Source organism: Coloeus monedula (assembly GCF_965178545.1).
Source record: "Coloeus monedula genome assembly, chromosome: 9".
NCBI classification, from domain to species: domain Eukaryota; kingdom Metazoa; phylum Chordata; class Aves; order Passeriformes; family Corvidae; genus Coloeus; species Coloeus monedula.
In genome coordinates this window covers 30551173-30693835 of record NC_138789.1, presented here as the reverse complement: position 1 = coordinate 30693835, position 142663 = coordinate 30551173, and the positions used below count along the sequence as shown (strand labels likewise).

The window sequence follows — 142663 nt, the reverse complement described above, 5'->3', positions numbered from 1 at the left end:
TCCAGCTCCTTCCAGCCTCTAAATCCACTTCCTCCCACTTCTGCAGAAGGCAGGACACAAATTCACAGTGAAAATGCACAACAAACCCCAGTGAAAGTCCTGTAACACAGCACATCCTGCAGTCCCACACCTGTTCTTCCTCAACTCCACCACATTCCTAGAGCAGGATTTTTCCTCCCAACAAAATGCCGATCCTATAAATGCTCAGAGATAAACCCAGGCACCTGAATTGAGAATTATTGGAGAAGCTTTGCTAAGGAAAGGGCTGGGATGAAGGAGATCATCTGATCCCACAGGGAATTACATCATTTGTGAACTGGGATTCAAACTGGATTATCCTTAAAATCCGTGAGAACTTCACAGGGAGAAGCACCTACTCAGACAGGGTGACAGCCACCAAAGAAAAGTGACAATCTCAGCTCTGCCTCTCCCAGGAGGAACATATGGGCTCCTATTTAACATAGAATCATGGAATGCTTTGGATTGGAAGGGATTTTAAAGCTCATCCAGTGCCACCCCTGCCATGGCAGGGACACCTCCCACTATCCCAGGCTGCTCCAAGCCCCAATGTCCAGCCTGGCCTTGGACATTCCAGGGATCCAGGGGCAGCCACAGCTTCTCTGGGCAATGAGGAAGGAGGGAAAGGCTGGAACACTTTCAGAGAGTGTCACTCCAGCACCTCCCTGGGCAACTTATTCCAATGCCTCACCACCCTTCCAGGGAAAAACTGTTCTCCAGTATCCAACCTGAACATCCTCTGGGGCCGTTCCCTCTCCTCCTGTCCCTGTTCCCTGCCAGCAGAGCCCGACCCCCCCGGCTGCCCCCTCCTGTCAGGGACTTGTGCAGAGCCACAAGGTCCCCCCTGAGCCTCCTTTGCTCCAGCCTGAGCCCCTTTCCCAGCTGCCTCAGGAATTCTCCTGGGGCTCCAGCCCCTTCCCAGCTGCCTCAGGAATTCTCCTGGGGCTCCAGCCCCTTCCCAGCTCCCTCAGCTGCTGCAGCCCTCCCTGGACACATCCCTAAGAATTTCCCAACCAGCCCCTTTTTGTTACTTATTTGCTGAGGAAAATGTTGTTCTTTTCTGTGACCTTTTCCTCTTTCTTGTGAACAGCAACAACTCAACTGCTCTGTAGAGCTCCTGGCAGCTCCGAGAAATTCCCTCCTCCTCAGAAAACTCAATCTGTTCTCATTTCCATCAAAAGCTGGGAAGATTTCACAGCACTCTGCAAAATATAAGCAAGGGCATCTATTAGCACCCATGTCTGGAACTTGGGAAAAGTGACTCAGAAAAGAGGGATTTCATGGAATCACGGAATGGTGTGGGTTGGGAGGGACCTTAAAGCTCATCCAGTTCTAATCCCTGCCATGGGACACCTTCCACTGTGCCAGGCTGCTCCAAGCCTCATCCAAACCTGGCCTTGGGCACTGCCAGAGATCCGGGGGCAGCCACAGCTGCTCTGGGAAATCCATTCCAGGGCCTCCCCACCCTCCCAGGGAACAATTCCTTCCCAAGATCCCATCTATCCCTGCCCTCTGGCACTGGGAAGCCATTCCCTGCATCCTATTTCTCCATCCCTTGTCTCAAGTCCCTCTCCAGCTCTCCTGGAGCCCCTTTAGGCCCTGCAAGGCCACACTGAGGTCATCCCAAAGCTCCTCTTCTCCAGGCTGAACATTCCCAGCTCTCCCAGCCTTTCCTCCCAGCAGAGCTGCTCCATCCCTTGGATCATCCTGGAGATGGAGGATAAAATCCCACGGATGCACGGGATGAAGCCTGATTTAAAAACAGCTCCCCAGTTCATCCAGTGGGAAATCCACTACTTACAGAAATTCCTAAAAGACATCTTCATGTGCAAGTTTGGGATTCTCAGCCTCCTCTGGATTCCTTCCAACAGCTCCATGCCCTCCCTACACTGATTCCATGAGTGGGATTCTTCCTGAGAGCCGGCAGCACCTTTATTTCCTGTCACTGCAATTCTTATCACAAATAACTTCTGCTAATTGAGACCTACCAGTATCATCCAGCTGGAGAAGGGATTTTTCCACTTTGGCCTCCCCCAAGGCTCTGGAGAAGGGATTCCTCCACTTCAGCCTCTCCCAAAGCTGCTCTGAGCTTTGTCCTAATTGCCAGGCTGAGTCTAAATCCCAAGTTTGCTGGTTTAAGCCAACAGGCACCAGGATAAAGTCATAAATTTATCTCTAATAACAAATCCAACCAATTTTCCTACTATAAAAAATGTTAAAGGCAGGATGATCTTTGTAGATGCCTGAGAAAATTCCAACAAAGTTGGGCATGGCCCAAAAAAATACCTTCAAAATAATTAATTATTATTAAACAGTGCCTTAACTTTGATTAGGAGGTTCCTTCCCAGGCTATCAGCAAGATTAAGAGGATTGCAAGGACTCCTCTTTCCCTGGAGTCAATCCAATCATTAAGGCTGGCAATAACCCAGTCAGCCTGTCCCAGAAATTCCAGTAATTCTTGGATTTCCAGCAGAGGGGATGACCAAGTTGTCATTTCTCTTCATTTCTTTCAGTTCCAATAAAAAAATGTGTATTTTGCTGTCCTTAGGCCTGACGTGCTCTGCAGCATTCCCATGAAACATGAGCTGGAATTTTCACTGGAATATATGGCCCTGGTTTGACAGGAAACTTCCAGACAAATATTCACAGCTTGGGCAGAAAAAAAATTTCTGTTTTCCTGACTATGTCAGGGATTTTTATTCTTCTCTTTCTCAAAAGCTCATCTCCTATTGTGGGAAAGTGAACTGAAATTAAAAATCAGTTCTGACAGCTCCGAAGGATTCAGTTGAAGTGTTCCCTGCATCAGGAATTCCAAGGTAATTACCAGGAAAAATGAGGCAGACTATTAAAAGATGCAATTTCTCTCCTCCTTGTTCCCTGAGCAAATGACTTGCAGAGCCTCCCACTCCTCAGAGCAGCTGAGCAGCTCTCAGAGAGCAAAGAACAATTATTATTATTTATTATTATTATTATTATTATTATTATTTAAAAATCAGTTTAAAAAAACACCAAACCCCAGAAAATTCACCCACGTGGATCTTCCCCCTGTAGATTTTCAGGCTGGTTTTTTAAAAATTAGATTTGATGTTCCTCTTGTGTTTCTACTGGGAAAGGAGCAGCATCACTGAGCCTTGCTGGCCTTCCCAGATAAGGGGGATGCTGCAGCTCCATTGGGATGAATGTGGGATAAACACTGGAGAAGCAAAGCTCCTGCCCCTCGTTCACTTCTTCCCGTCCTGAACTCACCCACAGGTTGCTCTGCTCCAAGAGAAAAGGTTTTAAAATCCTTTTCTTTGCTTTTCTGGGAAGAGCCAAATATCCCGAAAAGAAGGATTTTCCCCCCCTTTTTTTAAATTTTATTTTAGAGCCAAGCAGCAAAGCCACACAAGGACCCCAAGCACAGAACAGCACCAAGCCTACAAACAGAGACCATCCTCATCCTCATCCTCCAGAAGTCTTGGAACAGCAGGATATTCCTCACTTTGCCCGTTTTTCCTGTTGGAAAAACCACTAAGAATAGTGGGGAAAGATGAAATCCATCATCAGAGCAGCAACTTCATTTTTAGGCTTTTAAATCCACTTTTTGGAGGTTTTCCAAGCTCAACGCCCCTTGGAACACTGTAAGAATGCCAGAATTCCACAAAGGAATTCCAGGCTGAATCTCCAAACCCCTCAAACCCAAAACTCCACCTCTACAGAGCCAAAAGTTGTCATAAAATCCACTTTTTTAGGCCTTTAAATCCCCTTTTTTTAGGCTTTCTAAGCTCAACCCCCCTTGGGAACACCACAAGAACATCAGAATTCCATCACGGAAACCTAAAAGTCCTTAAACCCAAAACTCCATCTTTGCAGAGGCAAAAATCGCCCCCAAACCCCACTTTTTTTAGGCTTTTAAATTCACCTTTTTTAGGTTTTTAAATCCACTTTTTCTAGGAGAACTCTGGAGAACCAGGGGAAAGCTGAGACCTGCATGGAGGGAGCTTTGAGTAAGTGGAAGTTGTTGGGAAAAAATGAGCTTTAAGGTCTCTCCCAACCCAAACCACTCCAGGATTCCATGATTTATTCCCAGAACATGGGAGGCGAGGATCTGACCGACCCAAGAGTGGGAAAAGGGCTCTCCAGGATGGAGCATCCTGGTTTTCTGTCCAGGATAGTCCTGCTTTTCTCCCATCCCAGATTCCAAAACACAACCCTGAGGGCCAGGGAACACCAGCTAAAAATCAACTCCAACACCTGAGGAAAAACACATTCCATGGCCAATTAGAACCACCATTTCCAGACAAGCATCCCGCTTTTCTCACCACAGGGACACCCAAAATCCAACTAAAAAGGGAAAATGGGGATCTGTGCCACAGCAAGCTCCTGCTGCTGGTTAAATCCCACTCTCCACGTCCTCTCTTTTCCCAGGAAAAGGATTGTGGAGCAGAGAAATATTTTCTTAAATATTCACCCAAAACTGCAAAGGCAATGCCTGGCACTGGGAATATTAAAAAAGCCACGACAGCACCGTGGTCAGCTCCAAACCTGCTTTATCCCAGGGTTTTTTTCCATGTTCGTAATTTCCACACTGAAATTTCTGTCTGCCCATCCAATTAAAAAAAAAGGAAATGAAGACTAAAGGGAAAGTATTTGGCATTCTGGAGATGCTCCCATGTTTTCCAGCAGCCACTACAAGCACTTCCATATTTGATTTCCTATATTCCAAGTGGCATCTTTGACAACACTGATTTATAGCAGGAGATTTAGGGGGGAAAATTGATTTAGAGGGATATTTCAGCTTTCTTCTTCCGGGATTTTTCCTTGGAGCCAAAGCAGATGTTCCTGTTTCCTTTGATTGTGGTTGTTTTCCTTCCTTCTGGATCTGAGATTTTGCTTATTGGGAAAATATTTGCATTATTTTCCATGCCAGGCTGAATTATCAGCTTTTTTTTTTTTTTTTTTAATGAAAAAGTGATTTAGCTCATTCTGCAATTTGCTCCAAAATGGAGTGCTGTGAAGGGAGGTGAGAGTGCCAACTCCAGCGTTTTCTTCCAACTTCTCCCGGTAATTTCTTTCCCAGTTATCAAAACCTCCTTTAATTATGTAGAGTGATCCTTGCAGCACTCCGGGGCTGCCTCTTGCTGAACACTTTGGGAAGTTTTGATCCAATTCCCTCTTTCAAAGGCTGCAATTAACGAGGAGAGCCCTGCTCAGTAACCCCTGCTAACAAAATCCCGGCGCTTCCCGCAAGGAATTATCATTCCACAGGGATCAGCTCCGTGTCAGCGCCCTTTTGTGTGTGACACCATAAAAAATCTGGCTCTTCTGGCCAAGTTATTCAATGCTGAAGTTACAGAGGGAATTGAAAAAGTGGAAATTCCAAAATTTTGGGATGTGGGCGTGTCCCAGGGTGTTCCAAGAGGAATCCCAACCTGGATACATCCAGCCTCACCAGGAAAATCACAGTTCTGTGCAATTCTGGGAAAGGGCAGCAACTGCAAATGGAGCCTTGATGTCAAAAGCCACCAGAGGATGGAATTCCATGGGATATTGGGAAGGAATTCTTGGCTGGGAGGGTGGGGAGGCCCTGGAATGCATTTCCCAGAGCAGCTGTGGCTGCCCCTGGATCCCTGGCAGTGCCCAAGGCCAGGCTGCAGCAGCCTGGGATGGTGGGAGGTGTCCCTGCCCATGGCAGGGGTGGCACTGGAGGAGTTTTAATTTCCCTTCCAACCCAAACCAGTCTGGGATCCTGAGATTTTGGAGGCTGAGGCTTTGAGGCACAAAGGGATCATTTCCAGCTAATCCAGGATATTCTTCCACCCTAACCTAAGGCTCTTTGGAAAGAACAATGTCCCAACAACACCCAAGTATTTTATTTCTGGGCAACCAGTGCTGCAAATACAAAAATTCAACACAGAAATTCTCCAAGTCACAGGAGCCACCCAACTTCTCCGCAGGATTTCCCATTTTATTCTTAGGATGTGGTTTTCTTGGACAAAAAATGTGGATTAAGAGGATGCACAACTCACTTGGAGCCTCCCAAATCATGAAATCCCTGCCCAGCTCCCTGAATCCCCAAGGAGCACCAGGAGAGGAGTTTTAAACTCTCATCTTTTGGGACTACTTTGCTGGAAAGCTGAAGGGCACCTGTATTCCTGGAAAAAGTTTAATTACTACATGGATTTGACAGCAGAGATTATCCTCCCTGTAAAATTTAAAACAAAACAACAACGTCTTTCTTACAGCTGGAGAAGATAATTATTAAAACAGAATTTAAAAATCAGTTTTTCAACCTGTCCTCATCACCTCGGGAAGGAGAAGATCAAAAATCCCACGTTATCCAAGGAACAGAGTATTTTCTTGGAATTTTTACTACAATCAGACACTCCCCTGCAATTTTTTTACATTAAATGTATGTTCATTCATCTTGCAGGAACAGAGAATCACAACAGGCGGGGTCGGAAGGGACCTTAAAGATCCTCCAGGGATCTCACAATAAATGTTTCTATTGATTAAATGAAGACTGATTGTTTTGAACCTTAGTTGCTGATAGATAAAAGGTTAAATTTGGTTCAGAAATTAAACTGAACACACGAATTCCACATAAACCTGAAGCTGAGAGGCAAACACAGAGACATCTCCAAGTCGAGTCTTAAATCTGTATTTTTTTTTTAATAAATCCAAATTCTTGCCCTTTTAAAAACTCATTTACACCTGAGCAGATGCAAGAAATCCCTAAATATTGCCCAGGGATTTTCAGATCACCACAGACCATTCCAACAGCAAATTACTTCAGCTTTACAACCGGAAAATAATTACCCAGTTAATTCCTCACCAAAACCTCGTTGTTCCCAAGGGGCTGCACACAGCCAGGAGAATTAGGGAATAACAAACCTTGGCTAGAAAGGTTTATTATTAATTCTGGATGCAAAATACTCCGAAAAGCAGCCAAAATCCCAGATTTGTTGGGATTGGGAGGGTCCTTAAGGATCATTTCATGCCAAACCTTTCCACAGGCAGGGAAACCTTCCATTAAAGAAGCATCCCAGATTTCTGCACTCCTTGATTCATCCATGAATCCCTGCCAGAAACACCTGGAGAGAGGCAGGTGATACAGATTTTCCAGTAAAACTTTCCCATTTTACACCAATATTTTTAATGAGGACAACAAAATGGATGCACTTCCTTCTGCAGGAAGATCCCACATAAATTCTGGGAAATAAATTCCTTTTTTTTTGTAGATATCCTCCTTCCAAGGGGCCTCCAGAAAGGAGCTGGTGCTGCTTTGAAGGACACAGGAACCTCCAGATTCCTCCTTCCTTATTCCCCATCCTGAAAGAGCCTCTTGGAATGACACTGCCACTTATTTGGGGTGAGTTTTCCCAACTTTTCATGGATCACCAGACATGCAGAGAGACGAGAGTGATGGCATGAGTTGGTTTTCCTGCTCAAGGTTTGGGAGATCCTTTTCCATGCCTATTCCAGAGCTTCCCAGGCACAGACAGAGCGGAAAGCAGGGAAAGGGAAGCTCCAGCTCTCCTTCTGTGGGCTCCCAGATCCCTTCCCCCGGAGCTGAGTCACTCAGATCATACATTCCAACCTCAGCTTCCCAGTTACTATAACAACTTAATGGATTTCTTCTCACTATTAATTACATTCTGCCCTAATCTGCTGCTCCAGGATCAGGGGGAAGCACTCCAGGAGAGTTTCCCTTTTCCCTTCTCCCTGCCAAGGGCTTTTCATCCCCAGCTCGCTCCCACATTCAGGTGCTGCCCTCATGAAGCTGCTTCCCCGGAGATAAGGAAATGCTCATATTCCTCCCTTTGAAAACTCAGAATAGAAGGAAATGGATTTTTTCCTCAAAACAAACAAGATGCCCAAAATAAAACTGCAAAATCTGGGCCCTCAGCTGTTTTCCCGCAGCAAATGTGGAGCAGGGAACAGCTTGGAATATAATCCAGCCTAGCACGGAGAGAATGAAGCAAAGTCAGAGCAAAGGAGCAGCTGGAACCTGATTTATTGGGTCTGAACTGCACATCCTCGGGGCATGAGTGGGAAACCTCTGCTGCTGGAAAAGGCAGGAAACGGCAATGAACCCCAGGCCAATGCCAAGGTCCTGAGGTGCCAGAGTGAGCAGAATGAGCCCCTTCCATTTTCCTCTGCATCAGCTTTGGAGCTGGAGAGCTGAAGGGCCACCTCTACCCAAGAGAGGAGAACAGAGGGATTTCCCCTCCCTTCCCGTGGCAGCACCATGGGATGGCGAGGATGGAAGAGTTTCCTCAGGCTGAAGAGCAGGGAAGGATAGCAGGGAAAGAGGGCATTGCCTGCTCCATTCCCACGGGGATCAAACAGCACTGACCCCACAGAAACACAGCATTCCAGACTGGTCTGGGTTAGGAGGGACCTTCAATTCCATCCCATCCCACCCCCACCATGGGCAGGGACACCTTCCACCATCGCAGGCTGCTCCAAGCCCCAATGTCCAGCCTGGCCTTGGGCACTGCCAGGGATCCAGGGGCAGCCCCAGCTGCTCTGGAAAAGCTCAACTTTACCCTCACAGTCAGGAATTTCTTCCCCCTCACCACATCTCTCCCACCCGATTTCCCTTGGCTTGGGAACAGCCTGTGCCTCCTCACAAATGACTGCAGGTCTCTGATGGAAGTTTTGGCAGATTCCCAGAGAATTTATAAATGAAAATTCCAATATCACTTGATCCGTTTATTTTTGGAAATGTGTCTCCTGCTCACTGAAAGAAAGAAGTCCCACTTCATATGTCAGCCCAAAAATACAAAAACCACTGGGTGCAATGGAGAACCTGAACTTCCTGCAGCTGGAATGGCTCAGGAATGAAGCATTCCTGCTCTTTTCTCCATTTAATTTCCCAGTTTTAGGCATGGAATGCAGAACTGAACTCATCTGCAGAGCCATCAAAACACAGGACAATTTTAAGCCCCCAGCCAGATGGAGAACACTCCTTGCACCCTCCTCTGCAGGAAAAGGGAAGAGGATCTGAGCCCACAGGATTCCAACAGGGAAAGAAGCCTTCTCCAGATATTTTACCTTAAAAAGAATCATGGAAAAGATGATTTGATTATATTTAGTGTGAAAAGCTGCACTGCTTTAGTCACCAAGTCACAGATAAATACAGGGGGAACATTTTTATGCTGCCTCCAATTTTTTTCCATCTCAAATGACAAATTCCCATAAATTTCATTCCTCCCATTAAAGGGCAGCTGTTACACACCTACAAATACCCTTTAAAAACCCATCCGTGCAACCACACTTCCAAAAAAAAATTAATGGAACTGTGGGTCTGAAATCCAAAGCAGCACAAGGCAGCTGCTGGAATTCCCAGCATCAATCCAGGCACAACTTCCTTGCTCCCAAAGGCACAGTATCAACAATAAACCCCAAAATAGGCTTGGTTTCCTGGAAAGTTAAAGAAAATCTGGTTTATCCAACCAAAAACGTAGGAATTGCTCTACTGGGAAGCAAATGCCCAGCACCAAACTGGTGTTGGATCCATGAGACAGCACCAGATGGACAAAAAAATGGAATAATTAAACATCTCTGCTGAGTAAAATGGGAAAAGGAATAGCCAGGAATACTCCAGGGATTGCACTGTATTCCAGCCTGATCATACAGTGAATCATGGAAGGGAGAAGGGAATTTTGGGGGGATTGGCTGCCATTCCATGAGAGGAGTTTGGGAGATTTCTCCTGCTTATTCTGGGTTTTCTAAACAAACAACCCCAAGATGCTGCATCAATTCCTCCTGCAGTGAGAGCCACCAGCAAAACCCACACCAGGAACACCTCAGGTCATGGAAGAAATCCAATATTTCATCCAGGAAAACTCACCAAAGCTTCTTAAATGTCAGGAAGAGTCTGCTCAGAGCTCAATCATTATTTTTTAATCATAAAGCATCTCTGTTTTTCCATAAGTCTAAATAAATCCCTTATCCTGCGCTTGGGAAATTCATCCTGAATTTTCCTACACAGTCCTGAATTGAGGAATTAATTACAATTATTTTACATGACAGGAGTCTTGCACTAAAAGAGTGTTAAATATTCTTATACTGAGAGTGGGTGAATAAAAAACAAGGGAAGATTTAAAAAATGTATTTTTCTACTTCCTTTCAGTGCCTGTGCGTGGATTATTTTTCCCGTTTTTAAAAATATCTGTTTTTCTGGGAATATGGCTCCAGAAGGAAACAAAGAATTAGGTGAAATAAATGTTTATTTTTATAGTTCTTGTGCCTGACTTCATTTGAACACTGCCTTGTTCTTGCTTTTCTGGGAAAAAGGCATGGAAAACCTTCTATTTAGAATGGAATTGATTCATCAGTGACCCACAAGCAGCTGGAAAAAACCCACAATGTCTCCATGGCTCCTGAAGGAATAAGGAAAATGGGAAAAACCCAGGCCCAGTTCTCCTCCAGAACTGGACATGCACAAATAACACATCAAACTCTGGAAGTACAGGCAGGGATTTCATGAATTCGTTATGTGAAAGTGCGGGGAAAGGGGCTTGGAATAGGAATTTTGGGAAGAATTCCAGAAAGGAAATGCAAAAAGAATTTCCAGAAAGAAGGGAAAGAAAAAGCGACACAAAAGCAACAGAGGAATATTCCCTTCTCCCAGCCTGGCACACCTGGGAAGAACCAGTGGGAAAGGGCATCCCAACAATTATTTGGGATGAATAGTAACAGTTATGGCAGTGGGAGACACTTTTCCTGGAGTTTCCTATGCGGAGCCTCCTTTGGAATTGTCTCCAGCAAGAGCCTGCCATGGAATCTCTGGGATCAGCAGGATGCTGTGCATGCCATGGAACCCCAGCTCTACTCCTCCTGCCCTGGAATCCACTCCCAGAGAGGCCTCTCTCCAAGGATAACAACCTGGGACAAGCTCCCTGCCCTCCCCTGAGGATCCCAAAACACCCCCACAGAGGTTTCTCCAGCAGGAAGAGCAGCACTGCTGGAAGGAGCAGGGCTGTGCTTCCAAGCTCTCCAAAGGACATCCCATATCCTGCTCCTCTCTCCCTGCCCTGTCCCTCATCACTGAGATCCTGGAGAGGCCTCTCTCCAAGGATAATCTGGGACAAGCTCCCTGCCCTCCCCTGAGGATCCCAAAACACCCCCACAGAGGTTTCTCCAGCAGGAAGAGCAGCACCTCTGGAAGAAGCAGGCCTGGGAATCCAAACCCTCCAAAGAACATCCCACATCCTGCTCTGCTCCTGCCCACGCTGGTGTTACTGGGAACTCAACCACCAGCAGCCATTCCCAGCTGGAAAATGGAGAATCCTGCACTGTGCCAGTGACACTTTTCCAATGTTAAAGTGGGATGTTTGTCCCTCCAGGCAGGAGTGGGTTTAGCCTCGGCAGCACAGGCCCTGGGAGATTCCTGATCAGCATTCCTGAGCACGCTGTGCATCCCCAGAATCTGCTTTTCCTTGAGCAGAGTCCCACCAAACAGCAGCCTCGCCCTGAAGGTTCCCATATGTCTGACACTTATTTTCTCCTCAAGAGCTCTTGTGCTGCTGGATCATTTTCTGCTTCTCATTTGAGCTGCTGCTTTCAGAAACGGTGACTCCCGAGGCTTCATCCTTTTGGATTCCTCTCTTCCCGAAGTTCCTGCTTCCACTATTTATAGGAATATAAAGGGAACAAATCCTCTGGCAGCTCCACTCAGGCTGTCTCCAGCAGCTTCCCTGTTTCAAAAACATGCAGGGAATGTTGTCCCTACAGCAGGTTGAGATTCTCTCTGGATTTAGGAGGTGAATTTTCCTGCAGACCTGGCTTTCCTCTTTCTTTTCTCTGCCTCAGTTTCGCATTTCCTTTCTGGAATTCATCCCAAAATTCCTATTCCAAGCCCCTTTCCCCGCACTTTCACATAACGAATTCATGAAATCCCTGCCTGTACTTCCAGAGTTTGATGTGTTACTTGTGTGTGTCCAGTTCTGTAGGAGAACCCTTGGAAGTGTCCCTGTTGCAAGGAGCTCCTCGCCAGATTTATCCTCCACATTTCCCAAGTGCTCTGGCAGCCTGAGATTTTCCGTGCTGGGATGCAGTCTGTGGCTTCCTTGAGCAATGACTGAATTACAGAAGCGTGAATGGGACAAAAATCAATGGCAAGAATTTATTTTTCCAGCTGAGCATGGTCCTAATCCTCCCCCAAAGCTCAGGAGGGATTTATCCCTCGGTGCCCATCCTGCAGGCAGCAAATATTCAATCCAGATCAATGGGAGTGACTCAGAAGCTGAGCTTTGTTTAGCAACAACAAGGTTACAGAAGGTTCTCTTCCGTCAAGGGAAATTTCTCCCCCTTTTTTCTTTACATTTCAGATTTTAGGCACCAAAGCTGATTCCTGCACATCAGTGAGAAAACACCACAGCTCCAACAACTCCCAGATTCCCTACGAGCTTCAGGCAGTGCCTTAATTTGCCTTAGCTCCCAGAAGGAACACAGCTCCTCGGATGTGCCAGAGGCACCTGAGCTCACCGAGGAGCCCAGGCAGAAACAAAACTGAAAATCTGGTGGTTATTTACTCAAGCAAAGGGTCAACTTCTTGCTTACAGGTTCAGAAACACTGAAATAAAAGCACAGCACCCAAAAGAATCCTGAGGAGCAAATCCTCTGGCAGCTCCACTCAGGCTGTCTCCAGCAGCTTCCCTGGGTCAGAAACACCCAGGGAATGTTGTCCCTACAGCAGGTCGAGATTCCCTCTGGATTTAGGAGAGCTCAGGTGAATTCTCCTGCAGACCTGGCTTAGAAACCCCCCCTGGCATCAGCTGATTTGCTGTTCCCTCTCTGCTGCGCTTCCCTGGCTCTCTGGAGTCTCCAAGGCTGGATTGTTTCCTTGGATTTATTTTAGCTGACCTCTCCTTCCCCTCTTCTCTCTTCCTACACCTTCACTTGTAGCACAGCGAGCTCTGGCCATTGTTTCACAAGATCTGCCTTGACTACCTCGTGAAAAAACATCCTTTTATTGCCAACAATCCCTGTCCTACTTCCTGCAGCCTGCCAAGGCTTGGATGAGGAAGGTCTCAGCACCTCCAGCAGCCTTTCATGTGTTCATTGTGGTCACACTGGTCCTGAACCCCTCCTGCACGGGAGGCAAAGGCTGTGCCAGCATCAGCAGCTGCTCCCACCAAATCTGCTGCCAAAACCAGGTCAAACGTGGGGTATTATCCCCCAGCAAATTAATTAGAGAGCAAATGAGGCTGAGTTAACTCTTCAGCAGCTGGCTCAGCTCAGTGGAACGTTCTCAACAGCTGCCTGCAAATGAATATTCCAAGTATTCCTCAAAAACGTCATCTCAGAGTCTGCATCCGTTGGAACAGAGCCCAGCTCTTCCACAGAACACAAAACCACCGAGGAGGTTTTCCATCCTCTTCCAGGACACTCCGAGAAACAAAGGGGACATCAGTCCCCTCAACTGCTCTGATGTGGAGGATCCTGGTGGCTTCTGCTGCTTTTCTGTCACCAGAAATTAATTTAATTTACCACAGAGGGGACCATCCACTGAAATACTGGCATTGCCTCACTTCTCCTGCAGCCCACAGGACAATGGGAATGCTGCGATATTCCCTGGGCAACCAACAGAAAGAGCTGAGGGAAAAATCCCAACAGGGAATCCCAGAACCACAGCAGGTTTTAATGGAAAACTGGGCCTTAACCACAGCTCATCTCCAATCCAAAGGGATTTTGCCCACTTGGCTCCAGCCCCCACAATTCAAAGCCCATAATTCAGCATTTTTCTGGTGTTCAGCCCTAAAGGTACCAAGTTTTATCATTCTACCCCAAATAAGCAATTTTTTTCCAATTTTGCTCTATCAAACATCTCACTCTATGCAATATCTTTGCTCCACACTGTCCCAATTTCCAGCTTGTATTTTCAGCACCACCAAGATTGTCCTTAACTTCTCCCAGGCCCTGGATCTGCTTTGGTTCCACTTCATTCCCAGTGGTAAAAATATCCACAACCCTCTTTGCTCGGCTTCCAAAGAGGAGAGAAAAATCAGGAAAGAAAATGGATGGAGGGGAGGGGAAAAAAATCTCATAATCCACACACACAAAACCCCACATGGACAGGCAGAAAAGGGAGAAACAATGACAAAACTAGGGGAGTTTTCTGGATTTTCCACCCCTGAGCTATTTATAAACAAAGTGTATCCTTAAGTGCCCAAACACGAGGAAAAGCCAAACTCAGGGTGCACAGAATGACATTTTTTAAGCACCTGAATAAGCACAGATTTAATCCAGCCTCATCCTCTAATCTATTTTCTCATCACTGCCAGATGCTGCACCAGAAAGTGCAGGAATTCCACTGGAGGCAGACACGGAATAATCTGCTCTCCCAGGAAGTTTCTTCTTTCTCAGACTGGTTTCAAATACAAAGGATAACCCATTTCACCTTTTTTTATTGTCCTCTAAAAATTGTCTTCTTACATTTGCAAAGTTGCTCAGACTTCTGGAGACTTCTGTGATTTACAGGAATTATTCTGCCAAGTTTTGTGCTTCGAGAACACTGCAGCAAACGGGCCCTTGGTCTAATTAGACATTTAATGAAAAATTAAGTTAAAAGATTAAATTCAAAGGCCTGGATTTTTCAATTTTGCTGCATAACCAAGAAAAAAGTTCTTAATTTACTTTCTCTGTACCATTCATCAAGCTCTTTCTAAGATTTTAATCTGAATAATGGATGTATCCTAAATTATGTGGGATATGATGGGATGAAGGGCTCACAGATGATCAGAACACTCAGAGATGTAACAGGAAACACAGCCTGGCTTCCCCTGCATGTTTTCAGCAGCAACAGGGTGGCATCAATTTGTTCTTTTTTTGTAAAAACAAGCTTTAAGCTGAAAGCTGTTTTCATAATTAAAGAAATTCAGCTCTAATTCACCTACCCCAGCTAAAGCATCCCCCTGCATCGCCTGAAACCAAAACACTGCAGCAGCAAGGAGCCCAAAGTGAAGCTGACAAATTATTTTCATTCTCTAAACTGAGGGAAAGGGGGAAAAAAACCCAGAGAATGAGTAATAATATCAGGTTAAAATCCTTCTCCTTCAAAGCAATATTTCATATAAATATCCACTCATCTGTTTGCAACAGTCAGCAAGTTTAAGGGAGGTTTTTCACCTCGTTATTTGTCCTACACCTTCCCCAGAGGTTTTTTTTTCCATCTGCCAAGGCTGGACTTACGGCACTGCCATAATCAGACAATTTTATTTGCTAAAGGAACCATATAAAGATTGAAAATTGGGAAGATGGGCACTTAATTTAAAGGAATAAAGGTGTTTCCAAGCATTGTTTTGTCACTGTTTTTCCCAAATGTTTCAAACTTCCCACATCTCTCCAGGGACAGCTCCACGTGGATCATTCCAAGGAAAGGATGTGTGGGTGAAAGAAACCATCCCAATTAAAAACTGCCATTTTAGGCAGGATTTTCCAGCTCTATCTGTGGCTATCCATTTCAAACATGGAAATTCCAGGGAGCTGACTGGAGTGACTTTTTAAAGGAGCCTTGTGTTCCCAGAGACGATTACTCAGCTAATCTGGGTTAAGCTTCCTGATGGATAAATCAGGATTTGAATGCTGAACAAGGAGAGGTTTCCATGTGACGTGGGAAGAGCTGGGAAGTAAATACAGAAGTGGTGGAGGAAAAACCTGAATGCATTTTTGGAAAAAAACAGCCAACAAGACTCAGTATCATCCTTTACTTCAGGTTCATATTAAAGTACTGCATTAAAAATTATTTCCTGGAATTTAAAATTCCAAAAACGAGAACAAAGCTGTACCTGGAGCACCCGAGCAGGTACAAGGAAATATTATAATAGATGAGATGACAAGAGAAACAGAGAATTACAATGAATAATCTGCCAGGAAAAGCACTTGTTGTACCAACAAGCTTTTATTCCAGATGATTTATAGATCACAGATTTGTTCATAACCTTTTTAACCATCATCTCCCTCTCTGGAGCTGATAATGAGGGACACAACAAATGAGCATCTCTCTCGAAGTGGCCTAAAAAGTTCTGTGTTCCACTGGATTTACAACCTGCAAATGCAATTATTCAGCTTATTCATTGCTGCTTCTTACGGACACCAGAATTCCAGAGGGAAAAAATAGAAGGCATTGTACGGATTCTGCTGAAAAGAATCTCATACAAGAGATACCTAGCAGGAATTCTCCTCAGTGCAGGTGATCTCTTAGGATGTTTCCTGTTGCAACAGATGCTGAGAATCTCAAAGAACAATTCAGTGCCCTCGTGGCTACATCCCAGCCCCAGAGATCACAGCAAACACCTCGTTCCTTAGCAGAACTGATTTGTAACTCCTCAGCCTCCACCTGAGGAGGGGAAAAAGCTCCTCTCTCTGCCCCACGGGCTCTGAGGCAGCTGATGTAGAGCCACAGCAAGGCAACAACTCCCAGATCCTCTCTGAACTCGCAACTCCCACCAGGCTCCGAACTGAGAAAAGGAGGCTCAGGAAAAACAAACTGACTCAAAGCACCAGTCAGGGAAATGATGCAGAGGAAATGTCTCCGGGAGAGGAGCATCGGGAGCGCTCATCCCACACGGAGTTCCGAGGATCCAGGGTGCACCGAGGTTTTTGGGATGGGGCTGGCCTGTTTGGGAGGGGGAATCCGGCAGGGCAGCCCCCATCCCAGGCTGCTGGGAAGGCACAAATCCCGGGAATGCGATTCTATGGAACACCATGCTGCCACTCGGCAGCCTCAACACCGCCAGGATAAAATGAGCGATTCCAACAGAAATCCCAGGCAGAAAGAATATAGGAAGAAATAGAAGGGATATAAACATATACATAGAATATCTAGAAGATGCAGAGAGCACAGAAATAAAGTAATTTTAAAAAACCAATTAAAGCGTATATCCGTTCTCTGGCAAACCACAACCCTCGTTTGTTTGGGGGTTTTTCCTCTCAATGCCATGTGATGATTCCCCACGACTAAACTTAACTGAGGCCACCCAAACACCCCACAAGTGACTCAGTCCTTGGGCTCCATGGGCCCCGCAGCCCCGGGCACGGAGCAGGGACTGGGACCCAGCGGGACCCCCTCAGGGCCGGGCCGGGCCGGGTCCCCTCACAGCCCGGTGCCGCCTCAGCCCCGGCCCCGGGCGGCGGCCGCGGCCCCACGGCGGGCAGCGCTTACCTTCGGCGGGGGCTCCCCGCAGGCTCCCGCAGGTTCCTCTCAGCTTCCCCTCAGGCTCCCCTCAGGCTCGCGCAGGCTCCCCTCAGGCTCCCCTCAGGCTCCCCTCAGGCTCCCGCGGCCCCTCAGCGCCCCATGGCCCCGGCGCTGGCGGCGGAGCGGCGGCCGCGCTTCCCCAGCGCTGCGGAGCGAGCGGGGCCGGGAGCGCCGGCGGCTCGGCTCGGCTCCTTCCCTGCCTTCCCTTCGCTCCTCGATCCGCTCCTTCCCCTCCTTTCCCTTTCCTTCCCTGCCTGCTCCTCTCCTTCCCTTCCCTCTCCGCTCCGCTCCTTCCTTCCCTCCGCGCTCGGCTCCGCTCTCCCCTCCCGGTTCCGTCCGTCCCGCCCCGCTCTCTGTCCCTCCCCCGCCGCAGCCCCGGCCCCGGGTCCCCCCCGGCCGGGTTTGAGCCAAGGCGAGCTCCGGGACAGCTCTGCAGCAAATCCAGCCAAATTCCAGCCTGGATGGGGCTGGGAGCAACCTGGGCTGGTGCGTGGCATCCCTTGCCCATGGCGGGGGTGGGATGAGGGGAGCGCTGAGGTCCCTCCCAACCCAAACCAGTCTGGGATTCCAAGGAATCGAGCGCAAATTTATCGGTATCATTGCATCCGTAGGGGCAGAGCAGGAGCGAGGAAGCAGCTGGTGGTGGTTTGAAGACTCTCCCTAGGGAATGTTGCCTGGAGCAGAGGACACTCCACACCCAGGGCAAGCAGCACGGACAAACCCCTGGACACCGCGGTGGCACAGCTGAGCCAGGCTGGGATGGGATTTTGGGAAGGAATTCTTCCCTCTGAGGGAGCTGAGGCCCTGGCAAACAAGAGCTGCTCACCTCAAAGATTTCATGGCAAAGCCTCACATCTCACACCTATGGGAGCTGCTGCCTGGTCACACCACCCCAAACACCCAGCAGATAAAGGATAGTTCTCTTTATATGGTTTGTCACAGTAGGAACTTCGGTTTGATCCTAAACATGAGATCTTTGGGTGTTTGATGTCCTCATCAAAGGCCAAGTTTCTGGAGTAACAACATGAAGAACTTGGCTCACGTGGTAAAAGAGGAATGTTCTGGTCTTCAGGGCTGAGGAGCAGCATTTAAAAGGCTTAAAGAACCCACCCCAACTCCCCAAAACCTCAGAGTCCAGCAGAGAAAAATAAAATCTATTCATTATAAAACGTTTTAAATGAAGAGCTAAACTGGTTATTTGTGGATGACACACAGCCCCTTGATTTTTTCCAGGGATTTATGACTGCAGCCTCTGAAAAGTGAACAGAAGGCTGCTGTGTTGGGATTCTTGCTCAAGTACCATCCCATGGCCCAATATCCCACAGACCCAGAGGCCAGACCACAGCAGGTCTTGATAAACCAGTCTTTATGAAGGAAAAGAACAATATTGAATGAAAGTTTTGTGCCACGTAATCATACAGAGGAGAAAAGACTGTCTGTCCAGCTCAGTAAAATCAAGAGTTAATAACTAATTGAGAGATTTCTATAACATACAGGAGTTTCTTTTAAACTATAAAACTAACTATCAGCCAAATTTCAACATGCCAATACCTTCTACAAAGTTTGGGCTGCAGTGAGGAGAACCAAGGGGAATTTTTCCCCCTCTCTGCTGCCTTGGACAGAGAGTCAGGTGTGAGGAATCTGGTCCAGAGTCCGCTGTGCAAAGGTGTTAAACTCTGTGAAACTTCACAGAGAAGTCACTTCTAGGTTTGAACCCTGTGGTTTAGGCTCAGGCAAGTCCTTGGAATATTTAGGAGTTGTCTCTTATCTGTAAGCACTGAACAACACAAATGATGGCAGGATACAGAATTCCCAAATGGCTGAAAGAAACTCTGCTCTTCCAGACTACAAGGCCAGGGAAATTCAAGTTTGCTCTTGGTCATTCCCAGCCTTCAGCAGCACATCCAAGCTTTTCAACTCCCTGGCAACAGGAAAGATCAGCAATCCTGATTCGGGCAGCAATTCAGAGTCATGGATGCAATTCCAGAGCCTGGGAACAAGCAGCTGTGGGAAGCAGCAGCTCCCAGGGTTCCTCCTCTCTTCCCTGGCTGGCTGACATCCTCCTGGAAGCTTGGATGCAGGTAGGGAAGGCTGATAGCAGGAGGATGAAATTAAGGAACTCCGCAGAGCTCCTGCTGCGATCATAATCACAGGCTCATGTCATTCTTATCTCCCTCCTCTGAGTCTGCCAAGCCAACTCCAAGAAGTCATCCCTGGCACTGAGATATTCCAGAGGCCCTGAGCACTCCTAATCCACACCAAAGTGGATCCTGAGAGCTGCAGCACTCCCTGATCTGCCTCTGCCCTGCTGCAGTTACCAAACACACTCACAGGCACCAATTTTTCATTATGGAGAAGCTCTAACCATCCTAAAGGACTCCACAGCCATAAATCTGGCTGGGATTCTGCCAGCCTTGGGAAAAGGTCACTTCCCAGTGGCCAGCACTGCCAGTCACCACCTTTGCCCTGATATTCCTGACCCCTTCCCTAGCGCTGGGCAGTGGAGGGATGGTCCAGCTTTGTGTTTGGAAAACAGAACTGTCTCAGAACCAAACCTGGGGATGTGGATCCTGTGGGGATTTGTATTCTCTACTAGAAAAGAAACCGAAGCAGTGTTTGTGTGAAAGAGGCTGGGGGAAAAGTCCAACTTCCTAAAATAGGAAGACTGTTGCACTCATTTCATTTTTTTTTTTCCTGAGGAGATTGAGAGGGGAAAAAAATAAGCTGGCAGATGTCTGTGGTTGTGCTGAATGCACTCAGATCCTCGGGTGATAAATGTGGCGGGAGAGCTGGTACAGAACAGGATAAATGGATTTGGTGAGGTCCTGTCAAAGGATACATTTCCCATTAAAATAGGAAGGCAGCACAAGGAAATGTGTTTGGAATGAGAATGGCTGATATCAAGCACAAGGGGGTCCTGGTTCCTGTGCCCTCCACCACCCCCAAGGCAGCCTCAGAACCTCCACTGAAATAATTTTGGGGTATTTTACAGAGTTTTCTGGGTTTGCTCTGGATTTGGTGCCCTCCCCGCTCCAAAATCCCTCTTTTCAGGGAGGATCAGGACATTTCTTGGCACTGCCAACACCAAGCAAAGCCAGCCAGTGACTCCCCGCAGGATTTCTTCCCCTCTGTGCCCTCAGCTCATCAAACCCAGATGTCTTTGTCATCTTCTCTCCTCTTCCATAAAGATCTTGGTGCCAGGAAAAGGGATCCAAATGAAAACTGATGGGAGGCTGTGGATTGTTGGGAGATTGATAGGACAGTATGGAAACAGGGAAAGGAAACAAATGCCCTGGATACTGTAAGAGATCCGTGAATTAATTCACTGGGCAGAATTAATGAATGTTTGTGCTCCCTCCTCTGTCCTTCCAGCTGAAGGAGCTGAAGAAGCTCATGGATATCAAATAAATGGGAATGAAATGGGATATAACAGATGCTGGGATCTGCTGGAATTTACCTCCCCATTTCATACCAGGAGTGGAAGAATTGTTGGGTTGGATATCAAGAGGGGAGAGAAGAGCTGAGCAAGGAGAGAAGAGGTGCAGGGCAGACACTCCATCCCTCCTTTGCTTCCTGAGCATTATCAGGGATTTATTGGGAGACATGCATGGAGCAGCAGCTGTGCAGTGATGGATGTGCTTCCTATCCCTTCCAAAATCCCTTTGGGAGGCGTTCACGAGGCTTTTCACTCTCGGGAGTGGCTGAGGAGGCTGCAGTGGAGTCCCAAATCCCGCATGTAAATGGATAAACACAGCAATCCAGGCAGCTCCCCTCCAACGGGGTGGCTTCCCTAAAAAAGACCACCTGGCTTTCCTAGGAAAAGGGCAGGAGCTTATGGAACCACTGCAGCTTTTTCTTACTTTGAAAATGCTGGGCAGTTTTTGAAGGCAGCCATTTCCCTGAAGCACTGCCAGGGCTGGAATGGAACCACTGGAATTCCTCATCCATAAACCAGCAGGCAGGTGCAGGAGATGGGAAGTGGGAAGGATTTGTCATAGTCCTAAAACAACAAGGGTAATTCCATGGATGATTTCTCTTTCTGACCCAAGCCTGGAAACCCAAATATTTTGGTTAAAGACCACAGCAAGGAACATTACAGCACTTCCTGGGGTGTGAGGCTGAGATCTCAGATTCCCATTTTCTCTGTAGCCTGGCCTTTAAGAGGGAGGCTGGGCTTGAATCCTTAGCCATGGGCATCATCCCTGACAGAGCTGGGAAGTGCTGGATGCTCTGGAAAAAAACATGGATCAGAGCAGAAAAAATAGCAGCAGGAAGGTGGATAAGGATTATGTTGTGCCTGCTTTGGAAAAGCTGGATGTTCCCACCACCTCAGCTTTCATGGCAGCCCCGAAGGTGCCACCAGGATCAGGGGTTGGTTTAGCAGGAAAAGGCGGATTTTTCAGGCAAGGAACTGAGAAAGGAGGAAGCTTCTGTCACTTTTCTCCTGTGCTGCAGCTTCCCCAGAGCCTGGATCAGCACAAGCTCCTCACTCCTCTTCCTCCCCCTCAGCCACCAGGCTGGCAGACACGGAGCTGACTCATCCCACCGAGTTCTCTGGGAGCATCCCAATCGCTGAGAGGGTCCAGGTGGAGCTGTGGGTCAGGGCTGAGAGAGGTGCTGGGGAAAATTCTCCTCTCTGGCTGCCAGCCCTGAACCCACGGCTTGTCCCCAGCCCAGTTTATCCAGCTGGAGGAGGATTTGTGTCTGGAAGTTGATAAATTCTGGGAAAAAATAGCCAGAGACAAGATTTTTCATCCTGCGAAATAGCCAAGGCTGGAAGGTTCTTGGGTTTGATGAAGGAAGCTGCTAAAATTTTGTCTAATAAACACAAGTAACACACAGACAAGAAGTCCTGGCATTGAAGCTTGAATTCCTCATGGAATAGAATCCTGGAATGGTTTGGGTTGGGAGGGACCTCAGGGATTATCCAGTCCCCCCTCCATGGGCAGGGACACCTTCCACTAGTCCAGGTTGCTCCAACCTGGCCTTGGATGCTTCCAGGGAAGGGAAACTGTGCCAGGGCCTCCGCACCCTCCCTGGGAGAGTCTGGGAAGTGCAGAGGGAAGGGATTTTCCTCACTGTAAAGAGCTCAGTTAATTAACATCAGTTCCCTAAAACCACACCAAAGCAGTGGCCATAAAGACTTTAGTCCCTAATCCTGGGATTGGTTTTTTTGAAGAGGGAAAAAGGATCTCAAATTGGCAGGAAAGGTTCCACTGTCTTTTTGCCTACAAAAAGCCCAGAGCAGATTTTTGAAACAAGAAACCCTTCTGTGTTTTAGGCTGACAGCCCTGGCTTGTGTTTCTGGGTGCTGTCACCACTGAAAGGGTCTGGGCAGGTGACACAAAGCAGGATTTGCAGGGAAATAATCTTCAGATCTCCTGAATTTCCATCTCTGCAGTTTCAACCTCCCTGTTTCAGCCAGAGATGCCACAGAGCTCTGAGGGGTTCTGAGCAATCTCTCCCAGCTCCAGACAGGGAATTGGAGTCCTCACAGGAATGAGGGCAGGGTTCCTGCTTCAACATCTATTTTCACATCAACTGATGGGAAAAAGAGAAAAAGGCTCCCACAGTTATAAAACCACAGAATCCTGGAATCATTAATCTTGGACAAGTCCTCTGAGACCATCAAGTCCAATTGTTTCCCAGCAAGGCCAAGGCCACCACTGCCCCACGTCCCCAAGTGCCACATCCACAGGGCTTTGAAATCCCTCCAGGGATGGGGACTCAGCACCTCCCTGGGCAGCTGTGCCAGGGCTGGAAAACTGCTTCCATAAAGAAATTTTCCATAATATCCACCCTGAGCCTCCCCTGGCCCAGCCTGAGGCCGTTCCCTCTCCTCCTGTCCCTGTTCCCTGGGAGCAGAGCCCGACCCCCCCGGCTGCCCCCTCCTGTCAGGGACTTGTGCAGAGCCACAAGGTCCCCCCTGAGCCTCCTTTGCTCCAGCCTGAGCCCCTTTCCCAGCTCCCTCAGGAATTCTCCAGCCCCTTTCCAGCTGCCTCAGGAATTCTCCTGGGGCTCCAGCCCTTTCCCAGCTCCCTCAGCCTCTCCTGGGGCTCCAGCCCCTTTCCCAGCTCCAGGACAAGCAGCAACTAAAACGATGTTTTTCCTTTCAGAGCACATTCGAAACGCTGCCGACTGAACACAAAAAGAAAGCCAACATCCTTCACTTCAGCTGGAGCTGTTGGAAGAAATCTCTCTGGAACCATCTCCTGCTCCTGCCAGAAGTTGTTTCCAGGGTGTGTGGGATGGTTCAGGGGGCAGAAATGGGGATCAGGGCTGAGTCCATCACTGTCCCTGCTGGTCCCTGTGCTGAGGAGGGAGTTGGTCCCCTCCCAGCTGGAGTTTTCCTGACCATCCAGCTGGAGTTTTCCCGACCACCCAGCTGGAGCAGAGGGATTCCAAGCTGTTCTTGCCAACAGCAGCCGGTCTCCGACAAGCTTCTGACATTAGGCAGGCACAAGATTAAATAATTCTTTCCCTGCCAGATCTTTAATCATCGTTGGAAGCTCTAAATGAGGCTCTGAGTGCTCCTTTGCAGCCTGCTCTGGGTCTCCTGCCCACCCGGGGTGGTGTGTCCCAGATGGATTTGGGAGATCTAACAGAGAGCTGTTCCTTGGCTTTCCCATCCCATCCATTCAGAGAATTCTAAAATCCCATTCACAGAATTCACGGAATTCTAAAATCCCACAATGGTTTGGGTTTGGATGGAGCTTAAAGCCCATCTCGTCCCACCCAGGGCATGGGACACCTTCCACCAGCCCAGGCTGCTCCTTCTCCTTTGCCAGGTGCTGGATCCATAGGGAAATGAGCTTCATTGCTGGAAAAGCTCTGGGAAAGTAGCACCGGGCAGGTTTGTGCTTGGCACCTGTCCCTAACTCTCCTCGTGGATTTGAAGGCACAAACGCTGCTTTTCAAGTGATCTTCAGGCATAGGAAATGAGCTTCATTTGTGTCCCGAAAGGACCCATCCAGGACGATGGCAAAAGGGGGGAAAGGGGCGTTGTGTGTGAAAAAGGGTAAAAAAGGCCAGACAAGACCCTTTAATGAGCTCTGAACTGCAGAGGTGGCACCGCCGTGACCTTTATCTCTCACAGGCCCCCAGACCTCGCTGGCCACGGCTTTTCATCACCATTTACAGCCCCCCCCGGGCTGTCCCTTCCTCCATCCCTCTGCATCCCTTGTTTTCCCGTTCATTCCGTCCCAGCAGGACGCTGCATTATTCCAGGAGCCATCAAGGCTGTTTTGCAGCTTCCTAGGGAGAGGCTCTCAGCGCCCGGCCCTGCTCTGCTGCTGACAGCTCCGGCACAAGCAGCTCCTGACGGGGAGTCGGTAATTAGCGGCTCCCACAGACAATTCCCTATTTTTTGTTTGGGATCGTTAGCGAGCATAATGGCACCTGCCAAACCCGCGGTTCTCCAGCCACAAGGATGCTGTGGCTTTCCAGTTTGGCTCTTCTTGAAAGGGATTTGGGGGTTTTGGGGTCTTTTTGGTGTTCCTGGGGCTGTGTGCCAGCGCTGCAGTGTCCTTGTCAACAGCAGGATCTGGGCACTGGGTCAGGCGCTGAAATCCCAGTGTTTTATTCAGAAAAACCTGGATGCACACCCCAGATAGATTTAATTCAAACCTTGACACAAGTTGCTTTCCCAGCAGAAGGAAGATTGGAGGAATGGGATCCTTCCTCTTATAGAAATTCCCACCAGAATCCTGCATTTTAATTCCCTTTTCTCCAACAGGGAACAGGACATCTGCAATATCCTTGGCAAAAGCAGGGCCTGGGTAAGGATTTGAAGGATGTATTGATCCCTTCTGTGCTTTAAAATCAGGGAATCATGGAATGGCCTGGGTGGGAAGGGACCTTAAGGATCACCTAGTTCCAAATCCCTGGCACAGGAAATGCTCTGAGCACAGCCCGGGATGCTGGAGGACTTTCTTGTCCCAGAAGCACACAGAAAACATGGATTTCAGTCCTTTCCCCTGGAGCTATAAAAGAAATGCCTAAAGGGGCAGTTTTACCTTTTCTGTGCTTATTTAAAGGCAAACCCTTCCTCCAGCAGCTCCCACCAAAGCAGGTATGGATTTCCTGGAAAAACCCAACTTTCTGTGTGTCCACCTCCATTGATCCCTCTTCCCCTCCAGCTTCCAGCTGCAAAGCTCACTGGCGTCCCAGGACTTTTCCTCATGTGTCCCAAGATCAGTGATCCACTGTTCCCAAACTCCCAGGCAGGGAGGTGCCACCCAGGCTCTGTGGAATCCCTGGAAGTGTCCCAGGCCAGGTTGGACAGAGCTTGGAGCACCCTGGGATAGTGGAAGGCGTCCCTGCCCATGGCAGGGGGTGGAATGGGATGGGATTTAAGGTCCCACCCAACCCAAACCATTCTGGGATTCTAAAACATGAAAATCACTTTCTTTGCTGCTTCAAACATCAATCCCAGATTTTTTAAAAAAGGGAGATTTAACTGGAGCTGCAAGTGACATGGAAAAGGAAAAATGACCCATTTGATTCATTTTCTTACATAAATGAGCTGCACTCCTGAATGCTCTTCAAAAGGAATCTGCAGGACCTTAATTTGTACTTCAGAAGCTGCACATGGTTCCTAAAATTGTTCGGTTCAAACTGAAAAGGCCTCTCCTGCTGAGTGTGAGGCCACGGCCAAAAAATCCCATTTCTCTGCAAAATGCCCAGATTCCCTGGGAATTGGCTCAGGATTGTTTGTGGCACAGGAGCATTTCTGGAGAAGCAGCAACGTTTTCCCTGTGAAGGAAACAGAAACTGTGCTGGGTCACTCCTGTGGCTGCTCTTGGGATGCTCCCAAATGCAATTCCACAGGTTCCTCTTCCCTCCCCGTGCCCAGGGGCAGGTGAGACCCTCTGGATGTGCCAGGCACTGAGCCCAGGAGCGGCGCTGGCTGGAGGAGACCCCTCAGGGCAGAGCTGAAGGTGAAGATCATCCTTTAACCCCGTTTTTCCCCCAGCACCTCTTCTCCCAGCACAGATCCCGGCATGACCCTGTTCCCTACTTTCTCCCTGGTTCTTGGCAGGGCTTTCCCAGCTCTCCTGCCAAGATGCAGCTGGAGCCCGGGAGAGGCAGCAAGCACAGACTCCAGACATTTTCAAGGACAGCTCCTGGAACAAAGGCCCTTCCAGCCCTCCCCGGGGTGACACCTGTGTCCCTTGCAGGGACAGTTGTTCTGGAATGAGTGGGAGCTTCTTCTGGCTCCGACAAAAATGTCCTTACCTTCCAAAATCCCCAGGCACTGCCCATTCCCACCTCCAGCTCAGCCAGGAATAAGCCAGGGACATTTTCCTCCTGTGGCTGGAAACAGCAATCCTCCACGGCTTGGGAAGGGCTCAGCTGTGGGAAACAACCTGACCTGAAGCTGAGGGAAAAAATGATGATGGAAAATAACTGGCCCCAGCTCCCAATTTTCCCTCCCCGAGGCAGCTGCTGCCTGAGGGAACGGCCGGAGCCGTAACCGGAGCCAGAGGCAGCAGATGGAGGGTTCAGGATATGCAGATTTTGGCTTTCTGTGGGAGCACAGCGAGGTGACGAGCAGGATTGAATGTCCCTTCCATCAGGATGGAAATGCCAGCCTGGGAGGCAGTTTTAGGAATTATTTATGGAGCTGTGGCCTGCCCTGTGCTGTGGGTCAGCACCTGGATTTGCAGCACGCTCAGGAACACTGGGATGGCAGATGGGGTGTGGAATGGTTTCAATCCCTTGGTTCTACACTGATCACACTAAAATCTTCTCCTTTTGCTGAAGCAGCTCAGATTTGCTGCATTTCCTGCAGGATTTTTGCAGAGGAGATCCATTTGTTTTCCTGAGGAGCACCACCTGCTCTGGCCATTAGGAAAATCATGGGCAGGCAGCGGGAGGACAGGCTGGGCTCCCGAAGGAGGTGAAACCTGGGGATCTGCCAGTGTCCACTGAGGAAAGACCTCCTGCACATCTCCTAACTCCTGCATTCTCCCATTTCCCAGGAAAGCCTCCCCTGGTCCCTCAGCCCATCATTCCCATGGCTAATGCTCCCCCTGTCCTTATGGAACTACTGGGAAAGGACTGTGCAGGCTAAAATCAACACCAGCTTTTTATTTCTTGGGAAAGATGATCTTCAAACACAACCAAATCATTTTTCTGGACCCTTCCATTAAAGGATCACTCCATTCTCCAGACAACTGGGCTCTCCTGTCCCTTCCCAACAGCAGGAAGTGAATCCTAAATCCAGCATCCCCCACAGCTTTCCCCTGGAATGCTACAGGAACCTGCAGGTTTCTCTCCAATCACAGTGCCAAGTTTTGGTTCCTAACATAAAACAGGTTCTCATTCCTCACCCCACACAACATTTTGGAAACCAGAACAACAAATCTGTGTCACATCCAGCCCCACAAGAGCTAGGTCAGCAGCTTAACAAAAACCAGCAGTGGGGTTGTGTGTGTTAAGCTGGGCTTAAATTCACCCTTGCTTTGGTTTTTGCTATCGTCGGTTTTGCCCTTTTGGTTTTGTCTCTCTGAAGTCTGACAGAAATTTATTCTTTGGAATACACAATAAATTCATCCTTCTTGTCTCCTCAAAATAGATCTCTGAAAAGGCAGGTGTAGAAAAATATTTATGAACTAGGAAATTAAAAAAAAAAAAAGCTTTGGCTTGCAAATAGGAGTGGGTTTGTTTTCCTGCTTATCCCAGAAAATCCAGACCTGGTTTTCCTCCCACCTGAGGCTTCCTGGCAGGGTCATAGAGGCAAAGTGACTTCTCCAAGGCCATACAGGCAGGTTGGATCCCCCAAAATCCAAAATGCAGGCTCCTTGGATCAAATTCCTGTCTTTTCTCCCATGGAATCTTAGGAAAGAGCTTGGGAAGAGAGGTCAGTCTAAAAGCGCCCCGTTTGGAATCTTGTGTTCAACAATAAAATGTGGATGTTTTAAATACATCATTTTATCCAATTAACAGAGACACAGGAATTCAGATTCTCTTCCTGCAGTGCTGAGCCTTTCACTTCTTGATCCATTCCTTCCAACCACATCCAGGCTGACTCAGCGACACAGATCATTCCCAGGGAAATGGCACATTCCAGCTTTTCCCCCACATAAATATTTCAGGCCCCAGATCAGCTCACTCCCTGCTCTCTCACCCTTGGGGGCTCCTGGCGAAGCCTGAAACAGAACAAGCTGGAGAAATCAGGAGAGGAAAAATGGGGAATGCATCAACACCTGGAAACACTTCAGGAATACTGAATTTGGGGATGATTATGTCACTTTTTCTCCGTGGCCTCCTGCCCTTTGGATGTAGCCATCCGGAACTGTGGAACATAGGGAACAGTGGCTTTAGGCTTGAGGCTGCTGTGGATAAACTCCTTGCCATTTGCTGGGATGTGCTGGAGAACCGCCCCCTCCGTGAGCAGATCCGTGCTTTGGAGCTGACACATTCCCCTGGAACTTTCTGTCAGGAAAATGTCCCTTTCTCCCTTTTGCAGGGATGTTATCCCAAGGTAATAGAGGCTCCGCTCAGCGCTGCCTGGGAAAGCGTCATCCAAAGGCTCCGAGAATCCCTCTGAGGAAGTCAGGGAGAGAGCCCTGCTGGGCTGCCAGCCAGGGGAGCCAGGGAATGCCACCAGTGCCCCACTGCCCACCTCCCAAGCACCACTGGAGAAGGCCCCTAAAACTACGGAACCTTCTGCTAGGAAACACTCATCAAAACAACTCCTTGGGTTCGTTTTCTGTCGGCAAAGCCCACTGGATTGGGAATTACTGATGACAGTGGCATATTTGAGGTCACACTGAGCCGTGGTTTCTCCGTCCTGGGAGCTCCTGGAGAAGCTGCTGCCCTGGAAGTGGCTGCTGGAGCACGCGGAGTCACATTCCGACTCCTGGGGGGCTGGAAACATGGAATCAATTCCTAAAAAATCCTGTGGCTCTTCTTTTTCCAAAGCTTTGGTGACACTGATGTCTTCCAGCACGATCTCTGCCTCCAGGAGAAGAGGCTGAAATGACATTGGCTCGGGATGCTTGGCAAAGAGATGCTCCAGAGCTTCAGGCTGGAAGAAAAGAGAGATTTTAAAGCTCATTTATTATGGAACAGCTTTATTTCCCTACCCAGCCTCTGGTTTTATGGATCACAGAACCCAACACCAAAGGTCATTCCCAGGACCCTGGAATTTTGCCACATCAAGTTCACACAGCGTTTTTAAAGAATTTATAGTTGAAAATCCTCTACAACAAAATTTCCTTGACACATTTAATCATTGATACATCAGCTGAAGTAGCTTTCCCTGCTAGGATTGGATTATCCAGGTCAAATCCAGCCTTTCCATAGGATTTTTGGAGCATTCCCACCTGAGTAGCAGCTGCTTGTTTGAACTGAGTGAGAGAAACACCTTTATTTGGGAGAAATGCAGGATTTACTGCTCCCTAATACCTGCACGTATAAATTATCCACCAGGATGAACTGACAGCAGCATGAGAGCTCCAAGGAAAATTCCCTTGTATTTCCTAATGGATTCCAGACAAAACAGAAGAAACCCAGGTTTTTTGTGCATTAACAAACTATGTTTTACAGCAGGGAAGCTGCCAAAATAATGAGGAAAATGTCAAAATACCTGAAGTAGTGGGAAATTAAAGAGTAAAACTCTTGGGCTCTACTCAGCCCAGACTCGCTGTTGGTGACATGTGGGCCCTGAATTTGGGGTTGGTCCCACACAAATCCATCAAATCCATCAAATCCCACACCAAAATGAACAGGGAGCTTTTGAACAATGAGAATAACATTTTTTCTCCTGCTGCCCCTGGTTTATCCCTAATGGAGGGGTTTGTATCCCTTTCCTCAGCGCAGCCCCTGCTCCATGGGCACCACAGCAAACACAGATGAAACCCCTCACAGCCAAGGCCAGGGGTGTTCTGGCAAAGGCCACCATCTGTCACCTCTGCCACATCACTCATGAAGAGCTGGCAGATATTTATCACATCCAATGCATAATCCAGAGGCCTGGGAAATGGGAACCTCTGGATGGAGTGAACAGGGCTGGATTTCCATTGGAGACACATGGACAGAGCTGGAACAAGAGCTGGGTGGGGAAAGCAGCGGCCCCAGGGAAACACAAACCTGCTGGAAATTAACTCCTTGTGCCCACGAGCAGTTCTTGGGGTTGGGAACATCCTCCCAGAACAGCTTCTTCATCCTGAAATGTCAGGGAAATGCTGGAGTTGGCACTGTTCCCATAGGGGCTGCACTGTGCAGGGAAGGCATCTCTGCAATTTTATTTATCCACAGCACTATGGCAATGAAATAATCATTGAGAGATTATAAATGGCCCCAATTTAATCCAAACCATAAAGAAGGGACATTCCAGGTGGCAGTTTGGGAAAATACAAAGGGTATGGTCTGTGCTGAATGAGCCCAACCCACAGGGCCTGAAGGGGCTCCAGGAGAGCTGCAGAGGGACTGGGGACAAGGCCTGGAGGGACAGGACCCAGGGAATGGCTTCCCAGTGCCAGAGGGCAGGGCTGGATGGGAGATTGGGAAGGAATTGTTCCCTGGGAGGGTGGGCAGGCCCTGGCACAGGGTGCCCAGAGCAGCTGTGGCTGCCCCTGGATCCCTGGCAGTGGCCAAGGCCAGGCTGGACATTGGGGCTGGGAGCAGCCTGGCACAGTGGGAGGTGTCCCTGGGGTGGCACTGGATGGGATTTAAGGTCCCTTCCCACCCAAACCAGTCTGGAACTCTGTGACACCAGTTCAGCAGAGTGGCACCAGTGCAGCCGCACCACCTGGACCTTTGGATAACAAGGAACAAGGTACCTTGGATGTGAAACCAGCAGCACTCCCAGCAGCAACACTGAGGTGGAAAAAACAATTGGCAGAACCACGTGGAGGCTGCCATTATTCCCAGTTTCAAATCCACCTGGAAATAAAGGAGTTCAGCTATTAATGCAGCAAAATAATTTTTCTGTGAGCAAATAGTTTGCAACAGGGAAATAACAAACAGTAGAAACAACAGCTTAGATGGGGAAACAACCTTGAGCAACAGTTTTATTGCACATGGACAAACCTTTCCCTTGGGAATAAATAGACAAAAAGGAATTATTTTAAACAGGAATTTAATCCCTCACTCAGCTCAGCCCACAGAGAGTTTTCAAATTAAAGCTGAAGCCTGTTCACTGTTTGTAGGTACACTACAATGACTTTAGTACATTTTTTTTCTGGTGAGACAGAGACTTTTGCATTTAAAGGTCACTTCGACTTCATAAAAGACATGGAAAAAGATCCTGTCAGTCACCTTTGGCAAACTGATCCGTGGCTCTGGCTTTGCCAACTCCTCCAGCAAACACAGGGTACAGGCTGAACTGGTACTTCTCAATCAGGATAAAGTGATCTGGAAAGGGGAAATCAGCCTTTGGAATCCACTGGCACCCAACTTTTAAACAATTCCCTCCACAGAGGCTCTGGTCACACACCCGAGTTCAGATCAGCCCAGAGAGGGCAATAATGCATCCATCTTTTATAGATGCCTACCTCAGTATCCCAAGATTAAAACTATTAATCCAGCATTATTCTGTCATGGAATGAACACCTTATGGAGCTACTGCGATAATGTCTAAGGATAAAGTCAAAATGCAAAGGAAATGCACACATTGATTTGAATAATTAGCTGGTGTGTTCAATATTCCAGAGCTAATTTTATTGTATTGCCACAAAATGAACTCGCTCCAGAGCTTCACTCTCTGTTAAACTGATTATTAATGCAACAGTCAATCCTCTAATGAGCATCAAAATTTGGTTTATTGGTCCTTACAATGAAAGTTATTAGAAACAGGAAGGGGGAACAAGGGCTCAGAGCTCAGAAATTCTACATTTTTTCTGTTCCACACCAATTAACATAATAAATTCTATTTCCAAGCACATGCTCACCATAAATAAAATATTTCCTGAGATTTGGAGGAACTCGCAGCCATTTCATCTCCTCCTCTTTGTTGAGGTTCTTCCACTCAATCACAAAGGATGTTACCTCAGGGATGTGGGGGGACAGAGTCCAAACCACAACCACACAGGTGCTGTTCACCAGGTAAGCACTCAGGGATTGCACAGCATCCACTGGGAAAACAGGAAAAACACCTGGGATCCACATCCTATAAACTGCACCACTGCTAAAGCTTCACCACTTTATCACTCTCATGATCTTCTCTATGATAAAGCCACAGCAGCAGAGAGATTTTTCTTTAAGTCACCAAAATTTGGGTTACACTAAACCAGTCCCAAGCACTAAACAGATCAAGTTTCTTACAGACATGAAATATCCCAATTCTCACCTGCAGTTCCTTAACTGCCCTTAACCAAAAAATTAACAACTCCTGAATTCTCAAGAATAAATTCAGCAGAGTGCAGCCAAATCCAGGAACTGCTGCTTAGGAAGTTGAGCAGGAATTGCTGCTCAGGAAGTCTGAGGACTCTGTACCCTGGCAGCCCAAAACAAGACCACATTTCATTCTGGAAACAACAAAATATTCCCCAGCAGGAATGTTGGGTGTTCCCAAATCAAAGGAGATGGAAGATCAGTTCTCCAGCAGGATTTAATTGTTCTTTGATTAAGTGCTTTATATTTTATTAGAAAAGGGAAGACAGCCCAGAGGCAGACAACTCATTTCCCAGCCCAAAAATCATCACGATTTTCATGATGGAAATTTCAGTTTTCCAACAGCTCTGTTGGTGCTGAATGTATCCCCATAAAATATTCTTTCTCCTACCAGAGGGAATTTTATCCCAAAGCAAGCTTTCCCCATGAACATCACAAGGATTCCCAGCATTTTCCACATCCCACTTGTTGCTGCTCTTACCTGTGCTCATTTGCTGGGATAGAGTTAAATTAGAATTAACTGCAGAAATTCCAACAGAATTCATGGCTAAAATGGTGATGGTGTGTGTTGGCTCAATCCATGGAAAGGAGCAGGTGGTGCCATGATCCACATATTCCTCCCAGGAGGGGTTTCCTGGGATCTGGTGCTTTATGATGTATCTGCTCACGCTGCACAATGAGTGATTCTCCATCAGGGGCTGCAGCAATTAATAAATGGGCATTAATTCCTGAATTCCTTCCCCACTCCCTGATTCCCTGAGTGGGAAGCTCCAATTTTAAGGAAACAGGACTCAGTGAAGATATTCTGACTCCTGGACTTTTAGCCAAGGACTGGAGTCCTTTGAAAGACTTCATTTCCTGTGTCCCACTCTCAGAGCTGACCCTTATTCCCTCTTTTCCCAGCAAAGGGAAGTGAAGGACAAGGAAAGCCAAACTTTAGGATTCCCACAGGAATTCCCTGTTTTACACATTTTTCAGAGTTCAAACCCCAGAGCAGCACATGAGCAAACAGGAATCCCAGAATTACCACCAGGATTCACCTCTTGCCTCTAGGATGAGCCAAGCAATTGTCAGGAACACAGAAAAAGGCAAATCCCAAATTCCCACAAGCACTGACGGCCTGATTTTGCCTCATGTGCGTGTTAAGACTCCCTTTCTGGCAATTCCACCTGGATTTAGGATCAAAGGGAAAGCTCCAAATGCAGCTGCTCCCACCTTCCACACAAGTGTAACATTCCTCTGCTTCCTTGCTGGATCCTCAGAAATGATTCTCCAAAATTCAGGGCCGTGCAAAGGAGCTGCAAAACGACAAATTGGGAAGGACAGTCACACCTGAGTCTGGAAAATCCCAGCCCTCAGGATGTCCCTGGAAGCACAGACCTCTGATGTCCTGCACGAGGGTTTGGGCTGCTCTGCTCCAGTCGCTCCAGAATCCAGATCCATCCAATTCCCTGCACCGCACCTGCACCACGTATTCCACACAAAGCTGCTCAACTTTTATCACAGCTGAGCTGCCTGTGGAGTTTGGGACTTCATAAAGCTGGGAGAGAAGGCAAAAAAAAGTCAAGAGTGAGAACAGGAGGATGTTCGGTGAGGAATCCAGTGAGGAAGTGGGGTTATGAGGAATATTCCTTTGCTAGACACTGTGATTTCCTCCATGGATAAATTCCATAGAAAGCAGCTCCACAGTACAGGCCAGCAATGCAATGATCCCTGCTCCCATCCAAATGAAACAGACACTACCTGCCATGGAATCCCTTCCCTGTTCCCTGCATTCCAGCGGATCTGGAAGGTCAGATCCCTGTTGGCAAACACAGGCTTGGTCCAGCTCACGTTCAGCAGCCCCACATTCCTGGTGAGTTCTGCTCCCACGTTGGAAGGGGGGAGAGGCTTTACTGGAAAATGGAAAGATTGAGAAATGACTGCAGTGTCTGCACTGACAATTCCCATTAAATCAAAGCATGGATTACTTTTCCTTGTCCCAAGAGTGGCAGGTAACACACGGCCTCTGCTATTCCAAGGAAAGCAGGACTGTGCTGGAAACACAGAATCCATGGGAATGTTTCCACGGATTTCACTTTCATTTAAAGCAAAACAGATTGTTTTGGTGCTGGCACCTGGTGCCTGCCCTGGGATAAAGAGCAAAAGACAGAGCCTTGCAATAAATTTAGAGGTTTAGGTTGGATATTTGGGAAAATTTCTCCATGGAAAGGGTGGTCAGGCATTGGAACAGCTGCCCAGGGCAGTGCTGAGTCCCCATTCCAGGAGGGATTTAAAATCCATATGGATGTGGCACTTGGGGACAGGGGTCAGTGTGGCCTTGGCACCTGGGCATGGTTGAACTCCATGGTCTCCAGGGGCTTTTCCAACCTTAGCAATTCCACAATTCCATTATTCTAATGGGGTCAGCCCTGCAGAAAGCAGCAGCTCCTGTAAAGCTGGTGACAGACACTGTGCAGTGATTAATGGAAATGGTTTTATTTTATTAATTGGAAATTCCCCCCAAATCCAGCTCCTCCAGAACAGGTGTACAACAGGAATCTCCCAAAGCCTGTGACTGTTAAGCAAGCCAAGTTGGAATAACTTATTTTGGATAATCAGATGTGAAAGAGGAGAAAAAAAACAATAAAAAAAAAATTCATTTTGGATGGTGCTAGAACGGGTTTGTTTTGGTTTACTACAAAACAGAGCACACTGCATTCAGGATAAATCATTCTATTCGTTGTCACCACATAATAAATGCATTTTATAATTAAATAACTAATTTATTTCATAATTATATGACTCTAACTTATTTAACGTAGCACCTCTAGGGTCCAGCTGCCTTGTTTGCTCTCACCTATGTTCACATTTGTGCCCAAAAGATACCCAGTGAATACTCTGTCACAGAGCAGATGAGAAGAGGTGATTTGCACATTTTGGTGCACCCAAACAGTGCTCCTGCCTCTTGTTTTCATCCAAATTTAAGTGCTCTGTGTGTCACAAAACTTTGCAGCAGCAGCAAAGAGCATGGGCAGTGCCCACGATTTTAAATGGATATATAACAGCGTAAACAATACACTGTACTGGAATAGAAACTTAATTAATTGAAGACAAATTAGTCTGGAAAATTAAATAACCAAACCCTTAAAAATAAGCTCCATTTTTCAATATAACACTTGCATTTTCTGTAGAGGGAATAACAGGCAAGAGTGGATGTTTCATTTACAATCTGCTCCTGTGCCAAGCTAAATGTATGGAAATAACATTTAATCCAATTTGGTTTTTAAGGTAATATCAAAACTCTCATATTTTTATTTAAAGCCTGTGGAAAAGTACTCTCCCTACACCATGGAAAATCCAGGGGCACAAGGGAAGAGAGATTCATGGATCTCGACCTACCCACATCTGCTGGAATGACACAAGTTGGGGAGGATTCCAGTGTTCCCAGGAAGTGCTCAAACTCTATCCACATGGTATATCCAGATAAAAGGAAAATAGGCTGGAATGTGCACTCGTAGGAATGATTCCTCTGCAAATGGCATTCCTTCACCTCTGAGTTTGGAGATGAGCTTGGAAAGTCAGAGCAATAAATTTGGCTCCTTAAAAGAGGGGAAAAAACCACATTCAGTTGCTACATTGCAAGTGTTAAGTCTGGAGGGAACTAAAAGAACTGGTGGCACTGGAAGCAGCCCGGGATTTTGAGGATTATTTGGATCTTGAAGCTGAATCTGCACGGAATGGATAATTAACACTCCAGTGTCACTGCTCAAAGCTTTGGCTCTGGAAAAAGCAGGACATGAAGGCTCTTCCCACTGCGAAAAGTTTTGGTTTGACAAAAAGCAACACGTACAACAGCTCCAAATCCTCATCAATTGTGGCATTTTAGGTATTGGCAATAAACACAGCAAGGCAAATCTGTCAAGAATTGACTCCAGTCAGGAATGACTTCCAAAATCCCAACTGGCAACCAGAGGGAAGCTGCCACGCAGACCAGTCAGACCCAGAGAGGTCTCCAGGAGATGGAAATCCCATAAAAACATCAACTCTGGATTAAAAATCCCATGTCCAGTTATCACAGCTGGAAACAAAAGAGAGGAGCCCTGGATTCTGGATGAAATGGAAATGGATATGTTCTTGGAGTGGGAAGGTTTCAGATTTCTCCTCAGACTTGTGAGGAGAGGGCCAGAGAGGGCGTGCGTTACTCAGCTGAACCACCAGAGTTACTCTTGGTTGAAGTCTCCTCTTCCTGTCCCCAGGATTAAAGCAGTGCCTGGTGCTTTGGAGGTTGGGATTGGCATTCCCTGCTCCCTCAGGATGATCCCACAGGAGCTGTTTCTCTTGGCAGCACCGACTGCAGAGGAAGACGTAGTAACAACCCAAGCAAAACAAAACCCCAGCAGCCAAAGCATCACACACAGCACAGCAGCGCTGCACTCCAGCTCCAAAATGGAACAGCAGCAGGAATTTGATTGCATTTTCGTCTTTCAGGTCTTACTCTGAACAAATAACCACAGAAATAAGAACAAAAAGAAGGATTGGCAGCATCTGGGAAGGATTTGCAGGCAGTGTGAATGTCACTGTTTGATCGAGCAGGAACACTAACAAATCTACACATTATCACCTCCTACTAGAAAATTACATTTTTAGCTAGACCTGAACAGTAAAGAAGTGGAAATACAAGCCATGATGAGCAGCATGGGGTTTATTCCCAGCTCCCTGCCCAGCAGTGCACTCATTATATCCATATTTGTGAAGGCAGTTCAAGCAAAAGCTACCTCAGCACTCGGCCAGGCATTAATCCTGCCCCAAAAGCCTCCACTTGAACTTTCCAGCATTCCAGTTATTCCTTTAGTCCACAAAACCCTGAGAAATATTCACCTGGGCACCAGCATAATTCAAAACTCCAGTCCACCTCCACCAGAGAAGACAGGCTGGCTTCCCAAAGGATTAGGCCCTCAGAGCTGATGGAAGCTGTTTGCCAAAATTTCTGCATCCCCAGCCCAGCAGAGCAGTAAAATTATGGATTTCTGTCTCAGGAAGGGTTGTCTGTCTGTCTGTCTGAGTGGTTCTAGGAAGCTCTCAAGCTCAATATATCAGGGGTGGAATGGGATGAGCTTTGAGGTCCCTCCCAACCCAAACCAGTCTGGGATTCTGGGAATTGCTGCAGTCAAAGCTGCTGCCTCACAAAGCAATATTCCCTTTGTGAGCTAAGGTTTGATTCTCTAAGCAAGATTTTTTTCCATCTTGTAATGAATTTATTTCATCCTCTATTTTTACCTGTCTGTACGTAGGAAAAAAAGTACAGAATTACAGAAAAATCAAAGACTGAGTGGAGACCTCAGGAGGTCTCAAGCCCTATCTCAGACTCAGAGCAGGGTTAAATTCAAATCACATGGAGCTGCCCAGGGTCCCATCCAGCTGGGATCTGAGAGTCTCCAAGAACAGGGATTCTACAGCTCCCCCAGGCCAGACATTCCCACTGGGAATGGGCTTTTCCCTTATTTCCTTACAACTTGGAGATAAGAGCAACTGGAATAATTTTTGTAACTGCTGCAAGCAAACTGCTTGAAGAGAACTGCCTCCCAAACTGTTTGCAAAATGCTGAAAATCCTTATAAATATGATCTGTTACATACTCAGGTATCTCTGGTTCCCTTCCTGCACACAGAATAAATCCTCCTTAAAGAATCTGTTCATTTTATAAGTACATTTATCCAGAATTCTTTGATGCAGTAATATTTTGAGGAATGCTTTCCAAGCATAAAAAGAGAATTTAAATCCATCCATACCTGTAATATCTTAACTGCAAACTCCCCAGGAGCAAGGTGGTTGGGTTTGCAGACCATCTGCAAGTCATTTTAGTTAAGTATCCATCCGTCTCACAGGAGATATTAAAATCCATGTCTAATTAAAAGACATTAAAAGCTTAATTAATGAGACACAATGGTTGCTACAAAAAAAACCCCAAAGGCAATAATAAATGGAGTTTCAATGGAAATATTCCATCCTCACTAGGAAAATGCCCCAAAAGGAGAATGGAAAATCCTCTGGAATCTTACCTACTACATATAATTCAGCGTATCTATGGTGACATTCCCTACTTTGGTGACAACAGTACAAAGCGTTATAGAAGAAACTTCCTCTAGGTTTGGTTGCTTTCAAGTTGAAAAGAGTAACTTTGCTTACACGATTGTTCACAAGAGAATATTGGCTGGCTGGGATTTCTTCTGCTAAATTCAGCCACCAAACCACCTCCTGGGCCTCTACAGGCTTGCTTTTGTTTTTATAGATGCACAGAAATGAAATGTTGGAGCCAGCACTGGTCAGGGTCTTGGGAGGGAAGTACAGGACTTGAGCTGCACAAAAAGGGGGAAAAAGGGGAAGGAATCCATTGAGATTTGAAACTGAAGCAAAAAACATAGAGCATTTGTCAATAAATTATTATTATTATTATTATTAATTATTAATTATTATTAGTCTAGTTGTATTTCTAGCTTTCCTACTTCTTAATCCCTGTGAACAACTACAGGTGCAGAAATGAGCCTTGGACTGTCTCCCTCCACAACTGAAGTTTCTAAACTCTGATTAAAATAATCTTCAATATCCCCAGGCTACACAAAAGGAAAAAAAGGTGAAAAAGATCCATTGAGACTCAAAATTGAACCAAAAAACCATAAACATATTTGTCAATAGAAAAATATCATTATTATTATTATCATCATCCAGTTTTATTTCTAACTCTCCTACTTCTTAATCACTATGAACAAGAGCAGAAATGAGCCTTGTACTGTCTCCCTGCACACCTGAAGTTTCTAAACTCTGATTCAAATAATCTTTAATATCCCCAGGCAAATCTGAATTAAATGAGCAGAAAATCACTGGAGGGTGCAGTGCAAGCAACACACAGCAGCACAAGGGGAACATAATAAAATTAATCAATCTTTTCAGGAGTTGCTGTTCCTCCTCCTCCTCCTGAAGTCAGCAGGAGATTAAAGTCTCAAAACCTGGTTTTACACTGCAATTAACACCAAATTGTAGCAGTAGTACAATCCAGGCTTAAAGACACTGAATTTTCCAAGGATTTAAAGATGTGTGAGCTCAGTCCCCATCACTCAGGGATTCAGGGAAGCTACAGGTGGAGCTGGAACGGAGCTGTTTGCAAAGATCTCCCAAAGCCAGCCTGAAAATCCTTTAAAGGTGAGGTTTGCTTCCCATACTGAGGAACTAGGCAGAGATTTTTAGGATTTCCCCCAAATTTCCCTTTATCAGGCAGCAAAACAGATTTAGGATCTGTTGTTGAAGGTTTTATTAGAAAAAAAGCTCTTTTTCCAAGGTTTAGTTCTTTCCTTGGAACTTGGTTTAAGCCCACAACACAGAAGTTTAACACAGAGCACAGGTGCCCATGTAAAGGCCCAGGAAAAGCACAGAGTTCAGAGAACTCCTGTGACAGCACAGACCAAAATATTCCCAGGTGGGGAATATTTAAGCAGAGTGTGGAAAAATACAAAATAATCAGAAAGTCAGTTTTGCACAGGGCTCAGCATTACAAACCAAGCTGGACTATATAAAAAGTACATTTCATTTTGCTCTGGGCCTTTAGTTCAGCTACAAAACCAAAACCAGAGGTGAGAGAAAGCATTAGGAGAAAAATCTTGAATTGAGGAGAGGTTCAGTGCTGCCAACTGAAATTGGAACTGGAAAAGCTCTGAGGCAAAGAGCTGTTTCTGGGTCTGAACAGGGGCTGGTGAGGGAGTGACAGCCACGGAGGTGTGTTCTCCAGAACCCCTAACGCCAGCCTGGCACAGGGGAGGAGCTGAGCCTCAGGCAAAGCCAGCCAGGGAGGGCAGAAGGGGAAAAGCTCCCACAGGATTTTTCATCCCAACTCATGTTCTCCAATACCAAATCCACTAAACAAACTGGGAAATCAGTTTTATTCCAAAAACCTGCAGGTGTCCTACCTCCCAAAGTGGGATTGTAGGGTGTGCTCCAGTCACTCCAGAACCCTGGACCACGGAGATTCCTGCTCCTCACTTGCACTGAGGATGGAGAGTCAAGTAGGGCACTGTCTATGGCCACTGAGGTTTCCAGAGCAACCTGAAGCATCTGTTGGATTATCAAAATCCATTATTGTTGTAAAATGAAACAGGAAAAGAGACAGAGGGAAGCAAAACAAATAATCTATAAAGTCAGAATTCTCCTCATGCCTTCTCTTTAAACTCAGTTTTTGGGAGTGCTGAGTAAATCGATTTACTCCTTAAGAGACAGGAGATAATGTCCTCATATTCTACACAAGGATTTTCTAGGTTTTTAGGTAGCAAGTTGGATTAAAAAGCTTTCTCCTTTAAATCTACTGTCAATCTGAGAGTGGTAGAAGTTGCATAACTGTGGAAAACAAGTTGTATCATTATGGATTACTAATTAACAGCTGCTTGTTATTCCAGAGCCACTTGCGTGGTAGAACAGAAAAGAACCCTATTTATACAAAACTTATAAATATTAAACATAGATGTGTTACAGAACATACAGAATGCTGAAAGAAAATGGGTTTAGACTTCACAGAATCCAGGATTTCATCCAAAGAGAAAAATGGGAGTTTGTTTATAAGACCCAGCAGGAGATGGGGCTTCTCTTAGTGTTTACAGATGTCCAGTCCAGCTTCCCAGCTTTTCCAGCTCAGGAGAAAGCAGCGTGCTAAGCCCAGCTCCACCAGAGCAGCCATACTCTCAACCCAAGGCCAAGGAGGGTGGTGGGAACCCCGGGATTTGGGAGAGCCTCCCACCCTGGAAAGCCGAGCACCGGCGCTGCCTCACCTGGCACTCCCCGTGTCCCGGGGGAGCAGAGATCCTCACTTGGTGCTGCAGAGGGAATGGCAGCAGCACGGGGCTGGACCAGCAGAGCTTCACCTGGCCCCTCTCAGCCAGCTCCAGCTGCAGGTTCACAGGGGCCTCAGGCTTCACTGCACACAAATTCATTGGCAATTTAGCCCCAGCTTCACCCAGGACTGCTGGGTTTTACTGAGTCACAACTCTCCCTCAGAACTGAACTCAGTTCTCTTGACCTCCGTTCTCAAGAGCTGCTCTGCTGCGTGGCAGTGATGTGTAATACCCCTGCAAAAGTCACCCAGGCACTGGTGCAGTTACCAAGAAATGCTGCTTGACCTCCCACTTCCCTTAAATCTGCAGGAATTTCTTCCCTCAAGCCACAACTCTTCCCTGGTTTACCTGCCTTGCTGAAAAGAGGGAATTGGGGAAGGGAGGGATGGGAGTGCTGTGAAAATCAATTTGCTCCTTAAAATGGCCTCAGATTGCACACAAGGATTTTCTAAATATTCCCATCCTTCCACAGGGATTATGGCTCTGAAAGGATGTCTCCAGGAGAGCTGCATTAGGACAAAGTAAAAATGGGGAGTTTGGATAGTCCCATCAGGATGAAGGGAACTCTGGAGTGGGGAATGGATGGGCAATCCTTAGGATTACACTCCTGGGACAATCACAAGGAATCAAGGCCCTACTTTTACCTGTTACTGAGACCTTGGCTGGCCTTGTCCTCATTCACAGCCAAGTTTCTCCCATGGAAGAGTAAAGTCCCGCTCCAAACCACTGCAGGGTGAATACCACGTGCAAAAGCTGAAGGGAAAACATCCCCAAAAATCTTGGGCAGTGGGCAAATGTTCCCTTCAAATTCCATCTGCACTGGTGTCCAGCTCTCCAAGTGGTATTACTGGAATCTCACTCAGTTACACCAAAAATCTCGTATCATTTTCACTGTAAATCCACCACACTAAGTCAAATTTTATTTAATTTCTACTTCTAGACCATCTCAAAGCAATTAACTTAATGAAAGCCAGCAGGGAGTGATTGGGGAGGAGGCAAACAAAGTCAGTGGCTTTTCCATCACAATTCCCTGATTCAGATCCCACTTCCTGAACACAGATAATGATGGTTGTGATGCCACCTGCTCCACTGTAAGCAAATAAAATCCACATGACACAAGCATTCAGAGTTTTACATTCAAAATAGTTTTAATTGAGCTAAATCTTGGCAGAACATATATGAATATTATGCATTTCTAAAACATACTTCCCTAAGCAGAGCAAACTCATTATGTCATTTTTAAATACTGGCAGACTCCAGCCTGAATTTTTAATTTCTTCCTGTAGCATCATCTCAAACCAACAGGATGAAAAATGCCACCTCTCATCTTCCAAACAAGCCCACCCAGAGACTTTTAACTGGTTCTGTCTGCAGAGCACATCAGTTAGGAGGAAGTTCATAAAATTCCCAAGTTTTTAAGTTAATAAGATGTTCATAAAACTTTAGGGTTTTTTGCCTGCAGCTGACAGCTCCCACCTTTATGAAATCTGCCCAAATCTGCAATAACTGGGCATGTTGGATAGCAACACATATCAAATTCATCATGTCAGGAGAGTTTGAGCTTGATCAAACACAGAGGAATGTTTCCCATCTTGGAAAACGCTGGGGTTGCATGGGTGAGGAAGAAAACATCAGGATCAGAGAGCTGCTCGGGAAAATGGGTGGGAGCATTTGCTAAGCAACTTTTGGAACAGCTTTTTAAATTTAAGTCCTCAGCAACATGGCCAGAAAAGCTCCACCACTGGCCCAGTCCTGGGCACAGAGAGCTCCTGATTAGAATGGAAAAAACCAGAAGTAACCAATTTATTGCCTGCCCGGGCCCTGCTCGGTGTGGTTTGCACTGGAGCCCAGACAGGGATTAGGGAGCTTTTCCTGTCCTGTCTGTGCCCCCTTTCCCAGGAGAGCCGTGCTGCTGCTGTTTTCCATGGACACAGGGTTAAAGGCTGCTTACCTATGTCCGTGGGCTGCAGTGACATCGGAGGGGACCCCAGGGCTGTGCCACCAGCCACCATCTCCAGCCACAGGAGGTAGGTGTGGTTGAGGCTCGGGGAGGCCACCGGGCACTCACAGGTGTCCTGCTCCCTGCAGTCACACCGAGCCACCCTCACTGTCCCCTGCAGAGAGCTCGTGGATGCAGCTCCCTGGGACAGCTCTGATCTACAGGGGGACAAAGCAAACCAGGGAACAAAACAATGAAATCTTTTCTTCTCTGTCTCAATAGGCTTGTCCATCTGGATATGGTTTATTGGTCAGAAAATAAAATCAATTAAGGTTAAAAAGTAGTAATTGTAAGCTATTGCTTTGACTTTGCTGCTTCTCCCTTTTTAAATGGTTTCTAAGTAATGAACACAATTCCCTTAAAGTATTCCCAGATCTTTTCTAGGCACACAATGTTGTTTTACCTTCCCATGGCAGCTCCCTGCCATCCCAAAAGAGATGAATTTCTACTTTCCATTCCTGAGGCACTGAAATAATATCAAAACAATTTAATGTTCCTTCCAGCTCCTGCTACAGTTAATCTTTACAGGGAATATTATAATCATGGAATGGGTTGGGATGGGAGGGACCTTAAATCTCATCCCATCCCAATCCTGTGCCAGGGAGAGGGACACCTTCCACTATCCCAGGCTGCTCCAAGCTCCATCCTTGGACACTGCCAGGGATCCAGGGGCAGCCACAGCTTCTCTGGGCACCCTGTGCCAGGATCTCCCCCCTCTCACAGGGAACAATTCCTTCTCAATCTCCCATCTAAATCTTTGGATCCAGCAGTTCCCAAAGGATTCTTCATTGCCACCTCTACTCTTCAGGCTCTTCCAGAGATCCACACTGATGGAGTTCTGCAGGTATCCAGTGACAAAGGCCTCCCTAAGGCTGGGAATTCAATAGTGCAAATAATTTGTGGCCAAATTTCTCACAGCAGCAAAGCCAAGACAAATCCTGACAGTTCAATCACCTCGGATTCTTTCCTGCTTTTGACTTTTTCATCCTCACCCAAAAAAAAAAAGCTCCTGTTTTGAATTGTTCTGAAGTGATTTTGGAGTTATTTCTGTCCAGTAAGGGTTTTGTTTTACTAATTCAGAGAAAGAAATGGAAATTCATAGAATCAGAGCCTTTTTCTGGTTCATTTTTCAAACGGTTTTATAGCTGGCATGACTTACTGGAACCCTCGGATTCAGGGAGGGCAGAGATCTCTGCACTGGAGGAGAGGGAAGGACAAGATTCGGTGCTTTATTTTTTGGGTTTAGTCCATTTGTTATCTGGTCCATTTATCTGAGTGCAGAGCACAGGGAACTGGGCATGATTCACCAATCCCATTTCCATATCCTGCCCTACTTAGAGAGGAAAAGGTCTAAAACTGAGGATTTATGGAGGATGGGAAGAGCTCATGCAAAGCACAGGCTGGGACTGCAGGGAAACCACTCCTGGATCATCCCAGCACCACTCCCCTCATCCCTCACTGAGCTTTGTGCACCCACCTTGGGGTTGGGATACCCTGAGGCTGGAAAATCATGGAATTTCAGCAGCACTGCCCTCCCAGCCCTGTGCTCTGCAGGAACAACCCCAAGCAGGTCCGTTTCGGGGTATGGTTTACGTTTATTAATGCTCCAGACAGTCAATCCTGACATTCCTAAAATAATTCTCTCCAGGACTCCCAGACCTTGGGACACAGGAATTATGCTGATGGTATCTGGCAGACACAGAGCTTTTCAGTTACTTGGAATCATTTTGTTTTTCTACATGTGGCTCCACTGGTTTTTCCTGAATTTCCTTTCAAAGACTTCGCAGAATTTTCTTTGAAGCTTCCCTGCCTTCTCCTGTTGCTCACAAGATTTTATTGGTCTCCAAAAGCCACAATCAGTCCATAAAACATGTATTTTTTCTTCAAACCATGTCTTTGATCTGATCTAACTGGAAAGTGGTTACCACCACCCCAGCCCCTCATCATTCCTAATATTTCAATTTTTAACCATCAAAATGAGATTGTCTGCACCAAAAAAAAACAGTGTAAAGGGAGAAAAGTGCTGAAGAGCTCCTCTTCTGACTTATTAGCCCTCACAAGCTGAGGAGGTCAGTGGCTCCTCCACTCCAAACCCTGTCACAGAGAGTTCTTTTAGCCAACACCTTGGAAAACCTCGGAGAAAAAAACATTTAGGAAGTCCTAAATGTTTTATATTTATATTCAACCCTCTTCAGAAGGTGATGCTTCTCCTGCTAATTGCATCTGTGGCCCCATGGTGAACTTGGAGACTTTCAATTAGATGCTGCAAAATGTCCTGACTGGATTTCAATCCTGTTCTTGCAATTGAAAAGAAAAAGTAAAACTTATTTTAGGAAGAATGACATGAATTTCTACGCTTGCTCTCATTTCAGGGAAGGTCCATCCCAAGCAGGTGGTTCTGAAATAGGGTCACCATTGGAACCCTGCTGTCATTATTCCTGTCATTATTCCTTTTCAAGCACTGCCTTTATTAGGAATGGATGGAGCAAAGCTGTCTGGGGGTTCCAGGACTTTCCATAAACATTTTCCAGTGTTTTTGATAGATGGTAGCTCCAGAAAAATACTTATTTGAAGAAGCTGCCCCATTAAACTGCAGCAGATCTGAGGGCTGCTGAGCTCATAAATCTCTAATGAAAGGTTGATTTTCTCTGGCTGGAGAGGCTCAATGTACAACTGATGCACTTGAAGCAAACTGCATGATTTTTCTTTAAAAAACATGGAAATTTAGTCCCAGAACTGAAGGAGAGCCTCACAGGTACTTCAAGTAAGTCAAAATACGAGTGCAGCCTTATGAGCTCAAAGGGCAAATGATAACCAGTGCTCAAAATTAAACTGGGAGCACTCCCCAAGGTTCCAGCTCCTGGAATTAACCGTGGGCTTTAGAGCATTCCTGGAATCACACAGCTGGGAAGATGTTTGGTAGACAATTAACCCAACTTGCCAAATGAAGCTTTGGAATAACCTTTTCTCCCCCAAAGCCCCATCATCTCCCTTACTTAAGGCTCTCACACAGCCCAGCCATGGGCAGAACAAAACATTCCCATCCCTGATACCATTTCCAAGCAGGAAAACTGTGGATGTGGTAAATCAGAGGCTACTTCTCTAATGCTGAAAAAAACAAAAGCAGTGAGAGACCAAGGTTTTGTGTTGTAGGTTCCTCTGGATCATTATTTTTGTGCATTGCCCTGTATGTGAGAATCCTGGCTGGATCTCCAGACTCCCAGGGAGAAACACATGCCAGGAATGCATATTTTTAAAACTGGGAATGTTTTCAAGGTATTTTGGCTCGGGAATAAAATGTTAAGGTATCAGAGAGCCAACAGGGAAAGCTGTCACCTTCCCAAAGTCTGAAATGCTTGTGCCTGCTCTTCCCTCAGAACACAGGGACCCTAAAAGGAAAATAGCAATGTGGGATCTGGGGAGGGAAATGAGTGCTCCAAGGTTTTGCTTTGTTTCTCATTTTTGCAGCAAAGAGGAATCAAACAGAGACTCTGGTGAGTCCATAGGGCCTGCTCTCCTAAATTGCATGGCACTTACTGAATTCCCTTCCTAACACAAAGAACCTCTTCATCCCAGCTGGGGCTCCAATCTGTTGGCATTCCAAAAAAATTCAATATAGAGATTACTGCACTGGGACCACTGGCAAAGCTTTTCCTATTGCAGCTGAGCCTGGATGGAGCAGAGCAAAGCCAGAGCTGCTTCCCCCACAAACACCCATGGAATGGTATTTTGGGAATCAAAGTCATGAGGAACACTGGAAATGGGAACCCACTTCACCAAAATAGGATTAAAATATTATGTCAGCTAAACAAGCATATTTATTCCTGGATAATACACTTGGTTTCTACCCTGACTACAGGGATGATTTGTGCCAAATGGTATCTGGCTGGTTAGGAAGTCCTCCCCTATAAATTCAGCTAATTCAACTATCAGCTTCTCCTGTTTGCCAAGGAAATGAAGTCTGGGTGTTTAGACCAACCCTTCAAATCTATCAAAAAATCAGAAATCAATTCAGAAAGAAACAGAGTGGCTTCATGCAATCAAACAGATCTTTTGATAAGCAATGTACACAAGACCTGCCCACCCCACAGCCAGGATGATTCCATCTCTCAGCATTCCAGGGAATATTCACCACAGTGACAATGAGATGAGAGCAGCATTTGCCATTGGATTACGCTGAAGTACCACACTTACTTCAAGAGAGACAATATTATGGTCAAAAGCAAATAAAAAGCAGACCCAAGACTTTAAAATTAAGAAATTCTAACAACAAAGATATTTTAAGAAGCCAATGCTGATTTCATGAAAACATTTCAAGAAACATGGGAAAAGCAGAGAAGGGGGACTCTCCATTCCAACCTTTTTCATTCAAAGATACACAAACTTTCCATATGGTCCAGGATTACTTTTAGACAGGACAAAGTAAAATCTGCGAAGCTAAAGCTCCCATCGTGCTGGAAGCTGAAATGCTGCTGCTTTAGAAAATGCTTTCAGATTTCCAGGCAAATTTAACAGAGCCTGTACTTACCCAGAGTATAGAAGATTAACCTTCAGGTCATCTCTCAGGTCCAGCTTCAAAAGCTGCAGGTTACAAACCAACAGGTCCAGCTTGCCTCTAATCCTACATTCCACGTTCCAGCTCCAATCTGGGCAAAAGAAAGGGATTACACATTTCTGAGCTGTATTAAAACAAAATAAAACAACAGGATAGAACTCACTCACAAAGAGAGGACAAGGAACAGATATTGATGAAGGTGAGGCTGCAGCACAAATGGGAAAATATTTATGAATAATCCGAGTTGGGCACCTTAAACACTTCCAAGGCTCGCAATCCATGTGGTCCTGCACTGTCATGATTAAAGAAGGAATATTTTTAACCTGGATTTAGGGACAAGGCTGCAGGGTGAAGAAAAATGAAGCTGATGGTGGTCGTTGTGTCCTGGGAAGTGGCACAGCCTCAGTGTGGCTGTACTGGGGATGTGTGAAATGAAATTCTATCTACTGAGGTCAATGAGATTCCTGGCAGCAGGATGCCAGCTCCGTGTTCCTCAAACAGGAGGAGGGAAAAAACCTCGGGAAAAAAGATCCTAATCCATGTACAGATATTTACTGCATATTTATTATTTAAAGCACCATAATTCATGTAGAAATGATGCCATTTGCTCTCCATCTCCCCTGCCTTCTGATGGAGTTTAAAGCCCATATCCACCAAAAATATTTAAAATATTCCTCACAGTGTCTAAACTCCTTTGAAGATCTGGGTTTATGTCCTCTTATGCAGTGCTCTATATTTTAATTACAATTCCCCTGGAAAGACAGCCAACTTTTTCTTCCCCTTTTGAAACTCTGCCGTACAATTCCCTCCATCTTCCACTACATTCTGAGGAAGGATTTTACCACGCTGAGGAAGGATTTTACCACGCTGAGGAAGGATTTTACCACACTGAGGAATGATTTTACCACACTGCATTGCCTGCCCGAGATAGAAGTGAATCCCCATTAATCCAACCCACCCCTCTCCTCCCAAACAACAAAAAAACCTAAATATTTTTTTTTAAGAATTAACTTCTTGTGCCCTTCAGTGCTAAACCCACCTATTTGCTGAGGAGCAGAGATATTTATTTCTGAAGGAATAAACTTCCTTGCCTGCATGCTTGCTCTGTACAAAGAACAGCCAATGTTGCTGGCACTCCAAAGGCAACACAGAAAACTTTCTTCATTCATTGAAGGCTTGGTTTTGGGTGCTCCCAGTTCTCTCCTCAGACCAGACCAGCTCCCAGCTGAGAAAGGGCTCAGAAAGGTCTCATTGAGCAGCACACAGGGCAGTGTGAAGTTCCTGGGAGGAACTGGATGGACCATGCAATGGGCAGCTGCCAGCTGAAGGAAGTCTGCAAACATAAAGGGAAAAGCATTGGAAATGAAAGAGAAAGTTCATATTATTAAACAGTACAAAGGGAGTGGCTGATGTCATAGAGAAATGCATTCATTAGGTAAAAATCAGGTGGTTTCCATGGGTTGTTCCCTGAGGTAAAGACAAAATTAATAAAAACATCCCCTCTAGGTAAAGACAAAATTACTAAAAACATCCCCTCTGACTGGTGGCACGGGTGACAGATTCCAGCCTTTTACCCCAACCTCACTGCACCCAAACTTTTGTTTTCTCAATCTCTTGAAATAGGTCAAGGCCAAGATTGTAGGTGAAGCATCTCTTTGGGATAAATTGCCTTTTATTAACCAAAAATCCTGAACTGAGGTGAATCCTAAACTGGGTATGAGCCTCATCTTCCCATGCAGTGCTGGATCAGATTCCCTCCAGCTCTTTTAAAACATCTCCATTTCAATAAAAAAAATAATCCTGTTTTAAATATAAAACACAGTCCCCACTGTAACTCTTAAATAAAAAAGGACAATATCACTGTGGGTGCAACTGCACAACCCCAGGGCATTATCTGGGAAATGAGAGGCAGGAAAATGATCGTTTTTCCCATCAGACTTGAATCCTTCCAAATAAAACCACTCTGAGCACATTTGTTGATAAGTCATAGCTTGACCTGTGCTCACAATGGCTCAGAGAAGGATGAGCAGGAAACAACTTCCTGTAAAACACTCTGTGAATTCAAAGATTAAAGCTCTACTTGCAGCAAGGCATGGGGCCATTTGTGCACTTTGCATTCAGCTCTTTGCTCAGGAAGGGCAGAAATTTTAAGCAGTTCATTAAATAGAAATTAACTGATGCTCTATGCCTTGCAATAGCCAAAATAAGATACAGCAGAATATTTCTAGCACTGTTTGATTAATAGCACAGAGCATGAGCTAAATAATACCCAAATATGCACGGAGAGCTTTTAAAAAGCTGTTAAAAACAGGAGATGCAGTGTGTTATTCTGCAGAGCGTTCTGCTCTCTCTCCACACGGATTTCGTGCTGCCAGACTCCTGCGGGGCTCTGCTCTTCCCTCCTCTCCCACGGAACAGAGTTTGTGCCTCTGTGAATCCCGGCTTCATTAGGCCTCCTGCAGGAGGCAGTGGAGCAAACAGACTCTCAGGCCATAATCCACGATTAAAGAAGGGACAAACAAGTGCCATGGAGCAGGACAGAGAAGCAACACTGTCCCCAGCTCCTCTCTTTTTCTCAGGAACTTCCCCCTCATGTATCACAGATCATCTCCAGGGATTAATTAAATCTTATAAAGTCAAAAATGTGCTCAGCTCCCTTCTTCAGAAATGGACAAAATAAAGTTAAAATGATCCAGAGGAAGCCATGACTTGTAGTTCTGTCCCCAGAGCAGCAGTGTGGCTGGGCTAACAGGGCCATCAGATGGTGACAAACTGCTCTGAATCCCAGGAAACCTCCCTGGAGCATCCAGTTTTCCAATTAAAGCTACTCAATCTGTTTAGATCACAAAGGGTATTTAAAAGAATGTCAACAATGCAATATTTGATACTGAGTGGATAAAAGAGTACAGATAGCAAGATTAAAAGGTGTGTATGTATATAAAAAGGTGCCTAAATCTAATGATTTCTTCATCTTTTTCGTTTATATCTTGTAAAGATGACACAAATTTTCAAAATAACTTCACTGGATTACAGGGTCTGCTTTCTCCCTACGCATCATCATCAGAAGTATTTAAATAGTTCTTATTAGAATAAAAAAAAAAATAAAAAAGAAAGGCAAATACCAGCTGTCCCTGCACAGCAGATGCCAATATTGTCCGAGGCATTTCCCAATTAGGAAAGCAGTTTATTAATCCAGCATTTGGAGTGAGCTGAGCACCCTTTGGCAGCCCTGTGCCCATGGAGGCAGGAATGGCAGTACCCCCCAGGAGCAGAGCTCAAACCTGGCTGCACTGAGCTAAAAAACTGCACTTCTGGTGGAAATAGCATTTTTCCTTACAATTTAGGGCAACAAAACAAATTCCCCACAAATTTCTAGTTCTGTCTAGGGCATTTGTTTGGATGTGCCTGGACTCACCACATACTTTTTACTGATGTTTCCTGATCTGAAAAATTATCCCAAACTGGTTTCTGGGATATTTTTTAGTGACTTACCCATCAACACAAACATGGTTGGGATGATTTGCTCACACATCTTGTTTTGTAGATCTGACCTGAAAAACAAGTAGAAAATTAATGGAAAGCTTGTAATTATCAGTCTCTTATTTCATTTCGGTGCACTTCAGTTCATTTGAGGCTCACACCTTTGTAAGCAGAATCATGGAATCCCAGAATGGTTTGGGATGGAAGGGAACTTAGAGATCATCTAATTCCAACACCCTGGGACGGGGAGAGACACTTCTCTCTAGAGCAGGAAAGGAAGAACAGGCCGGAAAGGAAGAAAAAAATCAGAATTTTCCAAGTGCAACACACTCAGAATCACTCACCCATTTCAACAGTGAAGACTCCACTAAACTTCACAGCAACATTTCATTATTGCTCTTTCATTTCAGTTACTTTTTTTCTTTTGTTTATTTTCATCCAATAGTTACATAAATTCTGTTAAAATCTAAATATATTTTTATACTTAAAGCTCCATAGAGGAGAGTTTGGCTGCTGTTGTAGTCAAGCAGAACTGAGTGCTGAGTAAAATCCACAGCTCAAGTCAGACAGCAAATGCCAGGGCAAGAAATTCGAGTTAGGGAACCCCTCCAAAGTGTTCCATTCCTTAAATATTTCTGAGGACAGTTTCCTTGAGAACATCCATGGAGCCAAAAGAGGCAGTGCCAAGGTTATGTAATGCACTGGCCTTGCACTTTGGGGCTGCATGTCCTGTAAAATAAATATATATTCAATATCTACCTGAAGCAGCAGCCAGCTGCCCAGTGAAGTTACAATTTCCAGATCCTTGTCTCCCCCTGCTCTCCCACAAATTCAGCTGGAGCAGAATTTCTCCAGCACTGTGCTCTGCAGGATGAATCAGTCCCATCCACTTTTCTCCCCATCCACCAGGTGCTTTTTAAGCTCCATTTTCAGCAATTGAAGAGGGAATCTCAGCTTCTCCCAGCCCCTATTTCAGAGGACAATTTGGCTCTCAGCACAGCTGGTAGGTGGCCCACCTTACCTGCTCCTCTTCCATTAGTTTATTCCTACCATGAGGGCCAGAGGAATTATGGAGCTATCAGGTCTGTCATTTCCCAAAGATACAGGCAGGAATTATTTCCAAGAGCCTATATTTGAAGTTACTTAGATTTTCCCTGATTTCTGACTGAAGTAAAAGAAAAAACCTTTTAAAAGGGTTTATTTGACATAAATGTATATTATTCACACTATAAGGGGTTTAATGACAAACAGCCCATATTCCTCTTTTACAGGTGCAACAAAAATTCCCTGTTCATACTTCAATCACTTCTCAGCAGGAAACTGGCAGAGATCACTTCCAAGAAAACTGGACATCCATTTCCAAAACGTCTAAAGTTATCCATAGGTCCTGGGTGTTAAGAGTTTCTCCCATGAAATACCCATTTACACCGACAAGAAAACAACCAGAGAGCCTCAGAACCCCATACAGAAGGAAAATTATAATGATATGCAGTTTAGTGAAGAAAAAGGCTTTTTAATTTCCTGATGGAAGTCAAAAAAAATTAAGGGAGAATTTCTGCATGGAAAGGGTGCTCAGGCCTTGGCAGGGGCTGCCCAGGGAGGTTTGGAGTGCCCATCCCTGGAGGTGTCCAAGGAAGGGCTGGAGGTGGCACTCAGGGCTCTGGGCTGGGGACAAGGTTGGACTCAATGGTCTTGGAGGGCTTTTCCAACCTTAATGATTCTGGGATTTTCCAATAAAAAATTACCATAAAGAGCAATCAGATGTTCTGATGTCAGCCCTAATTTAACAATATTTGGAGCAGAAGGCAGAACCACATTTCAGCCCAGCTTGGAATCTCCCCTGTCACATCAACCTAGGCTGGCTTTTACAGAGGTGTTTTTCCAATCCAGGCTCCAACAACATTCCTGAACAACACCAGTGCTGTACATGACCAAAAAGCCCTGTAAGCTGCATGATCCTAGAATTAGCCCCTTTTCTGTTCAAAGTTCAGCCTTCCTTGTGTAAACTTTACAGGAGAATTGGATAAAAAAGAGATATGTACAGATAAATCCCAGGGCGGGATAAATGCACTACTGGAGCAGACAGGATTCCCCAAAATCTCTTCCAGTGAGAACTGTGAACTTGCCAGAATTCCTTACTCCAGTGTAAGAAAGAAAGAATACAAGTTTTACAAGAACATTTACAGGGAAGGGGAAGTTCAATAAAGAGAATTATTAAAACTTGTAAGCTCTGTCCTGGAGAGAATAAATTAACACAGCCAGGACAAATTGGTTTATTTGTGGCTGGGGAAGTGTCCATACACAAGGAAGGAATTGAGGTCCTTTTTAACAAACATACCTTGAATTTTTCTGGAGCCACTGATTTTGCTGCTGCTGCATACAAGAAATTTTCTGATTTCTTATGTAAATACTATATTCTGCTCCATACCAATAGAGTAGAGTTGGGGTTAAAAGCAAAACACAGCAGATATGACAGGCAAGGAGGAGAGCAACGAAATAAAATCATTTTTATTTACAGGTCAGGTGAGAAATCATAAAATCCCCTGGTTTATCAGCATGGAAAACGCGTTCAGCACAACCTGAAATGAGCAGGGCCCACAAACACCTGCACTGGGCATGGAAAACCAGATAAACCATCCCTGACTTTTGCAAGCACTGAACTACAGCTGGTTTTAAATATTAAAAATCTCTAGAAAGCATAAAAATATTTTAGTAATAATGTCTATGCAGAGCATCTTCTGACCTGTTCTTCAGGGGCTTTCCAGTCCTGTTGGTTTGGCCAAGACCTTCCCGAGTATGGAATTCCATTGCATATGTTTGCCATTGAGTATATCAGCAATCATTCTTAATAAAGAGTTCTGAGTAAGTGGTATGCACAAAACAGAAACGAGTGTGACCCACACTGAATAATTTTGCTTTCTAATATTAAAGCTTTCATAAAAGCAACCCAAGTTGGGCAGAAGCACAGCTACAAATCCAGCTCTAAAGCTGCTGGTGGAGCCTCTTCCCCAAGACTCGACAGCAAAACGTCTCAAACTCTTCAGAGTTTCTCCAGATCGTGGAATTTCTCTTGTTTGTAGTGAAACCACTCCTCATTCACGCTGTGGATCTGTCTTTCCTTACGTGCAGAGCTCCTGGGATTCCTTGGCACTTAAAGGTTATATCCACGTTACAGGCACACTTAGAAGTTAAGGGCTCTCAGCGTGTTCATTATAAACTCTATTTATAAATGCTGTACCACTCACTAACTTTCCAAGTGCTCTTCTATCACAGCTCCTGCAGCATCAGGGACTCACAGCCCACATCCGCTGAGATTTATTTTCCTTTTCCTTCTGACACTGAATCTCAGGGAATGTAAGGAGGGAAAGGGCTGATTCGGGTACACTAAAATCGCCTGGATCTGCGAGGGGATGTGGGGCCGGCTGCGGGCTGTGCTTAGGGGGGACGTTTCAGGAAATTAGAGGGAAAAAAAGCAGGGAAAAAAGTAAATTCACCGACCTGCTTCTCTTTGCTCTCGGGGTCCCGACTTGAAGTGACGGCGGCTTGAAGTGACGCTGCCACATGTTGCTCCGATGGCGAGCCCCGGACGGGAGCCTTCCTCAGCCCGGCTCCCCTCAGCTGCGCCGCTTCCCTTCAGCCCCGATCCCTCCGTCCCCAGCCTGACTCCCCTCAGCTGCCCCGCTTCCCTTCAGCCCCGATCCCTCCGTCCCCAGCCTGACTCCCCTCAGCTTCCCCGGTTCCCCTCAGCCCCGACCCTTCCGCCGCCCCGCCCCGGCCGAGCGCCCCGCCCGCCCCGGCCCCTCACACAGGATAGCGGGGAAGGAGCTGGGGAAGGGGCTGGAGCACCGGGACCTCACACGGGATAGCGGGGAAGGAGCTGGGAAGGGGCTGGAGCACCGGGACCCTCACACGGGATAATGGGGAAGGAGCTGGGAAGGGGCTGGAGCACCGGGACCCTCACACGGGATAATGGGGAAGGAGCTGGGGAAGGGGCTGGAGCACCGGGACCCTCACACGGGATAATGGGGAAGGAGCTGGGAAGGGGCTGGAGCACCGGGACCCTCACAAGGAATAATGGGGAAGGAGCTGGGGAAGGGGCTGGAGCCCCAGGAGAGGCTGAGGGAGCTGGGGAAGGGGCTGGAGCCCCAGGAGAGGCTGAGGGAGCTGGGAAGGGGCTGGAGCCCCAGGAGAGGCTGAGGGAGCTGGGAAGGGGCTCAGGCTGGAGCAAAGGAGGCTCCGGGGGGACCTTGTGGCTCTGCACAAGTCCCTGACAGGAGGGGACAGCCGGGGGGGGGGGGGGGGGGGTCGGGCTCTGCTCCCCACGTTAGATCAGAATCTCCTCGCTTTGTCATAAAGACACCAATGTTGACCAGGAGCAGGATGGATAACGAGCAGGAAACTAAAATTCCTACAGACACAGTAGGAGAACATTGGAAGAGTTAAATCACATCTCATTCCACCCTTGCTGCTTTCCACTAGACCAGGTTGTCCAAGGCTCATCCAACCTGGCCTGGCATCTCTTACTGAGGTTAATTCATTCAAATATCTCAAGACCTGATTGTGCTATAATGCACATATCCATTATCTGCCGGCTCTAATTTAAGAGCAGTTGATATAAATCACCTTTTACTTCACAAGTAATGGACTAAATCACATTTTTGACCCTTTTGCACTTCAGTGTTTGAGGAGCTGACAGATGAAAAGCAATACCACGTATTTAACAGGAACTTGCAATTAAAAAACAACACCCAAAAATTATTTCAAGGAATTTCAAGCAAGGACTGAGCCCTGCTAGAAAAAATGCACATTTAATCTCACTTGCACTGATCCTTCTGTAAAAGGCAGCAAAATTTAGAACAGTAAACCAGAGTCTAGAAAGTCCCAGCCAGGCCCAACTGAGGGCTTTATACAGTGTTTTTTCTTTTTAGCAATATTATTTCAAAAGAAATGCAAGCCCGCTTTCTCTGCTTCATGAGGTATGAAGACAAATATTTTTGTTTCCCTATTGCAAGCTCTTCTCACGTAACCAGACTGGAACTATCTTTTGAGTGGTGTAAACACTTCTCCCATGAGCAAACCCACTGATTTGCTTTAATTTATTTATTGACTTTCTGTAATTCACGATCCATTTCCTCAAAGCAGCATCAGCCAATTTCACTCCTTATTAAAATAACCATCTCTTAATTGATAAATTCTATTTTTAAAATATTTCCTGATTCTAATATGGCAGTTTGGGAAATCTGACTAAATACAACTCACGTCTGAGGTCAGGAAGCCACTGAAGCTTTTGTATCCCAGACTTTCACAGCATAAGCAAAAGCTGTCGAAAGCTGCAACTATAAAATCCTGTTATTTAGAATATCTTGAGTCAAACATTTGACAGAGTTTTCTTTCACTTCCCCATGTGCCAATGCTTTTCAGCAAACCAGGAAAAAAAAATCCCCTCCAAAGCTGCCACTAGTGCATATTTATTTATTTTTGAAGGGTTTTTTTCCCCTGTCATAATACCTAAACTAAATCTTCCTTGAGTTTAATCCTCTTACCTTTTCATAGACTTGAGGAAGACAGAAGACAGGCAATTCCTCCTTTCAGAATTCTTTGACGTGTGCTACGTCGTCGTTTCATACTGATCATCCTTTGTGTGAACATAAATTCCAGTTCTTCCTGTCTCTCTTCATAGATCAGCTTTCCTGGAGACCTCCTAAGGCTCATCTGGCTCTGCACAACTCCCTGACAGGAGGGGGGAACCAGGTGGGAGTCAGGGAACAGGGACAGGAGGAGAGGGAACAGCCCCAATCTGGGCCAGGGGAGGCTCAGGGTGGACACCAGCAGGAATTTCCCCATGGAAAGGGTGCTCAGGCCTTGGCAGGGGCTGCCCAGGGAGGTTTGGAGTGCCCATCCCTGGAGCTGTCCAAGGAATTCCTGGCCATGGCACTCGGTGCTCTGGGCTGGGAACAAGGTGGGCATCAGGCACAGGCTGGGCTAAATCCTGAAGGGTTTTTCCAACCTCAGTGATTCCATGATTCTGTTACTTTACAGCTGAGTTTATTGACATCTTCTTGCTCAAATATTTTCATTCCTGTTCTGTTGTTTCCCTTCATGTCTGAATTAACCTCACCAAGTTTCTATTTTGCCAGTGCCGTTACCATTTTGACTCCAGGATTTCCAGTGCCTCCATGCTTTATTCACTTGGATATGGACATCCAGGACCCACGATGTTCTCCAGCCTCAGCACAGCATCCTCTCTGCTAAGGGCCTCCCCGTTTGTGGAATTAGAACAACTTTTGAAGAGTCTTTTATTGTAACTACAAACAAGGAAATGTTTTTTCTCTCAGCCTCCACACTTCACCTCAGATTTTCTCCCTCAAAGCATTATAAAAATAACAAGGGTCCAGAAATCTTTCAACAAGTTTCATGTTAAAGAACAACAAAATACCATAAAATACCAAGCCCCAAGTGGTTTTGCAAAGCACATGAGAAGATTTCAGTGACCTATGTGCATGTTTTGAATCTAAGTGTGAGCAAGAAACACAGAACAAAACTTTAGCCTTGAGGGTTTATTTATTTTTAGGATGTGACATTAAAGCAATTCCTTCCACCAATTATGCTGGATGCAGACACAGAGCCTCTGTGTGGCAGAGAATAATAATTCCCTGTTCTCTTACAAATAAAAATTCCTAATCCCCTCCTCAGCTCTCCAGTCTCCTGCCCAGTTCTACATCCATACAGATTATCTAAGGAGCATCAGAGAATGCCAGGCTGGTTTGGGATGGAAGGGGATCAAAGCCCATCCAGTGCCACCCCTGCCATGGGCAGGGACACCTCCCACTGTCCCAGGCTGCTCCCAGCCCCAATGTCCAGCCTGGCCTTGGGCACTGCCAGGGATCCAGGGGCAGCCACAGCTGCTCTGGGCACCCTGTGCCAGGGCCTGCCCACCATCCCAGCCAGGAATTCCTTCCCAATATCCAATCCACACCTACTTTCTTTCCATGTGAAGCCATTCCCCGTTTTCCTGTCACTCCAGGCCATTGTCCAAACTATTCACCTTTTAGGCAAAAGAACACGAGGAGTTTACACCACAGCAAGCACAGTGCAGTTTCCAAAATGAAAAATATGAGCACAAAACCCATAAAACCCTGACATTCACCAGATATGACTCTTCATTTATGCAAATGTGTAACTACTTTCTAATCAAAGCACCATTTGAGAGGCAGAACTGACACCCCGGGGAGCAGCCCCAACACCAGGCCAGGAGGGGCACAGAGCCACAGCAGCCGCTCATGGAGAGGGAAGAAGGAAAAAAAGGAGGAAAACCAAGTGGCACTAAACACCCTTGGCTTCCCAAAGGAAGTTCAGCTGAACCAGTGGGATGGGAAGGATGAATAGACAGTATTTCATAACATATTCTTTATTTTTTGAATAGTTAAGCTCTGTGAGGAATAAACTTTTGAGGGAGGCAGAAGGGAATGATCTACAGCAAACTCCCCAGAAGGAATTTTCAGCCCTTTTTAAGCCTTCATATGGCTGCATGAGAGGTCCCAGGTAATTAGTGCTGTCACCATTAGTGCAGCTTATTTCCCAAGTGCCACAGTGTCATTTGGCAAGAAGATGATCCTGAGTGCGTTCAAGGGGGAAATTGCAGCAAAAAAACACAAGTTTGGCAAAAAAAGTGGTCCTTGAAGCAGCAGGCTGTGCAGTTTAACTTTCATTTTGACAGGCTGGATGGGTTTGATATGTCTATTTAATGGGCTTTTAAATAAAACCACTGTTACTATAGTAACATTTACATCAGAGGTTGTGCTCATGCTGCCTCTGAGGCACAGAAAACCAATCTGCTCTGCTCACCTTTGTACTTCACTCCAGTATTTTACATGACAAACCTGTTTTCTAATAAATAATTTCCTTTTTCTGAGTATTTTCCTCCTGAGCTTGTAAATGAGACTATATTTGATCTGCTTGGCTTTGCAATGACTAAGTCCTGTGTGTGGGAACAGGACTTGTGGTGCCAGGGGGAACAAGGATGTGCATAAAAAGGAAACTGCAGCGTGGGGAAATCCATCCTGGATCCCTGGAAGTGCTCCAGGCCAGGCTGGACTCTTGGAGCAACCTGGGACATTGGAAAGTGTCCCTGCTGTGGGAATGAGATGGGCTTTAAGGTCCTATCCAAGCCAAACCATTCCAGGACTCTGCAATTCCATGAAATAAGACGAATTTTGCTATTCTAGTTCTCCATGAGGTTTTCCTGGTCCAACTCTCCTTTTGTTCTACAGAACCAGAATGTTTACACAGCAAAACGTGATCCTCTTTGGATGAGGAAATGAAACCACCCAGGCTCCTCAATTCCACTCAAAAGACTTTTTAGTCATGCATGTCTTTAACAGGAATTAGCAGCTGGGAAATAAAGAGGACAACGGGAAGAGTAAAGGCAACTTAGAGTCACCAGACACCTGTCCAATGGCTTGACTTGATTTTTCTTCTATTTTCCTTCCTGATGCACATCATTTAAAATCAGATTTTAGTGAAGACCTCCCTGGATGGGCCTGTGGCACAACCCAAACACTGCTGGCCACGTAAAGCTACTCTTTGCTGATGTCCTAACCATGAAAACACCAGGATTTACTTCAGATTCCAAAGCATTGTTTGTCTGTTATCCCCACAGTCCCTGCCAGGGTGACAGCACCACTCAGCTCCATCACAGGGAGGAGAAAGTGAACACCACGACTTTTTCCCTTAGGGGGTGGTGCTGGGAATCTATTTCCAGCAGCACTTTAGAAAACCTGGCACCAATCTGGGTTTCTCAAGTGGGATCTCACGCAGAGGCCAGGAATTCACAGCGCAGAGCCGGCAGAGAGAGAAATGCTGCGGAAAATGAGAAGGTATTCTGAATAAATGCCTTCATTAAAAAAAAAAAATTAAAATTCTAGGCCTTTTATCAATTTAGATGTTTCTAAATCTGTCAAAAATTCAGCTTGTGGTATTCACAGACTCGAAAAAAATATCAAATGAGTGGTTTAATCCAAATTGAGGCCACTTTTGTGTTTTTGGCTATGGAGAGAGGATTTTACTTAAATGTTTATATCTCAGTGATGAGTTTCATCCAACATGAAATAGAAACCCCATCTACTCATGCCCACAATAAATGAAAATCATGTAATGGTTGGAAGGGGCCTTAAGGATTTTTTTTTAAATGCCACCATTTTTTCATTAGAGCAGGGGAAGTTAGGAAATGGGCACAAGGATCCTTACCCACCTTGTCCCACCATCCCAAAAGGGAGAAAAAATTCCTAAATAAGAGACATCATCACACATCTTTCACGGCTCTTTTCAGCTGCATTATTCTCAAAAATCAAATTATTTTACCTTAACATCAAGGGAAGTCTTGGAATAAGTGTTAAGCTTTTAACTACTACTAAGCACAGGTTTGGGCACTAATTTTAGGGTAAATCCCTGGAAGATTTGGGTTTCAGTGTCCAAAATCTGGCAGCATTTCATCCCTGTTAAGCTGGAGTGTGGAATGGCTGGATGCATCTGCTGAAGTGTTGATTTTCTGCTTATTTCCTAGATAATAATGAGTGAGAAGGAATTGCATGAGGGGAAAAAAATACAGGGATATAGAGTGTGTGGTGGAAAAAATGGGCTTGGAAGGGAAGATATGGGAAGAGGCAAGAACAAGAAGCAGATGGATCCTTCTGGGGTGGGAATGATGTGTCCAGGGTGTGGCTGAAGGAATGATCCTGGAATTCTGATAGGAGGGAAAGGGTCAAGGACACAGAGCCCCAATAAAAGGGGGGTTGAAGTCCCTGTGAAGGGGACTGGCAGGGTTGATCTGCCCTCAGATTTATGGGAGCACTTGGATTGCTGGATTTTGAAATTGTTCTCTCTTTACTTGGCAGAAAAATGGGAGCAGCACTGCCTGGGACAGCCATTCCCAGCTTTTGGTGCCTCTGGGCCAGGCCGGGAGCATGTGGCACATGGAGAGGGGTGATCTGCGTGCTTGTGCCTTTCCCACAGGAATTCCACACGGGAATGTCCCCTCAGACAGCACCACCACCCCCTGCCAAGTGCTCCTGCAGGAGGAGGGAGAGGCCAAGGCACTGCTGGGGCTGCAGGAGATGGGAACGAGCAGGGAACGAGCAGGGAACGAGCAGCTCTCACAGTGGGTGCTTCGGAAAGCACCTCCCCAAAGAGCAGAACCTGGATCCCAAGGGAATCAGGCAGGAATTCCAGCCCTTCCACACAGCCAGACTCCGTGCTGTTTGCACACAGAGCTGCTCGTAGCACACCAGGCGAGAGCAGAACATTCACACTCACAACACGCTCCAGTCTCCGCTCACATCCCTGCACCATTTCTAATGCCATTTTTGACTTCTAGAGACACTCTGCATCTCCAAACGTCAAGGCTCTCCCTTACTGATCAGGTATTTGAGGCAAAAGGTCTCCACTTGAAGGCTGTCAAACACAAATCTAATTTGATTATTCAGTTTTCCCCTCAGAAAGGTCACATTTAATGCAGAGTTATTCCATCCTGGATCTGGCTGCAGGATATCTGAGCAGCCCTGAATCATCCCAGTTAAACATCAGCTCTTTCCCTCCACATCACCACTGCTTTCTTTGTACATGGGTTAATAAGAGATAAAACTGACCATTAAACTTGATTAATAACACTAATTTCAAAAGGTTTCACTTCAGGTCAGGAGTTCTGAGGTTTAAATGGGACCAAATCAGCCGAAATTCTGCTGCCACAACGGTCTCCAAACACAAATACAGCCATAAGGAATGAGCTATTAATGCCATTTAAAAGTTAGCTGCTATTAATTTAATGAGATTACTAGAAGTGCTACAGGAAATCAGGTATTGAGTGACCCTCAAAACGAGTTTACCTCATTACCTGCCCATTACAGAGCAGAAAATACAATTATTTCAGGAACTTGGAGCACCTCACGCAAAACTGAAGAGTTGTGGGCAATAAAAACACTTCAGTGTCAGACAAACAGGTGGAAGAAAATGGGTTTTACCCTTAGACTGACTTACACTTCTGCAAAGAATCCAAGAGTTTGGGATCTATTTGGAAATGATCCCCCAAAAGTGACTTTATTTCTGTTATAATTATTCCCATGGCTAAAGGGAAAGGGAGCAGTGCTGTCATTCACTGTGACTTCCATCACTTGGCAGAAGCACCACTGCATCAACAAGAAGATGAGACTGAAATTAAGTTAATTGGGCCATTTTTCACACCGAATCAAAGGTCCACACCTTAAAAATACCTCACAGCCCACAAAGTTTGAGAACCATTTGGGAACAAACTTCACACAGTGAAACAAACACATTTATTTTCAAAAATTAGTAACAGTGATTAGGGGGCTATATTTAATAAAAATTGTTCTAACATTAAACCCCATCCACAAATGCCAAATCAAAGCTAGGGGAAGAGTTTAACTTTTAAAACTATTTTAAAAATTATTAACAGAGCCTTAAAGTTTTGGCATAAGGAACCCACTGTGATAGGATTATATAGGATTGACTGATTAATTGATTGCTTTGATTAATCAATGATTAATCTACCACCATCATTTAGTTAAATTCAACTCACTGACTTGCAAGAGCAGATATTCTGGTTTTTTTTGGTCTTTCCAGTGATTTGCTGCAGGAAAGGAGATTTTTCTTTTTCATGTAGCCACTGTAATTTTATTTTCACTCAGATGTTTTGTTCCCTGTCCACATCTGAGGGGATCTTAAGGAGAATTCACTGAAAGCACCAGGATTTCTGTTGATTTTTAGGGGCGTTGGGGTTAAGCTTTTAAGGGAGGTTAAATGGTGAATTTTGAACACTTTGCCTGCACAGGAGGAAATCAGGGATACAATCCAAAGGCTCCTGCTGGGCCATTTGCACTGGGAGTTAATGAGATGCATCCTGGAATGGTGATCACTGGCCTTATCCAGAAATGCTGGATTTGTACCCTGGATTAATACAGGGTGCTCCAAAAGCACATTCCTCAGGAGCACGTGCCAATGTCCCTGAAAATCAGGACTCATTTTCCAGGCTGCCTATACATCTGTCATGTTTAAGTCTTTCCACATCAAAAAAGAGGCTCTGGATAATCCTCCCTAGGATTTCTGGGGAATGAATTTGTCCTTCCCCCCAAGCCCTCTGGTTCATTCACGCATTGACAGAGAAGGGAGAAGAGTTTGTATCCAGCACCTCAACAGGAGCTGTTGTGCAGCTCCCAAATTCCAGGCCAAGCATCCCCCTTGGATGAAACAACACATTTGAAAAGTTTGGCAGTGCTGCACCTCAAATTTATGATTAAACCAGGTAAATAAGTGCTTTTTTTATATTTATGTTGCTATAGGTTGTGGCTGCCCAATCCCTGGAAGTGTCCAAGGCCAGGTTGGATGGGGCTTGGAGAAACCTGGGATAGGGGAAGGTCCCTGCCCGTGGCAGGGGGGGAATGGGATGGATTTTAAACTCTCTTCCAACCCAAACCTGGGATTCTACGATACAACAAATCCTGGCTTTACCAGTAAACACACCAAAAGGCAAATGAGGGCAAGACAATGGAGACACGAGCACCCAAAAGGAGGAACTTGAATTGCCCAAACTCCCTCTGGTTGAGGAAATTCTTATTGCAGAAGAGTTTCTAGTCAGTCCTTACAGAAGAGCATAGGGTAGTTTCACTTCTCACCAGTTTTAAGTAATTAGAACCTGGGAGTCAGAGCCCTCAGCTCCCAGCCAGAACTAATGAGGATTTTATGACAGAGTTCTCCTTAAAAACTGCCCCTTGCCTGCCCCCTTTCCAGCTCATTACCCCTGTCCATAAATCAGTGTTTGTGAGGCGTTCTGGATGCAGGATTTGCTTTGGCTCAGCTCCTCCTGACACCTGGAGCTGCCAACAGCTCAGCCCATCAGGGCAGGGAGGCTGGGATGACTGACCAGGGGAATTTAAAACTTCCAGAGGACCTGGGAAGTGCCAGCCAGCTGCTCTGGGCTGGTTTTTAATGGAAGTAGCTCCAGGCACAGTGGAGCAGGGAGGGCTCCGAGGGCAATCCCAAGAGTTCGGGTGAGGGCTGGAGTCAGAGCAGAGCTCAACACTTGGAGCTGGGACCTTCCGTGCTTCCCTGGCAGGAAAGGACCAAAGGGGATGAGGAGAACAAATCAATGCTGGGAGCAACCCCTGTAACACAGGAGATGGACAGAGGTACCTGTGAGGTGTCCAAAGGGAGGTGAATAATCCCAATCCTAACCGAGGATATTGGCTGAATCCTAATGAACTTCACACATTCCTCACTTCTGAGACTCCCAGACAAAAGCTGGGTATTTTGAAATTGTTTCTAATCACTGGCTGGCTATTAAGAGATCCATGAAAATTGATTTATTTTCTGCCGTAGATTGTAATTAAGCAGCAAAATATTTGTTAGGAGTGCAATCTTTAAAGGATTGGGAAGGAAAGACAGCATGCTCTGGACTGGCTAAATTGTATTAGTTTGTATAACCCAATTTAGAAGACAAAATTTATTTCTGTATGCAGAAGAAATGTTCTGCATTTCTTAATCTGTTAAAATTAAACCGAGCAGAGTTTTCTTTTGAGATTTTTTTCATATGGGAAATGGTTTGATCATCCTGGAGTTGATTAAAACATCTGAACGTCTCCCTGCAATCATTTATTTGGTGATAAAAACCTGGCCACACAGGGTCACACTAAACTGTGTTCCTAGAAACAAGGACAAGCTGGTAAATCCTCTCCCTGTGTTTAAAACAGGGATTTGTGGATCCAACACCCCATTCCTGTGAGGCACAGCCAGAAGTCCCTGACTCTCAGACAAGAGACAGTGACTCCCACTCAGATTAAAGGGGTCACCACCCAACTGGATTAGGCTTCCATCCATCCTTGATCCCAAATTCCCACCAGCTTCCGAAGGAAGAACTTGATCAGCAGCCAGAAAGCGACAACTATAGCAGCTTTTGTTTCTGGGTGGTGTAAAGGGGTTTTTTTCCCCTTTACAGATGGAAAACTGGGAACAAAGGCTCCTGTTATACTGGGAAATACCAGAGCAGCAAAATCACAACCCCAGACCAAACAGTCTCAACAAAGGGTAAGCAAAACATACAAATGTCACCCTCAATCCTCTTACTCCCAGTATTGCTTTCAAAGGCACTTTAAATAGCCTTCAACTTGTCCCCAAATCCTCAGGCAAACAAAAACACCCAAGCAGCATCTGCCATTTATTGACCAAGAAAAGGAAAGCAGCACCGTCAGTGTATTGGAAAATGAAGCTCCAAGCCAGTGATAAATCAAAAGTCAAAGGTATTGATAAACAACCTGAAAGAACCTCCTGGACCTACCAGAGACACCAACATCTCTGTTTGTGCCTCAGAACTATTCTCCATTTAAGGATTTCAAATCATATAAAACTTCAGCCTGAATATGATTTCTGCTTTGATTTTTTTTTTTAACTCCGCAACAGTGAGCAATTAATTTTCTCAGTATTCCGCAAGAAAACATAGAATTAAAAATACATAACAATATAAAACACAGGCAACTCCACTTTGGCTGTGGGCAGGCAAACAGGTAAGAAAATATCAGGGTTCAGATCCCAACACCTGGGCTGCTGTAACTACAGACTTGAAACTCCTCCTACAAGCATTTCACAGAAGTCTTCCCTGAATGCAAAACTCCAAAAGGAAGGCTTATTATCATGTATAATGGGTATTTATTATTAATATTATGTGTAATTTCACAGAGTTATGTTCACTGCATCTACATTACTCTATAAAAGAAAGCCATGGGTTGAATCTCACTTTGAAAACAATTTTCTACCTATTCCCTAAGAATTTTCTGAGGGAAAAGAGGGATGTTTTTATAATCCCTGTTGTCTCCCCAGCAGGATCTCCCTCAGAGATGGCCAGAAGAACCTCCAGGTGTGGAATCTCCTGCACAGGCAGACAAGGGATGGGAGAAGAAGCAGGGATCAACCAGTGCATTAGAAAGATCAATATCCAGAATATTTGTTACAATCTAGAACTAGTCCCTAGGAAGTAATAATTCCATTTAAAAAGTGAAGTAGTGGTCATGGGGAATAAACACTTGCAATCCATTTTTTAATATAACCCAGAGACAGCTGAAACAAACCTCAAAATAAAGGGCAAAAGGAAACCAATAAAGCAAGATAAATACATGACAGGCCTTGTGAGAAAATGTCTCCAGCTGATCTTTAAGATTTGATCACAATTCAGCAGCCAATGTTCCTTACCCATTTTATCAGGAGATTTTCCCTGGAAAGCCCTCCAGTACAAACTGGTCACGTGTTTGCAGGGCCACTTAAACAAATCAATGGTTCATTAGTACCTGGTGAGCACCAAGCTTAATGAGAGAGTCTGTCCATCCTTTATCAGAGCCAAGAAACAATCCCTGCAGAGCAAATGATGTAGGATCTGAAAAGTCCTGCTGTGTTAAGAATTGAGATCAGGGTTACAAAGCTCATTTTAGAGCTTTCCATCATTTTCAGTTGAACACCACGATTTGAAATGCGTCTGACCAGGACAGTTTGTTTGGGTATCACCGTGGTGTTAATGAGCTTACATTCATTTTATGGGATTAATGGCTGTTTAAAGGTTTTAGGAAGTTACCCAAGGTCGTAACAACTGCTCAGGAAGGTTACCAGCTTCTTAGAGGATAGAAGAGCCCACAAAACCAGAGCCAGGCTGTGACCAGCACCCCCTGTGTTGGTTTTTTTAATCCAGCTAAGTGTATGTGACAGGGAATAACTGAACAAAAACAGCCCAACAAGAACAAGGGTGGGAGGGACCGGAAATAAAAGCTACCCCACACAGACAGTACTCCCAGGTTAAATAAGGGAGCTCAGGAGCAAGCTCAGAGTTGAAGTGACTGTGCCAAAGGCGAACAGCATTCCTGAACAATCCTCGTGCACAGCCAGCAGCTCTCTGATCCCAACACACTCACCTTCTCCAAAGCCTTGTTACTCAAGGCACTGCTGTGAGCAGAAAGCTCCAGCTATTCCAAACAGACACCACAAACCTCTCCTTGTGCTGGGGCCTTTCAGAAATGGATTCAGTAAGTCCATTTTCCCAAGCTCTGGGGAGATCAGAATTGCCCACTTTAATATGTTCACCACGTTAATACCACGAGAAGTGACCTGGAAAAGAAGGAGAGCTCTGATGCCCTCTGCTTCCCCGCCCTGCTGACAGAGCAGTGGACTCCAGACTTCTTGGAAGCAAAGGAAGAGCTCAAGCACTACCTTACATCCCATCTTTTTTATGGAATGCTTTTAAAAAGCTCCCAGCTTCACCATGTACACAAAAGATAAGTGATGATCCTTTACCTTTACAGTACCCCACTTCCACGGCTCCGGGAATTTTCCATTCTAGCATCAGGAAAGCAGCACTGGACATGTTTTACCTTCCCCCTCACACCAGCCTCTTGTCACCTCTTGAAATTTAAGACAGACAAATACTTAAGCATCAGATATGTTTATTAGACAATTCCAGAAGTCAGTTTTAGTAGGCAACTTGGAAAGAAAAGTAGAATATATTTGAATGTCCATGTTTTAATACTTCATGATCTCAAGGATACGGCAATCACAGAAGATAAAAACAGTGTTTACAAAAGGTACAAAAGCTGCCCTGCATTCCCAACTACAGGAAACAGGATTAGTTGACAAGGAAGCTTTGGAAAATGCAGCCACAGATTTCCAGCTGATTATGGAACACACAGTGATATTGCCATGGAGGTGCATCCACAAAAATCAGCATTGTGTGGAAATTAAGGCACTTTGGATACACAGTATTCACTTCCACATAGGACAACCATTTCAGAGAAACCACAGTACTGCTACTGGAGGGATAGGACAGAATTCCCAGTACAGACCATCAGAGCTTAGTGGGAGCGAAGCTCTGGACAAAAACCCCACAGAAATATTATTTTTTACCATATTTGATAACAAAGCAAATTTACTTTTACAGAGGTCAAGGGAGATCTCCATGATTTCAACACTGTTCAACACAATTTTAAACATTAAATGTAAAGTCCATGTGAAAACTGCATGAAGTTCACATTGGGGATTAGTGCACGTAGCTGCTTCCAAAGAAAAATAATAATAATAATAATAAAAAAAGCATTGATCTTCTCCACTCAACATCCATGAGGTACCCACCAACCACAGCCCAAATGGGATACAGTACAATGGAAGAATTTGGCAAAAAGCAACTTAAAACAGCACTTTCTGGTCCTCCTGGTCATTTTAGATTGTCCTTGTTCACTGTCCCTGTCCCACTGAGAACTCACACACTGCCACAGAGCCCACAAATCAGGATTCACTTTAAGGAAAAATTAAATCTCAGTTTTCCTCCCCAAAACTCCACCACTAATTGAGTAGTTTTGTAGATTTCTATTGCAGCCTTTGGTACATAAATGGAGTAAAACCATCCCAGAATGCAATCCTGATCCAACAGGAGTTTAATAGAATTGTTAGCAATGGCATTAGGAATTTATCATCAGGCACTGACTGGGTTTTATTTCACTGCTTTACTTCATTAATCGAGTGAAAAATGCCACTGTATAGGGAAAAAAGGCAACTTCTTTAAAACCAAAGCAGGATTTAAACATGGAAGTCATGTTTAATCTGAAAGATTTGGTTTATCATTAAAACAAATAATTTCCCTAGGAGTAGGATCCAACAGATTGCATCAAAAATAGGAAGAAGACACCAAGATAACTTGTTATTCCCAGGATCTTTACAAGTTTATCCTGCTATGTCTTGGACGGAGCATTAACATCCAGAAAAAAGTGTCCTTTCATGTTAATTCCTCTTTTAGCAGGAGACAGTCTGGACACCCTGCACTATAAAATACAGCTACTCAACAGCTCCCTCTCACACAGCTGAAACTTCCACTGAAAACATGGAATTAACCTTCCTGAAACTCAGTTTTCCATTCCTGCTTGAACCATATTCCATCACTGGGAACCACAGAATGATTTCTGTCCCTGTTTCAGAGTGTTCATGTAATTAATTACTGAAGCTTCACTCTATTCTTACAAAACTAAGTAATAAAACTTATTTTTCTTAGTGTGATTATATGAATGTTTACTAGGATAATGCTATTTAAAAATATAGTGTTTTAATGTAATAACAACCTTCTTACAGACAAAAAAATAGGAGCTGAATAAGTGTGTTTTAAAAGCAAGGAGGAGATAAGAAATCTTACCCAGCAGAACACTCAATTCTTAGCAATTCAGGCATTTTACACACATAAAAATAGAGTTGAACACTAAATTGTGATTTTAAGTGTCCTGAGGGTAGTTTCTCCTTTTGTGAACCTTCATAGAAGTCATGTCAGCTTTAAGATGCATTAAAATATATTATTCCCCAAATAAATCCACAATTTTTACATTGAATAGGCACAGGGAGTTATCTTTGTGAGGAGAAAATTATCTTTAAATAAACATAAGTGGAAGGATTTTTAACCAGGGTTATTTTCTTTTGCTTTCATTAGGGAGTAAAAGTTCACAGAACTTATGTTTGGCTTTATGTCATTAAGGAAAATCCCCTCAAATTACAATTAATGAGATGTAAAGAAAATGCTAACTCAATTAAAGCAGAAAGATTGATCAAGTTTAACAATACCAATTAGGATAATCTTTATATTGTTCTATTTTGATTATATGGTTAAAAACCCAACAGGAATAGTGACCAATGGATCAATGACACAAAAATGAAACCAAAAATTAATGCAAATAGAGTGGGGAAAAAACAGGTAAAACTGCTTATATTTTGTAAACTTCAAGGATAAATTCATAATAATCCCAGATTTGAGTGACTATTTTAAGCCAACTGTCAGCACTGTCCCTTTGGCTGAAGTGCATTTTAAAAGCAAGTTATGAAGTGATCATGTAAAGCCACGTGGATGTGCACCACACACGTTACAATATCTGTACATACACACAGAGCAGGGCAGAAAGGCTGTAAAATATTCAGTATTACCAGCACCACAGCGAGCTCCTACCACTGCTCCCAGCTAAAGTCATCTCCTCTGCCAAACACAAGGAAAAAGCCTAAAATAGTAAGGAAAATGACTGCATTGCCAGCCAGCACCAGGCCACAGGCTCCCCATTTGATCTGAAATGCAAGAAATGGAACAATCAAAGCAGTTCTTGGAAGAGATGCTCAGGGCAGTTATTTCTAGGCATTAGATCAACTAAAATAGTAAAAAACCAAAAATACTACAGAAAGATGCTAAAAGCAGGAAAGACAATAAATAATTCAATTTGTGTGACTAATTAGTCAATTAGAAGCCACTCATATCACTAATAAACACTTCAGCCAAGCTACTGCTAGGATTTAGAAGGAAATAATTACTTGCCATGATTAAAACACACCTAAATCAGAGAGAAATCTGGTGAAATTACTGCTCTCCTTTCATTGCCATGCAACAAAATAAAAAGATCTCCTTTTAAATAAGTAACAGGCATGGAAAACATGGTTTTAAATGTAATCAGCTTTTTTTTTTTAATGAGCTGCACAACTAAATTTACTCAAATAAGCAGCATTTACTCTTAAAATACATGAATGAGAGTTCCCTCTCGTGGTCATTCTGCTGCTGCCAGGGCCACAATTTCAAAATAAAAATGGCAGGGAAATTGGGCATTACAAATAAATTCAGAGCAAGCACACAAAATTTAAAGGACTGAAAGCAAAGGGGAAAACCAACAGGACACACTAAAACATCACTGAGTGGTTGGGATGATGTGGGAGGGGGGAAATTCTTTGCCTTTCAAACAAATGTGACCAAAATCGCAGCACTGCAGAGCAGTTCAGAAAGCAAAGAGGAAAGAACTTAGGCAGAGTTTCCTCAGGCTTTGAGGGGCCAAAGTTTGGGAAATGCTTTGAAAGCCACAAGGGCAGCTCTGGAAGCTTGGCCTTTTAACTCCTAACACTCTCCATTCCCCAAGTTTGCAGCATCCTAAATAGAGAAAGCAGACATTCCAAGATAAAAATAAGGCAGCTGGAGCAAGAAGTGGTGCAAAGGGTCATGAGACAGAGAAGCATGAGGTGGAGGAGGAGATATTATCTTGTGCTGGAGCAAAACAAGTCTGAGAGGAAAAAGAACAGCTAAAAACTTTTCAGTCATGTGAGTCCTTTGTTCAGGCCAAAAAGGAAAATTTCAGTGGATTATTTTCACCTGGAGACAACACAGTAACGAAATGAAAGCAGGATTCACAGTGCATTTAAAGATGATATCCAATAAGTGGTGTCTGAGAACAAAAATTAGCAAGGACTTACTGCTTCCACCCGAGCAAGGATGATAGGAAATCCAAAGGCAGAGACAACAATTCCTGTGGTGAAGAAATAGGCCAGCTCCCTGCAGGCACTGCTGGCTGCATCACTGTCATCACTGACCCTCTTGGCAATGAAGTGGGGAATGGGGCAGATGAAGTAAAATATTAACACAAACAGAGGCCAGTACACACTGGGGAGGGGGAAGAAAGAAATTCATAATCAGTTAAAATAGATACTTGAATCAGAAACGTAGTGCAATACTTCTATTTTTTTGCTTGGAAAGTGGATTAATCAAAAGATTCCACCCAAAATGGGGCAAGTCCACCTTGTTTTCCCTGCAGCGGTAGAACAGCATCCACCCTCTCACACGACAAAATGTTAATTTATTTTACTTTTGCATCATTTCGCTGATTCAGCTGTGACCACAGAGGGAGCAGGAAATGCACTGCAGCAGGACAGGAGCCGCTTCCCCAAACTCCAGGGATAAAGCAGGCACACCCTCGCATGTCATCTCTGCGTCAGAGCTCTCGTGAGCCTCCTCGCAATTTTCTGAAGTGTTACAGACACAGAACCACGGAATTATAGAGCAGTTTGGGCTGGAAGGGAACCCAAAGCTCATCCGGTCGCAGCCCCTGCCGTGGGTGGGGACATTCCAAGTGGAACCTTGTGGGAGGAGGAGGGTTGTTCAAAAAAAACCAGGCCACTAAGGAGAATGTTTGTGTGAGATTTAAAACGCCTGCTTAGCAAGGCGGCACCGCTTTTCCTCAGGCAGCGCAGAGCTGCTCGCACTCTTTTTTTCTAATAATGGAAATGCAAATACCGGCTAAGGAAGTGGTGTTTAACCACAACAAACTGCCACGTGCCAAAAGCCTGGAAGCGGGGGGGGGGGGGGGGGGGGGCTGCAGGAGGAGCCAAACAGCTCAATTAAATGAGAGAAACACCTTAATTAATGGATTTTAAACAGAAGAAGCTTTGGGAAAGGCGCCGGCCCGCTCACCCGTAGTACTCCAGGGCGCAGCCCAGCATGAGGAACGTCAGCCCGATGGCTCCGCTGAAGGAAAGGGCCACGAGAGCTGCAACGGCACAGGGCGGGCGGTGAGGCGGGGCCGCTGCACCGGGCACCGGGCATCCCTCCCGGGGCACCGGGAACCGCCTCACCGGGGGCCAGACATCCCTCAGCGAGGGCCAGGTACCACCTCCCCCGGTGCCGGGCATCCCTCCCCGCCATTCCCGGCCGCCCGCCCCCGCGCTGAGGCGCTGCCCGGGGCGCGCTCCCTCAGCGGGAGCCCCCGGTACCTTTCACGCCCGCCATGTCCGGGCTCCGTTGGCACCGCGCGACTTCCGCCCTCTGGCCCCGCCCCTTTCCCGCCTCACGTGACCGAGCCTTTAAAAGGGCGGGCGGTGAGCGGGCGCGGCTTTTTCCCGCCACGCCCGCGCTCGCGATAGGGGGCGGGGCGTCCTGAGGGGACGGCTGAGGGCTGGGGGTTCGCGCGCGTAACCCCCATAAACGAATGTGTTTGTTTTAATAGATAGCCCCTGTGTTTGTGTAATTAATGCATATATGTGTGCGTTGAATTCATGTGTGTGCGTAATAAACGTATGTTTGTGCGCAGCCGCGATTTGAAGCCATAAACACCGCTTTAAAGAGCCCCCGCCCCTCAGTCATTGCTGTTTTGTGGGTACTCAAGAAAACCTCTGTTTTCACCCCAAAAGATGGATCCGCGCGCTTCAGGGTCTGTATCATTCCCCTTCTGCTAATATACACGAAGAAAAGCACAGCTCTTTTTTTAAAAGCGGTGTTTTTCAAGCCTCCGATTTTTGAGACGGCACTTCTGAGCTCACATTTTTGACCCAAGAGAAGTCTTTTTGCCCCAAGAACAGCCTTTAAGAAACGGCCTTTTTGCCCCAAGAACGGCCTTTTAAACTTGGGAACGGCCTTTTTTGCCCCAAAAAGAACCATTTTGCCTCAAGAACAGCCTTTTTATCCCAAGAACAGCATTTTTGTCCCAAGAAAAGCCTTTCTGAGGGAGATTTTGCACAGCCTTTTCGCTACCCCGCCCCAGGGAGCTTTTCTTCAGATACCTCCCTTCTCTACCTCTCAGCTCTTCTTAGTTTATATCTTCCCCTTTTTTTTCCCCACATTTTTTCGCATTTTTCATTACTTTGAGCCAAGAAGGCTTTTTAAAACAGGCTTAATCTGCTAAATGCTTCAAGTGAAGATTTTGGGTTCGCTGACTTGTTTGGCTGCGGGTCTCTGAAGGCAGTAGCCCAAGCACAGCAGTGCCACGTTGTTTCCAATTAATTTGGGAAAAGCACCTGGAATGGCAAACCTGTGGATAATGACAGGTCATGAACGATCGTGTTACAGTGACAATACTGACCCAGCCAGGGCTCACCACCCCTCGCCCAGGAGCAGATGTAGGACTTGAACCTTGTGGTCACAAGCACAAAACATACCTGAATGTTAATTTGAGCTTTTTAATGTATATACAAATGTTTTAGACCAGTCACAATTTCATTGAGTATATACCGTATTTACAAAAATTACAATAATTTAGTCAAACAGTAAACCTGAACATTGATAACCTCTGTCACTACCAGATATGACAAGAATGGGGGTTTTTTAGTTAACTATTTGGATATACATACATCCTAATACTTTCATGCATCCATAAAAACATTAGGGATGGAAGTAATCAAAGCTTAAGTGGGGTAAGGGGTTTTTTTTGGTAAAGTTTAATGATGGATTTGTATTTTGTGAATGGATGAGTATCCAGAGTTATGTGCCATGACAAACTCGATACAAAGCTAATGAGGTTTTCATCATTAAAAAAAGTACGTTATAGTAATGAGATCCTTTTTATTATATAGGCATAGGTCACAATATCTACAAATGTGAATGAGAAACAATAAACCAACAAATCACAGGAACATGATTCACATTCCAGTTATCTCTTTAAATAAGACAAGCACATACTGGATCAAAACATTAATAAATAACATCCAGTTTGTTACTATTATCTTAAGGTCTTTTATATAAAAGGAGACCTATGTGTTGGTTTCACATTTTCCGTTAATGGCAGTAAATAATGGACCAATACAACAAAAGGATGAGTTTTATACAGAAAGCCATGTACTTTGACACACTGTCTTTGCAGTAATAGCTTTGCCACTTGAAAATGTAAGTGCAACAAGTAGTGGATTGTCTTGGAAAACCACCAGCCTTAAAGACTCACATCCGATGGCAACCTGCTCCTGAGGCAGTGAACACAAATTATTTCCTGCCCATCTTCTGAGTATCCCTCAAATACAGATACATGTTGGTAAATAAACTGCTAGCTTTAGTTACTCTACAAAAGAACACCAGAATTTGGGGTGAAGTTTGAATTTGAACTCGCTTTTGAACTAGGAAAGCTGCTTCAGCTTCAGCATCAGAGAGATTTCCTTGTGATGTTATTGCTTTGGTCCAATATAAACTTTTCAGATAATCAATTTGCACTGTATTGACCTCAGAAATCAGACCTGGGCTATGGATGTCGACGTGACAGCTTGTACACCATGATCTGAAAAATGAAGCTGCAACAGGTTTCAGCCTGCCAAGAGCCTTGGCCAAGTGCTCTGGAGCTGATAAAGGCATAAAGGTGATACAAGTGGGCTGGAAAAAGTTCTGAATCCTTGGGAGGGGAAGTGTTACCTAGAGACTGGGAAGTTTCTAAAATTTTGCAGCAGAATTTTAAGTTGTTGATATTTCTTTGATGGTTTCAAGCTGCTGATGAGAACCATGGGAAACGCAGCACGTGCCCACTCCTCACTTGGACAAGCGTGGATTCACCCTTCCCCCCAAACCTGCTGTTTAACAAACCAACAAGGTGCTGTTCAATCAAGGACTCGCTGCTTCCTTTCAAAAGCACTTGCTGAGGAATTCTGCCTGCACATTTCACTGTGGGACTGTGAGGTGGAGCACAGTATTAATGCAAAAGCAGCGGGCAGCTGCCACGCTGACCTAACCCAGGGTTCAGCTTCAGCTCTATTCAGCCAGACTACACTGTATGAGCAATTAAGCAGCAAATGGTGACTGTTAGGAGTGGGCCTACACCACAGCTGAGCACTTCAATTGGATAATTTGATCCAAACCCAGGAAAAAAAAAAAGTACATCAAAGTTTGGGCCTCACCACCAGTTGTTGAACTCAACTGAAGCGTTGCCATATCACATCTCACCAAAAAAAAAAAAAAAAAAATAGGAAATTCACCAGCTACACTGTGTCGAAGACAGAGCAATTCCACCTTTTCCCAGTATGCATTCTCTCTCGTCCCACTGGAATCCAAAATAAAATAGAAAAGTTACCAGAAACCGTAACCCCGTGGCTCTGGTAGGGCGAGCCAGGTGGCCAGAGTTGCTCTGAGCTCAGGATTCTGGAGACAAGTGTTAGGAAACCTTTCTCTTGTTCTTCATGATAAGTATTAGGCTCTTAGTTTTCTGAAACTTCTGAATTTCCAGCCAGAGTTTGGTTGATCTGTGACATTTGTGACAAGAGACTATATAAGCACTAGCACGGGTCTGTAGTGGAGACTGAGAAAGTACCTAATACAAGGGTTTTTGTCCTTGGTTTTCAAATTCTGACCAGGCATCGTTTAGCTCCATAAATATCATCTTTGCATATTGTTCATATGGCTGCCCAGTAGCCTGGAATAAAAACAGAGAGAAAAGAGGGATATCAGAGCTGCCAAACCCAACCACACGCAGCTGACACGTGAGCAAATTCCCAAGCAGTTCCATGAATTTTCTCTTATTCCTTGACAAAAAGAAGCTACTCTGGAGGGCTGCTTTCCTGAAGAATTTCTTGGCTTTACTGCTCCTCAGAGATGACAACCCCAAAGTGGGATAAAGCACTGTCCCATGGGCATAATAAATGTAACCTTCTAAATAATAAATGTAACCTTGGCGTCGGGAGAGGAGTTTTACCTGCACGGAAGGGGAAGAGCTGCCACCTGACACAGTTCCTGGATTTAATCAGTATTCCTGCAAACCTTGGGCAGCCCACATCCCCCCAAGCCTTGAGACTCTCAGGGCCTCCACTCCCTGACAAGCAGAAGCCTCCTCCTCCCCATGGAGTGTCCCAGATGGAGTCGTTGCTGCAGAAGCCAGACCATGAGCCACAGTCTCGGCTAGCCAACAACCTGATTGTTCCATTGCTGGAGTTTGATTTGAATCTCCTTTAGCAGAAGCTGTTGTCCAGCAGCAGAGTGGCTGAGGGTCAAAGTGAGGGTGCCTAAAGCTCTGAATTTCTGCTGCTTGAAGCAGCAGGTTCCAGGCACAATCTTGGGGCTGAGAGTGGTTTCACAAAACCCCTGACTGGTTTGGGCCGGAAGGGACCTGAAAGACTAAATGGTTCCATGGGCAAGGACACCTTCCACTATCCCAGGTTGCTCCAACCTGGCCTTGGATGCTTCCAGGGATGACTTTAGAGCCCTCAACTTTCAGAAATCAGCAAAAATCTTGAGCTCCCACTTTCTACAGAGCTGTTTGCAGCAATAAATTCAGCGATCCCATCCAACACTTCATAATCAACGCCGGCAGCGAGGTGGAAGCAGCCCAGCCGTACCTTGTCCGGGTGAACGACGAGCACAGCCCGCCTGTACACCTTCTTCACCTGCTCTGGAGTCACCAGATCGGCCATACTCACAGGCTTCCACTTGGTCTCCCCAGCCCACAGCACCGTGTGCATCGTGGACAGCAGTGCCCTGATATTCCTCTCCTTCCCTTCGATCCACTCCAGGACCTGCAGAAAGGAATGTAAGTGTCTATTTTTGCCTCACATTAGATATTCTGCCAGGACAAAGTTTCTTCATTTGAATAGCCATGACCCCAAGGGGCATCTTAAATTTCTTTCCATGCTTTAGAAAACCTTTAGAAAACCTTTGTCTGTCACTAATTGTCATTAATTTTTATATCACTGCTTGAAAGTTAAGATACAGCTTAAGCAATATCCCTGCTAAAAACACTGACTTAGTAACACTTGATGGAATAGTCAAAATGTAAATTAAGTGTATAACTGCTTCTTTAGTAAGGTAATAATTGCACACCTAAACTAAGCTCAGCTAGAGCTAAAATGTAACTGTGAAAACCAAAGGGTAAATAGATCTCACAGTTCCAGACTGAGCTGCCCCAATGAAATAAGAATGCATCAGAGCAAAAAGAATTATATTGGGAAGGCCAAATCAGCTGGAGCTTCAGTGGCTCAACAGCTTTTGTGGGGATAAAAGTGGGACCTGGGAAAACTCCTGCCCCCTCCATGGCCTGACATCTGTCTGGCTGTTGTGGCTGATGTTTGTGTTCAGCCTGGTTGCTGTCCCACTCTTCCCAAAGGTTAAAACCTTTCCACAAGGCTAAACCCAGGATATTTTTAGAGGATCATTCTGTTTTCTAGAACTTCGCTTGGCTTTTGCTGCAGCTTTTCCTCTGAGTTATCTCTCCTTATGTAATTCCAATTTGTGGTTTCATATTTCAAATACAGAGCAGGACAGACTGAATTCCCTTCCCTTTCATAAGAGATGTGCAGTTTGGCAATTTATTGAGGAGAGATGAGAGAATTCCAAAGCAGGCAGGATTAATGAGGCAGAGGATTAGTTCAATTAGCTGCGCCTGCTAATCAGGGCTGGAGTGCTGTGGAAGAGCAGCAGCCCAGACAGTGACACTGAGCAAGCCATTGTTGATGTGGTGTGGTTGAGGACAGAAATGTAACCTTGGAGTTTTAAAGCTATTGAGGACATTGAATGACCGTGAGAACATCACCAAGAATTTTGCTTACTTTTAGTTTTTCAGGGTCCATCTCCTTTGCCATTTCTTCTTTTCTCATCTCAGCTATTGTTTTGGGGCCCTTCTTGTCCTTGTGAGCATTAAACCCTTGACCAGATAATAAATCTTCGAAATCTGCAGACACTTTTGGCTTGGAATCTTGAAGAACAGGAAGATTTGAAGTTATTATCATAATATGGGTGCTTTTAACACTGGTTTTCCAACTAAGATACACCCTTCAGTTAAGCACATTAACAGTCTCCCAGTGCTATTGAGAGTGCAGGTTCTCATAAAAGATGTTACTTAATGTTACTTTTAAGTTGTTTTTATTATTATGGAATCCCAGAATGGTTTGGGTTGGAAGGAACCTTAAAGTTTATCCAGTTCCAACCCCCTGCCATGGCAGGGACACCTTCCAGTATCCCAGGTTGCTCCAAGCCCTGTCCAACCTGGCCTGGGACACTTCCAGGATTATTTTGGAAACTCATTTGGAATACAGGACTTCCTAAATAGCACACGTTAGAGTCTAGGACGGCATACAGCACCAGATAATCAACACGACTGACTTGCTTAGCCCTAAGCTGCCAAACAAAGGGATATCGGCAGCCAACCCTTTGGATGCAGAATTCCAAGGCTCTTACCAACACTAGCAGGTCCTTTCCCGCGCTCGCCCTGCGCCCCGGCCGTGGCCGAGAAGCTCACGTTGTAGTTGGGCTTGTTCTGGGGGGAGGCGTGGGGCACGCTGGGCTGGCCCTTGGGCTGTGCCCCCTGCCAGCCGTACCCCGCTCCCTGCTGCCACCCGCTGCCCCCCATGGGCTGCGGCGGCGGCTTCTGCGGCGACGGGGGGAACCCCCCGCCCATGCCCGTCGGCGTGGTCGGCTTGCTGGCGAACGAGGGGCCACCTGCGGAGAACGACGGGAGCGATGGTGGGAATTACAACAGGGAATTGGTTCGCCCTCCCTAAAGGGAATCCAGCTAGAATCTCCCAGTTTTCAGCTCTGCCACAAACTTGGTTTTGCAACATCGGTTTTGCCCTTCCACTTTCCTGTCATCGCCCTGTGAGCTTTTTAAAGGACAGCACCTGGCTTTGAGGGTTTGAGGAATTGGAGGTTGCTTGGGGAAACAGGGAAAGCTCGATGTAGGTAACAGGGAGCCACAGCTCTGTGTGGATGGTGACAACACAGAATCACAGAATGATTAAAGTTGGGAGGGACATTAAAGCTCATCCAGTTCTATCCACTGCCATGAGCAGGGACACCTTCCACTAGGCCAGGTTGCTCAGAGCCCCATCCAGCCTGGCCTTGAGCCCTTCCAGGGATGAGGAACCTCTCTGGGCAGCCTGTGCCAGTGCCAACACCAAGCTGGTGTTGTTGAAGTCGTACCTCCTCACGCTGTGCTGATTAATACCATCCACAGCGATGTGTCCCAGCACCTCATTGCTTCAGGGAATGCTCCTCTGGCTCTGTTTGTGTTTGTGGGAGGTACCCAGTGTCAATGTTTTATTATTTCACACTGACATCCACACTCAACTCCCAGCTCGGGAATGTGTCATGGAAACTGGATGAAGTGCTTTCGACTCAGTCATGACGAACAAAAATGTGCTTAAATATCCTGAGGATGCCAAGCCATTTGTTTTTAAACCTCACCACTCTCCTACAGAATGCATGTTTTAAAAGGACCTCGGTGGCTCTGACATGGGGCTTGGCAGCCTTTTTATTTTGCTCCTGCAGAGCAGCCTGTAATCCAGCAGAGGGAACTGGGAAACCTAATTCCAGACCCATGCTGGTACTGACGCAAAGGGGAAAACAAACATCACACCAAACCACAAGGGCTCGCAAAGAGCTGAGAGCAGCAACAAAGGCAAGAAAAATCTATTTACCACAGTCAGACAATGCTGGGTTTTATGCAAAGCTTCAGTAATTTCTCAGAACTGCCTTTTTAATACTGCAGTTTGCCGATTGTTTTATGAAATAAAACAAGGGGAAAAGGCTTTTCTAAGCAGTCAAGCTTTGTAGCCAGGTGCAAATACCCCACCTTTAGATAATACTGCAAATTAGAGGAAGATTAATTCCCCAGGTTTTCTCACAAAGCAGAAAAATGAGTCAAGTCTGGAAGGAAACAATTCCTCAAGAACCCCAGCAGCTTTGCAGAGCCAAATTCTCCTCCCAGGCCTGTAGCAGCACTTGAACACCGAGCATCCTCAGCCAGAGCGTGTTTAGACTTATCAGAGGTTATGCTTTGCAATCCATTGAGCCTGCTGAGCTCCCTGCACATTGCCAGCACATTTTTTGACCGGGGATCAGGAAAAGCACAGATTTGTGAGAGTTTACAGAGAATCAGGCAGAAGGGAAAGCCTGGCAGCAGCACTGGCATGCAGGTGGGTTGAGAGGCCCCACACATACCAGGCTGCTCAGCCTATTTCTCTAAAAGAACGCTGGTAATTTATCATTTTCTTTTTTTAATAAGAGATGCAAACCTGCTAAACTCGCTCCAAGACTTCCCAGATCAGCAAATGGATCCAATGTTTGGGGTTTGGCCTGATGAGTGGGAGTGCTGTGGAGGGATCCTGTAGGACTGGTGGCAGCAGACTTACTTCCCATTCCTAGACCACCTTAAAAAGAAAAAAAAATGTATATATAAAAAAGGAAAAAGAACATTTTTCCTCCTGTTTGATGTGAGTGCAGCTCTTCCCCAGTGCTCAGTCACATATTAGAAGCCTGCTATTAAAATTGAGTGTACCATTGTCAGGTTCCTCAGCAGCCTCAGACTTGTTGCACACCCACTCCCAATTAGGAGCAGCAGCGGGAATGTTCCCAGACTGTCTGCACTGAAAGAGGAATTATGACACATGGATATATTTTAAGAACTAGAAGCCTTCAGGAAGCAACTTTGGGAGGCCATACACACTCTCCCAAGATTAGAAAGAATCATGCAATCATTTAGTGGCATCCCGGGAATGACAGCACTTCCCAGGTCCTTCCCGTGGCTCTACATGGAATGAAACAACCTATGGACACCCTCACCTCACCTCACCTGTCCTGCTCTGGGCCCTTGAGGAAACAAATCCAGATTTTTTTTGAATTTGGAAACCTTTAGAGGGAACCTTTTCTTTGCAGTCACTGGCAGCATTTTCCCTCTGCGTCTCAGAGCTCCTTAAAGGTTTATTTTTTGTTGTTAACCACCCTGAATTTTTATGACACATACCTGCTTTGTTGGGCCAGTCCCAGCCACTGGAAACATCTGGTTGGATGGAAACCGTTGGAGTGCTAGAAGCTAAACAGAATGATTGGTATCAGTATCTCAAAGTAGCCCAGCAAAACCAGCATAGCCCAGTGCCCACCAAGAGCCACTGGGACTCCACAAAGTCTGAGAACCTCCAGTGGGAGGTGGCCCTGCCCATGGCAGGGGGCTGGAACTGGATGATCTTTAAGATCCCTTCCAACTTTCCAGGGAATACACCCGAGGAACACGTTAGGTGATCAGGCACAAACAAATCCATGACTGAATGTGTTTCAGACAGGGGCTACACATGAAATTTTCAGATGAAGAGGAAATTAAGGAACATTCTAAACAAAGAAAAGAAAATTCCTTCTTTTCAGTCAAATTCAGCTGTGCATTTGGTCAGGGTTCGTACTGGATCTAAAGAAGGTTGGTGACTGCAACTAAAATCACCAAAGGATGTGTGTTTTCTCTTAATATGGCTGTGTTCAGTGCAATTAATGGTAGTTTGGTTCAAAGGAGACCTCATAACCACAGGAATATGTAGGCAGACATTCTTCATGGCCTCTTTTTTTATTTATATAAATAGCCTATTAATTAAGTCTAAGACCTGAGCAAAACTCAGCTCATCCTACCACACTCCAGCTGCTGAACACACTTTAAGTCCAGAGACAAAAAGCTCTTTCCTGTTTCGTGGGGTTTCTGTGGTTTAGGGTCATTTTATGGGAAGCATCAGTTTGTAGTTAATGGTTCCATTTCTATTTCAAAGCAACATTTTACGTTTATTTAAACACCCTGGCAGAGCTTCCCCTTTCTTACCCATGTGAAAGGGATCACTGTGCACAGTTGGTGAAGGGCTTCTTGTGGCTTGAAGGAAAGGATCCCCAGGGACAGCCGATGAGCCAAGGAAGGAACCCAGGAGGTCTGGACCCGTTTGCTTGGGGCTACTTCCAAATGGATCAAAGGCAGTGGCTGTGAAAACATATTTGAGAAAACGAAATCATTACCGTGCACCAGGAATGTGCTCCAGGGGAAAGGCACTGCTGTGGGGAGAGGAAATCTGATACCTGCAGACAGCAAATAGGAGAGTGTGAGACTGTGGGGGAGCAACTGGAGAGCATCAGTACCCCAAACAAATCCTGGGGACTTAAAGAGCCCCATGACTTGGTCATGGCAACAGACTGACCCCACCTCTCGTTCCCAAAGAGAGGAGAGAGGCTGAATTTGGAGCCAGGCAAAGTGAGTATTTAAGCACTCAGGCACTTCAGATGGAGTTTTAACTCCCAGTAGAGGGTGGAGCTTGGAGTTACTGCCCCGGTGCAATTCCTGCCATCCCTGCTTCCTCTCAAGATGATTTAAGGCTGGCAGAGGTTATCCATGTTGGGGATAAAAGGACTTTTAGAAACAGCTTTAGAAAATAACAGGTATCTTTCCTACAGAGCATCCCTTGTTACAAAAATCCAGTTCTTCTCAAACTCCATTTTTGATCAGTTTGTTCAGTCTTCTCTCTTTCGTGTGAAACCCACAACAAGCCCAGCCAAAAGAAACTCCTGTGAAGTCACTCAGATTCTTGTCAACAAATTTAAGGTAAAAAGCATCCTGAAAGGTACAATCCGTAGGAGCTCTGCATTGTGGTAATGATGCTACTCAGTCACTACCCTTCACTCATCTCCCAAGCTCATATCCTTGCTTTCCTGGCTTGGGATAATTGAGCTGTGTGATCCTGGCTCTGTAGAGCTCATAAATCCCTAAATCTTTTCCTGACCTGTTGCTGCACCTCATGTGATGTGTCTGCACAATCTTCCCTGAGTGAGAGCTCTCAGACTGAGCCTGCAACAGCCACAGCAAGAGGAACCTTCTCCAGGCACAAGTGACCAATTTCTTCCACTGAAATGTGGATTCTTCTCCTCTCTCTTTGCACTTGCTCTGCTCTGTTTGCTTTATCCTTCAAAAGATCCCTTTCCCTAATATCTATCCAACCATTCCTTCTGTAGCCTGGTCTTGGAAGAAACAGAAATTCTCTATTTCCTAGTCCAGGATCACTATCACAGCTCCAAACACCCTAAGTTAAAAGAGAAATTAAATTCAAAGTGCTATGGGCCTACCCAAACCCCGAGAGGATTTTTTTAAACTCATAATCTCCTCATAAGCATTACTGGACACATAATGAGAGCAAAACTGAGGATCTCCAGTGGTTGTTGGTGTGAGGAGCCACCAAACCCCTGGGTGTGCTCCAGTAGGGTCTGGTTTGGTGAGGATGCACCAGCTTGGAGTAGAGGAGCTGCTTGGCCTCTTGGGATCCCCCACATGAGCAGGGGGTGGCCAAGAGCAGATCCCCCAGAGGGATCCTCCAGAGATCCTCCACTCGGCAAAGCCACCATTACCTTCTCCTACCCTCGGGGACGGGGACGGGGACGCCGAAGCTGCCGAGCGCCGCGGGGTCGACTGCACAGATCCAGGTGCCCCCACGTGGAAAACCTCCTCAGCAGCGGCTCCACTGGGGCTCTGGGAGCTCGGCCCACCGACCCCAAACAAATCATTCAGCAGGTCAGAGTTAGAGGGGGCAGCGCTGGGCTGCGAGGGAAAGCTCTTGCTCATGGGGCTGCCATCCAGGCCCAGCAGGTCCACGTCTTCAGGGGGAGGTGCTGCTGGAGGCTCTTGCTGCTTTTTGCTGTGTTTGGGTGTCCCGTGGGGCTTGTCACCGCTGGCATTACTGTGCTGACTGGAAAGGGACAAGAGTTCGTCATCTGACTGTTCGCTTTCCTCATGCACCAACGCTGCTCGATCCTCTGAGGTGGGGTGAGAGCTACTTTTGTCAGATTTCTGATCTAAATGATGATTGAAAATAAAATTAGGCAGCTGTTAGTTTGGTCATCACAAAGGTCCTGTAAAAATCAGCTTACAAGCAGAACAGAAAGCTACTGAGAATAGCACAGCAGCATTTGGCTAAAATTATTTTGTTTTTTAAAATAAAAGTCGGCAAATTTCTCCCCCAAAAGGTTCTGCAGCCCTGGCACAGCTGCCCAGGGCAGTGGTGGAGTCCCTGTCCCTGGAGGGGTTTAAAAGCCCTGTGGATGTGGCACTGGGGGACATGGTCAGGGGTGGCCTTGGCAGTGCTGGGGAACAGTTGGACTTGATGACCTGAAAGGTCTTTTCCAACCAAAATGATCCCATGAGTCCTTTGCAAAGATTAACCTAAATTTTCTCATCAAGGCTTATTTATTTCAAGTTTTAACATGAAGGAGGCCTCGGGTGAAGGTTCACCCTAGAACTGTGTCAATAATGGTCCCACAGAGCACAGTTTGAAGAGGATGTTGTAGGAAATGAATTCCCACTGCATTGCAACGTCACGGTGTGCCCAGCAGCGGCTCTGTGACCTACTGGCAAAGACGCTACAGTGGGATCCTTCAGCCTCACTCCGTGCTCCAGGCAGGCAGAAAAGGAGTTGTTTATGTTCTTTGAGGCAGATTTGACTCTGCAGACTAAGCCTTGCCTACCTTGCCAGCTGAGAGAGGAGAAGAATGCACTCTGCCCAACGTTCCTGATGTTATCCTGGGGGGAGTCCGTGGCGCCTCTACCTGAAGCACAGAGCACCAGAGACGTGGATCAAGCAAAACCCAGCTCAGCATGAAGAAATCATGCACAGGGAATAAATCTGTGCAGCCCTTACCTGCCAAAGCAAGAGTGTCCTGGTGCTCCTGGTGGGAGGAGAAGAGAATGGAGGGATTGATGTCTTTTGTCGTGAAGTTCTCCCATGGGGGAGTTAATTCAGTTTGTCTGTCTGCAGACTGTATTTCTATGTCCAGTATAACATGAAAGAGCTGAGGGTATTTGTCTGGAGAGTCACAGGCATCCAGCTCAGGCCTAAAGGGGACAAGAGTGGTCCAGTTTAAAAGGGAAGAATATTTTTGGCAAGCTATAAAAAGGCTTTCAGTATATCCAGGCTTTTCATATTTCATCTGTGACTGTTCTCCCTCAGCCTTCATCAGGCTTTTATGCATCAGGTTTGATTAATGTGCAGTTTCAATCACTCACTTGGTGAATTTGAGAGTGGTTGTTCCCAGGGCTATGAATCCAGTATGAAATTGAATTTGGAATATTTGTGTGTTGGTCATCTGAAAAAAAAAAAAACAATCAGAGAGCACCAGAGTGAACAAGGGCTTAAATACAGGAGTTAGTTAAGTCTACCCTAACTTAACTGCTGCATAACTTCATTTATTCTGCTTGTTCTACAGGCAGTATTTCCTTCTCAATATTTCCAAATATTCCCAATGTTTCCATCTGCCTTAAACCCTGCTGCTGCAGCCTCTGTACAGCAGAAAGCCTTCAGGAACAGGCCTTTCTTTCCCTGCTTCTCTTTATTTCTGGGATCTACTCATCAGTTTTGCAATGAAATGAAGCTGTTCCCACTGAATACATTGGAGCAACAGGTTTGTTTCCCAGAAAATATAAAACCATTTCACTTGGAGTGGAGGCTTTAGGAAACAGCAAACAGCACCAAAAATTAATGGAGAAGAGGAAAATATTCACTGCCCACTCTGCAACTTGAATATTTTCAAATACATCCTCAGGGAAATTCTGGAGATTCCATGTTTAGCCAGCTCTGAGCTCCCCACACTGCCTCCACAAGAGAAGTGAAACCAGCTCCTACTTTGGCTTGGAGGCGTCCCCCGATGGTCGATCTCATGTGGTAGACAGAGACAACAACATCTCCATGGACAGTGGCTCCCAGTGGGATCAGGACTTTCCCTTCCTGCACACGGTATTCTCTTGGAGAGGAAGAGGAGGAAAGCCGTGGTTAAGGTCCCTCCTATCCCATGTCCACATAAAAGCTCTCACCGCCCTCAGGCCAAGCGAGGAGAAGGAGCATTCAATGTTCTGCTTGGTTAAAACAAGAATATTCCATGGGGGGAACCAATACAGCTCTGAACAATCTCTGTGAAGGTATCCCACATCCTGACAACCTCAGATCCTGATGTCTGTGCAGTTATCCCACCTCCTGACAGCTCAGATCCTGATGTCTGTGCAGTTATCCCACCTCCTGATAACTCAGATCCTGATGTCCATGCAGTTATCCCACCTCCTGATAACCTCGGATTCCCTCTGGCCATTTATTTCCACCCTCGGCACTAACTTTCAGTGAGTATCTTCATTGATCAGGCAGCCTGGCAATGCCTGCAGCACAGATACTCCACAGCAGAGTGAAAGTCTGGCTGCATCCAGCTCCTAAGGATGGCAGGGGGTCCCAGGGACTCACTTCATCCTCTCGTACTCCTGGGAAGTGGTGAGGATCCTGGTCTCTCCGCTGAGGATGTCGCAGAAGGGCCGGCAGCCGTTGCGCTGCTTGTTGAAGCAGGGGACGGGGCTGAGGGTGACCGACTTGATCGTGAGTGGTTTGCAGTGGGGGATGACAGGTTTGTCTGCTATTAGGTCACAAATGTATCCTATGTACCTGCAAGCAGAGAAACCAGGGCTGAAGTCTCCGTTTCTTTCATTTCATACTCAAAATCAGCCTCAAAACCCAGTGACAGTGCCATTCTTTCACAGGCCCAGGACTGGAGTTCCCATGTGCTCCAACATCCCTGCAGCTGGCACAGAATGTGCACTTCCAGTTCTGCTTCTGTAAGGATGCAGCTGACACAGGAGAGGGATTCACCCAGGCCCTGTTAACCACGGGTTCAGCATGGGATGGTTGGGTTGGAAGGACCTTCGGCAGTCATCTAATCCAACCCTCTGCAATGAGCAGGGACATCTCAAATAACACAATAATTCAGGCTGGAAGATCTGAAGGTCACCTGCCCAGAGCAGGAGCAGCTTCACAGCTCGATCTCAGAACTGGATTTTGTGCTGGGGGTGATACCCAGCCAAGAATCTCCAAGGAAAGAAATCTCACAGCTGCTCTGGACAAGCTCTTCCAGCACCTGATCCCCACTTCTCCACTTATTTCTGAGGAGCACGGTGTGATCTGGACACCTGTCTGAGCCTAGGGGCCAAAACACACCTGGCAGGTGTTTGGGCAGCTTTGAGCATGAGCAACACAGCTCAGAGTGTTGAGCCAGGATACTGTACCTCCTGTGAGATGGCCACAGTACAATTCCAGGTCTCTTTGTGTTCAGCAGCTGCACAGCAGGGCCAGGATGAGAGAAGAGGTGACAGAAACAGAACATTGCACTGACCAGAACTGCTGAGGCTGCACGGCCGTCCTGGCAAGGAAAGGGGAAGAGGGGAAAAACTGTGTGTCAGAAACATCCTTTAAATTTCAGCTCTCCACTCCTCCTGAAATCACAAAAAATAACTTATCCAGAAAGACTAGGATTGAGATCACAAGACAATGAGGAATTTTCAGTTCTGTGTCATTTGTTCAACACCCAGGACTTCAGTGAACAATCAAAGCTAAAATAATATCCAGGGAGCAGCCAAAGCTGAGGGTGGTTTACACTTGTTTGGAGAGCCAACAAGAACATTTTGGCTGCAAATGTTGGCGTTTCATGGCTGCTCCCCAGCTGTAATTTTATAATTATTTCAAACGTAGGCCTGGAAGTGACCACAGGGGTCAGAGTGCACCCATCCTACAGCTGCAGGCAGTCCTCTAACAGAAATTTATCCTGGAAAAGGATAAACAAACAAAAAATCCAGCCCCAGGCTCCCTCACCCGAACATTTCCACAGCCCTCAACCTACAGATTGCTCCTGATGGGGTTTATTTAAGGTGATTGTGGGGGAAAGTTTGCTGAGTCACATTGATAGATCAAAAATACAGAAAGAGCAGAGAATCACTGTGTTCCCAGTGCCCTGGGTTCCTGATACACCTGGGAACATACAAGGTGATGAGTGTTATGGACCAAACAAAAAGAAACAGCTCTTCCAGCAAAATGCAGGTGTGGAAGCTCACGGCACAGGGATGGATACCTGCTCAGTACTGCCACAGTGCTGTAGCACCCAGCTCATCTTCCCTGTGTCAGAGGGACAAAGGATCCCCCAACTCAAAACTCAGTTCCAAGGAAGAAGTAGGAAAGCTACTGCCCCACCAGGGAGGGAGTCACACAAAAGTTATACAGAATCATGGAATGGTTGGGGTTGGAAGGGACCTTAAAGCCCAGCCAGTCCCACCCCCTGCCATGGACAGGGACACCTTCCACTATCCCAGGCTGCTCCAAGCCCCCTTGAACGCTTCCAGGGATGGGGAATCCACAACTCCTCAGGGCCTCACCACTCTTGCTCCTTGCAGTTGTTCATTTCAGGCACCTTTTAGGCATTCCAGCCACTTTCTGTAGGGTTTTCTGTACAGGAGCTGATCCAGACCCCAAGAACCTGCTGACATGAGCAGGCTGTTTACTTTTTCCTAGCTTAGCCTCTGCCAATTGTTTCTGACAAGATCTCTCAGGTTCATATAAAATAAGTGGGTTTCTGCAGCCTTGTTAGAAAGTGTTGGAAATTACTCCCTGTCCTTTATCTCATTATCCTGATATCCATTGCTCAAAGGACAGCAAAGGAATTGGATTTTTGAGTTAGATTTCCAGGACTGGAGGCATCAAGTGCATCCTTCTCTCTGTTTGAAGGGAATTTATGTCCCAGAGCCGCTGGCTGTGCTGTGCAAGGCAGAAATGCCAGACTCATAAGGGAGCTCTGTGCAATTTGGGATCGGTCATTTCCTCCACTCCTCCCAGTTTCTGCTGATCAGGGCTGACAGCTTCCTGCTTTGATTTAGGCTCCAGGAGCAAAGCAGAGCTCTGCTTTTGGGCATTGCTGTCAATGTGAAAGGTTGGATGGAGTAAATGAGGAGTGATCCAGGATCACACCACCCTCACACCGCCCAGCATTGCCCAGTGCTGAATAATCCCTGTGAGGGGTTCCCAGTTCAGCTGTGCTGGAGAGAGGAGCAGAGGGAACTGGGCTCCTTCAGCCAGGCCTGACGGCTCCTGATGGCAGGAGACTTCAATAATCTCCGTTTCACAGTTCAACACAATTCCCAGTTCTGTGTTTTCTGCCCAATTTCCATCCCCCCTTCAGTCTAAAGGCTGTGTTTTCTCCTGTGACTACTTAGAGTAAAATGCAAATCCCAGAATCCCAGACTGGTTTGGGTTGGGAGAACCTTAAAGCCCATCCAGTGCCACCCCTGCCACGGGCAGGGACACCTTCCACTGTCCCAGGGTGCTCCAAGCCCTGTCCACCCCTGCCTTGGACACTTCCACGGATCCAAGGGCAGCCACAGCTGCTCTGGGCAACCTGGGCAAGTCACAGCAGGCTGACAACTCTTGGGTGAAATTCAAACCTTTCTGTTACTCATCACCTCTCCTAGAGAATAACTCTGACCTCTCTTGCTTTGCATTCCTGCTTCTCATTCCGTGCCAGCTCTTCCAGCTTAGCTGTGGGTGATGATGTCCCTCTCTCTGGGTCCATTCCATGCCACCCCTCCCCTTTCAGGAATTGTCCCCATCCTCATACACAGACTCCAGACCCTCCACGTGCAGCGTGACCTGGGACTCCTCAGCCCCCAGGCTGGTTGCTGTGGGGTGCACTCACCATGCAGTGGATGACACAGACGTTTTTGGGGTTCTGCTGCAGCCAGTTGTGCATGTTCTTGCAGACAGCATAGAGGTTGTGCAGGCTGGGCGCCTGCCGGACGGGCCAGCTACACTCAGACACCTGCAGGAACAGCACCAGAGACAAAACCGGCTTTGGAGGAGCGCTGAGCAAGGCCTGCTCTACAAATTCTCCCTGCCAAGAAACCTACTCGTCCTTTACAACCTGGAGTTACGTGCTGGAAACCTACTCCACCTGTCCTCGTGCGTAACTCCGCGCCGTGACTCGCATGAGTTACGAGGAGGCAGACAAAAAAGCTTTCTCAATGGAGTAACATCGGGCTGATGTGTTGTCCCTGCCTGCACGATTTTCAAAATTTACATTTCACGTCAGATTATCTGGAGTGGCTCTTTTCTAACGCTCCAGACTCACATTGATTTCTAAAGCCTTTGTACAACGTGTCCCTAAAAACTGCTCTGATTTGCACAGGGCACTGAGCCTCTGTTGTTCTGAATCCTTCTGCGGCACAGGATTTCCAAGCCCTATGTGACAGATATTAAACTGATGAAAGGGAAAGTTCTGTTAAAAAAAAAAAAAAATAATCCTATCTGAGTAAGTATGTTAATATATGAGGCAGAAAAATGAATGGCTCCTTAGAGCTGAAACCCCACAAATCCTCAAGTATGTCTGGTTCCTATTCCTCAGTGTGCTGGTTCTGAGTCAGCCCACTTCTCTCCAGCACAGCCCCAAGCAGCACATCAAATAGCCCTCGACAGACATCTCCCTTTCATCTGGTTTTAATTGAAATATCTCTTTTTTTAAGGCATTTCTGGACAGAAGAAATTTAAAGGAGAAATGTCCTGAGGCTTGTCCTCTGCTGAAGGATTGGTTCTCTCTCTCTCTCTCAGCTGACATTTGGCTGCTGCTTAATGGGAACAGGGAATGAAGGAGATGATTTGCCCAGATGTTCTTGATCCCCATAACTGTTCCATCTCTCAGAGGAAGGAAATGCTCCAGCTTTTATGAAACTTGCACTTAAGGTCCTGTCTGACACCTGCACAACATCTTGGAGCAGAAACAGGCACCCAGATTCCAACCAGTGCCCTGCCAGGCTGTGTCACGTCAAACAAGGATCCCAAAGGCTCCCATGGGATGCAGGGCCAGGCCAGGCTGGCAGCACTGCCTAACCCAGCCATCCATCGTCTGCTCATTGTTGGGGAGGCTCCTTCTAATCCCACATCAAATTAGGTATTTGTCTGATTGCATTTCAGACCTAGGAAAGTTTTGGTCTCCAGAATATCCTGCTGTGCCCCTGGTGAGCAAATGTTGAGTTGTAGGGGCCAGCAAATGAAACGGTGCTCAAAGTTCAGAGAGCAGGGAACAGCCATTCCCTATTTACCCTCTCCACCTTCTCCTGTCTCCAGAGTTTGTTTCATTCCTTCTGTTGAAACCTTGATTCTCCCTGTTAAAATTCATCCAGTGACCCTTCCCCTGATAATCTTCTGAGCAGACCTCCCTACCAAGCATCTGGAAAAGCCATTATCACTTCTCTAGTAAATAATACACATTTCCCAACAGTCCATAATTACATATTTACATTGCCTCTAATTACACATCTGCCTGATGGTTTGCAATTAGGAAACTAAATGTGTGCTTGGTGTTTCTATCAAACAGAACCTCACCAGCACTCAGCACAGGCAACCTTAGGGAAAAGCAACTGGAATTCTCCAGCTCTGGGAATAAGCACTCAGCACTTGTTTTAGTTTAGCAGCAGGGCAGCAACTGCCAGGAATGTGACCCATGAGAGGCTTTGAAGTTTGGGTTTGTTTAATGTTAGATTTGAGTTCTGTGTTTTGAAACTGCTCTCACTTCCTCAGGCCGGTGGGAGCTCTGCTCGCCTCTCCCCTTGGGGACACAGAGGGGACAGCAGAGCACAGCCAGGTCTCTGTGCAGAGTCACTGCCTTGGGTTGGAAGGGACCTTAAAGATCATCTTGCTCACACCCTGCCACCTTCCACTACCCCAGGGTGCTCCCAGCTCCATCCTTGGACACTTCCAGGGATGGGGCAGCCACAGCTTCTCTGGAGAACCTTTCCCAGTGCCTCCCCATCCTGCCAGTCCCCACTCCTCCTCGACAGACTGGGCACCTGGGGCTTGGTGACCCACTCAGCTACGTCTAGGCAGGAAATGGCGCAGCAGGACATGAATTCACCTCCCTCCTGTGCCACCACGCAGCAGAGTGACCTACTTTGATCTTAGGAGCAAAAGGTTTTAAAGAAAGCAGGAATTCAAAAGCTTTTCCTGTCAAAGAGCAAGTGTGTATCTCAGTGCAGATCAGCTGACATCCTCACCCCAGCAGAAAACTCACTGGGATTTCACCTCCTTGAGAGCCCTTTAGTATTTTTTCCAAGATATATAAAGCTCAGCCTCGTAATTACTTCATGTATTGTGTTCTTCACACTCCATTCTCATGGAAAATACTTGGAATCAGGACTTGCCAGCCCATAAGCTGAAAATATAATATTTTATTAAAAGGTAATTTTATTTTCTTCCTGTGTGAGTCAAGGCAATGATTCCAAAGCACCGAGTTTTGCTTTGAGAGTGCCATTACAAGTCACCTGTTGAGGGTTGGGTGGGTGGGAGATAATTCCAGGGGTTCAAGAGTTATGGCCAGCTCATACAGCAATAGACCTTTAAGGCTGGGCTTTCAGAAGTAGATAAATCTTTCACCCACAAACAGCATCAGTGATGCACCAAAACCAATCAAGACTGAAGATTCAGAGCTCCTAATGTCTCTTAATTAGTCTTCCCTGTTCATTGAGTCATATTTGAAGTCTGGTTACTGATGGCCACTGAGAAATTTGCTTCAAGTATCAGTGAGTGGTTTCTGGTGATCAGAATTGCTGAAGATAAATTCAGCTACACCTCAAATGAAAATTAAATTAGGCTTAGATTAGATTCATTTACCCTGACTGAGGGTGAAACCTGGCAACTGCTGCTGCCTTTTGGGTTGAAGGCACCAAAAAGTGAGAAATTTTTTTTAAAAAGGCACCAAACACATCACTCCCTTGTGGGAGAGGGAAAGAACAGGAAGTTTTCAGAAAGATTAAATCTAATCTTGCATTTCAGCAGCAGCATTTCATAGAGATTTCCTCTCAAAGCCATTAATGAAGCAGAGCCTCACAGTGCTCCTGATGCTGCTCCGGTTTTGGAGAGGGAAACTGGGCCAGGCAGTGGAGGTGGCTTTTTAAAGTCACAAGAGCCAAAATGCCCCTCAGATCCCATTTCCATCCCGTGCTCTGCCTGCTGAGGGCTCCTGCCTGATTAGGGCCCAACTGCAAGGAAATAATCTCCCTTCTCCTATTGGCAGTTTCTTCCAAAGGCCTCTCATTTTATTGTTTCTCTGCAGCAGCTCTAACGCTGTAGGAGCAGCTCTAACACTCTGTTTTATTCTTTATTTCTCTGCAGCCCGCTCAATGCAATGCCTTTCACTCTGCCAGGCTCCTCACATGAACATGATCCCTGAACTTTCCAGCTCTTTAATCCCTGTGGTCACAGCTAAAACCCCAAACCCACCCCAGCAGCTTAAAAACACCTATAACTCCTAAATCACCTTAAATTCTGGATACAACAGGAGCTGGTGCCCCCTTTCCTAAGGAATTTTCCCCCATGGAAGGCACTCACCCTGTTGTGGAACTTGGCACTGCGATAATATTTGGGTGACAAGTTGAACACGGTGTAGTGGTCGGGGTGCCTGGAGTCCAGGAACGTCCTGACATCCTCAATGTGATTCCTGAATCCCAGCTCCACACCTTCAGCAGGAAAAGACATCACTGGGAAAACAAGGAGGGGCCAGGATGAGTGTGTGTTTATGGAATTATGGGATACTACAGGTTGTATTTCCCCATGGAGCAGGGCTTACCTATGATCCTTGAGGTAATGTAGGAAATATCCAGCTCTCCCTTGGTGTAACTAAAAAGACACAAAGCAGGAGACAGAATTTAGGCACTTTAGCAGCACATTAAGAGTGTTTTCCCAGAAAAGTCTACTTTTCACACAAGGAAAAATCATCTTCAAATGAATTCTTAAGATGCAGACAGTGACCCAGCCTCCCTCTCTCCACATGCAATTAACTGCATGCAAAACCTGCAAGGAAAGTCCCTTTTCCCTTTTGTCATTAATTTTCAGTGCCAGTTTCCAGGAGAAATCTCCTGCAGTTTGCACTTTGCAGATCCCTCAAGCTCTCTGGGGTCTTGCATGCATTACATTTCCTTAATTTCTTGTAGATCCCTATCCCTCGGAGGTGGGCACGGGGGACAACGCCAGGAGAGACCCCAAAGCAAAGTCACCTCAGCCTTTCTTCCATTCCAAGGTGGATTTAGGGCTGGGAACATCCTTGCACAGCAAAGGGAGGCATCAACACCAGCCAGGTTTCAGTGACAAAATATTCAAGTGGTGGTTAACTAGAAGGACCCCACAGGGAATCCTCCAGGAATTGGAGACCAGGTGCTCCACTTTCCCAGGTATTTTCCAGATTTTGGGATGCTGATGCTCACTATGAAGCTTAGATTGTTTTACTTGAGTTTTCCCTCTTCCTTGAGGCCAAACCCCAATTATGAGACAGAACCAAAGAACTCATTTGGGATTTTCCCCTCCTTCCTCATTCCCTGGGAGTTGTGCTGTGCTGGTTCAGTGGCACCAGCACTCTGCAGCTCCTGGATTTTCCTGCTTCAGGTGTACTGTACCTGGCAACAGACTGCATGACCTTGGAGGAGGTGTCCTTCAGGGTATCCTTCAGGTTATCCTTCAGATTGCTGAAGAGCCTCCCTGCTCCTCCTTTCACCATGTCCAGCAGGCCTCCCCCATAGCTGGACTCCATGTCTGGTGACGAGGCACCTTCAAGCACAGCAAAACCAAAGCCAGCATCACTTGTTGGGAACAAATCCCGGACAATCCCTCTGCTCCGTCCACACCAAACACATTCCCGTGCTCTGCTGCGTGTCAAGCACGGGGGAAAGTGGTTTTCCTTCTCAAAGCCATGATTTTCCAGGGATGAGGGATGGCTCATTCCTGCCAGCTGGGCTCAGAACTGTCAGCACTCTGTGTAGGTTGAATGTTCAGTCTCAGCACAGTGAGGACAACACAGTACAAGATCTAAGCTGGGGGTTGAAACTGGGTGGTCTGAACATGAGCCAGGTGTGCCCAGGTGGCCAAGAGGCCCATGGCAGGAATTGTGTGGCAGCAAGAGCAGGGAAGGGATTCTTCCCCTCTGCTGGGCCCTCACCTCGAGGGCTATGTCCAGTTGTGGGATCACCACTCCAAGAAGGACATTGAGGTGCTGGAGCATGTCCACGGAAGAGAATAGGGCTGGCAGAGGGGCTGGAGCCCCAGGAGCAGCTGAGGGAGCTGGAAAGGGGCTGGAGCCCCAGGAGAGGCTGAGGGAGCTGGAAAGGGGCTGGAGCCCCAGGAGAGGCTGAGGGAGCTGGGAAAGGGGCTCAGGCTGGAGCAAAGGAGGCTCAGGGGGGACCTTGTGGCTCTGCACAAGTCCCTGACAGGAGGGGACAGCCGGGGGGGTCGGGCTTTGCTCGCAGGGAACAGGGACAGGAGGAGAGGGAATGGCATCAGGCTGGGCCAGGGGAGGGTTAGGCTGGACATCAGGATGAATTTCTTCATGGAAAGGGTGGTCAGGCCTTGCAACTGCCCAGGGAGGTTTGGAGTGCCCACCCCTGGAGGTGTCCAGGCCTTCCTGAGTGACAAGGTGGGGATGGGGCACAGCTTGGGCTCGATGTTCCGGGAGGGCTTTTCCAACCTAATTAATTCTGGGATTCTGTGGTCTTTAAGGTCACTTCCAACCAAAGCCATTCTATGCTTCTAAGCTCCCTCACCTCCAACCCAGCCCAAAGCAGCTGATTTTCTTATCACAACCAACAACCACCTCCTCAGGGGTGAGAAAAAGACTCTCCCTACTCCATGGGACATCCTTCAGGGCAGTCCTCCCAGCTGTCTCTTGACTGAAGTTTGTCCAACCCAAACTGTTCCACAATTCGATGATAAAATGCTAATTTCACTGCAAATGCACCTCCCACTCTCAGGCAGCCTCACCCATAGGGAGCTATCCATAAACCTTTAAACTGGAGATTCCCCTGGGAAGGTGATGCTGCCCTGGTGTGGTCACGATCCACATGATCCAGGTCCCAGACTGGTAAAATTAGAGGCCACCTCTCCTCTACACTCCCTCTGCCAGCTTCAGAACAGAAGTGCCTCCTCGAGGCACAGGAATATTTCTTTTGCCAAACTTGCTGTGAGTATGATTTTAAAAAAAAAGAGAGAAAGGAAAAAATCAAAGAAGCTTGTTGACTTCCAAGTGTGGAATCAGTGTTTCATGTCCCCTCAAAAAGTTTGTTTTCATGTTATTCTGTGCTGGAAGAGCCAGGGGTGGAAGGAGGAGATGTTCAAAAGGGGCTCTCAGTTCTGCAGGTCAGCTTTTAAAGGAAAGGAAGGCAGAAATGTGGTAGCTTGGAGCAGGGAAAGGAGGACAAAGGATCAGAGGTTCAACAGCACTGGGCAAATTCTTACAGCTGGAAATGCTGCAGGAGAGCAACAGAAGGGCTCTGACAGTATGGAAAACCTAAAATCTTTAGAAATCAATCTGAAGATTTCAGAAGTGCAGAGAGGAGGAGAAACAGAGAGAACAAGACTTTCACTGTATTTCTAAGAGAAGCAGCAGGAGTCAATTCCAAGTCTCCTATGTCCCCTAAAGCAGAGAATCAGAAAGGATGGATGATGAAGAAAAGGCATCCACTGCCAGAGGGCAGGGATGGATGGGAGATTGGGAAGGAATTCCTGGCTGGGAGGGTGGGCAGGCCCTGGCACAGGGTGCCCAGAGCAGCTGTGGCTGCCCCTGGATCCCTGGCAGTGCCCAAGGCCAGGCTGGACTATTCTGAACACAGGGACAGTTCAGAATGAACCTCCAGCAGTCAGCAAACACAGCAACAACCTACTGCACCTCCTTACAAAACTGAAATGTGTCAGGAAGGAGCATTCTTGTCTTGGTCCACCCTCAGCACTGGGATTTCAGCTGAAGGAGCCCCTGCTGACATGATGGGAGCAGGAGAGAGTAGAAATTTTAATTAAAGCGCTTACGTGCTAATTTTACAGAGGATCAGGAGAAGGATGTGCAGGAGGAGAACTTCTCCCAAGGCAGAGAGAGCTTTGGAAGAGAACATTGGTCCAGGGGAGTGCAGAGGGATGTGCTCTGTACAGGAGCAGCTGAGGGTGGCAAAGCCATCCACGTCTGGATTAGCCAGGCCAGGAAACTCATTCCTGCCCAGGGAGAGGGAAAAACCCACATACCCAGGAGGGAAATAGCCCCTCCTCCTGCACCCTGCAGTGCCACGAGCAGTGATTGTGCTTATTCTCAAAAACAAAGACATTTAGACCAATCCTGCTTTAAATTTTGGGGGTTGGAGCCAGAAATGGGTGAATGGAACAGGCGTGACCTCAAGTGATGGGGAAATTTCGGCACCAGCAGCCACCACCTGCAGCCAGAGGTCTCCCAGAGTGACCAGCAACAGAGGCTCACACCCTGCCACCAGCTGAGGGAGGTGCTCGCTGTTGGAACCAGCGACAAATTCCAGATTTGGAAGCTTTCCCTGCAAAATCTGCATGTTAGAGGCCTCGTCTGCCTGGGGAGGTCCCTGAGCAGCCCCCCCAGGAAAGCCACAAACCCTCCCAACCACAGGGCCTGGATTCCAGCTCTCCAGAGAGCTCAGGGGGAAACCAGCCGACATTTAAAAGGCATTTAAGGCTCTGTCAGTCTGAATATTTATGCTGATGAAGCAACTCTGAGCCTGAGAGAGGGGAGGTGAAAGGAAGACGCCTGGAAATTGAGGATCAGCAGAGAAGTGCTGCCTTTCCCAGGTTACTTAGGAGGAGGGAACAGACCCTTTTTGCCAGGGAAGGGCAGACAAAAAGCAGACATGAAACCATACAAAAGGAAACAGGTTTCCCTCAGTCTGCCCAGATTATGTGTAACAGAATCTTCAATGTCAAATGAGATTTTTTTTTGCTCAGGAAGCTGCAGCCTGTGCTTTCATCAGGGATGGAGTGAGGAAAGAGCTAAATACTCCCTGTTTCTCATCCTGGAATCACAGAATGGTTTGGGATCTGAAAGACCATCTCATTCCAGCTCCCCATTCCACGTAGAAAAGCATTAAAGCTTCATCTCCCACCTTCCCAAAAAAGACCTTTGGGAGTATTAAATACCCCTCTGAATTCTCTTCCAGTGGTACCACAAGAGTCAGGCACTACAATGAGGAAAAACTGTGTTTGTGTCCCAAATTCCACATTTCTAGATGGTTTTATTTGCTTGCTGCAGCCTTCTCCCTCCCCTCAAAGTATTTTTTGGGGGGAAAAAAGGGGTTTTTGCTTGTTTTATCCCCTAAGATAAAGGTGGAGGCTGCCCTGTGCCTTGGCAGAAAACGGCCCTTTTAAAGTTCCCTGCTCTGAACAAAGTGGAGCCCCTGTTGTTGTGGCTTCAGCAACAAGGCCTGGATTGTTTTTAAGGAACACTCAGCAAAAACAGCTCCTGTTTGTGCCTCTCCCCCCCAGCAGCCAGCGGAGGAGCAGCACAGCTCACGTTCCTCCCACACCCAGCTCTCCCAGCAAAGCCTGCCTCGTGTGGGACGTGCTTTCCCACCAGCGCTCAGGGAGACAAGCCAGGCTGCTACAACTCCAGAGCACACTTCAACGCTTTCCCTCGGCATGGAAGGGTCTGCATGGCAGCAGGAGCAGCCCCGGTGCAGGAATTCCTGCAACAACAGGGTTGGAGCATCCTTTAAAGGGCATATCATGGATGGAGGGGTGCTGGGTGCAAAATTACCCAGGCAGAGCAGGGAATCCACGTCCCTGGGTACCCTCTGCATTCCCAGCTCCTGCTGTTCCCCACACTCCATCCTTCAGAGGATTGCAAAGAGGAGTTTAACCTTCCCTGTCCAGGGGAGGGGTGGCAGGAGCTTTCAAAAGCAAATCTCTGGGCAGTGGCTCCTCTGCATCCAGTGATAATCAATAGTGGAGAGATCTTCATCTGCCAGCTGGGCTTGGAACAACCTGGGATCGTAGAATGTTCCCTGCCCATAGCAGGGGCTGGATTGAGATGGGCTTTAAAATCCTTCCCAACCCAAATTATCTGTGATTCTCTGGTTCTAGTTATGTTTTAAGGGCACAGTCTCACACCCTGAAGCCCAAACCTTCCTTCCAGCACATATTTTTCTTCTGGAGAGCTGAGCTTTACCATATTTAAACCAAGACTAAACCATCAATGCTGTTACAGGCACTTGCATCCTGTCTCGGATCAGACATAGCCCAAGTGTCAGAGTCACATCAACTTTTTAATAATCACTGGGTGGTGGTTTGGGAGAGAAATCACCACCAGCAGAGGCAACTCAAACAGTGATAAAGGGGTATTCACAGGAAAAGAACCTACTGAAATTATTTGGGAAGTTCCTCAGACTCACACAGATCCTAAACACTGAGTTTTTTACCTAATTTTTTGCTACCAGTCCCATCTGTCCCCTCCTCCTCCACTGTCCCAGATTCCTGCTAGAGTTAGGTTCCCTACAAGGCTGGGCACAGATATCTTAAAGAGTAATTCCATAAAAACAAGCTGCAAAACACATGCAGAGCAGAACTGCAGGACCTCAGCAGCAGAACAGGCTTTGATCATTTGATAAAACCATTGCTGAGACCCCCAAGCCCAGGTTTCCCTCATCCTGACACTTCCACTGTCCCAGGCTGCTCCAAGCCCCATCCTGGGACACTGCCAGGGATCCAGGGGCAGCCCCAGCTGCTCTGGGCACCCCGTGCCAGGGCCTGCCCACCCTCCCAGGGAACAATTCCTTCCCAATCTCCCATCCATCCCTGCCCTCTGGCAGTGGGAAAATATTCCCCCTTCTCCTGTCACTCCAAACCCTCATCCAAAGGGTAAAGCCAGAATATTTCTCTCCTAATCAGACAATCATGAGGCACAGAAACATCCCTGGCATCGAGACATCTTCAATAATTTATTCAGCTGAGCAAGGGGTTATTGCTCATGAGGTTGTTGTTTGGGGTTTTCTACTGCAGCTTTCCAGCACTTAACTGGTACTGCTCCATCCAGGCCTTTTGCCTGGAAGAGATGGAAACTGCCTCAAAACAGGGGAGGTTTAGCTTGGATATTGGGAAAATGTCTTCACAGAAAGGGCTCTCCAGCCCTGGCACAGCTGCCCAGGGCAGTGGCGCAGTCCCCATCCCTGGAGAGGTTTAAAATCCCTGTGGATGTGGCACTGGGGGACATGGGCCAGTGGTGGGGTATGGTTGGACTGGATGGTCTGAGAGGGCGTTTCCAAGCTGAGCAATTCCATGATTCTGTGCTGCTCTGGGCAGCAGAGGGTCCCTGACCTCCTGCGGGAAGCACTCGGAGCCTCCGGCAGCAAACTTTAGGGTAGAGAAGCTCAAGAACCTCTTTTTGTGCTTTGCTGTGATTAAATTCCAGAACCAACATTGCCTGAGCCCAAGGCCTTTTATCCAAAGGTTTGTTTGAGGCTGCTTAAATGTAAACTTCTTGGAAAGTTGAAGAATTAAGGTATTTGTGCTTTTGCTTGAGAAATGGAAACTAAGGAATGCTGCTTGCACCGTCAGTGTGGAGGATTTCCACAAAAGGGAAAGCGGGAAAAAATTCTGGTTTTTACCAGAATAGTAATATTGAGAGGGGAGGAGGGGAATTACTACCCAGTACCTGCCAGATTTATTTAATTTGTTAAAAGTTTCCCCTCACGAAACTCATCCTACAGTGAGCAGGATGCAGGCAAGGCCCGACACTGAGCCACCAGCACAGAGCACAAAATCTGTCTTTGAAGTTGATCGACATTCTCTCTGCTTCTCCTCCCTGTCAAAACAACTAAAAAAAGACAAGACTCCTGCCAACACCAAATCATTCAAGTGTCCAAAACACACCAACCAAACAAAAGAGTCATTAAACCGAACCTCCCCGTTTGAAAACTCAGCGAGCAGGGAACACAAGACAACATTGTCAGCCCGGGCCTTTGTCCCTGTGCCAGTGACATGGAGATGTCTCTCTTCTGACTCAGTCAAAAGGAATCACCAGAGCACAAGGCATTATGTTTGCAAGTGTAAAACAGTTCAAGAAATCTCAATTTCACCACTTGCAATTTCTTTCAGACACTTTACCTTCGTGGTTACTCTACCTCAGGAAGCGCAGAGCACAAGCAAGTCTATGCCCCAACTGTTTAAAAGCTCTTTTCTATCTTATCTAGATTATAAACACCACAGAATAGCACAGAAAGGGTTTTCCCCTTTCCTAACATCTATCCTCGCTGTTACTTTTATATCTTATTTCCTAGAACCTCTTCTTTCAATGCTCAGCCAGCTGCTAAGAAAGCAGAATTGAATGCCACAGCAAAAACCCAAATAAATTGGCTTCTTCACTGCCTGGTTCTCATCTTGTGAGCACTTGCAGCAAGTTAAAAAGAAAGAGACAAAAGCAGCTCTGCGTAGATGCTCTTCTTGGAATCTGGTTTTTGAACTCGTGGTGTTTTGTGTCCTATGAGGTTCAGCTCAGGTCTCTTTGAACCTCTGTTCCCTCCACCCTCAGACCTCCACCCCAATCCAGGGCACTTGCAAGAGGAACTGGCTGTTAACAGGAACAGAGATCCCATTGGAGTTGTGAGATCCTGTTACTGCATCATTCCATAGAATTTCCCAGGCCAGATCCCCCATCCCTGTGTTTGTACTCCCAGAGGGATGATCCAAAGGAGTCCCTGGAGCTGCTGCAGGGCTGGAGCCCCTCTGCTCTGGAGCCAGGCTGGCAGAGCTGGGGGTGCTCACCTGGAGAGGAGAAGGCTCCAGGGAGAGCTCAGAGCCCCTGGCAGGGCCTGAAGGGGCTCCAGGAGAGCTGCAGAGGGACTGGGGACAAGGCCTGGAGGGACAGGACCCAGGGAATGGCTTCCCAGTGCCAGAGGGCAGGGCTGGATGGGAGATTGGGAAGGAATTCCTGGCTGGGAGGGCAGTGAGGCCCTGGCACAGGGTGCCCAGAGCAGCTGTGGCTGCCCCTGGATCCCTGGCAGTGCCCAATGCCAGGCTGGATAGGTCTGGAACATCATGGGATAGTGGAAGCTGTACCTGCCCGTGGCATTGGGTGGAACTGGATGAGCTTTAAGGTCCTTCCAACCCAAATCATTCCAGGATTTTATGTCAGGATTGAGAGAGCCCCTTGGAGCCCCTCCGTGCCAGCTCCCTGCCATCCATGAGGAGCTCCTGCCCTCCAGCAGCAACCCTGTGCTTCTGCTTCCTGGCTTTTGCTTCTTTTCCCTTTTCACTCTGAGCAACACCAGCCCGAAAAAAAATATTAAGCCAATAATCAGAAGCACTTGGGAGTTAGAGCAAAGCTGCAACCACTGATTATTTTCCTTGCAAGGAGGTGTTTATGAGGCTGCAAATCTGCATTAGGAGAGGATGCTCAAAGATCTAATACTTTGCATTAGTTTAAGGAAATTAATAGAAAAACCAAACAGGAGCTCAGTTCCTCAGCTCAGGGGAGTTGGTGACAGCAAGCACAGCCCCCTTAGTGAAACCAGCAGCAATTTGCCCCAGAATTGCCAGTGCTTTGCCTTCAGCACAAATCCTCACCCATCTAGAATTGCTCACGAGTAACCCACACACAAATATTCCACAGAGCAAAGGGCATTTTCCTATGCCCAGGTGCAGAGGAAATTCTATGTGAAGGGAAAGAAGATAAAGGTTTGACTGTTCAGCTTTTTAACTTCATTGGAAATGGTCTTTACCTGCACCCAGAGATGTGGCAGCAGGAGCAGGGCAGTGCCTGTCCCAGTCCCCCAGTCCTGGGGTCAGTTTTGGGCCCCTCCTGACAAGGACATTGAGGGGCTGGAGTGTGTCCAGGGAAGGGAACAGAACTGGGAAGGGGCTGGAGCCCCAGGAGAGGCTGAGGGAGCTGGGAAGGGGCTGGAGAATTCCTGAGGGAGCTGGAAAGGGGCTCAGGCTGGAGCAAAGGAGGCTCAGGGGGGACCTTGTGGCTCTGCACAAGTCCCTGACAGGAGGGGGCAGCCGGGGGGGTCGGGCTCTGCTCCCAGGGAACAGGGACAGGAGGAGAGGACATGGCCTTAAGCTGCACAGGAGAGGTTTAGATTGGCTATTTGGGGAAAATTTCTTCCTAGAAAGGGTTTTGAGAGGGTTTTCCATCCCTGGCACGGCTGCCCAGGACAGTGTTGGGAGTTCCCATCCCCAGAAGGATTTCAAAGCCGTGTGGATGTGGCACTTGGGGACGTGGGGCAGTGGCAGCCTTGGCAGTTCTGGGCATGGTGGGACTCGATGACCTGAGAGAACTTTTCCAGCGTTAATGATTCCGTGATTCTCTGCTCAGCTGCAGCACTGCAATCACCCTGCCAGACAGACAAACCAGTGCCCCAGTGTCCCCCAGCACTGGTGACACCGGGTTGTCAGTCCAGACTGTTCCCCTCCTCGACTGTAAACAGCAGCTGCTCCGCCCCACAGGAAACCATCATTTAAAACCATGAAAGAAAAGAAGGAAGGACATAACGAGCTTGGATATGGCCAGGGCACCTCAAGGATTTCACCTTCAGGGTCTGACACCGAATAACACAGAGCGGAGATTCCCCTGCCCCACCAAAACCCAGCAGCACATTCCCTTCCCTGAGATGGAATTTATCCCACCCTTCTCCTTCCTGAGGAATTCAGGTCTCTTTTCCCAACTGAATTATGCTCAACCACTGCCCACCTTGGGAGTTTCAACTTTGGCATCATTGGGAGGACTCTTAAACACTTATATTATAAGTATTTTCTTTATTAGAAAAAAACAAACCACACACATGCAGGTGGGTGGTGGTTTTTTCCTTGCTCCGATTAAGCCAAAATCCCAACCACTTTATTTTCCTGTCTGTGTCTTACACTGCTCCCTAATCCTTGTCCCCAGTTATCCATCTGCAGACTGCATGAAAGATAAATCATGTCCCCAGTTTGGGAGCAACTTCAATTACCAAATCACTCGGAATCACAAGCACACCTGAGGGGTGGATTTGGTTCTTTAAGCTGCTGTAATTTCATAGTTGGCAAAGAAAAATGGCTTTGCAGTGAGCTGGGAGAAATTAGGAATTTATCAGCCTGGAGTGCTCAGATGAACAAGAGAGATACAAGTGTGGAGTTCAGGTTTGGAACAGAGCATCACAGTCAACACAGAAATTCTTTTAATTTCATTTGAAGGTTTTGGAACAACCACCAAAAAGTCCTTATTAAATAAAGAGGTTATTTAAAAATATATATATATATATATATCCTATAAATAGATTTCAAGGGCCACATTAAGGCCTGAGGTTTTTGCTGCTCAAGTGCCAGGTGTGTTGTTGAGAGCACCTGTAAAATTTAGGCAGTGAGAGCAAATTGAAAGAAGCAAACTCTGGCTAAGACAGATCCCTAAAAAATCAACTCCCAAATCCCAGAGCCAGCCCTTGATCCAGCCCATGTGTTTGGGAAGAACATCCTGGAAATTGGTAGAGGCCATTAATACAATTTAATGCTCTGGGCTAGAACCAGAGCAGCTGCAGAGTGGAAATGGCTGAATATTGCAGAAAACCTGTAAATAAAGGTATTGTCTGCCTGTCCATGAGCACTTTTTTTTTTGCTCAGCAAAACCAGAAACCCAAATGGAGCTGCACTCAAATTATAGCCCAGGATGAGGCACGAGAGGAGCCCCAGCACCTGCCCACACCTGCCTGGGTGTCACCACCACCTCCCACTACACCGATGCCTCTGGTCCCTGCACTTCCAGGAATTTCATCCAGATAATGGCCTTGATAATAGATATTACCCTGCCTGCAGCATCTCACCATCCCAGCAGCTGTAAGAACCCAAATCACTCTAACGCAGCAGCCTACTGTGAGTAAGGAGCTGTTGGCACAGCCTGTGATTACAGGCAATTGCAGCAGAGATGTTGTAGCAGCAAATTCAAAGATGTTTCTGAAGTTCGGGAGTAAAAAAAAGTTATTTAAAAAAACCCAAAAAACCAACAAACACAAGCCTAAAAGAGATCTTGGAAGGAAATTCAGATGGCAAAGGGAAAGAGGAAAACATGACTGAAAGTGTTCAAGAAGGTTGGGCAGGGCTGGAGCAGCCTGGGACAGTGGAAGGTGTCCCTGCCCATGGCAGGGGTGGCACTGGATGGGATTTAAGGTCCCTTCAACCCAAACCATTCCAGGATTTTATGACTCTTATTACATCAGAGAAAATGGGGAGATAAAATCAGATATAGGGCTCTCCCTGCCCAAGCCCAGCCATGGCTCATTAGGGTTTCTTTCCCCTCAAGAAGAGGTTACCAGGTTAAAAAAAAAGATGCTGTGTCTGAAGTGCTTGTGGAGTGCCTGTGGCCCAGCCCTGTCTTTCATGGAACAATGCAGGTGTTTTCACTGGGAATTACAGTGATAGGTCAAGGAGTAAAGGGTTCAAACTGGAAGAGGGGAAATTTAGGTCAGATTTACAGAAGAAATTCTTCTCTGTGAGGGTGGGCAGGCCCTGGCACAGGGTGCCCAGATGAGCTGTGGCTGCCCCTGGATCCCTGGAAGTGTCTGAGGCCAGGTTGGAGCAGCCTGGGATAGTGGGAGGTGTCCCTGCCCGTGGCTGGGGGTTGTCACAAAATGATCTTTCAGGTCCTTCCCAACCCAAACCATTCCATGATTCTGTGATTCCATGCTGCAAGACCACCCTGCTATGATGGGTGGACATAAATGTGGTCCCTCAGAAACACCCAGGGTGTTTCCCTGCACCGGTCTGGGCTTCAGAAGTTCCCTGCAAAGGCTGTGGATGTTCCTGGGGATGGGCGCAGGTAAGGAACCAGAACCAGAGCCAGTCCCTTCCGAGGGATCCCTTCAAAGCCATCACATGGGCACTCTCCATTCCTGGTTATCCAGGCAAATTTGAACCTTCCGAGGTGAAGAGCTCTCTATCCCATTACCAGCCATAAAGACCATCTGGTCCCTTACTCCCTGATTAAAAAAAAATGGTGCATGCAGCGCATCATCCATCAGAATTCATCCAACTCACTTTGATGAGCGCCTTTTAGAGGAGACGGCGGGGAAACAAAAAAACTCAGGACAATTCTGGGAATTCAGTCACTCGGGGGAAAGATCCCAGAGCGCTCCATCCATTTTACCTCATGCACACGCTTCATCTCTTGCAGGGGGGGGGAATGAGGAGCCAGTACCGAGGAGTCTGCGGCGCTGGCTCCCTCCATCCCGGCGCGCCTGGACAAAGGGCCGCTATTGTCCCCGGCCACCCGCCCCGGGGCCACCGAGCCCTCCCGGTGTGCGGCCGCCCCCGCCCCGCCGTACCTGAGCTGTCCATGGTGCTGCCGCCGTCGGCGCGGGGCTGCGGCTGCTGCTGCTGCCGCCCGGGGCTCCGGCCCGGCCCCGCCGGCCCCGCGCCGGCCCCGCCGCGCTCAGCGCCGCTGTCCACGAGCTGCAAGGATTCATAGCCGTCACTGCCCGGCTTTTTCCGGTAGCTCCCCAGCAGGCTCATGGGCGAGCCGGGCGGGCAGCGGCTCCGGCGCCGCGGGAGGCAGGGAGGGAGGCAGGGAGGGAGGAGGGAGGGATGGAGGAGGGATGGAGGAGGGATGGAGGGACAGAGGGAGGGCGCGGCGAGGCTCCGGCCGCCCCGAGAGGAGGGGAAGGGCGGGCCGGGAGCGCGGCCGCCCCCCCCCCGCAGCCGCCGGAAGCGGGCGGGGAGGACGCGGCGCCCGGCAGGAGCAGCGTGCGATGGGGGAGTTCGGCCGAGCGGCTCCGCGCTGCCCCAGCGCCGGCTGCTGCGAGCCCTTAGTGTCACACTTAGCGAGCTAAAAGTGCTGGCCCCACACCATTCCCTTCTCCGGGCTGCTGTCCCTGCGTTCTGGCGGGGATCCCTCTCATCCCGGCGCATCCCGCTGGGCTGGGCTGCGCGGCCATGGATGGGTTCGGGAAGCGGTGCCTGACACCGAGATCTCTGTGTCACTCCGGGGAAAGGTGCGTTCCTTCCAAGGTCACCGCGTTAGGGGCTGGCACAGCCCGCGCTGCAGCCTGGAGGAGGAGGGGTGGCACAGCACTTCCATACCGAGCCTCCAAAATCCTGAGGAGCATCCCTGGGCCGGTGGAACACCCAGCTGCGTGTGGGCGGGTAACCAGAGGGATCCCAGGAGCTGGATCCTGGTGGGATGATGCATCAGCATCCCAAGCTCTGGTTTGTGCCACTGTTGGCTCCAAACTGCTGGCTCCCAGCAGTGCCACCGACTGCTAAAGCCATTTTTGTTGTTGTCACCCATCTATTTTTGGCTGTTCCCATGCAAACAGACTCTGGACCAAGCCAGACTGGCCCTGAACAACTGATGAGCTGTGCCTTGCTCAGATGCAGTTTTCAGCCAGGGCTTGTACATCATAATTTCATTCTGCACGGAACACAGGAACTGAGGGATGCTCCAAAGGAAATGAGCACTATTAAACTCTTCTAAGTGGATTTCTTTGTAGTTTAAGGAGAACTAAAGGCAAAAGGAAGCCCTAGCAAACAGACGTGAGCATGCCTTCGACCTCTTGCAGAAAGGAAAATTCTCTGCTCAAAAACCAGCCCAGCTTTGCTTCTAAAGCAGTGACATCAGTAAGCAAGGCCAGGCTGGACGGGGCTTGGAGCACCCTGGGATAGGGGAAGGTGTCCCTGCCCATGCAAGGGGGTGGGGCTGGATGAACTTTCAGTTCCCTCCCAACCCAAATAATTCTGGGACTCTCTGATCCCGAGCACTTGTGTAGCAACACCCAAACCTTGAAATATCCCTGGCACTTGGCTGAAATTTCCTGCTGAGCACTCCAGGGCAGCAGACATCTGGTACAGCCATACCTTGTCATGTGCTATTGTTTATGTAACGCCGGTGATTTCATGTTACGGAGCAGACAAGGTACATCTGTGACCCAGAATTTCCCCAGAAAAACCCCGGCAGATTTACAAGCAGCAAACCAAAGATGAACTGACCTGACATGAGCAGCTCCCTGTCAGCAGCAGGAGCAGCTTGAACTCAGGGATGGGGTTGTGTTTTCTACCCCCTCCATACTTTGGTCTGTGTGGAGCAATTCATGGATTGCAACACTGGCCAGCAGGGATGGGGCCCTCCCTCCTGGCACCCACCAGCAGCAAGTTAATGAAATAAAAATAAACACCTTTCCTGAGCCATTTTGTGTATTCTGAGCAACCTGGGCCCATGGAAGAGAATTGGAACAAGATGGTTTTGAAGGCCCTTTCCAACCCAAACCATTCCAGGAGCCTATGATCATTAGCAGGGATCACATCTGTCAGTCTCTCCTAGTCAGTCTAGGATACAACAATTCCTGTGCTCTGGGATAGTAAAAATGGGAAATTTGGGGGGTGGAGGTGAATTTTCATTTATTTTGCTTGCTCAGATAGAGCCCAAACACATCAAAAACAGATGGAGGAGGCACATGGAGGCTGTGTGACGTTTCCAGGAGTGCTCAAACCCTCCTGCTCTGGAGGGACTGAGCTGAGGAACCTGGCACGACACAGACCCTGCACAGCCTAAAACCCATCACCTGTAGGCTCTGCTGCCTGCATCCATCAGCTCCAGAGGCTCATCTTGGACAAAATTCCATGTCCTCAATCCAGCAGCCACTCCCTCACTGCTGAGCAGCCAAGGTCTATCTGCCTCAGCTTTTTTTTCCTGGAAAAAAAAAAAATTGCTCCTTCTTGTTGAATCTGTTATTAATTCCTTTCTTTCCATGTTTTCCCCAGCTTTTGGGGGATCACAGAGGAATCACCACCACAGCCTGAAGCTCCAGCCTGGAAAAAGGGGTTTCTGCAAAACACAAAGGGACAGAGCAGCCACTCCAGGGGATCTTGGGGCAGAGGGGGGAGGAGGAAATGACCGCAAAGTCCCACCCTTGCTTGTACAAACACAAGGGGATGGGATTAGGGAATCCTGTGGGATTCAGGTGAAGCTGCACTTACCCAGTGGGAAGTTTAGCTGAAAAGAACATATAAAATAATGTTCCACCCTCCCTCACTTCTCCCTGTAAGCTGGGCTAAAGCAGGGCCACGTGGTTTCTCTGTTTTGGAGATCTACAGTATAAAAAATGCTGTAACAACAAAGAAACCCAAAATCAAAGAAGATGTTGAACTGCACATGACTTTCAGAACTGAAAAGGAAGAGGTAGGGAATGAGCCCCTCAGAAATATTCCTTTGCTGAGCAGTGGCTGGTGACAGCTTTGAGGTGCCCTGGCTGAGTGGCAAGGCTGGCAGGGGCCACGAGGGCTGGGGAGATGTTAAGGACATGCTAAGGAGGATTTTGTGTTGTCCAGACCTCAAGAGATACAAACTCTCCCCATTCCTGACCTTGGAAAAAATTGATTTGCCAACCTCTGGCTGTTTTTCTCTGTCTGGGTTGCAGCCTCTCCTGGCTAAAGTCTCTCTTCGTAGCTGTAATCAAGCCCCAGCCATCCTGAGGTGCAATTCCATTTTCTGCTCCTCTCCTCCCATCAGCTGAACAGCTCAGGTGAAATATTTCACTCTTATTTCTTCAGGAGCACAATTAAACTGGGGAGTCTGGCTAGAAGTGCAAATAGAGCTTGGAAATTAATTGAACACCTGGAGCAATACCCTTAGACCCCCCCATACTGAACATTTGTTCCAAAGTTACTCCCCTGGGAAAGCTGAGCTCCCCATGCACAAAGTGTTTGTGCACAAAGGCCAAGCCCAGGTGTGGAGCCACAGAATCACAGGATCATGGAATGGTTTGGGTTGGGAGGGACCTCAGAGTTCACCTCCCGGTGCAGGGACACCTTCCTGTGTGTTGTGACCTGCCCAACAGGGATCACCTTTCCTGCCCTCCTGTCTGAGCTCCATTCATCCCTTGGGCAGTGCCAGGAGCGTCGATCCCCCTGCACTGCCCTGGGAATGTGGCAGCAAAACAGGCCCAGGCTGTCGGTTCAGAGCCAGAAATTCCTTCTCGAAGCAGTGTCCAGGCTTGTGCTGGGATAAATCAGTGGTGCTCAGCCTGGAGTCAGGGATGGCTCCTTCCTCTGGATGAGGGAATGGTGTGTCCCTGCCTGGAACAAGGAGCTCACAGCCTGCCCCTGAGCGGTGGCTCCTCAGGGCAGCAGAGCACATTCCCAGTGTGGGATGTGATGTGCAGGGGGAAAACTGGGATGGTTTGTGAGGGTCCAGGTGAACAGAGAGGGGCATCAAATGATCCAATCCCTTCTTAACCTCCCTGGTATTCAGGAGCTTCCAAACTGGCTCTGCCTGTCTTGTTCATCTCTGACAAAAAGCAAAGAGGGTTCTGAGGTGGTTTGGGGCTGGGTTTAAGTGTTAAACTCAATTTAACCTTCAGCAGAGCCTTTGCAGCAGTGAGACCCAGCCCATTTCTCAGGGCTGGCTGGCAGCTGGAGTGTCCCCTCTGAGGATGACACTTAGGATGACTTAGGATGTGACAAGGTTTTCATTCCCTCAGTATCTTTTTTTTCCCCCATCCTTTCCTCCCTGTGAGAGCACACCCATTAACTACGGTGCTGTGTCAGCACATTTTTTATTTCTTGCCTTTCAGTCTTGTTAAAAAGCTGTCAGGGATGATCCACAACTTACTCATCCCATCCCAGGACTTGGTTTTGGAGTATTCAAGGATTTGCCTGTCTCCTCAGCGACGCTGAGTGAGGAGCTGCTTGCCAAGGGCTGCTGTAGCTGCTAAAAATGTACATGGTTCACAAAGAAAGAGGAGAAAGGGATGTGAAGTGGATCTATAAGAGGCCATTAAACAGGAAATGCTGGCTCAGGAAGTCCCCAGCCTGCAAAATGTTGGAAAATCAGAGGTTGCACAGCCATTCACAATCAGGTATTTTGGTAAAAATCAGATATTTTGCGGCCTAACTGCTGTTTATTCATCATTTCCCATTCACTGTGAGGGAAGTGGTTAAATCCTGAGGAAAATCTGGGCACTGGCTATTGTTTGCACTGGAAAATGGCTGGTGGGGAAAACAGGGAGGAAAATTATACAACCAAGTGTCATCGTGGGGTTGCATCAGCTGCAGCTGCTGAGCTCAGGGTCAGGCTCCAGCAGCACAGAACTCCATGAAAATGGCCAGGTCGTGGCTCTCAGGTAGCTCTGACCCAGGACCCCTCAGTGAAATCAGTTTTTCCATGAAAACAGAGGGAAATCACAGCTGAAGGCTGCCACCCACTGCCATCCCTTCACTTCAGGAGGGACGGAGTGAGGCTTTCCTGTGGAGGAGCGGTCCAGGGGATGTGTTCTCACTCCAAGCCTCACTGGGATGGATTATCCTGGGTGGATATTTAAGAGACCTCACGAGGCCCAGGGTGGGGAGATACAGAGGGGTCTGGCAGCACAGGAAGGTGGGCCAGGAACCCAACACAAGCCCATTAAGGTGGTCCTACTTTCTGCCAAAATTTGGTAGCACAGTTTTTACCTAAAACTAACAGGGAAAATTATATTATGAGAGCTTTTTTTCTCTGGCTGATATAAAACACTAAAAAATTGTCTTTTTCTCAGTTCATGATAACTTACAGGTCCTGCATCACCCCTGACTGAGGCAGTTTGGTTTGGGTTTTTAATCAATCATCTTTTCCAAAGGGATCCTCAAGCAGGCTCCACAGGGCTGCGCTTGCTCTCTCCCAGATCCTGGTTCAATCCATGTGGTCCTCTGAGGTTTGGGATGTGGTTCAAAGGGAGACACACCCAGACTGCTGCGGGAGGAGATTTCAGCTGGCACAGGGTGCCCAGAGAAGCTGTGGCTGGCCCTGGATCCCTGGAAGTGTCCAAGGCCAGGTTAGAGCAGCCTGGGATAGTGGAAGGTGTCACTTCCCACAGCAAGGGTGGCACTGGATGGGCTCTAAGCCCTTCCAACCCAAACCATTCCAGGATTCCATGGCTTTGCATGAAAATTCAGTGGTGCAGGAGCCAGCAGCCTGGTCCTTGGGGACATCCCATCCCCGTGAAACCGGGCAGGGATCGGGCTGGGACGGTCCCTCACCCTTCTCCTGGTGACCATTTCCACCAGGACAGGCAACAAACCCCACTTCAGCACTGCCTGCATCAGCCTCTTGTGGGTCCCTCAGTGGTCACCCATCTGGGAATGCTCTCCTGGAATGCCTCCAAGACACAAATCCATGGAAAAGCCCCTGGACGCGGAGCTGGAGAGTGCTGACTCAGCAGGCAGTGCCAGTGCAGGGGCTGCTCTGAACCACGTGGCTCTGAAATAATTCACCGTGTGCCCCAGGCCGGGAGCTGTGTGGGGAGTGAGCACCTTCCCAAAGCTGGCAGGGTGGGAAGGGAATGCCAGGAGGGATGGGAGGGAGAGCCTGCTGCATCCCACCCTTCACAGATATCAGAGAAACATCTGCTGGCCGAGAGCAAACTGCTCTTCCAGCAACGTTTTCCATGAAAACTCTTACTTGGAAAAGGAATTCAAACGGGTTTTAGATCATTGCTTTTTTGCTTCCAAGCATGGTCTGGGAAAGGGAATAAATGCAAATTTTCCTGCATGGCAAAAGCTCCGTTTCAGAGGATTTGGAGCAAATCCTGCCCCTGGTCTCAGTCTCTCTGCCTGATTTTGTCCTGCATCCCCAATTTCTCCATCTCTCCCTTTCCCAGCCACAATTCAGGGATCTAAATGATACCATTTCCCATCCTTATTATTTCTGGCTGCTCAAGATGAGGAGTTATTCAAGAGAAAGAAATCCATATGTTGTTTGTTTCCATCAAACAGGGCCTCATCCACTTTTGGGACTGTAAGAGCTCATAAAATACTTTTATAGTTCAGCATCATAATATTTAAAATTATAATAAAATACTAAACCTCTTGTAAAAAATTAACATCCTAGAAATATTAGTGGGAAACATTAATTATTTATCATTGCATATAAATAATAAACTCCTATTTATGGCATTTTAATTGGACAGGTTCCCATGGCTGCTTTAGGCACCCCTGAAGAAACCTCTGTAATCCAATTTTTATGGGAATTACAGTATCTCTGCCTGCTACATCCACAGAATTCTGGATTTTCCAGACCGTGTTCCCAAAAATCTGAGAGCTGTGGGACCCCATGAGCAGCTCTAGTGGTTTCCAGCATCTCCTGATCTCACATCTCTGGAGCTCTGGCAGAGCTGGATTAACGGTTGGATTTGATGATCTCAGAGGGCTTTTCCCACCTGAATGATTCTGGCATTCTGGGAGAGGAGCAGCCACCCCTTTGGGTCTGGATGCTCGCCATGGATGGGTTGCATCCTTTGCCACATCCCTCTTGTGCTGACAGCCCAAATTCCCTTCCCAAGGGGAATTCCAGCCCCCTGAGCAGAGCTGGGGACGTGGTAAATCCCAACCCCACAGGGCTGAGCCCCAGCATCCCAATTCCCCTCCCAAAACCTGGGTGACACCTCTGGCTACCAACCTCTCCACCCTACAATCCACCAACTCTCTTTCCCACGCACCCCCAGGGCTTCCACCATCTTTTTCCAGCAAAGCAGGAGGGATTTGAGCAAATCCTGCCCCAAACCTGCAGCTCTGAGGGCGGGCGGGCGCCGGGTGCGGCGGGAGGCCCCGGGATTAGGCTGCAGCAGGGATTAGTTGGGTCAGCAATTAAACATTGGCGCTCACGCTGCCGGCAAGAACCCGGCTCAAGGACAAACCCGGTGCCTCCTTAAGGGCTGCAGCCACTCCAGAATGCTGCATCCCTCAGCTGGAGCGTTCCTGAGATCACAAACAAGGCGGCTGTGGCACGGCTGGCTAAATTTAGAGGCACCGGGGTTGCCGTCACGCCGCCTGTGCCGCCGGAATCGCTCCGTGCGTTGCTTTTATGGGATTTATTTTTTATTTTCTCCTCGGGGAAGGCTATGACTAAGAGAAATCCACAGTTGGAGGGATAGCAGAAGATGGAGGCCCTGGTCCAACTGCAGAAGGAGAATAAAGTCGCGAGTTTGCAGACCTGAGGGTCTGCCCAAAATATTCCTCACCTTCCTCCTCCTCCTCTTTTTCCCTCTCCTCCTCCTCCTCCTCTCCCTGGCAGTATCCAAAACAGGACCGTGGCAATGACAGGCACAAATCCAGCAGCCAGACAGGGAATATGGGCTGGATTCCAGCCGTGGGGATGCCGGGGGGGGATAAACACCTACCTGGAGCCGTGGGGAGCAGGAGGCTCCGCCGGCCGCCCCGGCCCCGCCGTCCCCTCCCGGAGCGCCCGCCCGGGGCCGCCTCAGCAGCGCCGAAGCCGAGGCAGCGATGTCTGCATTTACCTACGGATTTTAGCTCTTTTTTGGCCCGAAGTAGGATTTTTAAAGCTCGGTGCTTGCCTCGGCATAACAGAGCGCGGGGGGGGGGGGGGGGGGGTTGAAGGTCAGCTTCCCGGTGGATTGGCAGGGAAAGGCTGGGATCAGCATTGGATGGCAGCGTTCGTGTGCTGACATCTCCACCAATCCCCCTCCTGCAGGAGGTCCAGCTCCGGCCACAGAGAACCTACACTTATTATTTTAGCCTGAAAATCCCCTTCTTTCCATTCGATATGCCCGCAGAGCTCCCAGACAGCCCTAGAAGCACGAGCCGCTATTTTGGGGTGCAAGAAGAGGTGTCCGTGTCCCTACCGGGGACCGCGGAGCCCGCGCAGCCCGGGGTTATCCAACACTCCATGCTCAGGTGTACATTCCCAAATCCCAGCAGCTCGCCTTCCCTGCCCGGCCGAGCAGTTTCGGGTGCAATCCCTTCCCTCAGCCCTATTACATAACCGGCTGGAAAGCAGGGAATTCGCTTTATCCCGGCATGCGAGCGTGCCTTCCCCAATTACTCAGCACAAACGGGCCGTAAACAACATCCCCAAATTCGCTCGCGCTCCCTCTCGCCGCCTTTCCGTGGGCTCCGGGAAGCTTTTCCTTACCTTGCTGCTCGGCGCCGTGCATCCTGCGGCTGCCGGGGGCTGCGGGGAGCGCTGCCGAGCGCGGCCGTGTCCCGCACGCCGCTTCTCCGCCCGGCATCGGCGGCGGGGCCGGCTCCCGGCCCGGCTGGGGCGCTGCTGCCGCCGCTGCCTGGGAACTGCGTGCCGCTCCCGGGTTATTTTTGGGATTACAGAGACTCAGGGAAGGATGGGGATGGAGGCAGACATATCACATCGTCTAAAATGTGGCCTGGAGTGGGATCTGGAGTCTGCAGCGCAAACCTCAGCAGGGCGGGTTTTTTTTAATTTCCCTCGAGTTTTTTTCTTTCCCTTGATTTTCTTTCTTTCCCTTGTTTTGTTTTTTTCCTTTCCCTTGTTTGTTTTTTTTTTTCCCTTGTTTGTGTTGGTTTTTTTTCCCCCTTTCCTTGATTTTTTTTTCTCCTGGAGAATGCTAAATGCTGCTGGATGAACTCAGCAAGGATATGACATGTCCAAGCTTTTGCAGCCCCGGGAATGGGGCTGATCCAGGCACACCTGGGGCACTTCCCTGGGTACCAGGCAGACAAGCACTTAGTGATGCTGTAAACACATGATTGGAATCATGGAATCATTGAGGCTGGAAAAGCCCTCTCACATCATGTAGTCCAGCCATGCCCAGCACTGCCCAGGCCACCACTGCCCCATGTCCCCAAGTGCCACATCCACAGGGCTTTGAAACCCCTCCAGGGATGGGGACTCACCCCTGCCCTGGGCAGCTGTGCCAGGGCTGGACCGCCCTTTCCAGGAAGGAATTTTCCCCAATATCCAATCTAAACCTCTCCTGGTGCAACCTGAGGCCGTTTCCCTTTCCTTGCCGTTCCAGCACGGGCTGAGGTCAGGCTGTAGGATGGGGACGTGTCCCCTGTGCCCTCCCAGCTCCCCCGACAGCACTGGGGAGAACCCAAGGCTTTGATCCCAGCTGGATTTTGGCTCATATTCCTCTGCTTTTTGACCTCCTAACTTTTGTTTTCAGGCTGAGTTCATTTTCTAGCTTGCGTAGATATTTTTCCTCCTTGGATTTCTCTGCTGCTGCCCTCGGAGCTGCCCGCAGGCAACACATCCCTGCTCCGCCTCCGGATTGTCACGACCCTAAACCGCGACATCCCCCCCCACCAGCTGGGGCTCTCCCACCTCCCAGGCAGCAGCTTCCCTGCTTATCACCCTGTTTTCCCACTCTCTTAATCATTCCTGAGGCTCTGCTCACTCCAAACAGGGAGTGTCCGGAGCTGCTGTTCGGGAGTGAAAGCGAAAAGCAGACTGGTGGCACTGGGAGGAGGCACTGCATCTCCGGGGAGTTTAATTCCCAATTCCAGCCACACGAGATGGATTACCCGGGGTACAAGACACAGCCAGAGCCTCCCTGCCCTAATGATCCCCGGGGCTTTTACCAGGGAGAAGTTAGAAAGGAAATTAAAACCACTTTATGTGCGATGGGAGGGGGGGGGGTGGAATGAGATGGGCTGTCCAGCCCAAACCAGTCCGGGATTCTGGGATTCTGTGGTAAGGTTGGGAGGGCAGGAGCAAATGAATTCATCCAAACTGGCTTTTTAACCAATATTTTGGATTATCTCAAGTAAAGGACCCAAAAAGCTGCATTATGTCCAAGCCCAAAACCCGAGGGGTTTTCCATGTTCAAGCAGGGATGCTCTGATTCCTCTTCTTCCCCTCTCCTCCTCCTCCTCAGCTCCTACAAAGAAACTCCAGGTCAACACTGCCCCACTGCCTTGGCAAGGTGGAACTCACACAGACTCTGCCAGGGATCAGCAGGAGAAAAATCTTTATTTACATCTTGAGAGCAGTAACACAGCTGCAGCGATTCACCGGGAGGAAACTCCGGGAAAAAACTCCGGGAAGAAAACTCGGCGTGACATTCCAGGGCGGAGAGCCTCCTCCCTCCACACAGTATCTTGGGTCAGTACAAAATTGCTGTGGCTTTAGAAAAGGTTTGGGATTCACAGTAAAATACCAAAGGGGAGCACGGCAGGGGGACAGCGAGGGACAGGGCCCCATCCCTGCTGGAATTTGGTCTCGGCAAATGCAAGGAGTCTGGTAGAAAAATCCATCCTGAGGGCTGGATGCATGCACAGCCACGGGATTGTACATCTAATATAGGGCTCAAAGCCTGGAAAAGGCATCTGCAGACCCTGTCCTGCCTCCAGGCTGCATGGAAATCTCTCTTCAGGAGGAATTTTGCAGGAGGGAAGGACGGGACATGAGGACAGGGCAAGGCAAAGCAGGGAGCAGCCCCTCTGCCCGGCACTCAGCTGCTCTTATAGCCTAAAAAAACCCCAAAATCTCCTCCCCTCCTGTCCCAAGCTGTTCCAAAGAAAGCAGCACAAAGGTTTTGGCTATTTGTGGATTTGTGTCTAAAACCAGCCCAGACCTTCATCCCAGGGTCGTGGGAAAATCCCAAATCTTTCTGAAATAGGATTTCACTGCTGGCTGGAAGATTTGCAGCCTCCCAGCACGGGGGCATGGAAAGGCCTCCTGGGGCAGCAGTGAGACCTGGCAATCCCTTTGCTCCCTCCTGGAAAATTCCCACTCAGAGCCGTGTGGGAGCACTCTGGCTTCTCCCCCAGCAGGGGAGGAGCAGGTGGGATGTGGGCAGTGATCCTGCTCTGGCTCCATTAGGGAGAGCACCTGGATGAAGCAAACGTTGGGGGATCCTTGGTCAGCACGAGGATGCTCAGCTGGGATAAATAAAAAAACCCAGGCAGGTGCCAAAGTTTTGCACAGGGAAAAAATCCCTAAAAATTCCGGTCATTCCCCTTTCCCTGCTGTGGGCCCCTCTCCAAGCACAAATAAACCCAGGGACATCCAGCAGCAGGAAGGTGCCCAGGCTGCTCTGATGAATCTGAGAGGTGCCAGGCAGTGCCAGGTTCCTGCCCTCCCGTGAGCCCCCCTGGCAGAAGCAGCATTCCCTGCGGATCCAGCAGCTCCATGCACAATTCCCAAAAGGCAATCCTAAAATCCAGCGCTTCTTGTTTTTAAACCTTTACAAATATGCATCCTGCTTTTATTCTTCCTTAAATATATAGTTTATAAAATAAGGCAACTTGAGGAGACGAGGAGAACGTCCCCATTGCTCGGATACTGCGTCCTACAAAAAGAGGGTGACAGCACTTCCAGTTGAGAAAAGCCTGGCCCCCAACACAATCCAAGGATGCTGTAAATCATGGGAAAACACCTGGGCATGGCCCTGGATGCATCCCAAGGAAGAAAAGATCTCTGGGATTTCATGGGGAGGGAGTCACTTTGCTGGGGAACACAGCAGGAGCAGCTGAAGGGACCCCTGGCCAGGGGACCTCGGGGACAAAGGCAGCACAGAAGGTGGAACGAGCTGATTGCTCCCCAAAACTGAAGCACACATGGAGATAAATCTTTGGGAGAAACTCTTAGGACATCACTATCTTGTCGTATTAAAAGCTATAAACCAGGAAAGCACAAAGGAGTGCAACTCATCCCCAGCCCAGATCCTGCTCATCCTCACAGCATTCCATAAAAACCTGTACAGCAGCTTTTTAACAGGGAATTCAGCTCTCCCTATGGAAGGAGTACAAGGGAGTGCTTCACCCCCAATGTTTTCCCTCTTTCACGTGCATTAACACTGGGAATGTGATCCTCATGTCTCTCAGCTTTGTGGTACACACATTTCCCACGTTGCTCCCAAAATTCCCGCTGGGCTAAGTGTTGCTTTCTAGAGCTTTATTCCTCTGAGAAATCCATTTAATAGAAAATAATTTATAGAAAAAACCCTCAGCCTAGAGAGTCCTCAGCAGTAAACGGTCCTGTGGAGCAACAGGATGGCACATGTAGGCTCAGACAGGGATTGGGGGCTGGAAAGGGATGGCAAGGACACCATGGCAAAGCTGTGTAAACCTGGAATGACCATTGCCCTGGTCAGCATCACCAATCCGGGATGGACCATGGACAGGAAAACTCCATAGCCCCAAAAGAGGGAAAAAGCCCCTTATTCCAGCAGGCTTGACCTTCTAAACAAAGATCTGATCCTGGCTCTAACTGGTATCCGCCAATGTCACCCAGTTCGTGATCACCGAACCCCAGCACAGCCCTGGCACTGTGCTGGGAACCAAATCCATGATGGAATGAAATCCTGGTCCTTGGCACGAGCTGTTTAGTGCTCCTCCTCCGAGAGAATGGGTGGGATCTTGCTGGACAGCAGGGTGTACACGTAGGGCCAGATCTTGTTGGTCTCTGTGCCAGAGAAGGAGTGAAGGATGCCCCTGCTCCTGGAAAAAAGGTGGGAGAAGTCAGGACCAGCCCATCCCGAGGACAGTGATGTCCACAGGCAGCTTGGACGGGGCTTGGAGCAGCCTGGGACAGTGGAAGGTGTCCCTGCTCATGGCAGGGGGTGGAATGGGATGGGATTTAAGGTCACTTCCAAGCCAAACCATTCCAGGAGTTTGTGATCCTCCCCCTTCCCCTGCAAGGGCAATTTTGGCCCCCCATGTGCTTAAAAACACTCCCGGACTTCTACGCCCTTTGAGCAGGGGATTTGCCACCCTACAGCAATCCATCATTCCCAAACTGGCCAGGGGACAACAGCCCCACAGTGCAGGGAACAACAGCCCCACAGTGCAGGGAACAACAGCCCCACAGTACAGGAGACAACAGCCCCACAGTACAGGGAACAACAGCCCCACAGTGCAGGGAACAACAGCCCCATGGTGCAGGGAACAACAGCCCCATGGTGCAGGAGACAACAGCCCCACAGTGCAGGGAACAACAGCCCCACGGTGCAGGAGACAACAGCCCCATGGTGCAGGAGACAACAGCCCCACAGTGCAGGGAACAACAGCCCCACAGTGCAGGGAACAACAGCCCCACAGTACAGGGAACAACAGCCCCACAGTGCAGGGAACAACAGCCCCACAGTACAGGGAACAACAGCCCCACAGTACAGGAGACAACAGCCCCACAGTGCAGGGAACAACAGCCCCACAGTACAGGGAACAACAGCCCCACAGTGCAGGGAACAACAGCCCCATGGTGCAGGAGACAACAGCCCCACAGTGCAGGGAACAACAGCCCCACGGTGCAGGAGACAACAGCCCCACAGTGCAGGGAACAACAGCCCCACAGTACAGGGAACAACAGCCCCACAGTGCAGGGGACAACAGCCCCACAGTGCAGGGAACAACAGCCCCACAAGGGGAACCAGCCCTGGAACCCTGCTGTGCTCCCAGCAGATCCATCTGAGCCAGCACCAGGGTCTCTCCCTTCTCCTGCCCTCTTGCCGATCTTCCCATGCTTCAACCAAACCCCTTGGGGCCCTGGATGGATTTTTCATGGCATGGACCACCCTGGATCTGGGACAAAATACCCCTCCCATTTGTGGAGCCCAGCAAGACAAACAGGAGCTGGGAATTTCTTTGGATCATCCTCAGGCCTCCAAGGGAGGCCCCGTCCAGGGCCAGAGCTTGGCCCCTAAGATCTGCCAGGGGCCGTGCCAGGGCTCTTTGGGATGTTGGGGTGTGAGCATGGGACAAGCGGCCCTGGTGCCCTTCTGACAGCCCTGCTAAGGTTTCTCCCCATGCCCAGCTCACTTGTACAGCTCTATCACCGGCTTGGCAGCATCTTTGTACTTCCTGAGCCGTGCAGCCACAGCCTCGGGCCTGTCGTCCTCGCGCTGCACCAGCGGCTCTCCCGTCAGGTCATCGACGCCCTGAGGGGACACAAAGCCACACAGGGACATCACTGACCCCATCACCCACCCTGCAGCTGCCAAGTGCCTTGCCCTGCATGCAGAAATCCCGTTTTCCTGGTGAACATTTAGCACAGTTCCTTACGGTGCTCAGAGTTTCTACCCAGGGTCGCTCCCCCGATGCCTCCTCAGGATCCCAGCTCCTGCGGAGAGCGGCTTCTCCCAGCTTTTCCTTCTGTGGATGGCTCCCAGGAGGCTCCAGGGGCTCTTACCTGGGTGTGGGGAGGGTTGAAGTCCATGTTGTAGACCCTGCCACTGGCTGGGTGCACCCAGCGGGCGCTCAGGCGATCTTTCAACGTCTCGAAGGGGATGTTCAGGCTGATCACCAGGTCCAGCTCACAGATCCCATCCAGAGCCTTGGCTTGTCCCAGCGTCCGAGGGAAACCTGGGCAGGCAGCAGGACAGAAATTGGACTGAGAGGCTGGAAAGCAGCAAGGATGGAGCCAGACTCATCCATCAGGCAGCTCCAGAGCTGCAGTCCCAGCCCCGCTGCGGCACAAGTGGTGTGAAAGGCAGACTCCACCATATGGCTCCGAGAAAAAATAGCTCCCACAGCACCAGCTCCCTAAATGTGACACCCAGGGCTCAGGTTTGCCTCAAAGAGGTGGCTGCTGTCACTGCACAGGGGCTGGGGGCACACAGGAGGACACAGGCAGCGGCAGAACAGGGATAAATGCTGGAATGACAAGGGAAAACGTGAAGGGAACAGAGTGCTGAGCACAGACTGGGGACAAGCTGCTGGTTTATGTGGAGGGCATCAAGGATACTGCAGTAAAATGGTCCTGTGCTCCTTGGAAAAGCCAGTGAGCAGCTGGAGCAGAGAATCACAGATCCCAGATTGTTTTGATTGGAAGGGACCTTAAAGACCTCAATAGAGCCCACAAGAAAGATGGAGAGAGACCTTATACAAGGACCTGGAGGGACAGGACACGGGGAATGGCTTCCCAGTGCCAGAGGGCAGGGATGGATGGGAGATTGGGCAGGAATTGTTCCCTGGGAGGGTGGGCAGGCCCTGGCACAGGGTGCCCAGAGCAGCTGGGGCAGCCCCTGGATCCCTGGCAGTGTCCCAGGCCAGGCTGGGAGCAGCCTGGGACAGTGGGAGGTGTCCCTGCCATGGCAGGGGTGGCACTGGATGAGTTTTAGGGTCCCTCCCAACCCAAGCCACTCTGGGATTCTTTGATCCCCGTTCCAGCCCTGCTGCCATGGCCAAGCACCCCAGGCTATGCTGTTTGCTCTCAGCATCTCCTCCTCCTCCAGCTCAGGTGGCTTTTGGGCTGGGATGGAGGAGCTGCTTCACACACACACAGAGGTGGTGGAAGGTTTTTCTTGGAGTGTCCCCAGCCCTGCTGTGCTTCATGGAACACCCACCTCCTCTCCCTGCCCTTCCCTTTCCTGGCCACGTGCTCAGCTGGACATGCACACACTGAGGGCTCCGGGAAGACATCCCTGCCTCTCCTCCCACCTCCAGCGATAGCACCTCCTGGCTTTTCTCTCTTGGGACTGCCAAACCATTGGGAGCAAAGGAACGTTCCCAAGGGGGCTGGGATTTCCCCTCTGGACTCACCATCGAGCAGCCAGTGCTGCTCCTGCCGCTTCTCCAGCTCCGCCATCATCACGCGCGTGATGACGTGGTCAGGCACCAGGAGGCCTCTCTCGAGGTACTGCTTTGCCAGGACTCCAGCTTCTGCTCAGGGTAAGAGAGAAAAACCCAAAAGCAATAGATGAGGAAAAAAGAAATCATGACATTTCCACTTAAAAAATATCACTCCCCCTCAAGTTCTGCCTGGCTTTCCAAGAGGAGATTTCTGGCAGTGTCACTCTGCTGGTGATGGAAAGGCCACAGGGTCCTTTTGGAGCTGGAGGAATGGGAATTCCTGAGATACCTGAGAGCAGGAACGTGCTGGAGCTCAGCCAAGCCCTCAGCTGATGGAGAGAGAAGAACTGGATGTGCTCCTTTGGTTTGGGAGCTCTTTGGTTCAGGAGATGGCTCCGATGTGGTCACAGGTGACCGTGGCACACGTAAGGACTGTCCCAAACACACCGAGCCTGCTTCCCATCCCCAGGCTTAAGGATTGCAGAGTCTCCACTTAAGCTCAGATAAGAAAATGATTCCCAAGATCAAATCCTTAAGAACATAACTGTGGTAAGTGCACATTCCTGGGCTCCTGCCTGGCTCTCCCACATCCCTCAGCTGCTTCTGGAAGCTGGAGAGGGGCTTTGCACCAGGGATGGAAGGACAGGACACAGGGAACAGCTTCCCACTGCCCAGGGCAGGGTTATTTGGGATATTGGGAAGGAATTCCTCCCTGTGAGGGAGGTGAGGCCCTGGCACAGGGTGCCCAGAGCAGCTGGGGCTGCCCCTGGATCCCTGGCAGTGCCCAAGGCCAGGCTGGACATTGGGGCTTGGAGCAGCCTGGGACAGTGGAAGGTGTCCCTGCCCATGGTAGGGATGGAATGGGCTGAGCTTTAAGGTCCTTTCCCACCTAAACCATTCCATGATTGGAAGTTTGCTGTGATTTTCTTCCAGCCCCTCAGAAACACAAAGAAACCATTTGAAAAATGCAAATATTCTTTGTCCCTGTGTGTGACAAGTCCTGCTCCTGCCCCAAGGAGAGCTCCAGCCCCTTTCCTCTGGGAGCAGGACCCCATGGACACCTCCTCTGCTGTCTTCCCATAGCAGCTGCAGTAGCACTTGTCACCAGAAATGAACAATTTCATGATCTATTTTTTGCACCGGTTGTGGTGAGGAGAGCACATTTCAGCCCTCTCCAAGCGTGAGTCCTCTCTAAAAATAATCCCCAGGATCCTGCATTTGGAGGAGGCTCCGGCTCTCCAGGCTGCAGCGAGATGTCAGAGCGGGCAGCACGTGCACCTGGCTGGGGATGGATTCCTCAGCTGCAGGAGGGGTTTTTGCAAGATACACAATTCTTGGAGAGCGTTCATCTGATGATCTAAGGGGAAACCAGCCTGAACAGATCCTCCTGGGATCTGTTGTGGGGATGGGGCCTGCCTGGGAAACCGGGCAGGTGGGGCTCCCAGACAAGCCACGCTCCCAGGTTTAATCCAGAATCCAAAGAATCTGCTTGGAAAAGGCACAGATTTTTCCCTGCTATGTGTGACTAGTCCTTCTCCCGGCACCAGAAGAGAGGTCCAGCCTCCTTCTGCTTGGACCAGGGCCAGGAGTACAGAATGTTGGGATCCAGCATCCAACCTGCCTGGGAGCGGGGCAGCGCTGACTCACGGCCCGCGGGGCTGAGTCACCGCAGGCACCGGGACCGCATCCCGCTGCCTCCGATCCTGGCAGGAATTCCAGCTGGCCCCGCGGGGAGCGAGCAGAAAACACCTTTTCTCAATGACAAGTTCTCTGTCACTGCCCAGACGTCACCAGCGGCGCTGCCGGCAGCATTCCTGCCGGGGAAAGCGAAGGGCACCGATGGAAAAAACACCCTGTGGATTATGCAACCGGCACGGAGCCCTCGAGGGCATCGACGCTATAAAAACATGTTTTTTGTATTTTTTGGTATTTATTCACATGGCCTGCACGGTGCCAGAGGCTCCCAGGGAATGAGCTCGCTGGCAGGGCTGGGCTGCTCCCGGGAACAGCCGGAGGCCGCAGAGCCGGGAGCTGCTGGGCAAGGTCCAGATGTCACCTGAGGAGGGATGGACGTCCCAGGAGCTGGGAGCTGCCACAGAAGGTCCGGATGTCACCTGAGGAGGGATGGACGTCCCAGGAGCTGGGAGCTGCCACAGAAGGTCCACCTGTCACCCCAAGGAGGGATGGACGTCCCAGGGACCAGGAGCTGCTGGGCAAGGTCCAGCTGTCACCTGAGGAGGGATGGACATCCCAGGAGTCTGGAGCTGCCACACAAGGTCTGGCTGTCACCACAAGGAGGGATGGACATCCCAGGAGCTGGGAGCTGTCACGGAAGGTCCGGCTGTCACCTGAGGACAGATGGCCATCCCAGGGACCAGCTGTGGCTCAGCAGGGCTGCTGGAGCCTGGCCTGGAGCTGCAAGCCTGAAATACCCCGAGCCACAGTTGGGGCTGGGAACACAGTCTGGGAACAGGGCAGAGCCCCACAGCCCCGCAGCCCAAAGGCTGCAGTTTCCCACGCCCCCAGGACAGATGGACAGCTCTCCTCTGCTCCACCATGGACAATTCCTGCTGCTCCTCTGTCTCCTCTGTGTGTGGGGGACACAGCAGCTTGGGGCCATGGAATGCAGCACCACAGGAGGCCACACACCAGCACGGTGCTGACTGCTCCCAGACAGCTCCTGGAGCTTCTCCCTCCTCCAAAGCACTGCCACATCTCCTCTCTCCAAGGAGGAATGGGCATGGATTTACAGGAAGCACCTGCAAAGCTCTCCAGAGCCCCAGCAGCCAGGACGTGCTGGAGAGCATCATCCCAACCTCCCAGAAACCTTGGGGTTTCTTCCAGGCAGCTTTAACTCCAAATTTCACATTTGCTATCCCGTTCCCAGCCCCCAGCCCAGCCTGCCCCAGGTAAGACCCCCCTGGTGCAGCTCTCCCTGGCCTCATTCCAAAGGGGAGCAGGGTTTGGGGAGTCCCTCCACGAGGAGCTGGGGCTCACCCTACAGCACTAAACCCCCACTGCTGTGGCTGGGTCCCAGAGGGGGTGCAGGCTTTACTCTGCAGTTACTCCAGGTAGCAAAGCACTCCTCAGAGTGCTGAGCTCAAACCCAGCCTTTCAACTCCTGCTTTAATCCCATTAATCTGATGACCGTGGGTTTAATCTGCCCTGTAACTCACGGGACTTCCAGCTCCCCACCTTCCCCCACACGACCCTGATCTGTCCCTCCTTATCACAGCAGCACAGATCCAGCCCCAAGGGACGTGTCCCAGCCCCGAGGCCACCCAGCAGCCACCCAGGGCCAGGCAGGACAGGCTGGAGGAGAGGCTGTTCCCAAACACAGAGCCTGCACCACAACCCCAGACTTTCTCCCTATCCAAAACCTTTTCCAGGATTTTTTTTCCTATTATTTACGCTACAGCTACACGGTCTGGAGCTAATGGAGAGGAGAAACCCCGGCAGTGAACAGGGCACCAGTGCACCACCACAGTTAAGCCACAACAGATGTCACCCCAGTTTTGGGACCTTTTTCCTGACACGGATGCTGCCTCCGGGGCCCTTGCTCCCACCCCGCCCTCAGCATCAGGACATCATTTTGAGGGGTTGGAGCCTGATGTGGCCCCAAATTCAGGCTTGCTGGATGGACAGTGGGGTCTGTCAGCAGGGACTGGGAGAGATCCCTCTGGTCGGAACACTGCTCCCACACACATGGATATGGCAGGGAAATGGAAATGTTGGCAAGCTGCATCTCTGGGCTCAGCTTTGGCCACAAACCAGGCCAGTGTGGACAGCAAAGACCACAATCCATGGGAAAGGTGGGGAGAAGGAGCGTGGGGCTGGGCTGTGCACACATCCCCCTGGGAATTTTGGTTTGTGCATACTTTGGTGGATGCTCACAAAGGAAATCCATCACGAGGAGGGGACTGGAGCCACTTCTGGCTCCAGCAGAGCACCTGAAAGGGAGCAGTGGGATAGACACAAGACCCACAGACCCTCAGACCCTCAGCCAAGGCCAAGACAAGCAATTCAGTTGTTTTGCAAACGAACTGCAGAGTGCTGATAAGACCCTGGGATGCTGCCAACACCAAAGACAACCACCTGGGTTCTGGGGCAAGTGCTGGCCAAGGAAATGGCTCACCACCCTCCAGCACCCCTGCCTGGCACCAAAAACACGGCCTGTAACTTTTCCAAGATGCTACAAAGGCCTTTTCCCACAGCAGAGCAGCCACTTGCTGAGACACTAATTAGGAGACACATGGCTGGGGGCGGATGTACTTTGGGGCTGCTGGAGCACAGCTCGAAGCCCTTCAGCAGCAGCCATGCATTCAGCTGCTTCACCTGCCTCAGAAGTGACTCTGTGTTCCCTGAGACTGCCAACACCAGCTCCAGCAGTGGGCCTGGAACGCTCTCCATGCTGGGAGCTCAGCCTCCCTCCAGCAGCTGGAACCCTCCATGCCCCCGATCCCAAACCCTCAGCCATGGCCACTTCATGCCTGGCAGTGGCCACCAGGAAAATCCCTGGAGCACTGACACCTCGGGCCAAGATCCCTGTAAAAACACTGGACTCACAGCTGCCTTTGGGATGATGAGTCTGTAATGACTCTGTTGGTTCTGCAGAGCCCCAGCTCCCCTGAAGCGCCAAGCCGGTGACGCAGCTGATAAACTTGGGAAGAGGAGCCACTTCCACCTCGTTTCCCTCGGAGCTGGCACACGGCAGCACAGTCATGTAACAGCTTGTCCAAAGCAAATAGCAAAAAAATAAATAAATAAAACCAAATAACTGGAGCTCACTGAGAGCTGTAAGCAGAGGCTGAGTCAAAGGTAGGACCCGAATGCCACGCCAGATGAACCAAACCACGGCTGGTTTCCATCTGAGTAATTTTCCCTGCATTTCTCCCTGTTGTTTCCATGTGAATGTACCCAAGACACCTTCAGCTAACTCTTCTTGCTCCTCCAGTGTCCCCAGAGGAGTCTCTGGCAAGAGCAGGCTCTGAGATGTGAAGTTCAGGACAGTCAGTGGCTCAGAGCTTGGCTGTGGAAGTTGCCAGGTGGGCACAGTCTCCCTGTGCTGCCCCTCTCCACACGCTGCACCTCTGCTCGCTTTTCAGCCCAGCTTTTTGTTCTCCAGCCAATGCCCTCATCGGGATTTTCCAAATTTTGAGCCTCCCTCCGAAGGAAATATTATTGTCCTTTTTATTTACAAAAGGAAATATGGATATTTTTACATGAGTGACCAGCGCAGGGCTGTGTGCAACGCCCTTGTTGGACTGTGCACCTCTCCAAAACTTTACCCTCCCTGTTTTTCCTTCCTGTTTTTGCCATCCTTCTAGAATAGAAATCACTTCTAAATCCTCTCTTGTTTTGCATCGACGCCGTTTCACCGTTCCCCTGCCCGGTGAGTCAGCTTCCCCCCCGGGTCGGTCTTTCACACATTAGCAGAGGAGAGAAGGAAGTGTCGGGAAAAGAAATACGCTGGGATTGCCCAATCCTGCCGAGCTGGGGCTCAGCACGGCTGCTCCCGAGCCTCGCCTGGACCAGGAGCCCCTCACCAGCCAAGGGACACAGGCACAGCTCATCCCAGCTCCTTTGGATTTGGATGTCGGACACGGGACAGGCGGCACTGCCCTGCCTGGGAGCTGCCAGCCCTAAAACCCGGGTCTGCAGGGGTGGCTGTGCGGGGTGGGTGCTGACACCCATCTCCTGCAACTCCCCGCTCCTGGCACCCGGCCAGAGCAGCCGGTGACACGCACCGGTATTCCCGGCAGGTTTTCCCCGTGGACAAATGCCCTTTCCCAATGCATCCCTCCCGCCGCGGGTGTCGCGCGGGCACCAGCATTCCAGCCATCTGCCATCCATTCCCGGACACCACCTGGGGCAGGATGGAGTTATTAATAACAGCACACGCCCCGAGTCCCCGGGCACCGCCGGCCCTTCACCATCGCTGCGCGGCCAGGTGGGCTTTTCACACCGCCCTCTCCGGAGCCGTAATCACCCGGCACAGACAAAACTATCGCACACCCGTAGCACCCCACGGCATCAGACCCCGCTTTTCCCGAGCGGTTCCGTGAGCGCCGGCTGGAGGGAGCAGGCGATGAATGAGCCGTGCCAAATCCACGGAAAGAAAACAACCTGTGGTGTGCCCGCGGTGGAGATGGATCCCCATCCATCCCCGTCTCCATCCCACCCTCATCTCCATCCCCACCCCTACCCGGGACTCATCCCCAGCCCATCCCAGCGCTGCCCCGCCGGAGATGCGCGGGCAGGGACCCCCCCGCTCCCGGTGCCGACGGGGCGGCCCCGCGGGCACTCACCGCCGCCGCCGCCGAGGCTCTCCCGCAGGAACTGCCCGCTGGAGAGGTGCTGGAGCCCGAAGCTGCGGGCGATCCTCTCGCACACCGTGCCCTTGCCCGAGCCGGGGGGGCCGAGCACCACGGCGCGCAGCAGCTTGGAGGCCATGGCCGGCTGCCGGCGCCGGAGCGCTGCGGGGCAGGACACGCGTCAGCCGCCCCGGCCGCGCTCCCCCCGCACCGCCCGGACACATCAGCAGGGCGGGGGGACCCCGCGGCCGCTCCCCCCGCCCGCCCCCTCGGGCCGCGGCACCCTGGGATTTGTAGTCCCGGAGCCTCCCGCCCATCCCCCGGCCCGACGGGGCCCCCGCGGTCCCGCACATGCCGGTCCGGCACATCCCGGTTCGGGCCATCCCGCTCCGGCACATCCCGGCTCGGCGCACCCCGGCCCGGAGCATCCCGGCTGGCCGGAGCCGCGCTGCCCATGGAAGCGGCTCCCGGGGCACGTCCCGCACGCCCGTCACGGCCGTGCCCGCTGGGAGCCGGGGGGGACCCACGGGGGACCGCGACCACCGCGGCTGCAGCCTGCGGGTACAACCTGGGGGTGCCCCGCCTGCGAACAGCCGGAAAACAGCTGTGGGCGTGCAACCTGTGGATGCACAGCTGGAAAACTACAGCCCGGGGAGCTACAACCTGTGGATGCACAGGCGGCGCGCACACACAGCCTGGAGATGGTGCACAGCCTGTGAACAGGCTGGGAGAGCAGCGTGCAAGAGCAGCCTGTCCCCGTACAGCCGGGCACACGCAGCCTGGCACACACAGCCTGTCCCCGTACAGCCGGGCACACACAGCCTGGCACACACAGCCCGCCGTGCCCAGGGGCTGCTCAGCGCTGGTGACACCGTGGGGGTGCCCGTGTCACTCCGTCTGTGTGACTGCGTGTGTGTGGCTCTGTGTGTGTCATTCCTTGCGTGTGCGCGTGTGTCACTCCCTGTGTGTGTCTGTGTCACTCGCTGTGTGTGCGTGTGTGACTCCCTCTGCGTGTGCGGCTGCATGTGTGTCTCCCTGTGTGTGCGTGTGTCACTCTGTGTGCGTGTCACTGTGTGAGTGTCACTCCCGGCGCTGTCCCGGCGGGCGCTGCCCTGTGTCCGTGCACGACCGTGCCTGTGCACACGCGTGTCATACGCGTGGCCGCCGCTGCCGCGGACACCGCGGGGGCCGTGCCGGGGCCGTGCCGGGGCCGTGCCGGGGCTGTACCGGGGCCGTGCCGGGGCCGTGCCGGGGCTGTACCGTGCCGGTAGCGGGGCCGTGCCGGGGCCGTGCCGGGGCCGTGCCGGGTGCGCGCTCCCGCGGGTGCCGCCGTGCCCGCGCTCGGGGGCGCGCGCCGCTCCCCGGCCCCCTCCCGCCCGCGCGCGCCCCCGCGCCGCCCCCGGAAGCGGGCGCGGGTCACGTGGGCGCGCGGCGCTGCCATAAACACGGCAAGATGGCGGCGCTCACGCCGCCCGCCCGCCCGTGCTGCGTCATGTCGCGCCCCGGCCCCGCCGCGCCCGCAGGTGGGTCCGGCCCGGCGCGGCCCCGGGCACCGCGGGGTGGGAGGCCGGCGGCGGGGGGAGCGGGGCCGGCGGCGCCGGGCGCGGCGCTGCCCCGTGGCGCACTCGCATTTTCAGGGGGTGCGCGGGCGGGGCCGCCGCCCCCCCTGCCCCGGGCGGGTCCAGGCGCTCCTGAGGGGCGAGCGGCGCGGGGGGCGCCCCCCGGGCTCCTGCGGGCATGGGGGGGATCCCGTCCCGTCCCGTCCCGTCCCGTCCCGTCCCGTCCCGTCCCGTCCCGTCCCGCGGCTGCTCCACGGCTTTCCCCCGCCCCCGTTCCAGGTAAGCTCGGGAAGCGCCCTCGAAGCAAAGTTGGGAGGGAGCGGCGGGGGCGGCCCGGGCTCCGCCGCCCCTCAGAGCCTCCGTGCCCGTCACCGCGGCCGTGTCACCGCCCGTCACGCCGCTGTATCCCCGTAACGAGCTGTTTGTTTTCTTTCCTCTTCAGGCTCGCCGAGATTTGCGCTCAAGCCGCGCTGAGGAAGATGGAAATGAGGTTTGCTCCCCACACGCCTCATGAGCCCGTGCAGGCTGAGAGCAGCTCGCAGCGCTGGAAGATCCTCGACCCGTGCGTAGGGGTGGGGAGGGACAAGCGCTGGGGCTGTGGGCAGGGAATGTCCCCAATCCCATCGCTGTGATGCTGAAGGAATTTTGGTTCCTATGAAACAAGTGAAAAAATGTCACCAGCCCCAAAGGGGCAGGAGGTGGAACTGGAGTTTAAAAACCAGCCAGGCCAGCTTAAATGGGTTTCAAAGGTGAGAACTGGCAGCAGACACTGGAAAGTAGAGGGTTTTTTTTTTTTTAAAGTGTATGGAAATATGCCGGGCCTTAGCAACAACAAAAACAAAATTGTATGCTGGACTCCAAAACTAATGTGGCTTTTGCTGAAAAAAAAGGTGTTTTTTTCCAGATAAATGGAGAACCTACTTAAGCTTTCTGCATCAGGTCTCTGTAGCTTTAGTCTGGCTGAAGCAAAGCAAAAATCAGTGTGTGTGTGTATGTGAGATGCAAGACAACAAACTGTATTTATATTGGGGCAAGAGCTGGATCCTCCAGAGAAAATGGCACCAGCCCTAGGAATATGGGTGTAACTCCAACAGTTGGCTGTGCCAGAGGGTGCTGGGGAGGAATTGCCCACCCTCTCCATTTAATACCATGATAAGTAACTGCTGGAGCACAGAGTAAAATCCTGATAGAGTGATCAAAGCATGCTTGAATTGTAAAACAGTGATTCTTCTCTCATCACCTCAGCCTGTGAAATGTAGAATTCCCAATCCTACACTTAAGCCATGCCACTGAAATCACTAGAATTCCTCACCTGGAATACCAATGGTGCTGTGAAGACACCTCAGAGTGAGAGCCAAGGGCTCATTGCTCATGCAGCTCCTTTCCTTTTCAAAACCCACCGTTGCACGGACAGAATTCATTAATATTTTTAGCAAGTTTTTGTTGTGCCTTCCTAGCAACAGCCAATTCCTTAATGATTAATCCACAAACTGTGGCAAATCCACAAGTTTGGGGCTGCATGCTGAAGTCATCTGTGCTGCCTTACGTCAGCATTGCATAATCTGTTGACTGTCCCCTTTTTATGTAATGTATGTTTGGAGTTTGTTTTAAAATGTACAAATGTTTTTTTCCCCTGCGTGCTGCTCCTCCGATATTCCATGTTTGCCTCTCCATTGCCCTCTGGAGTTGCAAACTTGTAAGGCAGCGTTTTCATGGCTGGATCCAGCCGAGTGTTGCGTGTTTCTCTCTTTAAAACAGTCTCTGGAACATCTCAGCACCTTCTCTTTGCCAGGTAAGTTATTTAGAGTGATAAAAAAACTCCCACTTCTGGAGTTTCTGCTTCCTCCTGGTGGAAACGTGGAAGCTTTTTGTGCTGCTCGAGTCCATCGACATCATAAATGGACTTTTATTGGAACCTTAGTAACACATTAACTTTGGCAACATAAAACCGTTGTGTTTTTTTAAACTCATTTCAGAACTTGATGTATCCGATTGCCTCAGGCAACGTGAGGGGTGTAGAAATTGTTTTGTGATGTTTTCAGGAATGCCTGTTTTTAGAGAAAAAAAAAGACAAAGAAGGTAGAGTTGCAGAAATACACAACAAAGTGGGGTGTGGAGAAATAGTGCTGTCATCTTTTCAGCAGTGCCTGTTTTTAAGGAAGTAGAAAAATAGGGGGGAGTAAATACAGGTTGATGGCAGCTTATAATTTAACTTATAATTAGTGGGATTGTGTATTTCAAATGTTTTTATGTGGATTTGATGACCTAAAAATGTCAACTCAGACACGCCGTGGCCCCTCTTTGCTTCCTGCAGTTGCAGCCCCTATGAGCGTAGCTGGCGCTGGGAGCTGCTCCTCTCAGAGGGCACGGCGAGGATCTGCCATGCTGGCTCTGGAGACACATGTGCCAAACTCCAGATGATCCCAGTGAAAGTGTGGGATGGGCTGGAAAATCCCAGCTCCTGGCAGCAGGAGCCTGGTGGGCTCAGGGCACGGTGCCGGTGCCGCCCTCGGGGTCGTGCCCGTGGTGATCCTGCTGTCCCAGAGTGGCTCCTGCAGCTTTCCTGGCTGCCTGCCACTGTTGCCACTGCCTGGCTGCTCCCTGACACCCAATACTTGAGCAGCATGAGCAGAGTGCTGCTGGCTGGCTGGATTTAAGGGGGAGAAAGGGCTGCCCCTGTGTAGAAGGTTGGTTACTCTTTCTCCATTAAATCCAGCGTGGGTGGATTTGCCCAGAAGAAGCTGCTGCTTAAAACCGCTTTGAGCTGTGCTGCAGAAGCCCCCGTGGTCATTAAAACAACACTAATTATGTGGATAATTTCCTAGAGTGAACCTCAGCTGCAAAGCCACTTTGTGTTAAGGCTCCTGAGGCTTTCACCTGTGGGGTGACGCAGCGTTTTGGGGACACTGAGGGAGGAGGACACCAAGGACTCGGCAGTGCCACGGAGGGGCCAATGACTGCCAGGCTGCCCTGGCTCAGTTATCACAGTGCTGATGCTGTCTCTTGTAAAGGTACAGTACTGTGATAACTGAAGGATGGCAGCCATCTGAGCTTCACGGCATCCTGGGGCCACCAAACCCACCACGTGCATCGTCCTGCTCCACTGGAGTGTGCTCGTTTCACCTGGAATAAATTGGCATAAAAGCCAAATTCGTTTCAATAAAATATTATACACTTTGCCTCTTTATTGGCTGTTTCATCTCGGGAGGGCTTCCAGAAATGCTGTGCTTTGGAAGCCTTCAGGAATGGTTCCCAAAGCAGGGTCCTGTGCAGCCTGGTGAATATTAACCCACAGAGGGGCCGCTCAGTGGGGGATACTTGGTAACAGAACAAGTGATTCTGCAGCAATGGAGAAAATGAAGCACTCTTAAGATACTTTTTAATATTTTTTGTTAAAGATACCACAAGTCTAGGCTGGCTACTGTAACCCATAGGTCTCCACATGGAAATAAGCGGTGGGACGTGGATTCTTTCAGATAGTGAGTTAGTGATGGAGCTGGGACAGTCCCTTGCAGGGTTTCCTCCGGGCTTTTCAGCTTAGTGGGTGGGAGACTGAATTTCCTGGGTCATTTTTACAGCGATGTCATCAAAATCCGTGGAAATGAGGCGGTTTTCAGGGAGCCTGTGCTGATCTTTGTGCCACGGGAGTTAACTCTGCAGTGCTGGGACACGACAGCAGAGGGGCCCCGCGGGCCGGCTTGTGGTGAGAGTGTGAAATCCCAAGATTTTTGCATAAAGCAACCGGAACCCTGCAGAAATGTTCGTGCAGCGCCTGTTTCCCAGATCCCTGCCCTTCCCCGAGGAACAGATGGCATTCGGGCTGCCGAGGCTGATGCAGCACTTTCCAGAGGTCACTATTTGTTCTGATCCTGGCGTTCAGAGTGGTCATTGACCCAGTGGTATTTAGAAACTCTTCGGGGCTGGATAGTTCATGTCCAGCCAGGGCTTTGCCCTGTGCTTCCCTGCTGCTCGGGGGAGAGGACAGGGAATTAGCCCCGAGATGGTAAGAAGATGGTATTTTACTTCCCTGCTCCTCACTGGAAGTTTTTGGGGCCAGCCCGGCGGGGTCGGGGCTGTGCAGCCGTGATGGAACGTTTTGCTAGCCTGCGTCACTTAAAGGGGGGAAATTATTACTGGTGCTGTGACAGAGGCTCGAGGCTGGTTCTGGAGGAGGGCTCTGCCGCACCAGGAACTGCAAACGATAAAAAAAAGACATCCTGCTACCAAGAGTTTAAATTCTAGATTAAAATCTGAGCAGAGTCAAGCCTCAGCTTCCTCTTTCTGAAAGCTACAGGCACCCCTTGAGCAGGCAGGAATGTGCTTATCCCAAAAAGGAGCACTGGTCATCTCTGCATTGGCTGTCCCGCAGCAACACTGCTGTGCTCCTCCTTGCCGTGCCACACTCCCATTCCAGGATGAATGGGAGAGGAGGAGCTGTGGGATCCTGGAGATGGGAGCATTTGAAAGTTCCCAGGCTGCCCGGAGCTCTCTTTTTACCTATTTCTGGACCCAGCAGGTGCTCAGGGAACGAGCATCCCCTTTCCTGGGAGAAAAGCAGGTGCATCCAGCCAGGTCCTCACGGTGCTGCCCCAGGGACAGCTCCAGGTGCTTCCTGATGGAAACAGTCAGGGTGGTGACTCCTTAGAGAAACCATAAAGTTCTTGTCCTTCCCACAGGAAGCAAGATAACTGCTCAGAGGCAGATCTGAGGTTTGTTATGGATCGGATCCAAGGAATACAGTTGCTCACCTGCCAAGCCATGGCTCAGGTTTGGGGTTAATGACCAACCCGTGTCGTTTTTAGGGATGTGCAGCAGAGCTGTGCATGGGAGACATATCTGGGGCTGCTGAGCAGGGCACAGAGCCTGCCCCAGTGACTTGTGCCTCTCATTTCCTGTCACAAGAAGCACGGCCTTGAGCTCTGGCATGGGACAGGAACCGAAGCACTGGCTGTGCCTCAAAACATCACCTCTCCAGTCAGACTTACTGGAGTTTATGTCCCTCTCTAGCACGGTGGACAGGGAGTCCATCTCTTTTTCCTGTAGCTTCCTACTGATGTAGGAGCAGGACAGACTGGTGGGTTTGCTGTCCAATGTTGCTGCACAATCTCAAAGTTTCTTTTGGCAGTAGAGCACTTCCACCAGCATGTTAAAGCAAGACATAAACAGCCTGCATCCAGTGATACAGCCTCAGAAACAAGGTCCCTGAGGAACATCCTCTCTCTGATAAAGCTTTCTGTGATTCCTGGGATTGATCCCATGGCAACGCAGTTTCTCGTGCCATGTTTCAGCTGCTGTTCCAGATGGGTCTGTTCTTACCCAGTGGTTCTCAGGCTTTTGCATCAGGAAAGTCCCTTTTCCCATCTGGACGCCGTCACCACCTTCCCACCCACGTTCCGCATGAGGAGAGGAGCAGTTCTGCTCCTGTGATGTCTCCTCGGGGCTGTGAGGCTGCAGACAGGAACGGCTGCTCTGCTCCTGGCTCCCAGCCACAACTCAGCCTTTTAAGGGTGGGAGCTGCTGCTCGGAGCAGCCCGGCCCTTCTGACAGCAGCAGGATAAAAAGCATCCATTGTCTGCAGCACTCAGCCTTGAAACCAGGTGAAGATGTTGCCTTTCCCTAAAATTAATTTTTTTTTTCCCTAATGTACCTTCTATTCCTCTTGGACTAAAATAAAAAGAATCCTCCCCAACAGAGCTTCAAGCACTCAGTCATTTCAAAGTCCAGCAGTGCCCCATATGAGTCAGACTGGTTTAATTGCTGCTCATTCAGATCTTCTCCAGCTTAGTGCAGACACTTGAACTTGAACTTTAACCCAGACCTTCATGATTAAACATCTTTACAAACCGAGCAGCCTATTCACAATGTCCCTATGCAAATATTAGATGTACCAGAAAATAGGTTTATGTCTGGTTAAGCAATTCCTCAGCGTGAGCCTGCAGATGTTGGACAGAGTGGAATGAAGACTCTGCTGAAGTCTGTCTGTACTGTCCTGTTTTTCCCTGGAACTGGGAAAAGCAGTGCCCAGGAGCACTGTGGGAACAGAGGATGACACAATCCCTTCTCCTTTCTCCATGTTTCTGCCTGTATCTCACATTTTGGAAACAGCTGCTTGCTGAGTTGTTGAGTTATATGTAAAGCCTGCAGTTTGTCATTAGCTTGATTCACCAAGGGAAGCTGTGACTTTATTTGATGGCTGATCGGGGACAAAAGTACTCAGCGGGAGCTGAGTGTTCCAGTGCGGTGCAGTAGCAAAGTTACTGCTGTAATTTCTGTATTGGGGCAGACGAGAAAGCCAGGATTGCACAACTTGGTACATAATCTGCTCTTCATAACATTTCACAGGAACAGGAGAGGTGCACAGACCCACGTGTGGATTAATACACTCTTATACAAGGCCTTTAATTGATGTTGGCCCAAAGTTATAATTCTTCTGGGAGTGATGGAGCCAGAGGAAAGACCCGTCTCCTCCAGAGGGCTTTGGCTCACAGCTGTGCTTCAGTTTCTAGATGAAATTCTAATCCAAATCTCAAATTCCTTTGACTTCAGGAGGCTGAGAGCTGCAGTTCGGGTTTTTTGATGCACAGGGATCTGCATCTGCCACTGGAAAAAGCCTCTTTCAACCAGAGCAGAAAATGGAGAAAACCATGAGGACTGCTTGGGTTTTTCCTTGGATCTTCTTAAGCCAGGCGCTGCAGCCTCACCTGTAGCTCAGGACATGGCAGTCCCCAGTGCTGTGCCCACACAGGGTCACTTTTTAAATTAAGGCAAATTTGCTCAGATTTGGTTCTGGACAGCAGTGCCAGGGGAGCCCAGAGCTGGAGCCCATGGGATGGAAGGGTGGAGAGGGCAGGGGGTTGTCGGTGCTCCCTCTGCCACCTCCTCCCCACAGTGAACGTCAGAGCTCTATTGACTGCCCTCTCTTTGAATTAACTCCAGGAGCAGGCAAAGTACACTGAATAATTCAGGAGAGACGTGTTTAAACATTTGCACAAGCTTCAGATTCCTCCTGCCTAAAAATAAGCCTGGCAGAGAGCAAATGGTTCCTGGTCAAGGTGTTGGTGAATGGACAACAGAGCTGTGGACCCCATCCCAGCACCCAAGAAGACCCCATCCATGGGTCTTGTCCCTGCTGCTGGGACCAGCCTGGCACTGATGGTGGTGGAAAGTTCAAGGCCATGAGCTGAGGGCTGCACACACAAGGGCAGCACCAGCACAGGCAGGTTTGGTCTGCTGGTAGCAAAGAGCCCTGGGGTAAGGGCTGGTAGAGGAGCAGGGGAGGTCAGTGAGCATCAGGGGTTTAAGTGCTACAGGGAGAGCTGTTTTCCGTGGTGGGATTCTCACCTCCTGCATTTTTTTAAATGAGTTTAAGGAAAACACACAAGAAAAAGCTGTCAGTGTTTGAGCAGAAGTGATTCTTCCAGATGGAAGTGGATGAGGAGGAGTCAATCCTTTTCTCATGGAAGCACGGGCTGTGCTGGATGCGATGGACAGATCACAGAGACAATGTGAGAAGCTCCATGAGGATGTTCCTGACTTGCTGTGTTCCATATGCAGTTTCCTGAAACACGTGTGCTCACATTCCCTGAGTGATAAAAAAGTCACATGGTTGGCTGAGCAAAATCTCCTCACTGTGCAGAGCAACCACGTCTCCAGCATCCAAAACCTTGCTGCATCCTGGTTTGAAATGTATCCAGGGGACTCTGGAAATGAAAATTTCCAGAGGTTTATTGCTAATGAAGCCTAATTAATTTTGGATGTAAATGTACCAAGCTTCTGCAGTCGTGTTTGCAGCCCCATTAAAGGAAATCTCATGGGTGTTTTATCTGAAAATTATTAGAGGAACAAGGTCTGTTTAGTTCCTTCTTAGACTATGGACTTCTCACTTCTTCACCACTTAAATGCAGCTAAGTTAATATCGCAGCCTTTTAAAACAACTGCCTGAAGTAGAAGAGGAAATGAGGAAAACAGAGAGATGGGAGAAGATTCCTGCACTGCTCCTGACCTCCATGGGTTTCATGGACTGGAGTGGTAACATCAGCTGTTTCCGACAGATTTTGTGTTGCAGCCTGGATGTTCTCAGTAGGTTTGAAACCCATATCCAAGTGCACTGTGACAATTCTGTTCTTAATGTGTGCCATTTAAAGGCCACCCAGGATGACAGAGACCAGCCAGAATGTCACATTTCTCTGTCTCTAAGATCCTTGACACTTTCCTTTTTCCTCTTCCCACACCTTTCCACAGCAGCTACATGGTCCTGCTGACTCCATTCAACCAGCACAGCAGGACTGGGGCCCTCAGCTCATCCCTAATGCAAAAAAACTCCACTTTCCTCCAGACTTGGAGCTTGTTTGCCACCCTGCCTGTATTTCTGAACCCTCTGTGCCATTATGAACAACACCCTTCCTGGGAACACAACCTTAATTCCCAATCTTCTTATGACAGAGGGAGGGGGAATATGGTGAAGCCCAGCTCAAAATGCTGCTTTGTAACCCAGACTGAGGAACTGGAATTTCCAAAAGTGCACGTGAGAAAAACAGCAGCAGCAGAGTGAGCTTTGGAATTTGTCCAAGCATTAAAGATTTTAGAAATGCTACGTGCTCTATGTCACATGTGTCCCCCTGAGTGGGACAGGGAACCTGCAATGCTGGGCATGACCTGAGAAATGCCCCAGCCATGTAAACAAGCTCTGGGGTGTGTGGACAGAGAGGGACGTGATCAATATTGTATCATTTTGGTGACAAACGTGGCATTTCTGATCCTAAAATATTTAATTCCTGCTCTGGTTGAGGTCACTGCTCTGCTTTGTCCCCTCCTGTGCTTTGTGCCTCTCCACCAGCACATTCCAGTTCCAGTAAGTGCTAAACTTACCCTTATAAAAGCCAGCTGTTGCACATACAGCTTTTTCTGGGATATGTATATCTCTCCCAGAGAAAAAGCTCCATATATATCCATAAATACCCGTGGACGTGGAGTCAGTCTATGAGCAGGAGCATTGTCTAGCTCCAGTGGTGTGGCTGGCAGACAGCCAGGCAGCAAGTGGGTACCTGTGAGCTGTGCCAGCACCAAGCTCATCCTTCTGGAAAGGGCTCTGCTGGGAAGTGGATGAGCTCAAGAAAATGCATTTGAGCTTCTGGGCAGTATTGATCTGTCTTTATGTATTTTATTAATCTGCTTGAAGCATAATAAAAACGTGCTCATGGAATGAGTTGGAGTTCAGAGGAGGGGGAGCCAGAAGTGGGGTTTGGAGCTGGCCACCATCACCATCTTCATCCTTTGCAGCTGCTCTAGAGCTCGACACAAACCCAGTTTCTGCTTTCCAACAAGGCAACAGAAGGGATATTTTTCAGCAGAGAAATTTGGGGGGAAAAAATGAAAATAAAGCTGTTGGTTTGGTTTGGTGTAAGAACAGTGAACAAGCAGAAAGATGTCAAGGGGAAAGAGCAGACGATGAGGGCAAGCAGCAACATGAACACGCCTGCTGCAGGGTTGAGACACAGCAGCAGCATCTTCCCACTCCCCAGCTTGGAGCAAAGTGAGTGAACTCCATCCCCCCGGCCAGGAAAGTCGGGAATAGAGCTCCTGTTCCACCTCCCACACACGGCTCTGGCAGCTCGCTCCAGCCCTGCCCAGGAAATCCCCCTGCAGCATGGTTGTGGCACCCTCGGAACAGGGGCTGTTCTGCGTGGACAGAATCTAATCTTTGTGCAAAGTACCCTTGGACTACCGACATGAAGTAGCTCTCCTTCCACAAACTGAGATTATTCGCTTTTAAAAAAAGGGTTGAGCCCCATCTTCAGAAGTAGTTAATTACTCGGAAGCAATTCACACCTTCCTGGTGTCTCAAAATAAATTCTCTCACTTGCTTTTCCAAGCAGAGCCCTCTGAAAACAGTGTCACCAGCGGGGTTTCACGCATGTTCCATGAGCACAGGAAGCTGAAGATAAATTCAGCAACAGATCAGATGTAAAGAACTTGTGTACTTGGGTGTCTATTTATACAGCTCCTCTGCCAGTCCCACGGGTAGCCAGGGGCCTCACAGGCTCTGCGATATTCCGTGGGGATGGGGTGCAGTGGTACCCACCACACCCAGCGGAAGGGGTGGTTTGGGACACCCAGGGTTTGCCTGGGTGAGCCCCTTCACCTGTGCTGCCCCAAAGCTGCTCTTCCTGGCCCTGCATCCTGGCTCCTCCCCATCCTCCAGCATGGGGAAAACCAGAAATAAAATTAATAAAATTATTTCTAATTTCAGCACCAGTCTGCAGAAGCGCACAAGGGCATGGAGTTGTTCTCAGAATGCTCTCAAATACTACTACAGGTTAAAGAATTTGACATCCCTGTTTACTCATCACACTGTGCCTCTGACTTCATTGCATCCTCCTGAATTTCGCTGATACAAGTGAGGAGAACCAGGCCCCAGAGTTACTGCCAGGAACAAATCAATGACAAACTGGAAGTGCTTAGCTGGTGTTAAATCACCTTTATATAAAGGTCCTGTCAATCCCAAGCTGATGCCACTGGTGATTTAAAGCACTTTACCATATGCCCCTCACTGTACCTTGAAATACAATGAAAAAAAAAGCTTTTAAAACATTTATACATTTTAAAGTAGAGTGGAAATATCCCATTTCAGAGGCAAAGGTGAAGCTTGAAATCAAACTGCAGAGTGGGCAAGTAAGGGATAATCAGTGCATCCATCCCTACCCTTTAAAGAAGGCTACAAGAGAGAATTTGTTGGAATTTAGCATGATTTTTAAATCACAAATACCAAGACAGACAGCTCTCATGTTCTGTATTTTGCCTTTTGTTTTTTTGGTGGAGAATATCAGTGCATCGTGGAATTTGCAAAATAAAGAAGGATGTAAGATACAAGATACTTCTTCAGATGTGTCACTGCACCCCAGTAAAGTACTTAGAGGGAAAAAAAAAAGATTTATTTTTATTTATTTACTTTTCTGCAGCTCTTTGCAAGCCTATTCTCTTTCTAAGCAAGAAACAAAGTCAGCCATAAATACAAATGATTAATTCCTTAGAGAAAACTACTTTAAGAGTTTAAATACAAAATTACACCCTTCCCATAGGCTGGAATGTGGTGGTAAATGCAGAGAATTTTGGGTATAGGTTGGAAATCTCCCCCTGTTATTAACATAGTTCTTGGAGGAATTTTTAGAAGCACATTGATTTCATCCCAGTTTCGTGTCACAGAACAATGAGTAGAAATCAGCAGTGTCCCAAAATCAAGGAAAATAAGGCAGAAGCTCGCATAGCAGACGGGACTGGGGAGACTGGACACACGATTTCTGTGAGACTCAAGTGCCAGAGGAGCTCAGCCCCTGTTTTTTAAAGTGAGGTGTGGGAGAATTTAATTCTCGCTGAAACACGTGGCCTTTGGGAGCCTGGGTCATTCCTCGTCCTGGGCATGGATTTAGATGGAGCAGAGGTAAAGCTGCTCTCCTGAGGAGCAGCCTCAGGCTAAGCCCCTTATGCAATCCTTCGTCACAACCTCGGCTGGGCTGTGCTTGGCAGCTCTGAGCTCCCGGATTTAAGGACCTTCGCAGCATCAATTGCCGTGCTGAGAAACGAGTTCTGCCTGTAAGGCATAGATAATAAAGATCTGGTGTGGTTTGCAGCATGAAAACTCACCGAGAAAACTGATTTTATCCTTATCCAGGCAAAGCCTTGGGAAGGGCTGGTGAGAAGGAAAGAGATTTGTTGGAAGCAGCCCCTGCAGGTAAAATGTGAGGAACAGGGAACAAGAAAAAGTCAGGCCTGGGAACCATGGTACATCCACACGTATGGGAATGTTAGGGAAAAATCCTTCCCTGGAAGGGTGGGGAGGCCCTGGCACAGGGTGCCCAGAGGAGCTGTGGCTGCCCCTGGATCCCTGGCAGTGTCCCAGGCCAGGTTGGACAGAGCTTGGAGCAGCCTGGGACAGTGGCAAGTGGCAGGGTGTGAAATTAGATGATTTTTAATGTCCTTCCAGTCCAGACCCTTCCATGATTCTATGATTTGCACTGTTTAATCTCTCTCCTTCCAACCTCAGGCTCTTTTCTAATCTCGAGATTACCAAAGGGGTGGAAACAGGGTGAGGCTCCAGTGCTTTCCCACAGCACATGGTTAATCCAGACCAGTGGCCATGTAGCTGAGGAAAAAGGTTAACGTGGTACAAAACCATCCAAATTACA

General features: G+C 48.4%; 4 protein-coding genes across 7 annotated transcripts; all 4 read right to left on the bottom strand.

The window, feature by feature from the left end:
- Positions 1-28457: 28457 nt before the first annotated feature.
- On the bottom strand, positions 28458-51488 carry LEPR (leptin receptor; the record flags this gene model as incomplete). Its single annotated transcript, XM_082287584.1, has 18 exons — positions 28458-29240; positions 30305-30380; positions 30997-31099; positions 31475-31570; positions 32107-32289; positions 33030-33246; positions 33764-33846; positions 33929-34088; positions 34292-34443; positions 35930-36129; positions 38319-38433; positions 38589-38885; positions 40488-40632; positions 41340-41485; positions 43354-43559; positions 47930-48047; positions 48996-49289; positions 51449-51488. The coding sequence occupies 18 exons, from the start codon at positions 51486-51488 to the stop codon at positions 28458-28460; spliced, it is 3414 nt and encodes a 1137-aa protein (XP_082143710.1).
- A 16432-nt stretch (positions 51489-67920) lies between these two features.
- Positions 67921-73075, bottom strand: LEPROT (leptin receptor overlapping transcript). Its single transcript, XM_082287664.1, has 4 exons — positions 73025-73075; positions 72726-72801; positions 71732-71918; positions 67921-70567 (listed from the first exon to the last, which is right to left on the bottom strand). The coding sequence occupies exons 1-4, from the start codon at positions 73038-73040 to the stop codon at positions 70451-70453; spliced, it is 396 nt and encodes a 131-aa protein (XP_082143790.1). The 5' UTR covers positions 73041-73075; the 3' UTR covers positions 67921-70450.
- Positions 73076-74192: 1117 nt separating this feature from the next.
- Positions 74193-115396, bottom strand: DNAJC6 (DnaJ heat shock protein family (Hsp40) member C6; the record flags this gene model as incomplete). Of its 4 annotated transcripts, XM_082287207.1 has the most annotated exons (20): positions 74193-76413; positions 77333-77509; positions 78539-78684; positions 79167-79427; positions 81002-81136; positions 81730-81798; positions 82564-82716; positions 84129-84572; positions 85242-85322; positions 85415-85608; positions 85780-85859; positions 86396-86513; positions 87002-87196; positions 87814-87947; positions 90267-90389; positions 93950-94098; positions 94188-94237; positions 95011-95161; positions 106678-106804; positions 115254-115396. In XM_082287207.1, 19 exons carry the CDS (start codon positions 106688-106690, stop codon positions 76312-76314), a joined length of 2775 nt encoding a protein of 924 aa, XP_082143333.1. In that variant the 3' UTR covers positions 74193-76311. The 4 variants fall into 4 exon arrangements, with proteins under 4 accessions (XP_082143333.1, XP_082143331.1, XP_082143330.1 ...); XM_082287205.1 differs by lacking the exon at positions 106678-106804; XM_082287204.1 differs by lacking the exon at positions 115254-115396 and having other exon boundaries at positions 106678-106864.
- Positions 115397-118051: 2655 nt separating this feature from the next.
- AK4 (adenylate kinase 4) lies at positions 118052-129061 on the bottom strand (the record flags this gene model as incomplete). The annotated part of the gene is made up of 5 exons (XM_082286961.1): positions 118052-119539; positions 120857-120975; positions 121227-121399; positions 122579-122698; positions 128917-129061. 5 exons carry the CDS (start codon positions 129059-129061, stop codon positions 119425-119427), a joined length of 672 nt encoding a protein of 223 aa, XP_082143087.1. The 3' UTR covers positions 118052-119424.
- Positions 129062-142663: the final 13602 nt, after the last annotated feature.

Coding starts and splice junctions, on each gene's coding strand:
- LEPROT (XM_082287664.1), bottom strand. Junction 71,919..72,725: donor TGCGCCCTGGAGTACTACGG/GTGAGCGGGCCG, acceptor CCCCCTCCCCAG/TGTGTACTGGCCTCTGTTTG. Junction 70,568..71,731: donor TCCTTGCTCGGGTGGAAGCA/GTAAGTCCTTGC, acceptor CTTGCATTTCAG/ATCAAATGGGGAGCCTGTGG.